Source organism: Thyridium curvatum (assembly GCF_004353045.1).
Source record: "Thyridium curvatum strain D216 chromosome Unknown NODE_60_length_267819_cov_83.081011, whole genome shotgun sequence".
NCBI lineage: Eukaryota > Fungi > Ascomycota > Sordariomycetes > Thyridiales > Thyridiaceae > Thyridium > Thyridium curvatum.
In genome coordinates this window covers 76,414-208,326 of record NW_022156815.1, presented here as the reverse complement: position 1 = coordinate 208,326, position 131,913 = coordinate 76,414, and the positions used below count along the sequence as shown (strand labels likewise).

At 56.5% G+C, this 131,913-nt stretch overlaps 41 protein-coding genes across 41 annotated transcripts in view; 15 read left to right on the top strand and 26 right to left on the bottom strand.

Moving 5' to 3' along the window:
- The window catches only part of E0L32_008841 (uncharacterized protein), a gene marked incomplete at both ends in the record, with an annotated part of 522 nt that extends 91 nt beyond the window's left edge, over positions 1-431 (bottom strand). The window contains one exon of the mRNA XM_031143740.1: positions 1-431. This exon is cut by the window's left edge and continues 91 nt beyond it. Within this exon, the coding sequence (XP_030991705.1) occupies positions 1-431 (431 nt within the window).
- Positions 432-1,214: 783 nt separating this feature from the next.
- E0L32_008840 (uncharacterized protein) lies at positions 1,215-3,185 on the bottom strand (the record flags this gene model as incomplete). Its single annotated transcript, XM_031143739.1, has 4 exons — positions 1,215-1,459; positions 1,517-2,904; positions 2,980-3,069; positions 3,151-3,185. 4 exons carry the CDS (start codon positions 3,183-3,185, stop codon positions 1,215-1,217), a joined length of 1,758 nt encoding a protein of 585 aa, XP_030991704.1.
- A 458-nt stretch (positions 3,186-3,643) lies between these two features.
- On the top strand, positions 3,644-4,875 carry E0L32_008839 (uncharacterized protein; the record flags this gene model as incomplete). Its single annotated transcript, XM_031143738.1, has 3 exons — positions 3,644-3,675; positions 3,734-3,822; positions 3,899-4,875. The coding sequence occupies 3 exons, from the start codon at positions 3,644-3,646 to the stop codon at positions 4,873-4,875; spliced, it is 1,098 nt and encodes a 365-aa protein (XP_030991703.1).
- Positions 4,876-5,096: 221 nt separating this feature from the next.
- On the bottom strand, positions 5,097-6,135 carry E0L32_008838 (uncharacterized protein; the record flags this gene model as incomplete). The annotated part of the gene is made up of 2 exons (XM_031143737.1): positions 5,097-6,013; positions 6,090-6,135. The coding sequence occupies 2 exons, from the start codon at positions 6,133-6,135 to the stop codon at positions 5,097-5,099; spliced, it is 963 nt and encodes a 320-aa protein (XP_030991702.1).
- A 483-nt stretch (positions 6,136-6,618) lies between these two features.
- On the top strand, positions 6,619-7,715 carry E0L32_008837 (uncharacterized protein; the record flags this gene model as incomplete). The annotated part of the gene is made up of 3 exons (XM_031143735.1): positions 6,619-6,788; positions 6,936-7,384; positions 7,450-7,715. The coding sequence occupies 3 exons, from the start codon at positions 6,619-6,621 to the stop codon at positions 7,713-7,715; spliced, it is 885 nt and encodes a 294-aa protein (XP_030991701.1).
- Positions 7,716-9,231: 1,516 nt separating this feature from the next.
- Positions 9,232-13,165, bottom strand: E0L32_008836 (uncharacterized protein; the record flags this gene model as incomplete). The annotated part of the gene is made up of 2 exons (XM_031143734.1): positions 9,232-12,712; positions 12,921-13,165. The coding sequence occupies 2 exons, from the start codon at positions 13,163-13,165 to the stop codon at positions 9,232-9,234; spliced, it is 3,726 nt and encodes a 1,241-aa protein (XP_030991700.1).
- Positions 13,166-20,373: 7,208 nt separating this feature from the next.
- On the bottom strand, positions 20,374-24,108 carry E0L32_008835 (uncharacterized protein; the record flags this gene model as incomplete). The annotated part of the gene is made up of 9 exons (XM_031143733.1): positions 20,374-20,846; positions 20,979-21,622; positions 22,437-22,492; positions 22,755-22,811; positions 22,870-23,346; positions 23,401-23,586; positions 23,639-23,676; positions 23,732-23,912; positions 24,013-24,108. The coding sequence occupies 9 exons, from the start codon at positions 24,106-24,108 to the stop codon at positions 20,374-20,376; spliced, it is 2,208 nt and encodes a 735-aa protein (XP_030991699.1).
- Positions 24,109-28,120: 4,012 nt separating this feature from the next.
- On the bottom strand, positions 28,121-31,038 carry E0L32_008834 (uncharacterized protein; the record flags this gene model as incomplete). Its single annotated transcript, XM_031143732.1, has 4 exons — positions 28,121-28,164; positions 28,229-30,737; positions 30,802-30,959; positions 31,020-31,038. The coding sequence occupies 4 exons, from the start codon at positions 31,036-31,038 to the stop codon at positions 28,121-28,123; spliced, it is 2,730 nt and encodes a 909-aa protein (XP_030991698.1).
- A 792-nt stretch (positions 31,039-31,830) lies between these two features.
- E0L32_008833 (uncharacterized protein) lies at positions 31,831-33,344 on the top strand (the record flags this gene model as incomplete). The annotated part of the gene is made up of 3 exons (XM_031143731.1): positions 31,831-31,917; positions 32,079-32,256; positions 32,350-33,344. The coding sequence occupies 3 exons, from the start codon at positions 31,831-31,833 to the stop codon at positions 33,342-33,344; spliced, it is 1,260 nt and encodes a 419-aa protein (XP_030991697.1).
- A 162-nt stretch (positions 33,345-33,506) lies between these two features.
- E0L32_008832 (uncharacterized protein) lies at positions 33,507-35,087 on the bottom strand (the record flags this gene model as incomplete). The annotated part of the gene is made up of 1 exon (XM_031143730.1): positions 33,507-35,087. The coding sequence occupies one exon, from the start codon at positions 35,085-35,087 to the stop codon at positions 33,507-33,509; it is 1,581 nt and encodes a 526-aa protein (XP_030991696.1).
- A 1,825-nt stretch (positions 35,088-36,912) lies between these two features.
- Positions 36,913-38,929, top strand: E0L32_008831 (uncharacterized protein; the record flags this gene model as incomplete). Its single annotated transcript, XM_031143729.1, has 4 exons — positions 36,913-37,091; positions 37,147-37,222; positions 37,270-37,549; positions 38,358-38,929. 4 exons carry the CDS (start codon positions 36,913-36,915, stop codon positions 38,927-38,929), a joined length of 1,107 nt encoding a protein of 368 aa, XP_030991695.1.
- A 321-nt stretch (positions 38,930-39,250) lies between these two features.
- Positions 39,251-42,707, bottom strand: E0L32_008830 (uncharacterized protein; the record flags this gene model as incomplete). Its single annotated transcript, XM_031143728.1, has 10 exons — positions 39,251-39,944; positions 40,680-40,694; positions 40,805-41,239; positions 41,303-41,421; positions 41,480-41,533; positions 41,598-41,801; positions 41,861-41,892; positions 41,959-42,223; positions 42,279-42,457; positions 42,614-42,707. 10 exons carry the CDS (start codon positions 42,705-42,707, stop codon positions 39,251-39,253), a joined length of 2,091 nt encoding a protein of 696 aa, XP_030991694.1.
- Positions 42,708-45,379: 2,672 nt separating this feature from the next.
- On the top strand, positions 45,380-46,580 carry E0L32_008829 (uncharacterized protein; the record flags this gene model as incomplete). Its single annotated transcript, XM_031143727.1, has 2 exons — positions 45,380-45,620; positions 45,685-46,580. 2 exons carry the CDS (start codon positions 45,380-45,382, stop codon positions 46,578-46,580), a joined length of 1,137 nt encoding a protein of 378 aa, XP_030991693.1.
- Positions 46,581-47,457: 877 nt separating this feature from the next.
- Positions 47,458-49,538, bottom strand: E0L32_008828 (uncharacterized protein; the record flags this gene model as incomplete). Its single annotated transcript, XM_031143726.1, has 4 exons — positions 47,458-47,909; positions 48,006-48,858; positions 48,916-49,272; positions 49,356-49,538. The coding sequence occupies 4 exons, from the start codon at positions 49,536-49,538 to the stop codon at positions 47,458-47,460; spliced, it is 1,845 nt and encodes a 614-aa protein (XP_030991692.1).
- A 1,842-nt stretch (positions 49,539-51,380) lies between these two features.
- E0L32_008827 (uncharacterized protein) lies at positions 51,381-53,482 on the bottom strand (the record flags this gene model as incomplete). The annotated part of the gene is made up of 6 exons (XM_031143724.1): positions 51,381-51,455; positions 51,512-51,537; positions 51,590-51,819; positions 51,884-52,351; positions 52,418-52,726; positions 52,794-53,482. 6 exons carry the CDS (start codon positions 53,480-53,482, stop codon positions 51,381-51,383), a joined length of 1,797 nt encoding a protein of 598 aa, XP_030991691.1.
- Positions 53,483-54,136: 654 nt separating this feature from the next.
- Positions 54,137-55,349, bottom strand: E0L32_008826 (uncharacterized protein; the record flags this gene model as incomplete). The annotated part of the gene is made up of 2 exons (XM_031143723.1): positions 54,137-54,533; positions 54,595-55,349. 2 exons carry the CDS (start codon positions 55,347-55,349, stop codon positions 54,137-54,139), a joined length of 1,152 nt encoding a protein of 383 aa, XP_030991690.1.
- Positions 55,350-56,886: 1,537 nt separating this feature from the next.
- Positions 56,887-59,360, top strand: E0L32_008825 (uncharacterized protein; the record flags this gene model as incomplete). The annotated part of the gene is made up of 3 exons (XM_031143722.1): positions 56,887-57,031; positions 57,086-58,481; positions 58,547-59,360. The coding sequence occupies 3 exons, from the start codon at positions 56,887-56,889 to the stop codon at positions 59,358-59,360; spliced, it is 2,355 nt and encodes a 784-aa protein (XP_030991689.1).
- Positions 59,361-59,704: 344 nt separating this feature from the next.
- E0L32_008824 (uncharacterized protein) lies at positions 59,705-61,648 on the bottom strand (the record flags this gene model as incomplete). The annotated part of the gene is made up of 1 exon (XM_031143721.1): positions 59,705-61,648. One exon carries the CDS (start codon positions 61,646-61,648, stop codon positions 59,705-59,707), a length of 1,944 nt encoding a protein of 647 aa, XP_030991688.1.
- Positions 61,649-62,514: 866 nt separating this feature from the next.
- E0L32_008823 (uncharacterized protein) lies at positions 62,515-63,959 on the top strand (the record flags this gene model as incomplete). Its single annotated transcript, XM_031143720.1, has 2 exons — positions 62,515-63,319; positions 63,376-63,959. 2 exons carry the CDS (start codon positions 62,515-62,517, stop codon positions 63,957-63,959), a joined length of 1,389 nt encoding a protein of 462 aa, XP_030991687.1.
- Positions 63,960-64,513: 554 nt separating this feature from the next.
- On the bottom strand, positions 64,514-66,569 carry E0L32_008822 (uncharacterized protein; the record flags this gene model as incomplete). Its single annotated transcript, XM_031143719.1, has 4 exons — positions 64,514-64,748; positions 64,820-65,398; positions 65,454-66,156; positions 66,215-66,569. The coding sequence occupies 4 exons, from the start codon at positions 66,567-66,569 to the stop codon at positions 64,514-64,516; spliced, it is 1,872 nt and encodes a 623-aa protein (XP_030991686.1).
- A 3,138-nt stretch (positions 66,570-69,707) lies between these two features.
- Positions 69,708-70,990, top strand: E0L32_008821 (uncharacterized protein; the record flags this gene model as incomplete). The annotated part of the gene is made up of 4 exons (XM_031143718.1): positions 69,708-69,863; positions 69,942-70,387; positions 70,446-70,644; positions 70,700-70,990. The coding sequence occupies 4 exons, from the start codon at positions 69,708-69,710 to the stop codon at positions 70,988-70,990; spliced, it is 1,092 nt and encodes a 363-aa protein (XP_030991685.1).
- Positions 70,991-71,709: 719 nt separating this feature from the next.
- E0L32_008820 (uncharacterized protein) lies at positions 71,710-73,037 on the bottom strand (the record flags this gene model as incomplete). Its single annotated transcript, XM_031143717.1, has 2 exons — positions 71,710-72,815; positions 72,887-73,037. The coding sequence occupies 2 exons, from the start codon at positions 73,035-73,037 to the stop codon at positions 71,710-71,712; spliced, it is 1,257 nt and encodes a 418-aa protein (XP_030991684.1).
- Positions 73,038-73,990: 953 nt separating this feature from the next.
- On the bottom strand, positions 73,991-75,591 carry E0L32_008819 (uncharacterized protein; the record flags this gene model as incomplete). The annotated part of the gene is made up of 2 exons (XM_031143716.1): positions 73,991-75,331; positions 75,406-75,591. 2 exons carry the CDS (start codon positions 75,589-75,591, stop codon positions 73,991-73,993), a joined length of 1,527 nt encoding a protein of 508 aa, XP_030991683.1.
- A 1,567-nt stretch (positions 75,592-77,158) lies between these two features.
- On the bottom strand, positions 77,159-77,987 carry E0L32_008818 (uncharacterized protein; the record flags this gene model as incomplete). The annotated part of the gene is made up of 2 exons (XM_031143715.1): positions 77,159-77,722; positions 77,796-77,987. The coding sequence occupies 2 exons, from the start codon at positions 77,985-77,987 to the stop codon at positions 77,159-77,161; spliced, it is 756 nt and encodes a 251-aa protein (XP_030991682.1).
- A 3,861-nt stretch (positions 77,988-81,848) lies between these two features.
- On the top strand, positions 81,849-84,754 carry E0L32_008817 (uncharacterized protein; the record flags this gene model as incomplete). The annotated part of the gene is made up of 2 exons (XM_031143713.1): positions 81,849-83,283; positions 83,343-84,754. The coding sequence occupies 2 exons, from the start codon at positions 81,849-81,851 to the stop codon at positions 84,752-84,754; spliced, it is 2,847 nt and encodes a 948-aa protein (XP_030991681.1).
- A 533-nt stretch (positions 84,755-85,287) lies between these two features.
- Positions 85,288-86,504, bottom strand: E0L32_008816 (uncharacterized protein; the record flags this gene model as incomplete). The annotated part of the gene is made up of 3 exons (XM_031143712.1): positions 85,288-85,713; positions 85,949-86,074; positions 86,172-86,504. 3 exons carry the CDS (start codon positions 86,502-86,504, stop codon positions 85,288-85,290), a joined length of 885 nt encoding a protein of 294 aa, XP_030991680.1.
- A 1,959-nt stretch (positions 86,505-88,463) lies between these two features.
- E0L32_008815 (uncharacterized protein) lies at positions 88,464-89,435 on the top strand (the record flags this gene model as incomplete). The annotated part of the gene is made up of 1 exon (XM_031143711.1): positions 88,464-89,435. One exon carries the CDS (start codon positions 88,464-88,466, stop codon positions 89,433-89,435), a length of 972 nt encoding a protein of 323 aa, XP_030991679.1.
- A 544-nt stretch (positions 89,436-89,979) lies between these two features.
- Positions 89,980-91,054, bottom strand: E0L32_008814 (uncharacterized protein; the record flags this gene model as incomplete). Its single annotated transcript, XM_031143710.1, has 3 exons — positions 89,980-90,304; positions 90,380-90,480; positions 90,524-91,054. 3 exons carry the CDS (start codon positions 91,052-91,054, stop codon positions 89,980-89,982), a joined length of 957 nt encoding a protein of 318 aa, XP_030991678.1.
- A 3,132-nt stretch (positions 91,055-94,186) lies between these two features.
- Positions 94,187-96,145, top strand: E0L32_008813 (uncharacterized protein; the record flags this gene model as incomplete). Its single annotated transcript, XM_031143709.1, has 1 exon — positions 94,187-96,145. The coding sequence occupies one exon, from the start codon at positions 94,187-94,189 to the stop codon at positions 96,143-96,145; it is 1,959 nt and encodes a 652-aa protein (XP_030991677.1).
- Positions 96,146-96,749: 604 nt separating this feature from the next.
- E0L32_008812 (uncharacterized protein) lies at positions 96,750-97,592 on the bottom strand (the record flags this gene model as incomplete). Its single annotated transcript, XM_031143708.1, has 1 exon — positions 96,750-97,592. The coding sequence occupies one exon, from the start codon at positions 97,590-97,592 to the stop codon at positions 96,750-96,752; it is 843 nt and encodes a 280-aa protein (XP_030991676.1).
- A 676-nt stretch (positions 97,593-98,268) lies between these two features.
- E0L32_008811 (uncharacterized protein) lies at positions 98,269-100,952 on the top strand (the record flags this gene model as incomplete). The annotated part of the gene is made up of 2 exons (XM_031143707.1): positions 98,269-98,488; positions 98,557-100,952. The coding sequence occupies 2 exons, from the start codon at positions 98,269-98,271 to the stop codon at positions 100,950-100,952; spliced, it is 2,616 nt and encodes an 871-aa protein (XP_030991675.1).
- Positions 100,953-101,772: 820 nt separating this feature from the next.
- E0L32_008810 (uncharacterized protein) lies at positions 101,773-103,687 on the bottom strand (the record flags this gene model as incomplete). The annotated part of the gene is made up of 3 exons (XM_031143706.1): positions 101,773-103,310; positions 103,394-103,530; positions 103,611-103,687. The coding sequence occupies 3 exons, from the start codon at positions 103,685-103,687 to the stop codon at positions 101,773-101,775; spliced, it is 1,752 nt and encodes a 583-aa protein (XP_030991674.1).
- A 637-nt stretch (positions 103,688-104,324) lies between these two features.
- Positions 104,325-105,518, top strand: E0L32_008809 (uncharacterized protein; the record flags this gene model as incomplete). Its single annotated transcript, XM_031143705.1, has 1 exon — positions 104,325-105,518. The coding sequence occupies one exon, from the start codon at positions 104,325-104,327 to the stop codon at positions 105,516-105,518; it is 1,194 nt and encodes a 397-aa protein (XP_030991673.1).
- Positions 105,519-105,736: 218 nt separating this feature from the next.
- On the bottom strand, positions 105,737-108,503 carry E0L32_008808 (uncharacterized protein; the record flags this gene model as incomplete). Its single annotated transcript, XM_031143704.1, has 4 exons — positions 105,737-106,023; positions 106,086-107,818; positions 107,883-108,326; positions 108,412-108,503. The coding sequence occupies 4 exons, from the start codon at positions 108,501-108,503 to the stop codon at positions 105,737-105,739; spliced, it is 2,556 nt and encodes an 851-aa protein (XP_030991672.1).
- A 713-nt stretch (positions 108,504-109,216) lies between these two features.
- Positions 109,217-110,323, bottom strand: E0L32_008807 (uncharacterized protein; the record flags this gene model as incomplete). Its single annotated transcript, XM_031143702.1, has 1 exon — positions 109,217-110,323. The coding sequence occupies one exon, from the start codon at positions 110,321-110,323 to the stop codon at positions 109,217-109,219; it is 1,107 nt and encodes a 368-aa protein (XP_030991671.1).
- A 1,364-nt stretch (positions 110,324-111,687) lies between these two features.
- On the bottom strand, positions 111,688-112,044 carry E0L32_008806 (uncharacterized protein; the record flags this gene model as incomplete). Its single annotated transcript, XM_031143701.1, has 1 exon — positions 111,688-112,044. The coding sequence occupies one exon, from the start codon at positions 112,042-112,044 to the stop codon at positions 111,688-111,690; it is 357 nt and encodes a 118-aa protein (XP_030991670.1).
- Positions 112,045-113,969: 1,925 nt separating this feature from the next.
- On the bottom strand, positions 113,970-115,554 carry E0L32_008805 (uncharacterized protein; the record flags this gene model as incomplete). Its single annotated transcript, XM_031143700.1, has 4 exons — positions 113,970-114,013; positions 114,083-115,232; positions 115,313-115,408; positions 115,507-115,554. 4 exons carry the CDS (start codon positions 115,552-115,554, stop codon positions 113,970-113,972), a joined length of 1,338 nt encoding a protein of 445 aa, XP_030991669.1.
- A 1,205-nt stretch (positions 115,555-116,759) lies between these two features.
- E0L32_008804 (uncharacterized protein) lies at positions 116,760-117,617 on the top strand (the record flags this gene model as incomplete). The annotated part of the gene is made up of 1 exon (XM_031143699.1): positions 116,760-117,617. The coding sequence occupies one exon, from the start codon at positions 116,760-116,762 to the stop codon at positions 117,615-117,617; it is 858 nt and encodes a 285-aa protein (XP_030991668.1).
- A 978-nt stretch (positions 117,618-118,595) lies between these two features.
- On the bottom strand, positions 118,596-120,606 carry E0L32_008803 (uncharacterized protein; the record flags this gene model as incomplete). The annotated part of the gene is made up of 5 exons (XM_031143698.1): positions 118,596-119,380; positions 119,433-119,849; positions 119,906-119,973; positions 120,039-120,137; positions 120,200-120,606. The coding sequence occupies 5 exons, from the start codon at positions 120,604-120,606 to the stop codon at positions 118,596-118,598; spliced, it is 1,776 nt and encodes a 591-aa protein (XP_030991667.1).
- Positions 120,607-125,132: 4,526 nt separating this feature from the next.
- E0L32_008802 (uncharacterized protein) lies at positions 125,133-127,718 on the bottom strand (the record flags this gene model as incomplete). Its single annotated transcript, XM_031143697.1, has 2 exons — positions 125,133-125,801; positions 125,862-127,718. 2 exons carry the CDS (start codon positions 127,716-127,718, stop codon positions 125,133-125,135), a joined length of 2,526 nt encoding a protein of 841 aa, XP_030991666.1.
- Positions 127,719-128,262: 544 nt separating this feature from the next.
- On the top strand, positions 128,263-129,564 carry E0L32_008801 (uncharacterized protein; the record flags this gene model as incomplete). Its single annotated transcript, XM_031143696.1, has 2 exons — positions 128,263-128,300; positions 128,358-129,564. The coding sequence occupies 2 exons, from the start codon at positions 128,263-128,265 to the stop codon at positions 129,562-129,564; spliced, it is 1,245 nt and encodes a 414-aa protein (XP_030991665.1).
- Positions 129,565-131,913: the final 2,349 nt, after the last annotated feature.

Below are 131,913 nucleotides of genomic sequence, written 5' to 3'. Positions count from 1 at the left end.
AGCGTGATGCCCTCGCCGTCGCGCGGCCACTGGCCCTTGAACCCGCCGAGCTTGCCCCCCGTCGCGACGCACCGGTGGCAGGGGACCCCCGGGGCGAAAGGGTTGCGGCGCATGGCGTTGCCCACGGCGCGTGGGGACGAGCCGAGGTGCGCCGACAGGAGGCCGTAGGTGCTGAACCGGCCCGCGGGGATCTGGCAGAGGAGCCGCCACACGCGCTTCTCGAAGGGCGTGCGGTTCGAGGCGTCGATGCGGCGCAGCTGGGGCCCCATGTCTGTTGTCGTTCCTTTTGCAGTCGTGGCGGTGGGGGAGGATGAGGATGAGGGCGAGGATAGAGAGGAGACCTTGCTGGGTTTTTTGGTGGTGGTGGTGATGGTGGTGGTTACCGAGGTGGGTTGTTCGGCGGCGATTTTGCGCTTGATACCTGCGGCCATCTTTGTATCTTTCGCGGGGACTGGAGAACTATGGGCTTTGAGAGCCGACGGTATGTTGTTGGAACAAGACTTTGGATCAACAGCCTCCTTACACGGGAGGATTTCCGCTCAATCTATCTCCAGTCAGAGAGGCGAGAGTAGTATGATATGAAGCTTGGATCAAAGACACAGAGGTTGGGAGAGATGTAGGAGCGAGTAGGTCACGGTTTAAAATGTTGGCCGTCTAGTAATTTCCTGCCTGATCTTAGCTTGCTCTGGAAGTCGAGATGAGTGTCGTCAAAGGGCGCGCCATTGACACGCGCAGTTGAGTCACGCAATTCACGCGGTCTCACGTGGGCTTGCTCTGGAACTTTAATGAGGGTTTACGTAAGCCAGGCACCACCATCTTCCCACACAACTATCTCCAGGGCATATGGACTGCTGAAGCTTGGCTAGTGTGCACTTCTTGATGTCGACGATTGCTGGCTGTGCTGACAGTACATTGCTGCTGTCTAGAGGAGCCGATAAAGTGACACTGCCATGATCAATCCATTCACAACAGGCAATAGTACACCAGCACGGCCGTCTTGTGAGGATTTCGCGAAACAACTGAAAGCTTAGATCCTTGCTATAAAGAGCCATCTTTTCAAGTACAGCTTCCTTTTTGCTAGATTGATCTCCAAACTCCCCATGTGAACCAGTAATGCCGTCCTGAACCTTGCCCTAAACGCCGGATATCTCAGGTAACCTTGAAAAGTATCATACAGCCAAAGAATGATGATGAAAAAGAGAAACACGCTACGCTCATGCGTCGGTCTTCTTCTTCTTCTTCTTGGGCTTCTCGCTGTCCTCGTCGCGCTTGCGCTTGCTGCTTGAGCTCTTGTCCTCCTCGGCCTTGCGCATCTTCTTGATCTCCTTCTTGCTGTGCACGACGGGGTTGCCAGCAGCGTCCAGCTCGACGTCGCCACGCTCGTACTTCCTCTTGAACTTGGAAACCGAGATACCGGCAAGGTTTGCCAGGCGTTCATAATCGGCCTCAGTTAGTTTGCCTGAAAAGGGAAAGGTCAGTAACATGTATCTTGGAATGTTCTGTGAAAACAACTTACCACTCGTTCCGTTTTGCATCGAGACGTCCTCATCCTCATCCTCAGCACCATTCTCCATCTCATCGTCAGAGTCTGCAGCCTTCTTCTTCTCCTTCTTCGACTTCTTGTCCTTCTTCGACTTGGCCTTGTCAGTGGCAGCAGGCTCGTCGCCACCCAGACCATCAGCGTCGATGTTGTACTTGCTCGCCTCCTTGACGTCCCACTTGTTTGGCGCGGCGGTGGCTTGACCGTTGGGTGCAACAGCAACACCCTTCGGCAGCAGGGGCTTGCCCTCAAGTCGTCGGAGGTTGTTCTCAAGCTTTATCCGCGAGGCCAGGCCCAATGCAGACCGCTCCTCATCATCAACATCCTCCCGATCGCCGTAGTCCTCAAGCGCGTCGACGCGGATACCGAGAGCAGCCTTGGCCGACAACTGACGAGCAATCTTGCCCTTGTTCTTGCCAGTGGCTTGTCCGACAAGAGACGAGTGGTAGATGAGACCATACTTGGGAGTAGCGTGCTTGGTCTTGAGTGCGCGGAAGAGAGCCTTCTCGGCACCAAGAATTTGGATGGTGGAACCAGGGCTCTTGGCCAGGTTCATAAGAGAGCCAGTGTGTGCGATGAGACGAGCACCAACCAGATAGCCGACAAGCTCGGTCAGGTTGGGTGCAATGGCCTTCATACGCGCATCCAGATAGCTTGACAACTGTGCTCGGTACTCAGTGTAGGCGACGACCTGCTCAGCAAGCAGGGTGATGTTCTCGAGGTCCTCCTCAGTGATCTCGGTACCCATGCTGACCTCTGCCGCAGCCTTGACGGCGGTCTCGATCTCCTCGGGCAGAATGTCCGACAGATCCGTCTCGGAGATCTTCTCACGCATGCCAACGGCGAGGATGACCCTGGCGTAGGCGAGGTTGTCGTTCAGGATCTTGCCCAGCTCTGGGAAGTGCCAGCCATACCACTCCTTGACCCTCATTGCGTAGGTGTTGAGTTCCTTGTCGAGGTCATCTAGCAGAGAAATCGCCTGAATGATCATCACATCGACCTTGTCGGCTGAGAACTTGAGCTTGTGTCGGGAGAGAGAGTGGGAGAGACCGAGGGACATGGTCTTGAAACCCTCGGGCAGGATACCAGGGATGAGCTCGGCGAGATGAGCACGGATTCCACGGTAGAGCTCGCCAGCCTCAGAGCCAGGAGCGGCGGCAACAGCGGTAATGTTGAAGCCAGGCAGTTTCTGCAGAGCAGAGCCCAGAGTCTTGTCGGCGACAGCCAATGATGCCTTCTTCTCGTCCTTGATCTTCTCCATCAGGCCCGCTAGCAGAGGCGGCACCTTGCCCTCAAGAATGCCGCTGATTTCGGCGAGAGCTGCTGCGGCACTGTCCCATTTCGCAAATTCTTTGAGCTTGAGCCTATGCGAACGGCAGGGTTAGCACAACTGTTTTGGTGGCTGGCGGTCCAGCAGGAGGAGGCGAGACTGCACGTACTCTTCGTTGATCTTCTCGGCAGTGTCCAACCTTGAAGCAAGGCCATCTCGTTCGAGGAGCTTCTTGTCCTTGGCCTTGAACAGACCGTAGCTAGTCACTGAATGTTAGCACGCGGCGGCTGGAAAAAGGCCCTGAACAGGCCTCGGAATCAAGAGGACAGAGTCGACTTACCCGGCACTGGTCTCGGCGAGAATGAAGAGAGGCATTGTGACAGCCTGGATCCGCTTTGTTCGCAATTGAGGTTTCCTCCACTGTCGAAAAGGCGAATTAGGTGGTAGGCCTTTGGTGGTGATAATTGGTTTCGATGGAGGATTTTAGAGGCAGAGGACGAAATATTTTTTTTTGGTCTGAGCAGAGCTTTGGCGGTCCCAAAGTGGGGATTGGCCAAAGTTTTGCCGCTAGACCTAAACCAGTAGCATGCTCTCTTCCCAGAACACCAGAGGAGGTACGTACCCTTCTTTTGGTACAGAGGCGTACGTGCGCCTACGATTGGCAGATGCACTGCTGGGCTGACTCCACCAAGGGTCAACCTCGTGAACGACAACGTCAAGCAAGCCAGTCCAAGCTCAACGAAGCCGATGCTGCCACGGTCTTGACGGCATTCAGCACTGCAGAAAAGCCCTCCATCGCAACCCGCGCCATTCGATCCGCCTAGTTGCCCATTATGGAAGGGCTTTTGTTCAACGTGGACAATGGGTAAATCAGCTATTGCGTCCCCTGTTGAAGACGTGGCTAACATAGATGTTGCCTGCAGCTACATTGAAGGCATTGTTCGCGGATACCGCAACGGCCTGTTGACGAGCGCCAACTATAGCAACATGGTCCAGTGCGAGACGATAGATGGTAAACATTTTCTCAGTCCCGCAGCCCCCCTGCGACCCTCATATTTCTAGTCACTTCCTCTGACATTGCTCCCCAGACCTCAAGCTTCAACTCGGCCCCTCCTATGGCGACTTCCTCGCTTCTCTCCCTCCCAACCCATCCACCTCAACGCTAGCAGCAAAGACAACCGACAAGCTTGTGTCGGAATTCAAGTATGTGCGGGCAAACGCCGTCGGGTCCCTGGCCAAGTTCATGGACTACCTCACCTACGGCTACATGATCGACAATGTTGCCCTCCTTATCACAGGCACTCTGCACGAGAGAGATACAAGGGAACTGCTGGACCGATGCCATCCTCTTGGTTGGTTTGAGACGATGCCTGTGCTCTGCGTAGCGACCAACATCGAGGAGCTGTACAACTCGGTGCTCATCGAGACTCCCCTGGCACCATACTTCAAGGGAAGCCTGAGCCATCAGGATCTGGACGAGCTGAACATCGAGATTGTGCGGAACACCCTGTACAAGAACTACCTCGAGGACTTCCACAACTTTGTCAACACACATCCTGACATGGCAGGCACACCGACCGCCGAAGTCATGTCTGAGATCCTCGAGTTTGAGGCTGACCGCCGGGCGGTCAACATCACCCTCAACTCCTTCGGCACAGAGCTGTCCAAGGCAGACCGTAAGAAGCTCTACCCCAATTTTGGACGGCTCTACCCGGAGGGCACCTTGATGCTTTCGCGTGCCGACGACTTCGAGGGCGTGCGTCTGGCCGTCGACGGCGTGGCAGACTTCAAGACCTTCTTCGAGGCTGCCGGCCTGGGCGGTGGCCCTGCCGGTCCCGGCAACATGGGTGGTGGTTCCGGTTCCGATGGTAGGAGCCTCGAGGACATGTTCTACCAGAAGGAAATGGAGATTTCCAAGAGCGCCTTCACCAGGCAATTCACCTATGCCATCGTCTACGCCTGGGTCAAACTTCGAGAGCAGGAAATCCGCAACATTACCTGGATTGCCGAGTGCATTGCTCAGAACCAGAAAGAGCGGATTGGAAACTATATCAGTGTGTTTTAAAAAATCTTTGATGTTTAAGCGGCTTCATCAAACAACTGTTCCTAATAAAGTATCGGATCCCACGCGAGTCTCTCACATCTTCACTCGCAGGAATTTCATTCTGGATGGCGTCAGGGATCTGCGGGGTCATGGAATTCATGCTTGATGCATTTGTATTGTACATAGAGAATTACAAGAGTTTTCTACAATCGTCTCGGGCATCTTCTCTTGGTTTTACAGGCTTAGAACGAGATCTGCTGCTGCCAGGTAGCTGGTGTCAGACCCAGCGTCTCGAGCATGTGTGTCCACCTCTCGCTCCCTTTCTCCTTCTTCTCCATGTATTTGAGCAACCTTTGGCGTCTGTGGCAAAGATTTCTCAGGTTTCGCTTGTTGTGTTTGTCCTTTTGGCCCTTTGGCGCATCGAGGGCTTTGGATAGGGCGCGGATCTTGGCGGTCAAAATGGCAATCTGCACCTCTGACGACCCAGTATCGGGCCCGGCCCGAGCCACTGGCTGCGCAGCTTGTTGCTGGCCAGCAGGTCCCCGCGGCCGCGGCCGGAGCGTCTGGTCTGTGTTATGGCGTCCAAAGGTCTCGATGCATCGCCGGATGTTGGCGTGGAGCCTGTCCTTGCTGCTGCCGTTCTCCAAAGCCGTGATCCGCTGGAGAGCAATGACTGCCTTTCGATGGTTCTCTTGATACTCCTGCTGTTCCTTCTCTTGAGCGACGGGGTCGATAAGGGTAGAGTTAGGGTTCTCCACCGGCTCGGCCAGCTGATACGAGGTTGCTATGGCCTCCTCGAGCTCTGACCTTGAGAGTAAATGGTTGAGGATTTCGGGGGACGTGGGTAGGTCGTGAGGCTCGCCAATGGGGACCCCGTTGCCGTCGGTCATGGGAGGGGTGCGATTGGCCTGGCCGGCCGTATCGAAAGACGCGACGAACGGGGTCGGCTTGCCATGAATCTGGTCGCCCCAGCCTGCGTCGCGTGATCGCTGTAGCTCCTCTTGCTTCTTGACATGTACGGCCTTTCGCTGTTGTATTTGAGCCCAGCGATACGGCTCCTGCTTCATGAGCCGCTTCTTCTCCTTTTGCGAGAGGTTTGCCGTTTGTGTCAGAGGTAGAAACGGAGTCGTCGAAGGTTTGGCGGCTGGGCGCAAACACACTGGAGAACATGTCTTGGTCAGAAACCGCATTCGCCATCATGGCTTCTGGGATTGATAAGTATGGAAACCACTTACAAGTTAGGCTTCTGAGCCCCTCTGGGCCAGATATCCGTGGAGGCATAGTTTCGAACGGATGCGCCCTTCCAACAATGGCGAGACCAACACCTCTGTCATCAGCTAGAAGGACGGTAGCAGCAGTAACTTCATCCCAAATTTTTGGAGCATCCCGTTCTCGAGGATCATGTCAGACTATTCCACCTTCAGACTAGCGCCAATTATTGGGGAACATAATGAGACCGTCTCCGGCGCCAGGTGATTATGTCATCACATCAATCCGCGATAAGGGCTCGAGAGAGAATAAATCAGCTTCGAGGCCAATCGCACGTGACAGTACTTCCGCCCAAGCTCGAAAACCCTGGCGGGGCAGCAGACCGGCCCACAAACAATTTTCGTAGGCGGAAGGGCCTATGCCACTTTTTTCCAGGTATCGCGAAATTCTCTGGTCGTGAACCTTTTGACAACCACCAAACTTCGGACAGGGTAAATCCTCCAACGCCATTCTTGCCAACCTCTACTCTCCTTCTCTTGAGGAAGCACATTCACAATGGCGCCCAACAACCTGCCCTCCATTTTCAATGCCACCAGCCAGGACATCGAGATGCTCCTGGCTGCGCAGTCCCACATCGGTTCCAAGAACCTTCAGGTTCACATGAACCCCTACCTGTGGAAGACCCGTGCCGATGGCGTCAACGTCATCAACGTTGGAAAGACCTGGTAAGTTACATATTGGCGACGAAAAACTCCTCTCCTCGACGGATCGAAAGTATAGAGGCTGGATCTGTCGGGCGGCGCGCAAGTTGAGCTGGTGGAGGACCGAATGGAGTCTTGTGCGCGCGGAGGCTGACAGAAGTGTTCCTGCAGGGAGAAGATCGTCCTGGCCGCCCGTATCATCGTTGCCATTGACAACCCCTCCGATGTCTGCGTTATCTCTGCCCGTCCCTACGGTCAGCGTGCCGTCCTCAAGTTCGCCGCCCACACCGGCGCCCAGGCTATTGCCGGTCGTTTCACCCCCGGTAGCTTCACCAACTACATCACCCGCTCTTTCAAGGAGCCCCGTCTGATCATCGTCACCGACCCCCGCACCGATGCCCAGGCCATCAAGGAGGCCAGCTACGTCAACATCCCCGTCATCGCTCTCTGCGACACCGACTCCCCCACCGACTTCGTCGATGTTGCCATTCCCACCAACAACAAGGGTCGTCACGCTATTGGCTGCGTCTGGTGGATGTTGGCTCGTGAGGTCCTCCGCCTCCGTGGCACCATTGCCAACCGCGAGATCCCCTGGGACGTCATGGTCGATCTGTACTTCTGTATGTGCTCACTCTCTCGCTTCGAAACACTTCTGGAGCGATTGCTAACATTCTTGGCTCAATAGACCGCGACCCTGAGGCTGAGGCCGAGGAGAAGGTTGAGGAGGAGAAGCTCCCCACCGTCGAGGAGGAGGGTGCCGCCGCTATCGAGTCTGGCTTCGCTGCCACCGGTGGCGACTGGGAGGCTGCTCCCGCTGGCTTCGCTGGTGCTGGTGCTGGTGCTGCTCAGCCTGCTGAGTGGAGCGAGGCTGCTACTGGCCAGCAGTGGGATGCCGGTACCGGTGGTGCGCAGTGGGCCGAGGATGCGCCCAAGGAGGCTTCTCAGTGGTAAACTTAGGGGGTCCCTTGTGGTGTTGAATTGAAAAAAGAAAGGTTCTGGCTCGGAAAACTTGCACACGCATCATACTGGGGAAATGGAATGGCGAAAGACTCTGCATTGGCCTGTCGTTGAAGTCACTTTCTTGGCTTAAGGGTCACACTTGGACCGCACTAATGAGGGAAAGATACTCGAACTCGGATCATATGGCCTGAGGGAGAGGGAAAGCCCTGTGTGGGATAAGAGGGGTTGGCTTAATCGCGATTCCGCCCTTGCCTAGAGACACGGATACTATGGCTTAACCAAATTAAATACCAGGAAACAATACCCACAAGGTGAATCCATGCTCTGTCGATAGCTTGCCTCGTGCGACTTGAGTAACTCCAAAGCCAAAGATGACACCCATTGGCCCTGTGTGACGGCTGTACGCCTCACCCTTTCCTGCAACAGGAGGTCACAAATCATGACACAAGACGGCGAAGACGTTCTTCTTGAAATGTGAGAAAGCAAGGAATGCTGTGCGGCTCTCTTGATTTCAATTAATGCTCCCAAGCTAGGCTCCATCGTTCAGCAAAGAGATAGCAACCCGAGTCTATGTGGAAAAAAAACATGAACAAAGACACAATATGGGGATAGTTTGGTCAAACATCGACCACACAGGAGCCCCCGATCCCCAGCCAACTCAGGCCAGCCCTCGACCTTGGAAAGCCATCGTTTCCTCATTACTCGTTTCAAGGAAGAGATCATCAACTGGTGGTCCTCGGCCTCCCTTCTGCTTCGTTGCCCCTATCCGCCCCTATCCGCCCCATCCATCCATCCGCCCAGTCCCTTCTGCATCCGCTGAGCAGACCTTGCGCCCACGCTCACAGATTCCCATCAAATATAAATATAACAGCCAAATTGAGAGGAGCGACACCACTAATAAATAGAGGAGTAACGAGAAAGATGGAACAAAAAAAGCGTGTGGGAAACCATCCTCGGATGCCTTGAGCAGAGAGCCTTGAACAATTGAAAAGAAAAAGAATAGAATCCACTCCACGGCAAGAAAAATTGCCCGGATTAACGCCCTCCAGTAGTATATCGATCTCATTCTTGCCGCCTCTGCTTCGATAGCTATAATCCTTGGGCTGAGTAATGCTCTCAAAATGCGGTGCCTGGGCGCCATTGGGTGATTGATCTATAGAGAGACCTGAAACAGCGTCCTGCTGGTGGTCCCTGTGTCATCGAAAAACTCTGTATCTCGAGACGAAATCACAACGTACAAACTTCAAGTCGCGTGTTTCAGTTGAAGTTGATGCAATGGGATATAAAGGTAAAGCTGTATATCGAATGATCTTGATGCAAAACAAACGACCGACGGGATGCAATTTAGTAGTGCACAAAGAGGATTTGCCGTCCAGGTCCATCCGGGAAACGCCTTGGGTATGCTGATTGGGGAAAGAAAAAAGAAAGGAGAAATATGAACAATGAATACAATGGAAGAGCGCCTTCCGCAGAAGCTGAAAAGCCGAACCTGGTCGAATATGGTAGCTCAGTCGCTATGGACTGCGACCTTTTTGGCAGTCTCCGTGCTGGCGATGCTGGTGTTCGTGTCTCTTCGTCTGACATTCATGGGGCCTCTCGTAGATGATGCCGCTTGGGCCTCCTTGGGTGGTCTTCTCTTGGCTTTGAACATGAGGAGGCCCTCATCGCTGTCGCTGTCATCATCCTCATCGTCCCCAAGCTTAGTCGCACGAGCGAGGGGTGAAGTGCGAGCAGCCTTCGAGGCACCCGCGTCTAGATGCACTGGGATCGCGCCACTCTCGCCCTCCTGAGGGTCTCTGAGCTCCTGGTGCTCAAGCGGGAAGCCAGCAAGAGGCTCCTTGTTGAGAGCTGGCGGTGTGAGGGACTCGGTCGTGTCTACAAGCGAGGGGCCATTGTTGACCACACCAGGGTTGCCGAGAAATTCGCCCTCGACATCAGCGGAAACCGAGCTAGCTCCACTCAGCAGAGCCGGAAGGGAGGGGTCGGACTGGAAAGCAAGCATCGAGTCCTTGACATCTCTGGCAGTGTTGGACGTATGACTGCCAATCGGGCTCATGATGTCGCTAGGGCTGGTCAACGGCGTTGCGATGGCACCGAATGAGGTTGACTTGGAAGAAACGCCGCCCGTGGCAGCAATGTCTTCTCGAGAAGAACAAACCCGTTGCATGGGGGGATGCTCATCGTCCGGAGAGGGGGGGCAGGGAATACCGGCGGGATCCTTGTTCTTTCCAAGCTCCGCTGCCTGTCGCCGCCTCGTCTTGTCTTCGTGCTCCTGCCTCTGACGACGGAATAACTGTTCCTGTGCCCGAGCGAACGAGTCCGAGTTTGACGAATTGTAGACACGAGGGGGCGGTGTCTTGCCATCAGGAATATCCTGAATACGATGCGCAGTGGAAGGCCTCTCCTCGAGTACAGTCTCTGCTCGTCGCCTTATTTGGATATTGCTTTCGGACTTCTGCTGCGCGTGCTGAGATACAGTCTTGGCCCGGGACAGGTACAAGCCGGTGCCCGCATTGAACTCCTTGCTGAGGTCAGTCGAGCGGGCCGGCCGAGGCTGCTTCGACCACAACAGATTTCCTGGGGCATGAGTCGAGCTTAGTCCCACCTTTGCTTCAGCACGTTTATCCGCATTGGCAAAGACAAGGCCGGCGCGGTCCATTGACCGCGAACGCGAGGCATCGTCAGCGGCAGCACGAGCATCCCGTGTTGTACGCAGAGACGCAATGGGGTCATCTTCTTCTAACCCGCCAAGAGGGGTAGGAGGGACCGTGGCAGATTCTTGCAGAGGTGGGGTTAGGGCGAGGAAGGCGTTGGTGATGGACCGCGCGTGGACGTGTCGTGTCAATGGGCGCTGGAAGCCGGGTTGATGCCAACTACTCGACTCTTCCCTTGCTCTCGCCTCCGGCGGGGATGCCATGTGTTTCGCAGCAAGGTCGCCGAATGATCCGGGTTGGGATTGAGAAAGGCCAACACCCTCCTCACGTGGCGAGTCGCGCGGACTCGCCGTGACACTCTGTGCCAAAGGGTGCTCAGTCGGCAGTTGTGTGATGGTAGCGAAGTAATCGTCTCCACGGAGACTTTTGCGACGCGTGTCCCGATTATATGGAGTGCCGGGAACATTGGAAGGACTACCCTCTGCAGAACTCGCTGCACTACTGGTAGCCCTCCTCCGAGAAGCACTTTCGGCACGTTCAGAACGTGAATGCATGACCTTGCCGACAGCCTTCTTCACCACAGATCTCGCACGCTCGAGGAAGGTAAGAGGTACAACGGCCCTGCCGATTTCCCTGTCGTCGACCTGAATCTTGCGGCCAGCCGTGCGCCTTGATGGGTCGGTGTCGTCGATCCAGGCAATGAGGTTGTCAATGCCCTGGACGACCCAAGGGTGGCGTTTGACTTCTCGGAGCCTGATTCTCTTTTCGGGGTTCTTTGTGAGCATCCGCTTCAGCAGATCAATGAGTAGATCATCGATCTCCTCATACACGAGATCATCATCGTCTCTGTAGGGCTCGCGATTCACGCGCTGGTAGAGAGAGGTTTGGGTGGGAACCGTGATGGGCTCCACTGGCTTCAACCGCCGAGTAGGGATGTAGACGTCCTCAGTAGCGATCTTCTTAAACATCGAAAACTCGTCCTCAGCCATGAACGGGATGCGGGCAAATATCAAGCAATAGAGCGTGACCCCCAATGACCACACATCAATCTGCTCAGACACCTTGGGCGGCTCCCTTTCCAGGTCGGTGTAGCACAGTTCGGGTGCGAAGAAGGCGGGGGTTCCGACAGTCCTTGATAGCTCACGGTCATCGTCAAAATCCCGGGCCTCTGACTCGGAGACTGTATCGTCTGGCTCGCCCTCGCGAATCGGACGGCCGAAGTAGGACACCCCAAAGTCGGATATCTTGACACGATAGTCCTTGGTCCACAGCAGATTCGCAGGCTTGATATCTCGATGGACCACGCCTTCATAGTGGAGGTACTCGAGTCCAAGCACTGTGTCTCTGAATGTGGTTCTCGCCTGTTCCATGGTAAAGCATGGAACATACGAAAAGTCGTCGGCAAAGGGGTCGTGGGCTTGGGCGTTGTAATCAACGGAGGACATGTGAGAGATGATGGAGTCAGCCATGCTCGGCGAGCGGGCCCGGAAAGCGGGATCCTCGAGTGAACCGGGGACAGACGCTTCTCCCAAGGCAGACATCGATCCCGGGTTCGAGCGGAGAGCAGAAGGAGTCTCGAGGTCGTCCTCGTCATGGAGAGAAGCCAGATCGAGGTCGGAGGACTCGGACGTGCCGGCTCGGGAAAGTGATTTGCCCGAAACGCTCCGCGATGGAGCCCGTGAGTTGTCTCTCGAACGCGCGATCTGCTGGGCGGAAGGCCGACTCCGGATAGAGAGGTCCTGTCCAAGTTGGTACGGCCGAGGGTCGAGCTCCTCGTCGTCGGTCGCGCCATACTCCAAGCTCCAGTAATCGATGTTGGACGCGGACTTTGACTTGGCCTTGGCACGCTTCAACTCCTTGATCATGAGACGATGCTCCAAAAGGCGGCCGTACTCTTCCTCCTCCTGGCTGAGCTGCTCGCCACGCATTTCCCTCTCGACCCTCCGACGCTCCCATGCACATATATGAGGAAGACCTTTCTTCCTCCAGACGATTTCGCCGAGCTCGACATGCTCCAACACCATGTAGATCTTGCGCAGCTCGGGGTCATCGATGACTTCGAGAAGGGCGACAATATTGGGATGTCGAATCTTTTTGAGAATAGCGATTTCCCGCTTCGTGTTCTGCTGCGGATCGACGGCGGAGACCCTCCCGAGTCGTCGAGACTTGGACAGTCGAGGGATGATTTTGATGGCAACGCTCTCGCCCGTCTCGAGATTGCGAGCCCGCTTGACCTTGCCATGCTGGCCCCGGCCGATCTCTTCGATCACCTCATACTGATTGATCAATTTTCGGCCAGTCGTGAAGTCCCGATCGACATTGGCCGTGTGTGTCCTGAAGAATGAGAAGAAATGTTAGTGTCTTATCTTCACAACATGCCTGTGCCCCGCTCAAGCAGCCGTTCCGTCGACTGGTCAGAGACAACGGCTGGAACGAAGTGGCGCGCGTGGCACTCGGTATGAATGAGACAGCCACAGAGCCCTTGGGCTCTCTGAACCAGAGGCTCGCTACAGAAATAGACATTCGGTGGGCAATCACTCACTCTCGGACTTTGTGCGTTTGGAGGGGGTGAAGGAACGGGCTGGGGGTCGCGCCCAAGGGTGTGGCACCCTCAGAGACGGGCTGCGAGCCAAATGACATGCTCGGCCGCATGTTGAGGGGGCTGAAGAGCCCCGGCGAGGAGATTGGGGTGCTATTGGCGGTCCGCTGCTGCAGTTGAGCTGCCGGAGGAAGAGCGGTATAGAGGTGAGGGTGCGGACGTGCGTGGTGTGGCGTTTGGGAGTCCATTGTGAGGGTTTTGAGGTAGTTGCTTGGCTTCACAGGTCGACATGCTGGCCGTTCAACCAGAGCGGTGGGCGGGGGAAGACATCGGACGTGTGCAGCGCGGGATGGCTCGAGGGGTTGACCGTCTATGGAAAATCAACCCCAGCGGTGATGGGTCGATTTGTGGTCAAAGTGAAGAGGCTCGGGCGTGGGCCGGATCGTGGATGGGCGGTATGTGTGAGTGACGCCCTCTGGATCGTGAGAGGGGTTTTGGTGGTGAAAAGTGGGATTGCCAGGCCCTCGGAGAAGTCAATACAAAGATTGGCGAACTGATAAGTCTAGCGGAGAACCAGAGGATAATGCGAGTCTGGAAGAAAGGTCGAGTTCAAAGGCGGAGGCAAGCGTCGAGGTTGTTGGGAATCGAGAAGAAAAAGTCGAGATGGAGCGGGATCAGGCGTTTGAAGGAGAGAAGGTGTTGGTGAGCAGGTCCGTAGGGCAATCAATCAATCACCTTCAGTCAGTGCGATGTGTGTGGGCGTGCGTGTGCGTGTGCGAGCGTGGTAAGGCAGGTTGAGACGGACGAGTTGAGGTGGGGGGTGGGAATGGCGGCGGATGGAGGCAGGTCAGGCAGGTTAGGTACTCTGCAGGTAGGTCAATGGAACCAGGATGAGCGATGGCGCATCGGCCATGGGCCATGGATTGATTGATTGATGGGTGGTGGTGGATGGGTGGGTGGTCCTCCAGCCAGTCCGTAGGTGGATGGCGGAGGCTTTGATGCATGCTTTTTGGTGGGTTTCCACTTCGAGGCTACCAGCCTGCCACTACTAATGTGGCTACTTGTAAATCTAACCTACAATGGACTACTAGGTCGGTACCCAGTAGCCTGTAGCCAGCCCGTTAGCGTGCCCAAGCCAGCACCAGCAGGTACATGTACAAAGAGTACAGGGCACGGAGAACGGAGTAAGTAATCCATTATGGATGTAAGGCAAATGCGAGGTTGAGGGGAGGAAACTGATGATGATGGCGATGATGATGCAGATGCATCTGCTCACTCTCTCATTTCCTACCAACCTACGGAGCACCTACTCTTCTCTTGGGTACCTACCTACACTGCTTGCCTACTTGTACAAGGCCTCACACGTCCATCCTGGTACTTACCTTACTCTACCTACTTGGCGTTCCTCTTCTCGTGCTTGACTTTCTGACAAGTAACTACCTAACCTACCTAACTCGATACAACTCGCGAAAACGAATAAGGATGGAATGGCGAGTAAGGGCGCCAAGTATTTTAGGTTCCTCCGCCTGCCGCCGCCGCCGCCGTCGCCGCAAACCACGGCACGATAACGAGTAGTGCAAAACCGTTGGTGGTACCACCGCATCTTCACCCAGCTCTTTTTTCCATTACTCTTCCAAGCTCAATCGCCTTGGTCTTCTGGTAGCACGTTACAGAGTAGGTAGGTTGGCCAACAGGTCAACAGGTTGTGGATCAATCAATCAATGCCTCTGCCACCGCAATCCAGGCACTTTTGTTGAAAAGAACCCTTGTAAGTAAGGTAGGTGGTAGGTACATCTCTCGCATCACAGCTGGGGATTGTGCGGCTCCTCTTGGCGGAAGTGCCTACATGTTGGGCAGTGAGGTACCTACCTAAGGTACCTGAGATACTTGGGCATGTACGCACGGGGACGGGGCTATTCGATTCGTATGCAGCACGACAAAAAAAAAAACAACGAGCACCACCGGCGCAAATGGTCCCTAGCATCTCGATACATCATCATGTTGATTGGTCTGACAAGACGATAATTGAGTATAAAATGTTGAGCTGCCACGAAAATGTACGCAGGGTGCCTCCGGCTTGCAGTCCCGATTGACATACGATACGGTATACCTATAGATTCGCACACTGGCTGAATGTGACGACGGGACGACGGGGACTTGTCTTCAAAACTAGAGGCCAGCAACAGGACGGCGAAGGCCAGATCTGACCTGGCCTGACCTGCTCAAGTGCTGGCACACGCACTTCTTTGTCCGTCACTCCATCATCCAGCATGGACGGGCGGCAACAACCACAGCATGGACTGGACAGAATATCCTCCTGCTTGCCGACTTGCCTACCTACGCCTACGTACAATGCACCTGGCCTGCGCATCCACATGCACATGCACATCCAGCCAGACATCCACACACACACACACCTTCTCAAGCTTATCGCGCTAACAAGGGTGCTTGCTGAACAAGCTGATTGGCCGAGCTGTTTCATTCGCTGACCCTCCTGCATACGACGGCCCCTTCAACAAGAACAAGCCGCCCCATGTCCATGTCCATTGTCCCTTGTCCCTTGTCCCATGTCCCTGTCCTTCAACGAACAAGGATGACTTGCAAATCCGGCAGGGGAGGTAGGTGGTTCGATATGTCTGGGAGCGGGGGCCCTGCGATGGCTCCGTACCTACTTGTACGTAGGACAGCAGTAATCGACTTTACCCTGACACCTCAATCTACGCCATACCTACAAGTACGTTAGGTAGGCCGTTGATCGCGGGTCTCTCCGTCCATTGTTGCTGCCGGATGGGCGCGTGCCGTCTGAGCAAGAAAAGGGTCTCAATCATCTGAGATGGGCACCAAGTTTCGAAAGCGAAGGGTGCCCTTTTCCTGCTGCTGGAGGGCAGCTTCGAGCTCATCAAGCGACGGCGAATCAGTATTTGAAATGGACAAGGCGACCCGGCAAGAACGGCATCCCACGCTGCGGACAACTCATGTTGCCAATGGCTTTGCTTATATGGTCCTGTTTCGTCCTTGTAGGTTGTTCGCAACGAAAACAAAGGCAGTCAAGGCAGTCAGGGGCCCTGTCCGAGGCCAAGACAGCGCGGCGAGGTGTGCTCTGACGGTGATCTTCATAATCAAGCACCCGAAAATGAGCACGGGCTTTTCTCAATCTACTTGTACAAGAGATCGATGTGGTGGGTCCTCGCCACGGAGCAAATGGCTCGAGCGAGACAAGGGAAAAAGGGAAAAAAGAGGCAATGTGCACCAGCCAAGGCCCCACTGGTCTAGCACAGGAGGGGACGGACGAGGTAGGTCAACATTTCAACGATGAGCTGAAGAGGATGGGAAGGTGTTGAACGGCGTTTCAGAGCCGCGGGAAGAGTCAGCCATTCCTGGGCCTTATCAAACGCCCAGAATTGGTCTCAGGAATTCATACGCCGTTTGATACATACATGTAGGTAGGTGGTCACTTGCAAGTTGTAACAACGACTCGAGGCCATCCCCTCGCGTTTCAACCCCGCAAACATCTCCTTGAATGTTGAGCATTGGTGTCGGCGAGTCGCGATCACGACCTTGTGAAAAGATGCCATCCCGCGGGTGAGTAGGTGGGATACGTAGCTACCTACTGTATGGAGTACGAGCACTTGTGTACCGCACAGCAGCCCTTCCGTCCCACCGCAGGCCGCTAGCCTGCGACAGCATCAAGAAGAGAGAAGGGAAAAAGCGAAGCTATCGCGAGGCCCGATGAGCCCCCGATCCTTGTAAGGTGCTGGTGTTGAAGCTCGTCGTGACCCTGTCCCCCCCCACACTTCCCGCATCATCTTTTGGGCTGTGGAGCAGCACCGATTCAATGTCCTGGGCTCGCTCCCCCAATTGATCGAGGGCACGACGGGTTGCCTAGCTGGGTGCATTGGATCGTGACGACAATGGATGCCGTTGCAAATTTTTTTACGTCGCACTCGGCCGGGCAGCATCTCCGCACATGCAGCCGACTGGCCTGTCCGTGACGCATCTCCGACCTGCATGCCAGCCAGGCCAATGCACGATAGAACGGGCTCTATTCGCCTCGGCTGGGAATACCAAAGTGAGAAAGCGCAAGGTCGAGGCTGGCTGGCTGGCTGGCTGGCTGGCCAAGCCGGCGGGTGTAGCGTTGTCAAAGGGCCAGTCCTTGAGGCAGTATACGAAGTAACAGATCGAACCATCGTCTACTCTCTCTGTCTCTCTCTGTCTCTTTCTCTCTCTCCCATTTCTTTTCCCTAACCCCCCCAATCCATCACACCCTGCAGGTTTTATTGCCCCTCGGACGCCCAGACCGTTCGATGCAGCATCGTGGAATGCCCCCCTCCGCCAGAATGGCCAGCCACTACATTGCGCTAGCGCACGGCCCCGGGCGGTTGGCGAGTAAGGAAGCCGAGACAAGCTGCGGCCCTGACGCGACGATGCTTTTTTCTTTCTTTTTTTCGCTCTCGAGTCGTAATGGACAGGGATCAGGTGTTATACGGCACCGATGCATCATCTCATCAGGTACCGCCTTGCGGGACGGGCGAGCTACCTTGCGTAGGTTAGGAACGATATGCCCTCACCCAATGTCCAACCCGGCCACCCGCGACATTGAAGGCATCATCGAATCAGCTTCTTGACCCATTCATTCCAGCTTTGCTTCTGTTCCAGATAAGACCAGCGCTTTGGGCTAACTAGTCCCTACTTGTACTCCGTACACATGACGACAGACAGCCACCTGGCTGCGGAGATGAAGGAGCGGTTGGACCTGCGGCTTGGGACGATGCTCTCAGCTGGCCTCCCGTGCTCCTGTCTGTGCTCCTGTCTGTCTGTCTGTCTGTCTGTCCGGCTGTCCGCCCGGCTGTCTCGTGTGCAAGAGGTCTCTTCTGCCGACGCTAGCCTTTATGTTTTCTTGGAGAGATGTGATACACAAAATGCGAATGTGATTCCTCCCGCTTGGATGCAGGTCGCACCGCGTGCCTAGACGTGCAATCCGACAGGAAGGGCCCTAAAAGCTGCAGGCTCCGTGGCCCTCTCGAACTGGATCGTCGTCAAGGCCCGCTGCTGCGCCCGTTGATGATTGGTGCTCGACCAGCCTTCCGTTGCCGGGCAAGGCCATGGTCCTGGAATCCTGGATTTCCTCGGACTGTCCATTGCGTCGAGCCACCTACAAGTAGGTACCTGCCATGCTGAGATGGTCGGGGTAGGTAGTGCACTCGTTGCTCATCGGGTCTAGCTGGCTGGGCAGAGGGAGAGCTAGCTACCCAACCCTGTCGCGTGTCCAATTACCTCTGCCCATTCCTTACCCCGGACTCTACGCTTTCTAGGTAGGTACTACCTCGTCCTCCGCTGTTGTGGGAACACAGGATGCTCACTGCTTAGAAGGAAAAAAAGACTTAACCGCCATTAGCGACCCCTGTTTCCAGCTCGAGCCAGATCAGATCAGCCTAGCCCCGTCTCGCTCAAAGGTTTACAAAGTACGGAGTATTGCACTTGTAGACATTTGGGTCTCCATCGCCAGGCCAGGCCAGGCCCAGGCCAGGCAGGGCACTCAACGCCTCGATACGGAGTAATTTCACCCCAGGGAGATGAGATGCAGCGTAGCATAGATAGAGGGAGCCGGGGACGGAGCACACTGACATCAAATCAGTCGCGCACGCGGCGGTTGCATCGAGGGCAAGATAAAGGACCCTACTCCGCCCTCACGGGTCGGGTGAAGGTCCCAGAGCGCGACCCAGCACTTGATCCATAGGGCCTATTAATCAAGGGATGCCAAAATAGGGTCCTCTCAAGCCACGCGCTCACACGGACACTCGGCTTGGCGAGATACGAGGAAAAGATAAGGAACAGTCCGTAGTGCCGTGAAGTTCAACCCCAGCTCTCCCAGTTGTTGTACTTGTAAATGTACGGAGTAGCTGGGCCGTGCAGACCAGAGCGCAATGTCAACGGCCAGGGATACCCTTCCCCAGGTCTCGATGTAGGTACGTCGTCTTCTCCAACTGATCAACCTCCCCCAGATATCGCTGATCAAGATCCGCAACGGACAAGGGTCTGTCCTGTTGCCCCCCGAGAGCCATGTGTAGCCTATTACTTGTAGGTAGGTACCTGTGGGACTTACATACATGTCCAAGAAGCCGTTGCGTTGAAGATGTTCTCAAACACGACAGGTCACATTTTCATTCACTCCTCTCCTCTCCGCACGAGCAAAACCGGTTGGTTAAATGCCATGGCGCGATGCGCTAGTTCTCGCTCAGTCAGCTTTTCATATGCCATTAGTGCCATGGGTGCAAAGAAATGGCGAGATGTTCGTCCGTCGGTGATCTTGTCAGCTTATACGCAGGACACTCTCCTGCAACCACTACAGAGCAGAGGAGAACACCAGCCACGCCGATGCCAGCCTTCACTCTCCGATCTATTGCCAGATGATCTCCGCACCCTAGACGTCATTCTCACCTTACTTTGGAAAGTAAAGGCCCGCTCCCTCGTTGCGTTTGCGGGGAACCTGCGCAGTTGCACGCGTAGGATCCACCTGGATCTTCCGGCTTCGTTCTGCAGATGCAACAAGTACGAAGAAGTTATCGAAATGCGTTCTACCTGACTCATCTGATAGCTGTGCCCACAGACTTCGTTCGTCCTTGGACTGACCAAAGGAGTGAAGAAGCCTGTCCATGTGAAAGAAGGACCTCTGTGATCCGCCCCCTCCTATCTTTCACCCCTCCCTCGATGGCCACCAACTGCTACAACTCTTCCCCGAGCTCCCTCCCTCCCTCCTCCCCCCCGGATCACACTGCCTCTCTCTGTAGATCAGTGCAACTCAACTGACGCACCCCGCCGTCCGCGGCAACGTTGAATGTCACCGTGTCTCGGGGGCGTTTGCCTTTAGCGCGCCGGGCTATTCCCGGGCGACGATCGCTCTTCGGCACGGAGACGATCAACCTAGTGTTAGCCATTTGACTGCCGGCATGTTCGTCGATCGGCATATCCCTCTATCACCAACCAACCATCCACCCACTCACTGGCGTACGAGAGTCAAGATCGTAAAGGGGAGGGGGGAAGGGGGAGGGGGCTTGATCATTATCTCCAAAGGGGAGGGGGGAATAGTGAAAACCGCTAGAGCAGTGTTGAATGAGACATCAAGATCCTAAAACACCGACCGACCCAGTCTTCAGCATCACTCGTGACGTTGCCACCCCAAACCTCGCGCCCTCCAAACACGAGCGCAGCATGCGGCGCACCGTTGCCACCAAGCTGCCTCACCCATCCACACCAGGGGGCCTCCTTCTCTGTCTAGACCTACGCAACCAAGTGTGCAACTTGCCCAACATCCAACCCCCTGTATCCTCCTCCCTGACCAACTCCCGAGACTAACACGCAGAGTGCAAGGTCCATCCAACCATCGCCCGGAAATGGCTCCGCCCACTATACCTTTCTACTACAACGTCTCTCTACCTCTGCCGCCACGAGCACACGGTCAAATCGGCCGGTACACATACCGATAGTCCGACAGGAGCTCGAGCGCCTGCTGCCGCCCCTTGGCCTCGATCAGGTGCTTGGCGTGCAGCGCGTCGAGCTTCTCGTCGGCGTTGCGCCGGCTGCGCGCGTTGGCCGCGTCCACACGGGCTTTCACCTCGGCCGGCATCTCGGCCGGCAGCGCCCAGCGGGGCAAGGGGCCCAGCTCGGGCCAGACGCCGTAGTGCCGCAGCGCCGCGTTGAGCCCGGAGCACGCGTCGTCCACGGGCCCGCCCGCGACCTCGACCGCCATGTAGTCGACGAAGCCCTTGAGGCTCAGCAGCGGCATCCCGCCGTAGGGAATGGTCCGCCTGCCCGGCGGCCCGCGCTGCACGACGCGGTGGTCGAACCGCCAGGCCTCGAGCACGGCCTTGAACTCGTAGTCGGCCTGGTCCACGGGCTCGAACATGGCCATGGGCTTGAAGTAATTCTTCCCTGTGTGGTTGTGGCTCATGTCAGCGGTTCTGCCTCTCTTTCCAGTGGATCTGTCCGTCGCCCCGTCGCCCCCCCAGGTGCGGGAGGGGAGGCAGATGATGAACCATTTGGTTTATGAGGGTATTTACTTACAAACGTTGTGCTCGGTCTGAGTCTCATTGACATCGAGCCAGCTCGAAAACACCTCGGGGGTAAGGTATCCAGTCCGCTGGGGGTCCAAGACCACAAAGAAGCTCGCCATGAGGTCTACAAACATGGCTTTCGGAGACCCATCGGGGTAGAACAGGTGTTGCCAGACACGGCCTGACTGAGGCTGCTGCTGGCCGCCTGGCGGATTCTGCGGAGGTGGAGGTGGTACTGCACCGGCACCGGGACTCGGCTGCTGAAACTGCTGGTACTGCTGCTGCGGCGGCTGCTGCTGGTACTGCTGCCGTGGCGGAGGCGGAGGCGGCGGCTGATATTGCTGCTGTGGTGGCGGTGGCGGCGGAGCCTGAGACTGATGCTGATACTGAGACTGAGACTGAGACTGTCTCTGCGAGCCCGAAGGCTGCCTCGGCGGCAGAGGCGGCCGGTCGCCAGCCGCCGATGATGACGATGACGGTGTCACCGGGATCAGGGTCTCGTATCCCGGCGGCCGAGGCGGGATCGGTGGCGCTCGATCATCCATGCCGTCCCGTGTTCTTGGCCCTTGGCGGGAGCCGTTGCGGGGTGTGGGAATTCTCCAACGAGACCGCCGATCGGATCGGTAGGGGGCGGTGGGGTTCAGGAAGCTCCGGCTTGGCTCCGTGTTAGTTCACACACAGAGTCGGTGTTCGCGTCTGATTCTCTGACGCAGCCAGATCTTTCCAATCCAAAAGACAGGACACGGAAGTGCCTTGATCATAACCACCGTTGAGATTCCACGGTGCTTATATGGCGCATCCAGCGGTGTTGGCGCCCTCCCTTCCTCAGGCAGGTCTAGACTGTTGCGGAGCTGAGCCGATGCCAAGAAGACCTGCCTCCGAAACTACGCCCAATCCGGCCGAGCTGGACTTTTGACAACTGCATTGCTGCCATTCTTTTGGCAGACACGCGCAGAAAATCTGCCCAACCCATGGTCCAAGCTGTCCACTCTCGGCTACCGTGGGCGCAGCTTCGAAGGTTAGTCCCAACTCAGTCAATTGTTGTCTCTGAAGCTGTCAGTTTCAGATATCTCGAATAGTGGGTGGCTGAGGAGGCATGCGTACATTGAAAGGAGCCTCGCCTGGTCTTCAGTCAACCAAAGCCGGCAGCTTAATCTCAGGATATCTGTTCGATGCAACAATGGGAAATGGGCAGTCTGTGTCAAAGTAATCCACATCCTCCGTGACACATAAGCACCTTATCGGACCAACACCCCTGAACCGGATCGTTGTGTGTAAAGAACATAATCTTAATCTATTGACATCATCAATTAAGGACAGCGAGAACGTTAAATGAACCGTCCTGGACCAGTACCAGGTATGGGTATCTCCGCGAACGCAGCGCGGCAAATTATGTCCGAGAAACAAGACTCCATCCTTCCAACCACGTGCTAGTCCATCATAGAATCATTACACTTGTAAGCCGTACAAGACCCTTCCGTCATATTGCATGCCCAGCCAGAGACCATGATCCATGTAGTGAATCTGCGAGTATTAAAAAACATCGAGACCATATGCATCAAAAAAGACACCAGAAAATAACGCGTTCGGTCTGTCCTCGTTCGAATGGACAGCGAACGCCGAACACCACTCAGAAGATGACGCCGGTACCGATGACTGGTGTACGAGGAGCAGATACAGACGCATTAAGCGGCAGTGAAGGTCAACGCGAGCGAATTTTTCTGTCGTGCCAAACCCTTCTCCCTCGGCAACCACGTACGCCTACATGCGATTATAGCATGATAACCGCGAGACCAGCAACTGCAAGCATGCCACCGACGGGTGCAGCAGTCATTTGAGGACCCTTCACACATGTCAGCCAAGGCATTCCAAGAGCGAGTTTCGCGACGTATAACACTTACAGCGTTGGTACCAGTCCGAGACGAAGCCTGGCTGCTCAACGCGCTGGAAGCAGATGAGCCAGTCAGATGAGAGGTGATGGTAGATGAACCGATGGTAGTAACGCCAGTTTCACCATTGGAGCCCGTCGTGGTAGAGACAATTGGCGAGGTCGTCTCCGTCACAGGAGCTGAGGTGGCGCCAACGACACCGCCGATACCAGACAGAGTGCTGGCACCGGTCGAGGTGACGGTCGAGGAGCCGCTGGTGATCACAGTCGTGAAGCTGGAAGTCGTGATGGCGGATGCGGAGCCGGTCTCAGCACCGCTGCCAGAAGCACCTGAAGACGACTCTCCATTGCCGCCAGCACCACCAGCGCCGCCGAGGATGGTGGTCGAGCCAACAGTGGACGTCAGAGTCGAGCCGTCAGTAGTGATGACGGAAACGATTGCCGAGGTGGTAATGGCGCTCGACGAGCCACCCGAGCCAGATCCGGAGCCCTGTGTCTCAAGTTAATACACTGGCTCGCCATCATAGCCTCTGGACTGACGTACACCTGCACCTCCTGCTCCACCAGCAAAGATGGTGGTCGAACCGACAGTCGTAGTGACAGCCGAGCCATCAGAGGTGATGGTCGAAACGATGGCCGAAGTAGTGACGGCGCTCGACGAGCCAGCACCACCGGCACCAGCACCAGTAGTAGCACCACCTGCAGCCTCGGTCTTACCAGGGACCAGAGACTATGTGACAGTCAGCACTTGTAGCTTTGCCATGTTAGCATGGGACGCTTACAGGGGCGCCTACAGAAGTGGGGATGGAAACGCCGGCAGCTGTGGCCTGGTCAGTATTCTGAACAAGTTTGCACTCCTCATAGGTGTGGCTTACTCTTGCAATAGTCGAGGCCGAAGGCGACAACCTTGGCAGCGGCAGCATCGTCATTGCAGGACTGGTAGGAGCAGTCGCGGACCCCATACAAGAAGTTCTGGTTCTTGCAGAGACATGCGACATCGGTGCCGCTGCAGCCGAGCTCACCAGCCTTGGCGACCATGTTCGAGACACAGACTTTCTGTGAAACGGAGGCGCGGTGTTAGTGAAGAGAAGCAAAGGTACCGGAACTGAGACGAGGGACAACACTGAGAGCAATGACTGCTAAGGACATGACTTACACCGCACTGAGGGAAATCGGCCGGGATATCCTGGGCGACAGCGGTCGCCGAGAGGGCGCCGATGATGGCGATCATCGAGTTGGCGGTGACCTTCATCTTGATCTCGAGTCTGTCTGAGAGGGTTGATCAGCTGGCGTGTTGAGTGAAACCTGACGTCTTGTATGGTCGAAGAGTGAAGGAGAGATGATATTGTAACGAAGGGCCGGGAAGCGCGCGTCTCGTCAAAAGGAAAAGACAGAGAGGAGGATGGGGACTGATGATATCAAGCCAAGGGTCTGATCGGGTGTGAAAGTGAAAGTAGTCAAGGAAAAAGAGGATGCCGGTGCAGAGCAAAAGTGTAGCTCCAAACAAGTGAACAAGAGCGAGCTCGCTGTGACGTGTTGACATACCTGATTGGATCCTGTAGAGGGGCTGGTGATGGTGACGAGAGTGAGGACTTCGGTTTGACGATTGCGAAGCTGTGAGCTCCAAGTGGATGGCACAAACAGGTATCCGAAGATGGAATGGGAGACAGGTGAGAGAAGGGTGAGGTGTGTGTGAGAGAGAAGAGAGATAGATGATCTGGGGACGAGGCAGGCTTAAAAACCAGAGGCTGGAGCAGCAGGTGGGAGTTAGTCGAGAGGCAGGTAGGCAAAGTAGGGGAAAGTAGGAAAAAGTAGGTACGACGATGGGTGGGACACGGTGAGGTAAGGCGACTTCCAGGTTTGGGGGGTGACAAGGGTCGGCCAGCAGGAAAGATGAGGCCCGGCAGGTCAGGCAGGAAACAATGACAAGTACCTACCCGCTATGCTGTGTGTCTGGTCTGGTGGTTTGGTGTCTCGATTCTCGATCCGAACTCAACGTGATTTACGGTCCCGGGTGGAGGAGCAAGCTTACGATGCTGGTGGCGGCGATGCAGTGACGACGAGGGTTGTTTACTTGGCGAGCTGGCTCCTTGTCATTGCTTCCACCTCCCTCCGCATTTCAACAACGTCACAGAGAGCAAAAGTGCCCGGCCACGACCATTCAGACCTGCCTGCTGTCCAGATGATCTCAAACAGCCCGTGTCTACCGGGGCCCGATCCCCTCTGGTACTTCCGGGCTTGGTGGACCAGAATTGACTGGCTTGTGGACAGCGGATATCCAATATCCCGCCACCGAGCCATGGCCAGTGACTACCTAGGTTACCGGTCTCTTCCTCATGGGTTGCCTCATGTCAATTGCCCCGTGCAACGAAACGAGACCACCGGCCGACGAACAGGGCATGGCCAGAAGGGAAAGGGTAAAAAGAAAAAAAGAAAAAAACGAACAAAAGTTACCAACTCAATCTGCCCTGCTTGGCCTGCGTAGACTGTGCCTCCTCCTCCACTTGTATGATGAAAGATCTGCCGCTAAAATGAAGGGCCTGGACGGCCGATGTCTCTGGCCCTGTCCGCTGTGGGTCTTCCGGGTGCAAGAAAGTACCTATCTATCGCCCGCCCACTCTTTTGGATCCTGAGCTTGTTATTACTCCTCGTTGCTGTGTTGTCTCTCCATCTTCCGTGCATGGTAGAACCTCAAGCTGTCACCCCATCAGGCGAGGCGACGTCCTTGTTGGCTGGGCCACGAAACGAGGATCGGGCTACGAAGTACCTAAGGTACAATAGAGGCGGTTAGCCTGCAGTAGTCCGATTCTCAAAAGTGGGTGTTGATGTCAAGCAAGGTCTCGCCGACTAGGTAACGCATCCCGAAGCTCGCTGGTTGCATCGTAAACTCAATCATCACCAAACCTTATGTTTTCTCCTCCTTGTCACTTGTTTCGCTATCGCTCCGGAGGCCCCTACGATGCAATCCTTGGTTTCCGGGGAAGGCTAGGGGCAAAGTCAACCGGCACCGAAGCACGACTCTCTGCCTCGTAGGAACAAATCGACGCGTCATCTTTCAGCGTGTTACTGCAGGCTCGGGGCAATCTCCTCCTTGGCCGTCCAGCTTGTTTCTGCGTCACGAACAATCAACCTGAGGTAACCGGCTTGCCCGTCGTGGCCTGTAGCCTGTGTCAAGTTGGTGCTGGGGTACCACAAGAGGCGGGCAGCCACGAAATGTGACGCCGTCCAGGAACCTACCTACAGCACCAGCACTGGCGACAAAGTACTTGGTCGAGACACCCAATCCCCGCCACGGCTCATGTATGCCGTCTCGGCGCCTCCCATCATCCATGGCAGAAATGGCCCGGAAATTCTGGTGTCACTTGTGCGAGCGACGGGACCCTTTTCCAATTCCCTCTTGTCAAATCTTGATCCCCTCGTCCGACAGAGGTCGAGAGACGGGGTGGTCGAACGAACGCAAGGACTTCTTCGTCCGTACCTACCTCATAATGATGATGTTGGAGGTTGGAGGGGCAAGCCACTTTCACTTTGGCGTCCGTCGCCCGGGCATTCGATGAAGTCAGGTTTTTGAGTGGAGAGGAGTTGATGCAAGACAGCTGAAATCTCCCTGTTGGCAGCTTCTCATTGGCCAATCAGTCCAGACTAGGAAGCTCTTTCAGCAGGGCAAGCTCTTGGGGCGACAGGGGCACCCGGCCATGCTTGCAGGGGTCAGGCAGCCCGAGAGCGGGGGAGGACGGCTTTTGCATCCATGGATGGCTGGGCGATGTCCAGATAAACCTGGAAACCCATGCATACCGCTCTCGAGGCCTGCCGTGTTGTGTCATCGACACACAGTCGCAATATCGACATCTTGGTGTTCTTGCTACCTACTCTCGACTGCTTCAGGCGGCTTTGGCTGCCATCATGTTCAGGTTGTTCTCCGACAAGAGATCAAGATTGCTTCTCCTTGGGTTGTGAATCGCCCATTAAGCGGCACTGAGGTGTGGTGCTCCGACTGCTTCCAATTTCCTATTGATCGGCACAGTGACCCGGCCTATCACACCCTCGGCAAACGCCGACTTTCCAGCACATCACCAGAGCTGATGTCATCCCACAAGGGTAATCCTGGCGAACATCCCACTGCACCTCTCGACGCTCTCTCAAAAAGAGAACCCCACAGGTGCTTGTCACTTGTGTCTAGTCCCGTAGCTTTGATGCCAACCATCACGATTTGGACCTAATTCATGGTCACGATGAGGACTTTGGAAAGCGAACGACGGCTCTACTTGTTCGTCTCCACCGGCTTGACCGCCAGTGCAATAGCCCGGCATGGTGGACCTGCAGTAGACCTGCCGACATGGAGGGTGAGCTCAGTCATGTGTGCGAACTATCTTGATTATCTTCCCTACATTTGGACGAAGCAAGTGCTCCATCTGGCAGTCGACGGGGCGACAAAAAATGACCCTCCTCGCGTTATACCTACCATCTAGCCAGATTGATAACAGGGACGGGTCTGGCGTTCTGTCAAATGGAAGCCAACCTACCCCTTGCCTGGTCGATCTCACGAGAATAGAGGCTGGGCTGTCAATCCAGCAAATGATCGACGCCACGTCCAGCGTCGGCGGTTTATCAAGGGATCTCACACTCACCTCTTTCTGGCGATTAGCCGAGATGAGCAAGACACTACCCAGAGCGTCGGGACGGACTTTCCACAAGCCATTGGCTAGCCTCAACTTTTCCTTTCACAGAGCCGAGATTCACAACTCCACGATGGGAGCAATCCCGGGCAGGGGCATAACATGGTGTGCGCTTCTGGCCCAGCCTCCCCTCCCCGGACCGAAGATCACACTTGCGCTACTAATCCCATACATCTTCTCTCATCACAATGGCCAATGCATTGTGGTCCTCGGGTTGCATGTAAATTCCATGTTCATTTCGGCCTAACTAACGCCTGGTGAATCAAACACCCGAGCAGAATGCATCACGATATAGGGCGCGCAAGCGCGGTGAGTTGTACACTGTTCTAGGGTGACCGCGTAAAGGAGATGCAGAAACAAAGGTCAAGGCGCCCCAACAATGATAACCCAAGCAGACAACGAATTCGCAAAAGGCCCGGTCCCAAATCCCAACTGTACACAAAGGAAAATACCATACCCTTTGATCCGCGATCACCAAGCCCAGCCAATGATCGCCATAATTACATCCGCGCCGTCCCTTGTCATGTACTAGTTGTCTCCTTCGTTACACATTCTCATCAGGTCCACAGCGGCAATGGGCTAGGTCCTCTAACCGCTGCACATTATGCAGGCCTCGGGGTTCTCAATGCTGCCTGTTGACGTTGTTAGCTTCTATACGATACAAGACCATCTCAGACGAGCGAGGAATTCACTTACAAGCAAGGACAGCCTCCGAGTAGATGTCCATCTCCCGCTCCTTGCTCTCCGAGTCCTGGTCCTCGGCCTCGTCGCCCTTCTTGCCGTTCAGCTTCAGCTCCTCGAGCTGGGGCTTCTCCTGGGGCTCGGTAGGCAGAGCCTTGGGGGACTCGCCCTCGTCCTGGTCAGCCTTGAAAGGGGTAGGCTTGGAGGGCGACGCGACAGGACGGGAGGGGGCAACGGCCTGAGCCGGGGGCGGGGTGGTGCTTGGAGTGGGGATGCCGTTGCTAACAGCAGACGCCGTGTTCTCCGAAGACTCCTTCTTGGCATACATGGGGCGAGGCACAGCCGAGGGCGAAGACATGTAAGAACCGCTGGGAGGAGCACGCTTCTTGATGCCACGCTCCTTGGCGACGCTCGAGTCCTGCACGCGCAGAGCCTCCTGGTCGACAGTGAACTGGATAGGCTGAGCAGCAGCCTGGGTACGGAGGTAGTACATGCCGGTCTTGAGACCAAGCTTCCAGCCAGTGAAGTGCATGGACGTGATCTTACCCATGGTAGGCTCGCGCATGTGGATGTTGAGCGACTGAGACTGGTCGATGAAGGCGCCACGGTCGGCAGCCATCTGGACGACAGTTCGCTGAGAGATCTCCCAGACAGTCTTGTACAGAGCCTTGATGTCGGCAGGAATGTTGGGGATGTTCTGGATAGATCCCTGCTCGGCAATGATGCGGTTCTTCATGGCATCAGACCACAGGCCCATGTCGACGAGGTCCTTGAGCAGCCAAGGGTTGACAACCTGGAACTCGCCAGCGAGGACGCGACGCTGGTAAATGTTGGAAGTGTAGGGCTCGAAGCACTCGTTGTTACCCAGGATCTGGGAGGTGCTGGCAGTGGGCATGGGGGCGACCAGCAGACTGTTGCGGACACCCGTCTCGGCAATCTTGGCCTTCAGAGACTCCCAGTCCCACAGGTCAGTGGGCTTGACATTCCACATGTCGTACTGGAGGATACCCTTGGACACAGGAGAGCCCTCGTAGGTCGAGTATGGGCCCTGCTCCTTGGCCAAGTCGCTCGATGCAGTCAGAGCGGCGTGGTAGATGGTCTCGAAGATCTGCTTGTTGAGCTCGCGAGCCTCGGGAGACTCGAAGGGCATACGCAGAGCGAGGAAAGCATCGGCCAGACCCTGGACACCAAGGCCGATAGGGCGGTGGCGCATGTTGCTGTTACGAGCCTCCTGGACGGGGTAGTAGTTGACATCGATGATCTTGTTCAGGTTGCGGACAACAACCTGGGTGACCTCGTGAAGCTTCTTGAAGTCGTAGACGCCCTCGTTGTAGTCAACAAAGGAGGGCAGGGCAAGGGACGCCAGGTTGCACACAGCGACCTCATCGGGAGCGCAGTACTCGATGATCTCAGTGCACAAGTTGGAGCTGCGGATGGTACCCAGGTTCTGCTGGTTGCTCTTGCGGTTGCAGTGGTCCTTGTAGAGCATGAAGGGGTTACCAGTCTCGGTCTGAGCCTCGAGAATAGCGTACCAGAGCTTCTGGGCCTTCATCGTCTTACGACCCTTGCCCTCCTTCTCGTACTTCTCGTACAGAGCCTCGAACTCGTCGCCGTAGCAGTCGGCAAGACCAGGGCACTCGTTGGGGCACATGAGGGTCCAGTCACCGTTCTTCTCGACGCGCTTCATGAAGAGGTCGGGAATCCAGAGGGCGAGGAAAAGATCACGGGCACGGACCTCCTCCTTACCGTGGTTCTTGCGCAAGTCAAGGAACTCGAAGACATCGGCGTGCCACGGCTCCAGGTAGATGGCGAAAGCACCGGGACGCTTGTTGCCACCCTGGTCAACATAGCGAGCCGTGTTGTTAAAGACACGCAGCATGGGGATGATGCCGTTGGACGTGCCGTTGGTGCCAGCAATATAGGAGCCAGTGGCACGAATGCGGTGGACGTTCAGGCCAATGCCGCCAGCCATCTTGGAGATCATGGCGCAGGTCTTGAGGGTGTCATAGATGCCCTCGATGCTGTCATCCTTCATGTCGACCAGGAAGCAGGAAGACAGCTGAGCCTGGGGCGTACCAGCGTTGAAGAGGGTAGGGGAAGCATGGGTGAAGAACTTGCTGGACATGAGATTGTAGGTCTCAATGACTCGCTCAATGTTGTCTCCCCAGATACCCACGGCAACACGCATGATCATGTGCTGGGGACGCTCAACGATCTTGCCGTTGAGCTTGAGCAGGTACGAGCGCTCCAGAGTCTTGAAGCCAAAGTACTGGTAGTTGAAGTCTCGGTCATAGACAATGGCCGAGTCCAAGTCCTCCTTGTGGCGCATGACACAGTCATACGTCTCCTGGGCAATCATGGGAGACGGCCTGCCGTTCTTGGGGTTGACATAGTGGTAGAGGTCGCTGACCACAGAAGACCACTGCTTCTTTGTCTGCTTGTGGAGGTTGGACACTGCGATACGGGCAGCGAGGATGGCATAGTCAGGGTGGGTGACCGTCATGTACGCCGCGGTCTCGGCAGCCTGGAGGGAACAATAGAAGTGAGCACTCGAGTCTGAGTTGAAACCAAGGGACATCTGAACTTACAAGATCGTCCAACTGGGCAGTGGTGACACCGCCATAGACACCCGAGATGACCTTCTGGGTGATAGCCACAGGGTCAACATGCTCCGTGTCAAGGCCATAACACAGGCGAGAGACGCGGGCTGTGATCTTGTCAAACTGGACACGCTCCTGGCGTCCGTCTGGGAGGAAACCTGTCAGTATTCTTGAGGCTTTCCAGGAGGCAATTGAGGGAGACATACCGCGCTTTCGGACGAACATGGTCGTCGATGTGGAATAGTGAAGCCGGGAAGGCGGGCAAAGATTCAACGACGAGCAGATGCAACTATCGCCAATGCGCGGCAAAAGAAAAGACTGTGATCACGAAGGCACTGCAGCGGGGTATCAAACACGTCTCTTATCGTCGTAAGAGATCAACTGCAGGTGTTCACACGCGTCTTCGTTGCGTGTTGTGGTTGAATGGAGGAGGGGAGAGGGTGAGAAGGAGAAAGGTTGCCATGGGATGCCACTTAAATGCAACGCGCTCCAGCGTGTGAATTGGGACTTTAGCGTGCAGAACGCGTCCTGCAGGTGTCAAGACGCCAGGCAGCCCTGGCCTTAAAGTGGCGCGCGAAAAACAAAGCAAGTGGGGCGCGCTGGGAAGACCGCGTAAAGAGGTTTTTGCGCTGAGGGCTCCCTGTGCCACCCTCTTGCCCCCCTGTAATCCAGGCTGTCCAGGGCGATACAGGCGGGCTTATGTAAGAAGTCCATCACCAATCCGACGTCAATTCCAACCCAAGCACTTTTCGTAATAATAAACAGCCGGCATCGCAGCTCCAGAACGAGAGATGTGACTAACACAGCTCAGCATCCACCCAACCCCCAGAGCAAAGAAAGGAGCAGGCCCATTCCAGAGGAGGTGCCGGCTGCCTAATATCGAGTCATAGAGGGAATCCGTCCTTTATATGAGCCTACATGATAGCATCTCGAAGAGCAGTGTTTCTCTGTAGAAGGCCGATCGTCTCTGGAATTCGCACTACGCCACCACGGTCACCCCTGGCCAGCTTCGTCGCCATGGCCTCGACTACAAGTGAACCATCGGCACCGGCGCCCACCGTGTCTGAGACGCAGGCTCCGACTTACTCTCCGAGGTATATCGATGTAAGTCCGGTCGGCTCGTAGCTATGCAGATCACCAAGCAACCTACCAATCTGTAATTCAGACTCGTCTGTTTTATGGACACACGAATCCGCCGTGTGATGCTTGCATATCCAGGTAAAACGCTCAGTCCGGCTGACAAAAACAAACCCCCTAAGTAACAGATTGGCATCAACCTCGCCGACCCTATTTTCAGAGGCCGTTATCATGGCAAGCAGCGGCATCCCGATGACCTGAAGGCCGTCGTGCAGCGAGCCAAGGATGTCGGCTGCACGAAAATGATAGTCACGGGCTCAAGCTTCAAGAGCTCGCGCAATGCTCTGAAACTGGCAGAGGAGTTCCGTATGTTTTGTTTTGTCATCATGCCCGTACCGTACTGTATCCATTGCATCACACCCGACTAACACCTTGCCCCCCCTTCGGCTCCTCCAACAGCCGGCACGGTCTACACAACCGCCGGCATCCACCCCTGCAACAGCGTCATCTTCACCTCGTCCCACCCGCACCACCACGAGGCCGACGACGACGAACACACGGCGGCCTGCGACCCGGACCCGGACAAGCCCATCTCGGACGAGGCCACCGTCGACGCCGCCAGGAGCGACAGCATCATCGCCGACCTCCGGGATCTCGTCGCGGAGGCCCGCTCGTCGCGCGGGCTCGTGGCCTTTGGCGAGTTCGGCCTCGACTACGACCGGCTGCACTACTGCACCAAGGCCGCGCAGCTGCACTCCTTCCGCGCGCAGCTCGGGCTCGCGGCCTCCCTCCGGCCGCAGCTGCCGCTCTTCCTGCACTCGCGCGCCTGCCACGCCGACTTCGTGGCGCTGCTGCGCGAGGCGTTCGGCGAGCGGCTCGAGCGGCTGGAGAGGGGCGGCGTCGTGCACAGCTTCACGGGCACCGCGGACGAGGCGCGCGAGCTCATGGACCTGGGCCTGCACATCGGCGTCAACGGGTGCAGCTTCAAGACGGCGGACAACTGCGCCGTCGTGCGCGAGATCCGCCTCGACAGGCTCATGATCGAGACCGATGGGCCCTGGTGCGAGGTCCGGCCCACGCACGAGGGTTGGAAATACCTGGTGGATAAGAAGCCCGAGGGTACTCCCTCGGACGGAAGCGCCGCCGCCGCTGTCACGTCAGCTGGTGCCAATGGTGCCCCTGAAGCACCCGCAAATGGCAATGCCGGTGGGAAGAAGCAAGGCAGCAGGAAGCAGCCCCAGAAGAAGGAGCCCGAGGTGCCGGAGCGCTTCAAGAGTGTTAAGAAGGAGAAGTGGGTGGAAGGCGCCATGATCAAGGGCCGCAATGAGCCATGCTCTATCGAAAGGATCGCCAAGATTGTGGCGGGCATCAAGGGAGTCACCGTCGAAGAGGTGTGCGAAGCAGCATGGGCAAACACAGTCAAGGTATTTGGCTTGGAACGAACAGAGACATAGAGTAGATACCCGAGAGCCACACCCATGCAAGACGCTGAACATAATTTCATCATAACCTCCAACCAGCCCCCAATGCATAACCAGGCCGTCCCGAAACCATACACTGAACGCCCAATTTCCCAAATAGTAGACAACTCGGCTCATAGCCAGACAGGCAAAAGCTCAAATCCCCGAGCCCTTGTGACCTCTGATCCTCCCATCTCTGACAGCGCCAATCGTTACGCCCTCTTCTCCGGTCATCCAACCGGGCATGCGCTCACCATCTATCACGCCCATTTCGACCAGTTGTCTCAACCCAGCAAACACGTGCGACCCATGGAAGGTGAGCCTGACTTCCGGCCGCCACCTTGGACCATCCTTGTCCTGTTCTGCATCGACATCCCTGGGATCCTGTGCGTCCTCTCGAGCTTCGGCCTCCTGCAAAAACTCCTTTTCGATCAAGCTGCGGCGGCCTCCAGTTGTTCTACGGTGGCCCGATGCATCGCCGTCCTGTTCATCCACAACATCGCCATCGTCCGGAGCGAGCGACGCAGCAGAAGGAAATGGGTCGTCCATCACGACATCAACCCTCTCCACACCGCTGCCGTCGTCGATCTTGGCCGAATCGCCGAACCGTGCCTGCGCCACCAGCTTTCTCCGTTTGGAGGCCTTCTCTCGATGTTGTGTTTCTGGCGACAATGCCCTTTTCCTGCTTGTCTCATCCAGTGGCGATATCGAATCCCCCTCGTCCGCTTCCGACAGTGGAGGTGTTGGAAGCACAGTGTCCAGCGGCGACTGCTTCTTCTTCTCGTCGGCATAAATGCTCCATCCACCTGCCGCTGCATTCGTCCGCCCTGGCCCTCGCCTGTGCAGCAGCTCGGCCATGTTCCTGGTGGACAGGCTGGTCGATTTAAGGGCGTACCGTTCGCGTGGCCGCGAGAGTGCCTTAGGGATGCCCTCTATCACCAGGCTCCGCAGACTCTTGGCCTCACCGGCGGTAGCCGGCCCGGCAGTCTGGGACTTGGAGATGTATACATGCGGTGACGCGTCGGGAAAGGCGATGTACACTGTCCTCGAGGACTCAAAGCCGACGGTTGATCTTTCGCCAGCCCTGCCTGGGACGGCCGGATCGGTATTGTAAGGGGAATCCAAGATGAATATGCGCAGCATCAAGAGCGGCAAGTCTTTGTGCCTGTCGAAATTGTAGTGCGCCTTGACGTCGGGTAGAACCTGGGCCTGTAGACTATGAAGAAAAGTAGAAGGGTGAAACCTGGGGATGTCGAGTGATCTGCCATCCGGCCTGAGAGGCTTCTCTGCATCGGCCTCTGTTTCCGGTAACCTCAGTGGCACGATACGGTATGCAGACCACTTCTGTGAGGTTGGGTGGTCGTAGAGGTACTGAAGATCAGCCATGGCTAGCTGATACATGGTCAGGCCATGTCTCCAATCGCCTTCGAGAATGCGATCGACGACCTCTCTTTTGGAGCCCTTGCGGGACTGCGATTCGACATAGAGCTCCCGAAGCTCACTGAGGGAGGAAGATGGGGGGTAAAAGTCGCCCGAGTCCTCATCCTCATCGTCCTCTTCGGCCCGGAGGTACGGCGCCGACAACGCTTGGTTGTCCTCATCAAGCCAGTCCAGCGCCAGGGACAAGAGGGATGGCCTGGACAGTCTATTCAGCACCTTGGCCACTACTGGATTCGAGGCATCGACGCGCAGGGAAGACGGTAGCCGGGCTGTAGTCGGAATGGTAATACGCGCCATGATTGCCACTGCATCCCGGCCGGTTGGGAGAGCAGAAGATGCGTAGGTGATTGGCGACAATAAAAGGCTTGACGATGTCTCACTTGACTTGCATCACGCAAGGGTCGTCAAGCACACACACACACATAAAGGTGAGATTAGGTAAGGCAGTCCCGCTGCATACACAAACGCTGTGGTGACGATTGAGACGCGCTTCGTTCAATGTGGAAGGACGCGTCCCATCAAAGCACTGTGTGTATAATGTGATCTTGATCTAATTCACACGGTGTGCACCCTTGCCAGTTGCCGCGTAAGGATTGCCAGCTGCAAGTCATTTTTGGCTTTTCTGCAGCAATGGCCCGTGCCCTCTGTTGTGATACCCCAAAAGCGAATCTACGACAGGACCAGGCCGAGCCGAGGTGAAGCCCGAGCCAAGATTGGCTGAGCAGAGATCCCGCCATCGGATGTTGTTCTTTGCCAGATTAAACCGCCATGCACCAGCTCTTATTCCCTTTAGGGTAACCCGAGCCGGTTAGTTGTGACTGGAACTGCATTTGATTGGGTTTCTACTTGTACTTAATAAACCTCCAGACCTGTCCCACGTTGTGAGAGAAGCTGGGGAAACAGCTGTGCGTCGTCGAGTACAAGAAGAAGGATTAAAATTTTGCCCACAACGGTCTGCGTAACAATGGCACTGGGACTGCACATGTGTGCTAGGTTTGGCTAGTGCGCTAGTGGAATCGAAGCTTACAAGTAGATGATTTATCATCAGCGTCATGCTACCTACGAGACTACGTCGATGGTGGACGCGCGATTTTCCGAGGCACGCCGAGACTCAAGTGCCCAAGACTGGAGTGGACTGGTGGGGGAGGCCATTCTAAGTTAGATCTATGCAACTCAATCGCCAGGTCGGTCTCGGGACTGGAGCAGGCAAGGCAGGGATCATGTCTCCCAGGGTCCACGGGCGGGATTTGATGCCAACTTGGGTTTGTAAGCACCAGACATAGGCAGTTTCTGTGCCGATTGACACACACACACATACACATACACATACACATACACATACACAACATATCCATGCATGCAGTTTGGCAGTGATGCATCCACCCACTCGTGAGTAGGTACAGCAATCTTGGGAGGGAACTTCATCTGCAACCTGCAAAGGTCCAGCCCGTATATTGTGTACCAGCCCTGCATGTGCGAGGCATGTTGGAAGAGTGGCTTGGAATTGTGCGGGCAGTGTGGCCAGAAACAGGTCGTGGGCTTGATTTGATTGGTGGTTAGCCAATGCATTTGGTGATGGGAAAGTGTCCATTCTTGCAGATAAGCGTGGGCGAAAGCACAGCATGCACGAGTCTGCAGCATGTGCGCCCTGCGGCCCTCATCCCTTCCCGCCTCCTGGGCGACAACAAGTACCTACCTAGGTACCTACATACTTCGAGCTCCAAGCAATCAGCAGAGAGTGTAGCGATCATAGAGCCGAAAAGTGTCGGAGCGTCTAGGGAGGGGCTGGCCTGTTTTCCATTGCAACGGGTACCTACTACTGCGAATCGTGCGGTGGGGCAGCTGTATAATTTTTCTTCAGGTACCTTTCGTCAGGCGCAATAGCCGGGGCGAGGTCGGCTCTGAGGAAGCTGGAGACAAAGAGAAAGTGACCTTGAGCCTGTCATCGATCCGAGGATGTAATGGGGAGTGGTACATGGCTAGTGCAGCGTGTAAAGGGCGCACCATCGGTACCTCCACCCACCCTCCCCAAGTCTCCCTGACTAATTCCACTTTTTCGAGCCCTGCTTTGCGGGCTGTGAGTCTCCCAAAACCCCCCCCACCCACAGCCCACGCTCACCCGATGGCCTCTAGTCGGCTCATTCTCCTCGCCAGTCAGTCTTCTTTCTCACAAAACGCCAAAACCTCAAGTCCGGTATCTTCGACTTCTTCGACGACAAACCAAGCATCTCTTTCGTCGGACGACACCGCTTTCGCTCACCGCGGTATTCTCTCATCTCGCCAGACACCCGGACGGCTCCCGTATCGACCCTCCGGCACGGTGCAGAGCGCGGGGCTGTGTGACTGTGACTGCCAGCCGCCAGGACTTCGCACGACGGCTCAACGCTCGCTACGACCGAGGCTCGACAAGAGCAGAGAACCAGACATCTAAAGTAAATATCGGAGATCGAGCACGTTTCCCACATCGCGCGCGCACAAGATGTCGGCCTACAGCCGCGACATCAACGTCTCGCAGTTCCTTCGGGACCTGCAGAACCAGGATGCGTCTCCCGAGAACCTCGAGAGCATGGACGACGACCTGTCCATGTTCACAAACACCCATTTCTACGACTACGACACGGGTCTGAACACGGATTTCCAGGCTCATCCCATCAAGCCCGAGACTGTAGACCCCAAGAAGTCAAAGGCCGACGAGGCAGCTCCCGCACAGCCGGCCGTAGGCGATTTTGCCTCTCTCGACGTCGACAACTTCCTACATGGTCAGTTGAACTTTTCTTCATATCATGTTACTGAGGAATTTCCCTTGCAACCCCCTTTGTTTTGTTCCCTTTTGTTCTCAGGAGGATTGTTGTTGAATGCATGGCTACGTACAACTTGCATTTCCATCATATTGCTGGTCTTGGTGATGAAGTCCAGTCAACAATATCTATTTTGCCCTGCACCAGACCAGTGTTGAGGCTCGTCACTTCAACAGTGAGGGCCACATAGTACACCGAAGGGGCGAGTGTCTCTGATGATCTATCTCGCTCTGCATTTGCTTCGTTTGCCTTACATAAACGGGGCGGCGCCGTGGCCTTGCACATGAGACGGCATCTATTGGGGCTGTGACTTTACGCACCTGCCATTTTAGCAGCGTGCGGACTCTCGCGGATCTGATGGATTGGGTCAATGGAACCCATTTGCAGGCCTCGGCCAGCTCTTTTATTGGGACAGATTGTTCCGTTTGCAGCGTTGCTTCCCCCGCGCGCCTTGCTGGTGGGAGATAGGGAAGGCTCCTTATGCGGGTTGGTGAAATCGTCATCCTGATTGGCGATGGTGCCATACCCCGTGACAAGTGCTCATCGCCCAAAGAGCAGCCAAACCCCAGCCTTTTTGCGTACTGTTGACCTTCCTTGCTTCACAAGCCCCCCTACCCGTCCAAATTGGCCCTCTTCGCATTCCCGGGCTCGATGCCCGGATTGCAATCATGTTTACTCCCCCCTCCCCTTCAATCCCAACCGCAGCCTGCTTCTCTGTTTCCTGGACTTAGACGGGCGGACCATGCTGACAATGTTACAATGTCCTCAGGCGACTTCAACTTCCCCGAGTTCGGCAACACCTACTCGTCCCCCACGATCCAGCAGTTCCCTGACAACCTGAACCTGCACGCCCATCCCAGCTCCCAGCCCGTCTACCCTGCTGTGCAGCACCCCCAGCCGGCCCAACAGCAGCCCGGCTATGCGCCCCAGGTCGCTCCTCGCGCCGGGGAGAAGCGCAAGGCCGATGCCCGCCCCATCAGTTTCGAGGAGCAGTCGCGCCTCGCCGCCGAGGAGGACAAGCGGAGACGCAATACCGCCGCCAGCGCCCGCTTCCGCATCAAGAAGAAGGCCCGCGAGCAGGCCCTCGAGAAGTCGGCCAAGGAGATGAACGAGAAGGTCACCGCCCTCGAGGGCCGCATCCAGCAGCTCGAGACCGAGAACAAGTGGCTCAAGAATATGGTTCTCGAGAAGAACGGCGGCAACGAGGAGTACCTCTCCAAGCTCATGGAAGACCTCAACAACAAGTCGGCTGCCGAGTTCAAGAACGGTGCCAAGGACAGGGCTGCGCCCAAAGCGGAGGCAAGAAAAAGCGTAGACCTGGCGAACGACATGAGTGGATGAGGTGTCGCATAGAACTCCAAGCATGAAGGGGTGGTTACCGGCGTTGCAGGTCTATCGGGTGGGTTAGCGATTGTGGGCTCTCGTTGTGAGGCACCTGGGGCGGTTTTGTTTTTTTTGGGGTTTCTCCCATTTCTTTTTGGATATGATACACATACACACGGAGCTTGAGTAAAGTAGAAATTATTCTTGTATATAAAGGTCTACACTACTAGGACAGGCTTGTTTCGAATAGAGACAAATGAACGGGGTAAAAAGCCGGAAACATTTGAACATTGACATCGAATTCTTACATACAAATCGCGGCGTGATGCTATGAACCTCTTATGATGCGTTGCCGCCATCGGCATTACCATTGCCTCCCGCTTGGCCCCTCAGCTGCCCGAGCCGGAGCTGGTTCCTCTTGCCCAGGACGCGGAGCGTGTTCTCGCGCTCGATCCGCGTCATCTCGCCCCAGTTGGAAATCCGCGAGGTGGTGCCGTCCTTGTGCACGACGAGCGGGCCCAGGCTGTCGAGCTTGACGGACCCCTGGCCGCCGTCCGACAGGTCGATCTTGTGCGTGTCCTCGGCGGCGGCGGCGGCGGCGGCGCTGCTGTCCTCGAGGAGCAGGGCTGGCTTCTTTTGCTCCTTGTCGCCTTCTCGCTGCCTCTCCGGGCCGGGCGGGGTGGTGGTGGCCGGCTGTTGTTGTTGTTGTTGCGAGGAGGTGGCCATTGCGCGCTGTCCGAGGGCGAGGGCGAGGGCGGGGTGGAGAGATTGCGGGTGCTGGTGCTGGTGAGCGGGACGGGAGTGGTTGCGTCCCGCGTTGGAGGAGAAGGAGCTGCTGCTGCTGCTGCTGCTGCTCAGTATACGCGCGCTTGGTGACGGCCTCGGTGCGTAGAGTGTTCTTGTGAGTTGGTGTGCGGCTGCTGCTGGTGCTGGTGCTGCCCGACGCATGAAGGGCGAGAGGTACAACGCGGTGATGAGGACGACGGGTGGCGTTTTTTTCAGAGCGGTTGGTGTATCGCCCGCCTTGAGCTGTCTATATATGAGAAAACCTCGGGATATCTTGCATTCTCGCGAGGGGTTGCAGTTGCTAGTTATGTATAGGCGGTTTGATGATGCTTTTGGGGTTTCAGATGACATGGAAATTGAGTTGAGACCGACCAGGTTCGGTTACTAGCGTCCGCGCTTCTCGATGTTTCCACAGCCTTCCGCTTGGCGCTTGTTTGCGCGATGCCGTGCCCTTGATTTGCCCATTGTTTGCATTGCAAGATCTCAAACTTCCGATAAACACATCGTTTGCTTTCAATATCTACATTGAGAAATCTGGATGTCTCATGGGGCTTCACTGGCACTGATATTGATTGCTGCATCCGTCTGCGTGCACAGGGCGGGTCAGTCATGCATGCCCCGTTGTCCATCCGGCGCTAGTGCTCCGAGCTCCGATGTCTCGAACTCGATTTGCCGACATCGACTCCGGTGTAGCAAAATTGAAACCAGAGATTAGGAGCAAGGCTGCGCAAGGGCATCGAATGTGTTATTCAGGGCAGTTTTTATAATGCAGGCAGAGCCGCCCTATCAAGCTGTTTCTTCAACACAGAAAGTACCGTTGGGCAGTGAATAAAGTCGATAGACGTGGCTCGAAGAGCTCTTTAGCATCCGCAATTGTCGGAGCAGACTTGTCGATAGATAAACATCCTCCTCCTTCCTTCTTTTGTATTTTCTGAAGTAGGTTGCTCAATTCCCGACTAGACCTTAACCCTCCTCCACTCACTGGTGGCTCTTGAACCTGTAAAGTTTCGTGTTAGTCAACTCTGGCACCAACCCCTTGACTCCCGGAAAGAATCTTGATGTAGGCGCCAGGGATCTCGCTCTCCAACTTTGTGTGACAAAACTCACTTCTTGAGCACCCGCTCGATGCCGTCGCAGCCGAGCTTGAGCGTCTCCATCTTGGGCCCGTACGAGAAGCGCACAAAGTGGTGGCAGGGGCTGTCGAACAGGTCGCGGCGGCGCGACGGGTTCAGGTCGAAGAAGATGCCCGGCACGACGATGACCTTCTCCTCGAGGCAGGCCTGGAAGAAGTTGAGCCCGTCGGCGATGGGCTCGGGCAGGCCCTCGAGGTCGAGCCACAGGTAGAAGGTCGAGTCGGGCGTGTGCTTGATGTTGAAGCCCATCTCGCGCAGGCGCTTGACCACGTAGTCGCGCTTGTCGCGGAAGTGGTGCTGCAGGGCCTTCATCTCCTCGCGCACCAGCTTCGGCTCGAGCATGGGGATGGCGGCCTCCTGGAAGGGCACGTTGGTGCCGCCGTCGAGGTAGGACCCGCAGGAGCCGATGCTGCGGACACAATGAGGGGTCAGCTTGTATTTACACAATAGTAGTCCAGAATGAAGAACTCACGCTTTGATGAACTCCTTGGGCCCGATGATCCAAGCTACACGCCAGCCTGGCAGACGGAAGCGCTTCGTGAGCCCGTCGATGATGAGGACGTCATCCTCGTCAACGTCCTCGACGTTTTCCTATTTTACAATTCAGCCATGCTCTTCTGTGGCTCCATAAGATTTTGATGGTGCTTACCGCAGCGCTGATGGTGGTTCCATCGCAGTCGCTAGTGTAGTTGTATCCCGAGTACTGGTGCTTGTCAGTCATCGAAACGGCCATCCTGGACAGCAAGAGAGAGCGATCTTGATCTTACAAACTCGTCGCTGATAAATGTGGCTCTATCCCTGCAGATGTCTTGGATCTCCGCGAGCTCTGCCCCTGCAACGACGCGGCCTGTCGGGTTCCTGGGGTTAGAGGTCAAGATCACACCGGTACCACGCTCAATCTCGGCGGCGATCTTCTCCGGGTTGATGTGATAGTTGTCCTCCTTGGACAGGGGGACAGGGATAGCGGCAAACTGTCCTGTGTGTCAGCCGCTATATGAGGGTTCCGAAAAGCTCAGGTGGCAACGCTTACGTTCTTGAAAAGGGAAAGCATCTCATTGTATGCTATCAGTGAGAGGTATTAGCATGGGTGGCACACGATGTTAGTGCGCTCGGAGATGGAAAGCCTACCGGTATAATCAGGAATGAAGAACCCGACGTAGGCATTGTTCAGCACAGCAGCAATGCGGATGAGGCCGGCACGGCCTCCGGGGACGATGGCGACGTTCTCCCAGGTGTACTTGCTGGGCTTGCCCTGGCGGTGCATCTCGTTGTAGAGGTTGGCAACGGCCTCCCGCAGGGGCTTGATGCCCGCGGTCGGACCGTACTCTCTGCTGTTGACGGAGATATCGAGCGTCTTGGGCCGCTGGAAGCAACCCTCGATGCTATCCTCAACCTGCGGCTAGTGTGAGCGAGTATGACCGGGGGGTAGGCGGTGCGTGATGACATACTTCAGGAGCACCCTGACCAAGATTCGCCCACTGGTCGGGCTCGTCCAGGAAGCCGAACTCGGCAGCTCGCTCGGTGCACCAAACCACACCGGTCGACGCCCTGGTGGCGTCGAGACCGGCGTGGGGCAGGTGCCCTTCGTGCGCGGCACGGAACTGGCGATGGATCTTGCTGCTGGCCTCTACGTGCGTCCGGTCTGTGTTAGCATACTTCTCGATCGTGTCCCGCACGATGGTAAGGGGGTCTCTCTGGCGACATCGTGCTTCGGGCGTCTACCCGGAGTTCGAGGTCCGTGAAGCGGGTCGCGCCAAGAGCAGCCTGCGGCGTGGACACTCACCGTTTGCGGTAGGCTCAGCGTTGGAGAACCGCCGGGCGGGCCGGGGCACGCCCGTGTTGCGGTTCATGCTGAACTTGCGAAAGTTGAACGCCATCGTTGCCGTATTTCCTGTCCCGAACGTGGTCTTTGCAGAGGCAGGGCAGAGTTTGAGACAATTACGAGCTCGCGATTTTTGAAAACGGGTCACAAAGAGGGACGTAGGTTTTGGTCAAGGCTGGCTGGCCCCACCGCTACTTATGACGATGTCGTGTCAGTACCCTCTTCTCTGACTGACTTCGTAGAGCAGGCTGCCTTTTTATTAGGAGGGAGCCAAGTGTACGGAGTAAGAAGGGAAGCGGATTCAAAATATGCTCAGGGTACGTGAGGCTATAGGTAAATGTTCCCCCAAAGACTTTAGTAACAAAAGCGGTATTTATGCAAAACAGGGTTTCGCTCGACTTGACAATGTGAGGAATTTAACGAACCCCGCCGTCTCGGACCCGGTCGCAAGCAATAATAGCTTTGGCTCGACTCGCGTCGCTCCAAAAGGCTTCACCGACAGATGGACAAGCATCATTGAGGGGCGGTCAAACTGTGCTGGGATTCCCACGGCCAGCCAACCAGCGCGGATCTGCTGTGGCCCAATTCTGGTTTGAGCCTGTCAACAGTCTTGGACAACTCCCACGTACATGACGTAGCCTGCGGCAGAGCTGCAAATGAGCAGCTGGGGTTGCTAGGCGTGTGTGCTGAGAGACTAGAGGCATCGTGTGCCTGCATTTGGGGCTGTCTTGTGGCCCGACCTGGCAAGGATGGGCCAGCGGCGTGTCCGGTCACTCGCCTAGTCATCACACTGTGGGTGTCATCTCAACCAGGGGTGGGCAGCTAGGTTTACACGATGCTGAGGCGGCACGATAGGAGGGCGCGATAAGTGACACGCGTCTTTCATGCAGACGATGGCCAAGCAGGGGTGAGGGAAAGGCCGGAAGGAAATACATGCAGTGCGTTTCTCTTCTTCGAGTGTGTCACCTTGCTCCTTCTGTTAATTGGCGGCACATCTAGGCGAACCGGGTTGTGTCTTCACGCGAGTACGTAGCGTTGGAACATCGACCTTGTCAGAAATTTTCCCAAAGTTTCCCTGCTGTCAAGGGTGTGCTTGTCCGGCTGAGGACGACCGCATCTTTGCAACTCTGTGTAAGACGCCGAAGAGGCGATCCCGGGGCCGCCTAGAATCGGAGCGCTGTGGATCCTCTCGGAAGAAGACCCATGTTGTCGGGCTTCCCTCCTGACCGAAGGGCCCGGACCTGATTCGGCATGGCTCTTGGCACTGAATAAGCAGCTGGGGTGTTGTTTTTGTTCTTCTCCGTCTTTAGTTCCAAGGAGTTTCATGCCGCTGTCTATATTCAGGGCGGCGCTGATGCCTTGTCTCGCCCGCCCTGTTTGGGATCAAGCACAGCCGCGACGGCCGGTCGCGACCTCTGCTACGTGTCCACCATGCTGAGGGAGGCCTGTCTTGGGCCTAATCAGCAGAACAGGTATATAAGACAAGGGCCTTTCCCACATCAGTCACAGGCTGCTTGGTCTCTGTTTGTGCCCTCTGATTCATAGCCACCTGGCACTGTCTCGTGTGTTGTGAAGCCTGTGCCCGAGTGCCGCAGCACTGGCAATGCTGGGCGGATTCTCTGCTGCGCAACAACATGCTGGCCGTGTATTCGGTCTGCACTGAGCGACATTGAACGCTGCGGTATCCCGCCGTGGGGATACAGGAGCCGCCGGGCGGGTGAGCTGGGGGTTGGCCGGCTGGCCGCGAGGCAGGAACCAACACTACCTACCTAAGGTAGGTATGCCCAGATCTGATCGAACCCCTGAGCCGCCCCCTGAGCCGAATGAATGCAGAGCGTCCCGAAACATGTGAGCGGTCCCAGCAGCGCGGTACGATTACTTGCATGAACAGGGAGGAAGGGTCAGTCAGGGGCAAGATCGCATGTCAGATCGCATGTCCGCCTTCTGTTCTGCCTCGTCGAGGCTCGTGCTGAAGTGATACAGTTACAGCATCTGGAGATTGTTGTGTGTGGGGGAAGATGGGGGCAGTGCAAGGCAAGGCGATTCGCCCCTCGTCAGCCTTATTGGGGATCCATGGATGCCAATTGTTAGTGGTTTTAGTGATTCCCAGGCTCTGGCTCGGCTGTCATACCCACCTGCACTGGGAAGATTAGCCGCCACATGGCTGTCACCCAGCACTGCCACCTCACAAGCAGGCTACCCGTCTGCCCTGACAGGCCAGGCATAGGCATACCTCAGACTGGAACTCTGCTCAGCACCAACATCGCAACTAAGCAATGCCACAATTGGGCGAACCCCTGTCTCATCCTCATCCTCATTCTGTCGTGACTAGCTCGGGCGAAGTAAATAGGTTTGCTTGGAAGCCACTGTAAATCATCATGTCCAACTCCAAGGTAATATGAAAGGCAGATTTGCCTCCTTTTCGGATCCGGTGGCCAAATTCCAAGTCGCCGGAGAATTGAGTATAATAACAATGGCCTGCTCGGTGGCTCAAGCAGTGACATGTCCCAGCGACACAGAGGTTCAAAGCAAACAACTTTCAAGAAAGGACATTGTCAAACAACAAACCTGATCAGACGAACAAGACGAAGAAAGGAAGTCACACCTACCCCTCGTCACTGGCCGACTCCCTCCTTCTGCTCTTTATTCACTCCCCCTCGAGCAACGCGCGCAAACAACTTGGAAGTATATAAACAACACACAAAGTCCTCAGCTGGGCACAACATCATGCACTCTTTCTCAACAACCACCACAACAACCTGCCCCCGAACCCAGACTGCTATGTCCACCAAGCGATCAGTATTTGGGAGCATCAAGGACAGACTGTCGAAGAAGAGCTTCGAGATGGGCTCGCCGAAATCCTCGTCGCCAATCCCTCTGGGCCGGGCGGCTCCTTCGCCAACCAGTGCATCGCCGTCTAGGGGACGCAGCCCTCTCACTAACCTATCTCCTGCCACTAGACGGCCGAGTAAGCAACTCCCTATCAAGCCCGGTATTAGAATAATGCTGACAGAACGCCCTATCACCAACAGGACAAGAGCCGCCTCCACCATCGTACAACGAGGCGATCAACACTCCTGTGGTCCAGCCTCCACAGGCTCGAGACGTATCCCCGTCACCCTCCGCGCTCTCTATCGGCAGCCTGAGCATCACCACGCCTGAGGATCCCTATGCCTTCCTCAGCAGCTTCGACACCATCTTCCTGATTGACGACTCTGGCTCCATGGCAGGCCGCTCCTGGCGCGAGGTCAAGGACGTCCTCCTCAACATTGCCCCCATCTGCACCGCTCATGACACAGATGGCGTCGATGTCTACTTCCTGAACCACACGGGAAACAGCCCTGCTGATCTGGCCAACGGCAAGGCCGCGGGTGGCTACCGCAACATCACCGACGAGCAAACGATCGAGGACCTGTTCAGACGTGTAGCCCCGACTAGGGCGACTCTGACCGGAACCGCTCTCTCGCACATTCTGGGCGCCTACATCCGCAACTACGAGGCCAGGGTTGCCGCCTGTGGCGGTGATCCCGACGGCACGGGAGTCCGCCCCATCAATGTTATCGTCATCACGGACGGAGCTCCCACGGACGACCCCGAGGCTGTCCTGCGCCGCTGGGCGGGTAAGCTCGACAAGCTCGATGCCCCGCCACACCAGGTCGGCATCCAGTTCTTCCAGGTCGGCAACGAGCCCGGAGCCACCGAGGCTCTGCGGCAGCTCGACGACGAGCTCGCCCAGGCCGGCAACGGCCGCCCCGCTGTCCGCGACATGGTCGACACCGTCACCTGGAATGCTCGCGATGGCGCCCGCCGCGTCCTCACCGCCGACGCCATCCTCAAGACCGTCCTCGGTGCCGTCGTCAAGCGCCTCGATCGCTCGACGGTAAGCGCCGAGGAGCAGCGGAGCAACAATCTCCTTTCTGTACGATAGACCGGGAATGGGATTTGCATATGCCACGGCGCAAAGGCATACATAGATAGGCTTTCACTTTGACGTTCCCCTTTTCTTTCTTTTCTTCTTTTTTGGAAGAAGCATTCTATGCTTGCGGCGTTTTGAGGGTTCATCGGAACTGGCTGGGAAAGATAGATCGCCATCATTCTCTAGAAGGCAGTGTGAAGATACCCCAGTAGATACCTCTGATTAAGTCATAATGGTATTGCATCCTTCGTTCACTCTTATCTCGGTGAAAATGCGTCGACTTTTCTACAATCTACTCCATCGAACAATGTGATTTTGTGTCCGAAATTGGTTGTCCCCAGTCCGCCCGCCCCATGCCGCTCTTCTCGGGTCAACCAAAGACGCATGTTCTGTGCTGCTCTGATCACTTTCACGCCGGTGTATGGGTGGAACGGTTCTTCAAGAGTTATATCATCATTGATAGTCTGGATTGCCTGCCGGTGCTAAAGTCATGTGCGTTACTTCCAAGCAATGTGTGTCTATCTCTAAGGGTATCATGGCCATCAAATCCGTAAACCCAGAGAAAGTAGCAAGATCCTGAAAACACCAGAAAGTGACTCCTACCGGCGCGCATTGAGACCTCCTCCACAAGTACCGCGAGGCATCCGCCAGAGAGAGCAAACCGTCAGGAAGCACCAGTAACGCCATATTTCCGTAAAAAAAGTTGTCCTTTGCATATCGCAAAGGAACGCGCGCATCTGATCCAGCCCAAAAAAAAGAAAAAATCATAAGTAAAGTAGCGAAACTCGATCTCGCCTCACAGCCAACAAGCACCCTATCCCCCTATCCACCCACTCGGACCGCAAAGAAAAGCGAGGGTGCAACCACCTCCCGCCACCGCCATCCATGCTCAGGGCATGACCAGGACCTGCGCCTTGGACAGGAACCGGGGCGTGACGCTGACGCCCGAGTCGTCGCGGTAGGTCATGCCGGGCGTGACGACGCACATGACGCGCCACTGCCGCGTCTGCAGCACCATGGGGTCCTCGTCGCTGTTGAGCGCCGCGTGCGAGCCGAAGCTGAACTTGGAGCCGCAGTCGTTGAAGACGAACTGGAACGAGTACTCGGACGCCAGGATCTGCGCCGACGCGTCCCACCCGGCCGTCGAGATGTGGTTGAGCTCGCCCGAGGCCGACTTGCGGTCCACGTTGAGCGACAGCAGCGGGCCCACGATGTCCTTGAGCCGGTTCGTGTGCGCCGTGATCTTCTGGTGCTCGTACTTGCGCCAGTCCGGGGCGCCGATGATCGACTTGATCGCGCGCGACTGGCGCTGGAGCGTCTCGTGGCGCAGCTGCGGCGGGACTGTGAACTGTGTGTCAGTGATTTTGAATAGAGGTCTTGCGTTGTCCCAAAAAATAAATAAAAAAACAAGGGGGGAAAGCGGAAAAAGAGACTTACTGCGTCCGTCGGCCAGTCTCTGCCGGCAATACTGGAGCGTCGGGGTGACGTCGTCCCGGAGACCCTCCCAGTCCTGCGTGGTCCACATCCTCTGGACTATGTACTGGATCAGGAGGCGGGCGACAAAGAAGGAGCGGACCTTGCCGTCGTTGAGCATGTAAATGGCATGGCCGTTGGCCGAAACCTGATCGCCCTGGTACGTCGCGCGGCAGATGTACTCCCACAGGCCCTGGTACTTTGAGATGAGGAGTTTCAGGCCCTCCGGGTTCGGCTCGCTGCAGTTCTCGCGCGACCAGGCGAGAACCATCTCGAAGGTCTTGAAGATGAGGTTCTTCCAGCGGGACTCTTCGGCGCGGAGGGTCGTGTCGTTGTTCGACGACAGCGGGCCTCCCCAGGGCGTCATGGCCATGCTCGGCCGGGCGTTGGAAGCCATCGCTCCGATGTTCGAGACCGAGGCAGAGGGTCCCAGCGTCGAGGCGGAGCCAAAGGACTCGTAGCCACCAGAGGAGACGGTGTCGCGACGGCCGCCGTACTGAGGAGGCGGGCCACGCGGAGTCGACGCCATCGCGGGACCTGGTCCCTGAGCGAAGTTTGGCCGTCCGCCCATATTCGGGCCGCCTTGCTGTCGGCTGGGAGTTCCATAGGCCAGGCTCGTCAGGCGACGCTGAAGGTAGGCCTCGTTGTCGTCCTGGCGGTTGTACATGGGCGACCGGCCAGCATACGAAGCGGAGCGTGGACCCGACGTGCGATCCGGTGCCACCAGCAGCGGTCGGGATGGCGTTGAAGCCTGCTGCTGGCCTGGAGACGGGCCCCAATTCTGCTCCTGCACCCAGGCTGAGGTATTGGGCGGTGTCTGGGCAAGGTGTTAGTAGTGTGCTTTTGTGGTATCAAGCGTATCGAACCTGCTTACCGGGCTAGCTTGCTCCTGCTCCCGCTCCTCAGATCTCGGGCCCGATCCCTCTCGGGCATCGCGAAGCCTAGCTCGAAGCACATCGACTTCCTGAGCCGCGGCGGTCTTCTCCGACCGAGCGAGATCCCGGTCCATGGTAGCATACTGGAGATCGTTCTCCAGCTGCGTGCGCTGGCTGTTCACGACCCGCTCGATGTGGGTGCTGGCAGCCTGAGCAGTGATGAAGCACTGTCCGATGTGCTTGAGGTCCTCAAACCACTCCTCGCGGATCGCCACAGGGATACCGCATTGGGACTGGGTTGCCTGCTGCAGCTTCAAGATGATGCTCTGAGCCTCGTGACATTTAATCCGGATATCCTATATGTGACCCCTGTCAGCTAAATTACTCCGAGGTGGTGGGCCGGGTGCAATAAGGGTGAGGACAGGGTAATTTGACTTACATCAAACGTGGCCGGAGCGGCAACCGTGGGAGCTGCGTATGGAACTAGCTGGCTATCCATGTTCTGTCTCTTGTTTGACGAGCGTGAAGCGGAACAACCGTCACTCGACTGAGGTGAGCTGTCGTAAAGGCGAGCACCACCACCGCCGGCGGCCGAAGACGAACTAGAATCTGACGAGGGCATTTCCCGTTAGTTCTGGGTAATGCGAGAGTCGAAGAGAAGCAAGACCCAAAACGCGGGGGGAAAGACGAACAGGGGCAGAGGTGACCAACAGGCGGGACCTGTCCAAGTATGGGAACTCGTTTGCCTTGACGAAGGACAGAGGTCAAGTTGGAGAGGGGGCTGAGGGAATGTATTGTCCCGAGCTTCACTTGATGGTGAGCGTGATCTTGGAAGAGAGGCGATGAGGTAAGGCACGGTATCAAAGGAGGAAGAGAGAAAGAAGAAAGTGTTGAAAAAGAGAAGACGTCCTGAAATGTAGAAGTGGGAGTGGTGTCCCGGACAGAGAGGAGCAGAAGCTTGGAGATTCCCAAGTTGGGCGGTGCTGCTCTTTGATTTGTTGTTTGGGAGGAAAGTTTGGAAGGACTTTGGCAGGAGATCGGATGGCTTTTTATATGTGATTGGGGAGGGATGGAGCAGAGTTTGGCGCCCACAGGTGAATGGGAGTTGAGTCAAGATCGGACGATTGAAGTGAGGTGAAAGTGTCTGAATCTCGCTGATGAAGAGATTAACGAGCTGCTTTGCTGGATCATCCTCACCAGTGAATGAGGAGCGGCTCAAGATGGGACGAAGCGACAGGCATCCAATGGTGGCAACATGCTGAGGTGACGTTCACAATAGACGAAGGAGCTGCACTGATGTGCATGTGGAGAGGCTATTGTTCTGGAGGAATCCTGAGATCAATGAGAAGCTGAGGCGAGGGTGGCTTGACATCGAATCCTTGTTCTTCGACTTCCTTAAGGGGGCTCTTTGGAAAGGTAGCTTTTAGGCAACCTGCATCAACAAGAGGCCTTGCCGAGGTGGTGAAGATGGTGAAAACAATGTCTGAAGGATATCCGAGCATTTGGGGCTTCAGGCTTCCATACTACAATGCCCGCAGAGAGACCTGATCTTGAATAGGAGGAGGTTGAGTAAAACCCAGTCAGCTCGTCTGGACGCGCTCGGCTGCGTAAGAAACTCGTTCCTGGTGATGAGGAAAGTGAGTAAATAGGTGCCCGACCAGGTGTATAGGTACCATGGGAAGCCTTGAGAGCCAGATGAGGAGGTTAGAATATATATACATATATAAAGTAACATGAATGGTACTTAACCATACATTGGAATGTACTTTGCCGGCTTGAAAAGTCGAATCGAGAGACGATCTGACTTGTCTGGCAGATACTACCAGATATATGTCCTTCCAGTGCCATGGTGTTAATCGAGAGCGTTCAACGTGCAAACACGGAAAGAATGAAGCCAACTCTAGTACGAAGCGAGGCACATGGCCAGATCGTGGCTGCATCTAGAGAACCAGACTCTACGAGGTTGGACGGGGATGCCCAGAGGTTGCTGCAAGGTCGTACTGTGTGGTATGGACGGCAGCAAACTGAAGCACTGTGTCTCAAAGCCTAGCAGATATGCAACAGGGCAGGGCAGTACGGATCATCAGCAAATAGTCTATATTGAACAATGTACAATGCAACGCTACTAGAATCAAACAAGTGAACATGGCAAAAGCGCCGCATTGCGCAACCGAGTGCCCCCAATGACTAGGCGGACTCGGGGGTTGTCCTAGGGTATATATATATATCAGCATGGTCAATGCCATCAACCGGGGTTCATTCGCAAGCGCGATGACCAAACCCAAGATATCCGTGTGTCGAGCGTGACAGCCACCTTCGATCACAGGGTTCGCTGCATTGACGGTGGTCTTGCAAAGTCGACACTAGTCGGACGCAGACATGAGCCTGCAAGTGGACCTGAGACAAGCCGCGCCGTGCCGTAACACCCAATATGGCGACATCATTCCTTGGGACATGACGGTGCCTAGCCGTCATCGCCTTGCCGCGTAGATCGGTGATGGGCGGCAATTTGGTAACACAAAGTCCTATAAGCGAGATACTGGAAGTCGGTCAGTACATATGGCAAATTGGGAGGAAGTAAGGGCGGCGGCTTACATTCAAAGGCAAAGCCTCGTGCCGGTCTGTTCGGGCCGTGATTAGCTTCTCAGATAGCCTTGGTTCGCGAGAACAAACTGCTGTAGACTGCGTCGACAACAGGTGCAGCAGTGATCATCCGGCCACCGAAGTAGCGGCCATTGAGTCCTTTGATGGCGTTCTCACCGCCTTGAACCTTGTCGAACTTGAGGTAGATGTCTCCCGGCGAGTTGGGATCCAGAGAAATATGGACAACATGACCATATTTCTCCTCGGCTTCCTGGCGAACGTCATCCTCGAGTTCTTTCACCCAGTCTTCACCTTCCTCCCTGTATGTCTAGCGTGTCAGTAACATAGTGCGAGATGGAGGCTAGGGAGGGGGGAGAAACGTACTCGGCGGGATCAAACATATTGTGAAGTACTACACAGCGACTAGCCATGTTGACATTGACGGGCAAAGGTTTCGCCTCTGTCTTGGGCTTGAGGACCTGTCGCTCAGGCTGGCCATTGGAGGCCTCGTCAGTTCTTGCAAGCTTTCGCATCAGGGCGTCTCGGCTGTAGTTGTTAAAGTTGACACCTGCGACATCGGTATCGTCCAGAGCGCTCGCGCCGCCGCCTTTCTCGTTGTCTCGGCCTCCGGCACGGTCGAAGTTGGAAGACGGGGGCCCGCGTCCACCCGCACCAGAGAAAGCAGAGCCCTGGTACTGTTGTTGGTTCTGGCCTTGGAATCTCTGCAACAGGTTGGCAGTTGATTCGGGGGTAAACTTATCGTTTCCAAGTCCAACCCGAATGGCACGACCAGCAAGATCAAAGCCGTTCATCTTCTCCAGAGCCTCACGTGCCTGGCCAGCGTCTCGGAACCTATGGGATGTTCGTTAGCCCCGACTCATTATGTGAAGGGGAGGAGTGCAAGCAGGGGCAACATACTGTACAAATCCGTAGCCACGGCTACGGCCCGAGTCGTCTTTCTGCAGCTGGACGAATTCGAGCTCGCCAAACGGCTCGAAAACATTCTGGAGATCCTGCTCAGTGATGCTGAAGTGGATATTACCAACATACAGGCGGTGGAAGGGGATGGAGTTGGGGTGGCCACCGGACGACTCCGTGTTGCGAACTTGGCGATTCTTCTCAGCTTCGGTGAGCTGGACAATGACGGGAATACCTAGGAGCTTCTGGCCGGTGAGCTGGAGCGCAGCCTGAACAGACTCTTCGGTCTTGAACTCAACATAGCCAACACTGTTCGTGTCAGAGATTGTTAGTTGACGCCAGCAAAACGAGATGAAGGGAACAGTAGAGTACATACCCTTTGGATCGGTTGCTGACCCTGTCCTTGACTATTTGAGCTTCAGCCACGGGTCCCACCTTCTCAAAGAACTCCTTGAGCTCCCGCGTGCGCAGACGAGCAGCAAGCTGCTGCACGAAGACGGTGCGTCGATCGCGCTCATCCTCGGTCAGAGGTGGGGGGGATGCATCCCTGGAGCGAGGCGTGTTTCCGCCGCGTCGGCGATCGTCGTCCCTACCGCGGCGAGAGCTTCGGTCATCGTCGCGGTCACGACGGCTATCTCGAGGGCGATAGTAGCGGTTGGGAGAGCGAGAACGAGAGCGGCCGCCGCGTCCGTTGCGATAGTAGTCTCCATCTGCTCCTCTATGACGACGTGAGTGTCGGCCTCCATGGTCACGGCTCCGGCTTCTGCGCCTACTTCTGTGACTTCCCGTATCGCTCCTGGGCGTCCTGTCAGCGTCGCTCCTGGGGCTGTAGCTGCGCCGATCCTTGCGCTTGCGATCCCGAGAGCCGTCTCTCGGGGTTCTCTCACGATCGCGCCGGCTTCGCTCTCCGTCGTGGTCCCGGTCCCGACTGCGGTCTCGTTCGCGATCGTGGTCGCGGTCGCGGTCGCCGTTGGCGTGGTTGCCGTTGGTCTCGGCCTGCTTATCCTGGGGGGCGTCGGCATTTGCAGCCGCGTCCAGGAGGGCTTCTACGTCATAATGTGACATGTTTCTGTCAGCATGCGCCAGTGGGATGGTGGTCGATTTTGTTTATTCCGAGGACTAGTATGTCCGATGATGATGATGATGATTCTGAAACAGTATCGACTGGCAGCTGGGGTTGAAGGCAGGCGAGGAATGGAATGGGGCGTGGGGAATTGAGGAGATGGGCGGCGGAATCAAGGTATGTCAGCCTAAAACTTGAAATATTTTGAGCCCATCACGTGACCTGTTTTTTTTTCCATCTTGAGATAGGGGATGTATCTTGGCGCGGTCTGGAAGCATCAATATTGAATGACTCAGGTCTCAGCTTGGTGTAAATGTATTTAAACCTGGCAAGACAAGGCAAAGCAAGGCGAAGTTCACTCATCTGTGTTCACAGCGATCTCGTTGCCAATCCATATCACCACAGCAAAACATGAATCAATCGTGTCCGAGATATCTATCAATTAATTATTATTAGATTTACTGGGTCAATCTGAAGAGAGGCATGGGGGTTCCTTGAAAGAAAAGCATGCGCGCCTAGACTCCATGCCCGTAGAACTCCATTTCCCAAATCCATTCCCATTACCCAGACTGGTTTGACAGTGCCCAGCCTGATTGCGTACAACAAAGTAACTGTGCTTCGCTCATCATCATATCTTGGCATATCTGCGCACCGGACTATTTGGACTTGACAACGGGGTTCGTCACCAGCTCGGTGCCGAAGCACCGGTCCCAGAATTTGCTCGTGACGCCAAAAGCCAGCTCATAGTCGAGGAAGTGGTGCGCCAGGTGGTACTTCTTGAGCTCCTTGTACCAGAGAGGGAGGTTGTTGTGATGCAGGAAGTAATGCGTCAGGTCATAGCAGATGTAGCCGAAGATGCCACCACAGTAGATGTTGGTCGCGAGGGACCAGTCCCAGAAGAACAGGGTATGGGCCAGCTTCCAGAAGGGGAGTGCAAGCACGATGAACAGTGTCGGTGGCATGACCAGCCGGTACTTGTCCATGGGCAGATAGTGATGAATGCCGTGGAGCAGGAAGTGGAGTGTGAGGCCGACACGATTGTCGGGGAGGTAGCTACAGGGGCCGTGTCAGTCATGCACCAAGATCATAACGGCATCCGGTTGAGGCGACTTACTAGTCCAGATGAAACAGGAAACGATGCATCAGATACTCAATCAGACTCCAGAGACCAAATCCTCCAACCCAAGTGGCGACTTGCACCAAGACGTGACTGAAGCCTTCTCGGGCGAGGAAGGTGCCGTACATCATGGGAGGCATCCAGACCAGGGGAACCACCCACCAGGGAGTCTTGGTCAGGGGTTCGAGGAAGTTTCCAAAGAGCGGCGCGGACTGGCCTCCCTTGTAATGCCGGGGCCTGTGGATTTGGTCGAGGTAGAACTCCTTGGTGAAGCCGCCGAACCAGATCTGGGGGAACAAGGGCCTGCTCAGGTCCAGGAACTTGTGCTTCTTGAAGTCCTCAGCAGTGTCGGTATCCTTGCTGAGATCTTCCTCGCACGACATGCCAGTCCTCGGGTGGATGACCCGCCCTTGGCTGTCGGTCTGCGGCTGTTCGAGGGCGGTGCTGTGCGCCGTGCCATTTGCAGCCGCCTTGCCGTTCGAAGCCTTGCCTTCCGGAAGGGTGAACCCAACCAACGACTCGTCGAGGACCTCGTAGGCTGCTTCAGAGTGGGTGTGCGATGCCTCGTCCTTGAGGATCTTCTCGATATCCTTGCCGGCGTACTCGAGGACCAAGTCAGCCCCGCCGGGGTGAGAGTCGAGAAAGTCGGTCACGTCGTAGACATTGGACCCGATAGTCACGTAGCAGGACTTTGCCGAATTGTGCGACTCGACTTCGGCGCGGGTGAAAGTTGGGAGCACTCTTGCAGGCATCGTGGGCGTGCTGTGCAAGGTCAGGTCGAGGATGGGATGATCGGAAGGGCCGGGGTGGCGATATCTCGAGATTGGGATCTCGACTGCAGAATGAGTCTAAAGGGATGCGCGACGACAGCCAGCAGGTGAAAAAGAGGCAGGTAACAAGGAATGCGGGACACGAGGTCTGTCGGCGACAATGAAGGAACGAAAAGTCACGACGAGGAGAGACCAAAGGGAACTCGAGGAGGGTTGGAACTTGGCCGTTGAACGATCTTAATATTCTGCCTCGATATCTCTCCCCTGATCCAATCTCCCTAAAATGCATCGACTAGGTAGCAATTTTTCGGGGTTTGGCCCACTACTTACAGGAAGAACGCGCGAGGCCAGGCCGTGGCCCCATAAAACAGCCTGCGTCTCCCACGGGATTTGGGGCCTCTGGCATGTGCGCGTGCGGTTTTATTAGTGGCCGGGACTCCTGGATCGACCAGTGGCGTTGTTTTTGGGTCATGTCACCCGGCCTGCCAAACATCCGAGCATGGTGCCAGCAGCGAAATTATCCCATCGCCTCCGGTCTCTGAGGCCGCGGGTCCCGTCTGGTCCGCGAGACTGAATGCTTGTGAACTGGAAATGGTTCAAGGTTGGCTGATTTGCAGATCAATGAGACAGACAACTATAACAACCTTAAGTCATCATCAACACTGCGAGACTGCTTGGTCACCCGCTCTCATCTAATGCGCCATCAAACACAAGCCACTCTCTTATTTCATACAATACCCTAACTTCCAAAGTCTTGCCAAAACTCACTCCAAGTTCTGAGTGGTATGTATGTACGGTCAAGAGGGTCAGAGCAGTTTGATTGAGCATCACTTGACGATGTACCCCATATCCGACATGGCTTGTCTGTGGACTTGAAAATAATTGGCCATCCAGCCTACAGGTAGTTAGTATTGGGCTGCCTCACTCGCCCATGCTTAGCTGCCGGGGCTACGTAAGACTGGAAATTCATGTGAAGCAAGAATATACAAGTAGTGAGAGCCTGGAGGCCTACCCAAACCACAAGTTGCCTAGTTGCTCAACTTTACTCACATATGGTACCGACTACCGAGTGGCGTCCAACGTCACAGCCCACTTACTCTTTCAGCTGAACTCGACAAGGGTCATGCGAGCGCATGTGAGGGGCAACTGAGCTACTTGTACAATGCAAGCTCCCTCACTTTATCTCAGCCTTACAAGACGGGGAGATTACCTTGCTTCATAACCTAATCCGCCTCTACATGTTGTGACGTGTGCATCCGATTGTGAGGATCTGTTCACTATCTCCCATTTGCATTGAAGAAAGCCATCCACCAACGAGCAGTTCAGGTTTCAATTCTTGCCAAGCCTCCAGGTGTGAGCTTATTAGCAGCTCTGTCACCATCCTACTAAGCAGCTCCAGCATTCCACCTCCCCCACCTACTTGGCTTTTGCCCAACTTGTGATATCATCCACCCTCCTCTCTCAACTACAGCGCAAACAACAAGAGCACGCCTCTGATCGCAACCCTTTCCACCACAACATGGCAGGCCTCCAGATGAGATGGAGCTCTATGCTCCTCGTCGTCTTTGTAGTCCTGGTATGCATGCCAGGCAAGGCTGCAGCTTTCGGAGCCGGCAACATCCCCTCGATCGCCCAGGTTGAGGGCCACAACTGGCGACATGGAGGTCCGTACGACCCAGAACCCCTTCCATCCGTCAGAGCTGACCACTGTGCAACAGACATCGAGGACATGCTCAAGACCCTCACCTTCCTCCACGGCAAGAAATGGACCACCATGATGGTCTCCAGAGTCTACTTTGGCAACTGGCTCAGAGACTACTCCCAGGCCGTCGACGTCGGCAGTCTCAAGGGCGTCAACGCCGCCACCATCCGCATCCTCGTCTGGGTCCTCTCCTTCATGGCCCACGGCTACGCCACCGACGAGTTCGAGGTCACCGAAGAACGCCTCGGCGTTTATCGAGCCGAGGAACATATTGATAACCCTTTGGGTTATGCTGATGGGGCTGACGCGCGCAAGTTTGACCCGAGACTGCGCGGGCCCGTGGATCCGAGGGAGACGGAGATCGACATGCGGACCGGGATGAAGAACTACATCGCGAACGAGGAGGGCGGATGGGCCACGAGCTCCGGATACCTGCGCTTCAGCTTTGGGCGCAGCATCCACTTTGGGCGGGTCTACACCCACGGTGCCTCCAGCAAGGGCAAGGAGGAGGATCTGTGCGAGGCGCTGCGCTGCCTTGGCCAGGCGCTGCACACCATGGAGGACTTCAGCGCCCACAGCAACTACTGCGAGCTGGCTCTGCGCGAGCTCGGGTTCCACGAGGTCTTCCCCCACTGCGGCACGCAGGCCGAGATCAATCTCCACGGGAAGAGGGTGTACCCGATTGTCACCGGGACTTTTGGTGCCGTCGATTTCCTGCACTCTGTTTTGGGCGAGGCGACCGACCACTTCACCCAGTCCGAGGTTGATGAGGTCGACATCGCGCTCAAGACCGCCGAGCAACAGAGGTCTGGCGGTGGTGGTGGTGGAGACGGCTCCCGTGGCTTCTTCGGCACCTCGCCGGGCGGTGGCGGCGATTTCATCTCGCTCGTCTCTCAGCTCCCTGGGATCGGTGGTGGGTTTGCCTCCGAGGCGCGGGACCTCAAGGCCATGTCCGATGCCCAGGAGCAGGCCAACAGGTCGCAAGGAGTCATGACCAGGGACAACCAGAACATTGTGCCGGGCATGAGCACCAGCTTTGACCCCGTGGAGACGGCGCGCAAGATCTATCCGATCCTCCAGTTCCGCGACAAGATCGTAAGGGCGATCAACAACACGATCTCCAAGATCCCTGGTCTGGAGAAACTGCTCGAGCACATCAGCGAGACGCTGACCGCCTTTGTTCTCGGCCTCCTTGCTCCCTTCATCAGGCCCATCATCAACCAGGTCTCCAAGGTTCTCAAGGATGGATCCTCGGGCGTCATCAACGCCAGCTCCAACTCTCAGCTCGAGCCGTGGAAGAACCCGCGCTGCAGCGACCCGACCCACTCGATGCTGTCCAAGGACCACTTCACTAACGTCCTGAACTCGTGTGCCGGTCGCGTGTCTGTGACTATCCTGCAATATGTCGTCCCGTAAGATTTCCACCTGCGTCCATTCGTTTAATCGCACACAATGCTAAATACACATACGTTCCTAGTCGCATTCTCTACGCCTGGGAGAACCCCGGCGTGCCCGTCGACGAGGTCGTCAACGACGTCCTGCGCGCCTTCCACCACCCGGCCATCCGCGACGAGCGCATCCAGATCCAGCGCGACATGTTCGAGACGGTCCGCAAGTGGTCCCAGGAGACCAAGCACCGCCACGAGCTCAACCGCCTCCTGTCCTCCGAGTCGGTCAAGAACGGCAAGAACCACATCCTCTCGGGCCAGCAGGCCAACAAGTCCCACTCCCACGGTGGTGGCGGCGGCGGCGGCCACTCCCACGGCAGTGCCTGGCAGGACGCCATCCTCGGCGGTGCCGGCCACGGCAAGGTCGCCGGGTCGCTCTGGTCGCAGATCAAGACGCGGGATCTCAACGCCATGGGCGGTGGCGACAGCGGTGGCTTTGCTGGCCAGAGTGCTGGCGCTGGTGCTGGTGCCGGCGCTGGCGGCGGCAACGCTGCTACAAGCTACGAACAGCCACCTACGGGAGGCGCTGCCGAGGGGTACTACCAGTCGGCCTCCTCCTCCAACCGCCCGAGCTCGGGCTACAGCGCTCCCGCGCCGGCCCCCTACCCACCGCAGGGTGGCTATGGCGGACCACCACCCCCACAGCAAGGAGGATATGGCCAGCCGTACCCCCAGCAAGGAGGCTACCCTCCCCAGGGCCCTCCTCCTCCCGGTCAATGGGGCCAGCAACCTCCACCACCACACGGCGGCTACGGAGGTCAGCCGTACCCGCCGCAGGGTTACCAGCAGCCGCCGCCGAACCAGGGCTGGGGTCAGTATCCCGGACAACAAGGGCGGTACTAGGTGGAGCGAGTGCATGACTATTAGTGCATGGGAAGGAAGGATGGGGTTCAACTACGTCAATGCTGGCCAGCGTTGCACACGGAAAGGAGGTAGGGGGGGAAAAGTGTTTAGTTTGATGTTCATCTCCATCGTAATGCTCATTGTAGTCTAATGCAATGCCCATGTACATGATGCAACGGCGGTGTTGTTGCCATGTTTATCGTAACAAGCGTCTTCTTCTTTCCGAATGCTCTTTGTGAATGCTAATGCTGGTTCATGCTTCTGAAAATGCAAGCCCCTCTCTCCTCCCCTTTCCCTTCTGTCTACCTTGTATCGATGCAGGATCACCTTCTTTCGCTCTCTCATCATCGTCTGCCGCGCCTCGGGTCCAGCGCCTCGGCCCTCCTCGCATCGCGGATCTCCTTGGTGCCCAGGCTGCCGAGGCCGCCCTCGCTGCGGCGCTCCCAGCCGCCCAGCCGGACGACGAGGCAGGTGGCGTTGTCGCCGTCGGACGAGATCTCGGTCGCGTAGTCGACGACGTCCTTGGCGCCCTGCTCGGGCGTGCGGGCCTCCTTGATGACGTCGACGATCTCCTGGTCGCTCAGCGTGCCCGACACGCCGTCCGACATGAGCACGAGGAACGAGTACTCGGCGGGGCCGAGCTCGGTGCGCGTCGTCTCGGGCTCGGCCGACACGCCGATGCGCTTGGACTGCATGTCGCCAAAGGCGCGGCTGTTGGCGAGCCCCGAGATGCGCTCCTCGCCGAACGAGTCGGTGATGAGCGACTCGGCGAAGCGGCGCAGGCGGCGCGACTCGGTCGGCGACGACGGGTGGTGGTCGCTCGTGAGCGGCCGCGCGAGGCCCGTCGCCGTCTCGCAGAGCAGGATGCGCGTGTCGCCCACGTGCGCGACGAGCAGGGTGCTGCGCGCCGACGGGTGCCAGAAGGGCGCGGGCGTCGGCGTCGAGATGAGGGCGATCGAGGCGGTCGAGCCTCCCTTGAAGCGCGCCGGGCCGCCGATGCCCTGTCCCGAGGGCGGCAGGTGCGGGGACCCGAGGACCTCGTCCTGGTTAAGGGGGAAGTCCGCGACGTACGGGTCGTCCGGGTCGGGCTTGCGCGCCTGCGCCGTGATGAAGTCGAGGTCGGCGCGCAGGAACGCGTAGTTGAGGATCGTCTCGGCGCTGACCTGAGTCTCGTTGAACGAGTTCTCGCCCAGGTGAAAATGGGCCGGCTTGAATCGTCGAAAGTACCCGCCGACCGTGTCCTTGTACTGCTTGATAAGCTCGCGCTGGAGTTGCAGAGCCCGGGGTACGTTCGCATTGACGTGGACGGGCTTGTCCGACTTGATCGATTCCATGCGCGCGACCTCCTCCGATACGCCGCCTTCGTTCTGCTCTGGCAGCTCCATTTCTGCCATGACCTCCTGCCCGCTCTTCATTTTGACATCTTTCGTGCTTCCATTTTTTGAGCCGCTCCCTGCGCCAGACGCCTCCAAATTGACCGGCTGCCGGTCTCCATCCGCCTCATGTCCCTTTTGTTCGCTGTCCCGCCTCAAGCTACTCTGCAGTTCAAAGTCCGAAGCAGCCTGCTCGATGTAGCCATGCAATTCGTCCCTCAGAAAGTTGGAACACTCGACGCCGCCATGGCCATCAAACACTGCAAAGTAGAAGATCTGCGGGTCGCCCTTTGAGCTATCTGCATTGATGCCCTCGCCGAGGTTCTTGCTGTCCGACATGGCAGACCGCACCAGCGACATGGGCGCGCGCTTAGCAAACGCCGGCATGTCGATCGTGCCCGCCTGGTTGGTGTCCTCGTTGTACGACCGCGAGCCGCGGGAGTTGTAGGCGCCGAAGTGGTGCTTGGCGCTCCGCAGGGGGATTCTCACGACGGTCAGGTCGCGCATGGGCATGTTGGGCGGGCGGACCGCGGGGCTCGACTCGGGAGTCGGCGTGTGCGGCGTCGATGCCGACCGAGGGAGTTTGTGATGGGTGCCGGGCTTGATGCGAGAGTCCGGGTGCACCGATGACGAGGGCAGGTGTGTCACAAAATAGTTGTGGAAAGTCCTCCGCTGGGTGCTCGTAGAGTAACGTGAGGTTGTTTGCCATGCGGGCGAGCGCATCGCGGCCTGTCGGGAAGGGGCCAGAGCCCGTTTCAGGCGCCCGTTGGACTGCAGCGCAGATGATCCTCCATTCTGGTGTCGGGGCGCGCCGTGAAAGAACGTCGCTACGTAGGCCAGCAAAGCATCGAGGGCGGCATCCGCGTCGCGATTCAGCCCGACGGGGTTCGTCGGATATCGGGGGAGGCGAGCCATTGCCGGGAGCAGAACCGCAGAGGGGCTTCAAAGCCCACCGGCCTCTATTCTCTAGGCTTCGTTAAGATCAAGGACGGTGCCGACGAGAAGAGAGAGGTCCATCAAGCGAGCGTAGATGTGGAAGATCGAGAAGAAGCAAAAATCGAGGCAGCGCGCGGTGATTGCGGCAGGGCTGTGACGTAGGCTCCTGGATCTTCCCGAGGTCACAGTCGGCTAGCTTTCCAGGTAGGGGAGAGTTGGGCAATGTGACAGAGCCTCTTGAGGACTGCCGGTCAAGGAATTGATGTGAAATATGTGAAAGTGTTTTGTATAAAGTCCGCTCCTTGTTTCCAAACATGCCCTAGAAGGGAAGGTTACAGAAAGGGGGCTTTGTAGGGAAAGCGTGATAGTTTGTCGGGATCCGAACGTCGCCGGTTCGTGCCGTAAGGCGTAAGGGCAGCCCCAGTTGTCGAGGGTTCCAAGGCTCCCTCCAGGGGACCATTAGCGGGCAAGAGTAGTTCCCGTGCCCTGAATGACAGGGCGTGCACCCACCCATCATAGGTGAAATGGCTGGCTTAGCCCCCCATTGGATCGAACGGATCTCACTCACCAACCCACTCTTCGGGCTAATCCTGGAACCACACTAGAGCGACGTCACTTCGGTCCAGAATTTTGTCGATTCTGGGCTGACACAGGCCTAGTGCTGGACAAATTTCAAGCAAGGACGCATCTACGAGTACGTGGTTAGGTGAGAATCCATATCAAATAGGTGCCTTTGCCTGTCTTGCCCAGAGAGACTCCACCTCACGCAAGGCGACCACCGCAGGCTTCTATCTGCTCGACACCGTGGGCAATGCAGCGCTGCCCTTGGAGATCACATTGGTGCCATGGATGGTTCACTCCCAGACGATGAACCGCTGCCAGAGGTTATTGTGATTGCATCCGACGGGGATGCTATCCTTGACGTTGTATTCGAGTCGTCTCGCGAGACTCTGACAGCTGCACGCAAGGCTGCCCAGGTCCGGCCAACTCTGCGCGCTCGGGATGGCGCCGCCAAGGCCGTGCCAAAGGCCAGGACGAGGGTGGCGTATAGAGTCAAGGTCGACGCGCTGAGAAAGCACTCCAAATACTTTGATAACCTCTTGGGCGACACCCGTTTCCAAGAGGCAAAGACCATAGTGGATGCTTTCAAGAACATGTCTCTGAGGGGTGTCGAGCCCGCCGAGCTGGAGGATAGAGAGCTCCCTCGAATTCCACTCGGAGACGATGATGAAGCCACGAGATCGGTCGGCAGAGACGTCGTCTTTGCCGAGCTCCTCCGGATCCTTCACCGCAAGGAGACCGTCAAGACGATGAAAAACCCTCCGACCCTGCTGCAACTTAGCATGCTGGCCGTGCTGGCTGATCGTTTTGACTGCAAAGCGCCGGTGTCTGCGTATATGCGCGGCCTGCGGTTCAAATTTCCACAACCGCGCACTCGGGTCCTGCAAGATGAAGGGGGACCTCCAGTCTTGGCTAACGAGGACTCGATAAGGCAGAAGATCCTGACGTCTTGGTTGCTAAACGAGCCAGCCAGGTTCCAGACGGGAACCAAAGAGCTAATCCTCTTTGGCTCTCGCAACTGGAGCCTCTATCGCGAGGATGAGGAATCACAGACTGCCCTTTGGTGGGACTTACCGGACGGGCTTGAAAGTAAGCAAGCCGCGACTTGACCGAGCCGTTCGCTCAGCTTGTTGACTATGGGACAGGAGAGTTGCAGTATCGACGCGAGTGTATTCTGAACTGCATAGCTTCTATCCAGAGCCACTTTCTCGGGCTATACACCTCCCGCACGCGGCAGTGCAAGCTCGGTTATAGCTCAAGCGTCGCCTGCGACTCCTTCCAGCTCGGGGAGATGGTCAGGTTCTTGTCCAACAAGGAGCTCATGTTTCTCGTTGATTTTTCACCTGCGTCCGTAGACCAGGTGTCTGACTGCTCAACTACCGACATATATCACATCCTCTCGACGTTGAAACAATGTCCGAGCTACCAGATTGACAACAACCACACCAACTGTGGGCTCAGAACAAGGATCTTGCCCATCCTTGAGTATATTCACTCCATGCTCTCTTCCAGCATCGTGGCGATCTCACGAAACGCGTGGGAAAAGGACCGGGAAGGCACAAGTTGGGCACCCCGTGGAGATGGCGATGATGGGCATGCCAAAGTCTTCAAATTCACACGGTCCTTGTCCGGTGACCAGCGGCTCCGCTTCGAAGGTGCAATGGCTGCCGACCGTATGGCACGAGAACTGTTCACATCTACAGAGTGGGATTGGACTCCTGAGACGTAACTCCAGGGGTTAGAGGGATATATCAGGTTTCCCGTCTTCGGAGCTGAGCTGGCAAACACCGGGAAAGCAATCCAGTAACGGTAGACCGTTCTTCCTAGAATGACTCCTCCTGTCCTTGACATGTAATAGAACAGGGATCTAGATAGAATAGATGCAATTAGTGAGAAACTCATGCGTCACAGGTTGCCAACGTTCGTCGTTGCTAACTGCTGTGGTGCTGCTGACCAAACCTATGGGTTCCTGCCTCCTTCCGACAGTGCCGAACCGCCGGGTCACCACGTGGAAAATTAAGCTTAAAAATCGGGACCACGAAGCTGCCTCAGTACTGAACCTCGATGTAAGCTGCAAACAGGGAGGATGCCTCTTTTTTTTTTCACTTCATGGGTTTTGACACTTTGATGGGACGTCGTCTAAGGGTAGAAGAGAATCTGAAACAAGCTCAATACGGATACTCAAAGGGTATAGACTCTGCAATTTTCACTCTCCCCATCGGTCTCGACACTGGTCGGGATGACTGAGGCACTTTTCATTATATACACTCCAAGTCAAACATTTTAAGCACGAGCGCTCCCCGAATTACCTCCTGTAGTAGCAGGCACCTCTTGGTTCTCCACCGGGCTGTCTCGGTACTCCTCCGCAGGGGCCGAGTCAGTCTCGGTCACTCCACCGAAGCCACGGAAGGCTGAATCCTTGGGAACCTCAGCAAGGCCGTACCAGGCGACGACGGCGACTCCCAAGATACCGCTGATGCAGCTGAATACCAGAGCAACAATGCCGCGGGCAGTAAACCTATGGTAGCACACAAAGTCAGCCTAAATCTTTGCCACCAGAATAGATAAAAACGGGCAAGTGAGACTTACCCTGCTGGAAGGGGTTGAGGAGGCTCAGGCTGCCCATCGAGATTGAGATAGTCAAGCTGATTGGCAGCAGCATTACCCGTAGTGGAAACGCCAGCCTTCTTGCAGGCATCCAAATGGTCGTCGGGGATGGTGATGTTCTGGAGCGAGAGGGGATCCGTGATAAAGGTCATCATGAGGCCACTGGTCATGTGGAATTCGATGTGGCAATGCATGATCCACACGCCGGCGTGGTCTGCCTTGAACCGGAAGATGAGGAAGGCGTTGGCTTCGACGAGGACGGTGTCGCGACGCATCGGAGTGGGATAGAAATCAGCGGCAGTGAAATTCGAGTCCTCGTAGTAGACGCCGGCTTCATCCGAGCGGTAGATGAGCTGGAAGGCGTGGCCGTGAAGGTGGAAAGGGTGTCTGCCCTTGTCGAGGTTGTTGATCACGACATCCACAATCTCGTCCTTCTCCAGGACGAAGGAATGAGTGTAGGTTCCATATACCTCGGGGTTCGTTGCAAGCTGCCCTGCCGAACGCGCCGTGTAAAGAGTAGGGACTTTGGGTGACTTGTAGGTAATGTTGTTGAAGAAGGCACTGGACACAGTTAGCATTCCGGATGCGCAGAACTACCGAGCACAAGACCACTGACTAGTTGGCACCATCTCCGAGATTCGCCATGATGACATCGAGCTTGATGGTCTGAGCCGGTGTCGGCAGAATGGTCATGTTATCATAAGGGGTCAGAGTTGCATCGTCGAAGGCATCGAGATCATCCAGAGGCGTGTAGTCCGGCAGCTCTTTCTTCTGGTCATACACCAGCCAGCCGGTCACGTTCCAGTTAAGACCAGCAGGCATCGAGTCGAACAAACCCGTGTCCATGCTCGCAACGAACGGGAAGTTCGCCGATGTGTCATTCTTCGTAGTCAGCAAGAAGCCGACTCGCTGCGCTGGTGTGACGTAGATCATATCGGTTTCGGCAGGGTTGTGGTAGACACCGTCGACCTCGATGATGGTCATGTTGTGGCCCTCGAACCAGATGTACATGGCCGCGAAGGCCGCGACGTTGACCAGACGAACAAAGTAGGTCTTTCCCGGCTGGACGGGCACGGTGAGGTTCTGAGTGTCGTTCCACAGCGCCGAATTGGGAACGGGCTCAGCGCCGGTGGGGTTACCCTTGGATATGAATGTTTTCAGGAGGTCCGGCATCTGGTCGTGATACCAGTCGGAGACGGAAAGTACGATCTCCTCATCATACTTGCCCTTGAAGGGGGTCTTCGGGTCGTTGATGACAAGGGGCGCCCTCAGACCATCCGGATATTGGCCTCGAGAATGAGAGTGGTACCAATACGTGCCTTGATAGGACCAACGTCAGCACCCGGGACTCTGAGGATGTCGAGGATTCCTGCTCACCTGGCTGGTTGACTGTGAAGTTGTACTTGATCGTGGAGCCGGGAGGCACGTCGCACTGGGTGACCTGAACGGGCCCGTCCATCTGCGGAGTGCCGACTTGGTAGAGACCGTGGAAATGCGCAGAAGTCGACTGGTTTCCCAGTTGGTTGTCAAGGTTGACGACAATGTTGTCGCCTACATCAGCCCTGATAATCGGCGGCGGCCACTGTCCGTTGACACCGATCACTGGCCGTTCTTGCATGCCATCTGGGTTGGCTGTCACCCACTCGACTTTCATGTCGTAGGTGACAGTCGCAGCATGCGCAGAGGCAACAAAGGCTGCCGCAGAGGCAGCGTAAAGCAAGTGTCTCGCCATGATGCTCTCGACCAGCAATGCTGCGGGTTGTGGGAAGGAAGATGGGTGAGTTTACGGAGCCGCGAGCCACACAGCGGCGATGATGGAACGCGCGAGGTTTTCAGTAATGGACTACGAGCTCTGCTCCCACCCTCGGATCGAGTCGCCAACAGGTCTTCCTGATCCAAGCAAGGCTCTAGGACGGCAAGAAGCGGAATGCAGCTTGGATCGCCTGATCAGCCCTCTGAAATGGTCTTTGTGGCTTGCCGAACTCGGCTCGACTAGAGAGAGAAAAAGCCAGGACCGAGGGCGCATGGGAGGGGCGAAGAGTGGAGAGTCGTTTCACTCCACCACAGCACGCACTTTCACTACCTAACACACTCGAGAGAGTCACTAACACGAAAATTATCTTATCAATCTAACTAGGTGCGAGGTGGGACGGAAGCTGAGGCGCTAAAGCGGCAAGGGTTGCAACCAGCACGGGCTGTTCCCTTCTCTGGTAGGCCTGAACACTGTCGATCGACCTGGGTGAGTGACTAGGGTCGTGTCGGAACGTGCATGAGCGAGGTGGTGGGCCGACTTATCTGATCCGAATTCTCTGAGCAACACCCGACTCCCCGCCTTCTGTACGGCACCCCGAGCTGTTCTCATCGTCCCACCATTGAACGCGGCGCCTCCTCACAAGAACAAGACCGATTCCCTCAGTGGATAGGTAGAAGCTACTGTCTGCCCATTGACTGCCGATTACTTGGCGGAATCCAGATATACCCGTCCCCGAGCTGTCAAGCAGTTGACGTTGGAAGTTCATCCTCACTACCTATACTGCCAAGCCAAGAGGCGGGGGGGCCGTTTTGAGCCCTTGGCTATGTGCCTGAAGTATGGATGGAGTATGAAGTAAAGCAGCAAAGACCAGAACAACCTCCTGGGCCCGGCGCTAGAAAGCTTGTCGAATCCTCCCAGGTCCCCGCATGAGGACCAGCGTGGTGAGGGATGATCGTCCTGAGCGACCACTAGCATAACTCAGGAAGCGAAGAGTTTGTCATGGCTGGGCTCGACGACGGCCACTACGCGCGCCAGAAGCCTCGCCCGATCGGCATGTCCTTCCCGACTCCTGTGAGTACATATCCTTTCACTCGCGAAAAGCACGAGGCGAGACTTCACTTGCATCGAGACCGACAGTAGGTCAATCCGGGCATGACATGCATGATCCCACGGCCTCGGGCGAATCGCTGCCCTCAAGAGCAATCAATATGGTGTACGAAACTCTTGGATCATAGGACGGGCTCCTTTATCCTAGATCTTTTTCTTACAGGTGGGTCGGGCGTTGGAACTGTCTCGCCACTGCCTGCCCATCCACATCTCCAGAAACGTGGCAGACGGCTCAAGCATTGAGTATTGAGTGCTTATCCTGTTAGCACCTACTCAATTGCAAATATGCATGGCCCTTTTCTTTATTCTTTTTTCGAATAAAGTGTCAGACATGGGGCGGGAACCCGAATCTTGTCTTGTGCAGCGAGCACATGCAGGCACCGTCTGTTCCCCTCGGTCCAACCCAAGCAGTTTCGCCCCATTCCTCTCTCTCTGTAACTTGGCTGTGTGAGCCGAGCCATTCCAGCATGCTGCGGGATTTTCTTGATCTGATAAGATGCATGGATAAACTTGCCTACTTCGTAGAATCAGCCCGCAACCCTTACCGAAACTGTAAACCAATGAGTACCGAACCTAGTGGCGGTCTGATGACATGTCATGCAGGCTCAAGCTCCTGGCACCTAGTTCCCATTGGCATCGTATTCAGTCACTTTGACAGAGTACTGGTGGCTGGACCAGGCTGGACTAGTCGGAACCGCCGTTTTCTAGTTTTGGTTTTTGCCGCGTGAACCCTGCGATAATGGTGGATAGCGCTGCAAGGGTTGTCTTTCAAAGCTCCCAGTCCGGACGAAACGAGGCACAAATGGCTCATTAGAACAATGGCTGGCCGCAGACTCGAAAATTCCACCGAAAACGTGCACCACCAGAGAGACATCGGTAACGACAGACAAACAAACAAACAAACGCGGTACTGTGGTATTGTGATCTCAATATGGAATCCCCATCGCGGCGGATGGGGAGCACTGCAGCTATCCCTCCTCCCTCGTGACGGGTAACAGGGGAAACAGGGAGGGGAATGAATGTCAAAGAGCTTGTTCCAAGTCAAGCAACAGACCCTGTTTCTTGGCATCGACCAGCTCCACTCGCAATGCTTGTTTATTGAGAAGTGGGCAGGTCCGGCAGATTCGAAAGTCTAGATCGACAGCACTAGACGACCTGGGACAGGAATCGAACGAGCTATGCCTGCACCAGACCTGTGTCTGGTCTAGCAGCATGCATCCTCGTTTTGGCTGTCTGCTCGCCGTGCCTTCGTTGCTCGAACTCGAGCATCATACCACCTGCAGAGTTTTTTTCAGCCGTTCCAGCGGAGAGCTGAGGAGGTACCAACATCCCAAGCATCCTTGCCGCGAGAAGATGGCCGCGAGCCGTGCCACATGTCTTCCGTTTCAAGAGGAGCCCGTGCGAGTCATTGGGGAGAGTCTCTTGTGTTTTCAAAGCTGCTCCCCACCCTTTGTGATGGACCAGCATGTCCATCTTGAGTAACGTCCTGTTCTCACTCCACATGGCTCTGCAAAATGCCTCTAGAGAAGAGTGACCCCAGTATCGAAATAGTGACCCACGCGGTCGCAAGTTCACAAATTTTGAACACGCCCTGTACGGAGTATGGAGTTCGTAGTTCGTCTCGCTTGTTCAGGAAGCTCATTTGTCGAGTGGCCTTCCGCGACCGGAGCAAGGGTGCGGTGGTGGATGGCACCCCGGCCGTGTCCCAACCTCGGAAGTTCACAAGTTCAGAAGTTCCCCCCCACCCCTCGTGGTATTCGCCTAATTATCTGATCATCGTTATCTGATGGATCGATAATCTTTCCCGCCCTTTTGGGAGGTGCCGGGCTCAGGCTGTTGCATAAGAGGGGGTGGCTCAACAATTTACCCTTCTTACACTCTTCTCTGCTCCTCGTGACATTTTTGATTATTGTTTTTATCGTAGACAAGCTAGATAGGCAGCTTTGGAGGCACACGCTGTCATCGTCTGTTGAACCATCCTCAACTGAAAGCATTGTCTCGTCTAGCACCATGGCCGTCGACGTCTTTTCAGTCCCGGTCTTCCTCATCGTCTTTCGAGAGTCGCTCGAGACTGTGATCATCGTCGCAGTTCTTCTAGCGTTCTTGAAGCAGACCTTGGACGGCCCCAACCAAGACAAGCAAGTATACAAGAAACTTGTTCGCCAGGTAAGTAAGACTGCTATTGTCTTTCCCAGTCGACGCCCATACCTGGACTGAACACCGACGAGCTAACCCGCGGTCAAGGTATGGTTTGGAGTCGGGGCTGGTCTGTTCATTTGCCTGGTCGTCGCTGGCGGTCTCATTGGCGCCTTCTACACCGTCGGCGTCAACAACTGGGAATCAACTGAGATGAACTACGAAGGAGCTTTCAGTCTGATCGCCAGCGTCATCATCTCGGTCGTCGGCGCTGCGCTGCTTCGCATCGGCAAAATGCAAGAGAAGTGGCGTGTCAAGCTGGCCGAAGCTCTCGAGGCTCCTGTCGGCAAGAAGATCGGCAAGATCGCCTGGGTGAGGCGCATTCTCGAGAAATACGCCATCTTCATCCTGCCCTTCATCACCGTCCTGCGAGAAGGCATCGAGGCAATCATCTTCGTTGCCGGAGTCACATTCGGAGTCTCGGCCAAGTCCGTACCGCTGCCGGTCGTGGTCGGACTCATCTTTGGCATCTTTGTCGGCTATCTGCTCTACAAGTACGTCGTTGACCAGAGACTTTTGACAATATTCCCGGCGACTAACTTGCTACTACAGGGGTGGTGCCACCGCCAAGCTCCAGTGGTTCCTGGTCTTCTCGACCTGCCTTTTGTACCTTGTCGGTGCCGGCCTGTTCTCTCGCTCGGTGTGGTACTTCGAGCAGCAGAAGTGGAACGACGTCATTGGCGGCGACGCTGCCGAGCTGGGCAATGGACCAGGATCGTATGACATCAGCAAGAGCGTCTGGCACGTCAACGTAAGTCCCTGAGCCCACACTCCCCCTCGACCAGAGCGAGACTGACCATTCCCAGTGCTGCAGCCCGGAGCTCAACGGCGGACAGGGAGGTTGGGGAATCTTCAACGCGATTCTCGGCTGGCAGAACTCGGCCACCTATGGCTCCGTCATCTCGTACAATGTGTACTGGATTGTCGTCATCAGTGGCTTCGTCTTGATGCGTTTCAAGGAGGTCAAGGGCCACTACCCCTTCATGGCCCCGAAGAACGGAGTGCAGAGACAAAAGTCGCCCAGCAATGACAGTGCGAACAGTGCTGGTGGCGTACAAACTAAGAATGGCGTGGCAGAGAAGACTGTCACGGCGTAGTTCGAGCCAGCCCAATCAGGTTCGACGACGGGCTTCAAAGAGCATCATTCTTGATGGTGCACATAACAGTGTAACAAGCTGAGGGTTCGAACAGATGCAAACCAAGCATGACGGGTCGGATCAAACCAAAAAATGGTGGACTTGGGCAAGTGAGTTGTAATCTAGATGACTATCTTCAGCATTGAAAATTGAAGGGTTTCTATACATTTCATCACATGTCAGATGGCGTCTACTTATTTGATCACGACCATGAAGCAATTAAACTACGCCCTATCGAAGGACTTGATCCCATATGTAGAGTTGAGAATGAGGTCTCCCTTTGAAATATTCGGGGAGAAAGGGGGTAGTACCGAAGATATATAACAAGAAGTAAAATTGAGCGTTCAATTCAGGGAATTGCTGTTGATTAACTGTAGCACTGTAAAAGGACTTTCGTTGCTCGATACTTTTGACGGGTGATCTGAATAGAGGTTGTAGTCTATCATGTCCTATTTCTCTTAAGGAAGATGACCCTAACCATGAAATCAGACAATACTGTCAAGGCTTTCTAGTGGATGACCCCCTTTCCTCTTGTACCCTGACCAGCCACATAACAAGGCCAACAAGATGAAGACTGCCCGCCCCTAGCCAGAACGTGGTAATGAACATTCGGTCTAACTTCAAGCCGACATCTCTGCAACCTACATAGAGGTTGACGCCACGCCCAGCAAAGTTCAGGGTTATGTTGCTTCTTCGTCCCTGCTTGATAGCGATAAACCGATGCCCTCGCAAATCCTGCCCTTGTTAAACCACTTGACGTGAGGCAGCATCTCTGTCGTAACCCATCGTGCGGTGGTAGTGTGAGTGCTTCCTTCACCAAAGGGATCGAGCCCTTTGTCTCTTCTCAACCTCTCGCTCGGCCCATCTCCCAGATGAAGCCCCTCAACATCTTCCTCCAGCGACTCACCATCCTCATTTCGTACGAAACTGGTCCTTCCGTCTGCAAGAGCCTGGAAGACCACAAGCTGGTCCTGCAGGAACTCGTCTACCGTGCCCCGTAGGTCGACCTCCCGTGCCAGGTCCCGCGTCACCCTCCGGGCGATCGCCTCACCGAGCGCTGTTCTCGACATCTTCTTCCGCGGGCCGTCCCACAGGACGTCCCGGCCCCAGCGCAGGCCGCCCGACGACTTGGCCACGCAGAGGACGTACATGCGCGAGTCGTGGCCGCTCTCCTCGAGCGCCACGAAGCTGAGCTCGGCGTCGGGGAACAGCGCGCCGAGCCGATCCGCCAGCTGGGCCGTCAGATGCGTGTGCATGTCGCTCGGCGTGATGATGGATATGTCGACGGTCTTGATCTCAAAATCCTTAGATGTCGGCACGGCCTTCGGCGCCGGGTCTCGTAGCTTGAGCATCTGTCCCGGCCGCAGAGGGTGGATCTTGAACCAGACGTGGCCTCTCGTCTGCGGGCCTTGGGAGAACCCGCGCTTCAGCAGACGCCTCTCCACGCGGATGCCGAACTGGTCCTCAAGCACCGGCATGAGAACCTGGTCGAGATACTCGTAACTCAGGGAGAAGGACACATTGGTGCCCCCGCTGATGTCCACCTCGATCGGCTCGCCCTCGTCGTTCCCTGCGAAGAGTAGGAACGGGAAGATGGCCTGGAAGATGAGCAGCGTGCTGGCGGCGCCCGAGTCTGCAGAAATGCTGATCTTGCGGTCTTTCAGGTCGCATGGCCGGAGCCGCGGCCGGAAGTCGATTGTGCTGCTCCCGACGGAGAGGCCGTCGTGATCGGCCTGGGTGACCTTGGCGAGCCACGCAAGTGAGGTGACATGCTGTGACTTCAGGCCTAGAAATTATTTCTCCTTGCGTAAGCGAACTAAAGATTTAGAGGTGGTCTTGATGTGCAAGGTGTCATACCTCCCCCGCGAGGGCCTGCGCGGTTGCCTCTGACGTGAACAATGCGGAATGGCTGAGATGTGACGGACGAGAGGGCCGCCGCAATCCGGACCACTTGGCCTCCTCCTTCTCCGGTCCGGCCATCCAGTTCAACTGGCTTTACTTGTTTCATCTCGCGTTATAGCCAATTCGTAAACATGTATGTGCTGACGAGGGACAGTTGAGCAACACCTTATGGCTGTTCAGCAGAGAATAGGGTGGTTATGAAGTATTGATGATCTCGCAGATGTGAACTGACAAAGCTGATTTCACTCGTTGCTTGGCCTGCCGGCGCCTGGTATATAGCTACAAAAGCTGTGTGGCCAATCAGTGCCTATGCGTTACTACTGGGTGAGAGGCAAGTTGGTGATCGTAAATGCGAGGTTCGGCGCACTCTAGGCCCGGCTTTCAGGCGCTCGTCTCCGTCTCGGCAATACGAGCTGCAAAACAAAAAGAATCGGTGTTGTATTTCCCGGAAGTTCGTAATTTCGCCCTGAATATTTCAACATCGAGTCTTGTGAAATTCGGAGCCCTTTGAGCGATGCACTTTAGGTGGCGAAGTAAACAGATCAAGTTCCGGCGTGACTCACTAAAGGTCGCTGTGACAATTCCCGTCCAGCCTCAGCCTCACAGCAAAGCAACTACAGAACTTGTCTAGAAGATCAGGATGTCAGCAGTCAATCTCACAGGCAAGTCCCATTATCTTCAATTTAATCATTTCTGAATGCCACTCTCGCTGCACACTCAGCTTGTCGCGAAACGAAAAAACATGGGCAGAACGATGATCACTTAGACTCTTTTGTCCCCGCTCCAGAGTTTCAAAGCAGATTGGAAGATAGACTTCTCACTTGATATTCTGATTTGCTATCTCTTAGTGCATGCTGATTCGATTGATTCGATTGCATACATGTTGGCCATTATAGACACCTGAAAAAGCCATCAGGACCAGGTCAGAGATCATAAAGTATCCAAGAAATAGAGACTAGCGAGCAGGTTCGTCTACAATGTGTCTCTCACTACGCCAGCAGTGAATATGCCGTGGACGACTGGGTGATTCCATGTCCTGCTCCGCCATCAGTAGTAGTTTCACCTATATTTCTCAAAGGCCTCGGCCTCTTTGAGCCGGCGCTCGACGCGTTCTATAGTCTCTGCATCGTACAAGTCTTCCAATGACTTGCTGCCTAGCAGAACCTCCTTGAGGTGGATCACCGCCTCGTTCTTGGTCATGCAGACCAGATCCGACAGCCGGAGCTTGGCCGACTTTTGCTCGTCGGCGCCCTCGCCCAGCCGCAGCAGCATGGCCTCCCGCGGCCGGCTCCACCTTATCAGGCTCAGGCGCGTGGGGATGTGCGTGATGGCGCTCCGGCCCTGGAAGATGTCCTCGGCCAGAAAGGCGACGTCGCCGGCCGTGATGGGCACCTTGAGGCCGACGGCGACATCGGGGTCATCGGGGTTCTGGGCGCGGGCAATCTTCTGCTCGGTGCTCTGGACGCCGGCGAGGAGCTGGTCATAGAGCTTCTCACGGCCCTTGCCCGCGGCGTAGTCGAGCGGGTAGCCCGTGACGCTGAGGATGACGTGGTTGGCGGCCACGTAGCCAAAGACGGCGGGCATGGTGCCCAGCACGGGGAGGATGCGCACCCGGAAGTCGGCCAGGGGGCCGAGCTCCCCAATCTTGCCCTTCTGGAACTGCTCCTCGGGCAGCGGCAGCAGCTCGGCCTTGCCCTCGCCCGTCTTCTCGGTCGAGAAGACCGTGGGGATGCCGCTCGTGACCCCCAGTAGCTTCAGCCGCCTCCGGGTCGCCCTCGAAAGTGAGTCGTCGGTGCCGACGCTGATGTCGCCGACTGTGACCTTTGTAGGGTCGCTCTTGGTGCCCGCGCCCATGGCCGAGATGACGGGCACCTTGTTGTCGTGGCAGTACTTGAGCAGCGCCACCTTGGTGTCGATGTTGTCGATGGCGTCCACGACGAAGTCGGGCTTCTGCCCGTCAGACCAGGGCCCGAGGAGGCCCTCGGCGCTGGCGCCGTCGAACTTGTGTATCCGCATGTCAAAGTGCACCCAGGGCGCCACGGCGAGCAGGCGCTTCTGCAGGCACTGCACCTTGGGCGAGCCGACGTCGGCCAGCGTGGCGACGGCATGCCGGTTGAGCGAGCTGAGCGAGACCTGGTCAAAGTCGATGAGGCGCAGCCGCGAGACGCCAGACCGCGCGAGCGCCGTAGTGCAGTGCGAGCCGACGCCGCCGCAGCCCACGACGATGATGAAGGCCTTGCGGAGCTTGTCCAGGCCCTCGGGCTTCAGGAAGACCCTGTTCCGCGCCAGCTGCTCCAGTATCAGATCGTCATCGTAGTCGCCGGCCTGCGCACGCTTCGCGAGGGCCTCGTCCCGCTGGTCTTCGTCGGTCGGCGGTACGAGGGTGCCGAAGCTTGTAAGCTGTACGTTGGCTACAATGTCAGTCACGGAAGGAAACGGGGTGACGGCTAGCAAAACGGAAAAGATGGGCTGACCTGTGCGCTGTTCCTGTCGTCCTCCAGAGCAGGGATTGAGCTCTTCAGGCGCGACACCCGCTCCTCCCGCGCCAGCTGCTGGTAGCCGATGATTGCGCCGGCGACCACGGCGCCGGACACGAGAGCTGTGGCTGCGAACTGAGCGTGGGTGCTGGATGCGGCCCGCGACAGGAACGACTGCGCCATGGTCGGAGAAAGTAATTGAGACTGCCCAGCCGCGTCTGAGTTCCTTCCCCGAGCCCTGCTCTCGTCTTGTACTACAGCTCGCTAAGGTCAATGGCCGCTGCCAATGCAAGAATCCATGGATGCATCACAAATTCATTGCCAATCGCCAAATCGTATTTTGCCCATAAAAGTCATCCAGCGACTTGGAAAGTGGGTCTTTGTACTAGAACGGACCCCCAGCACGTCTTTCGGGGTCCGTTTCCAACCAAATCATAGTCCGGAATACACAACGGAGTGTCTCGCCCCACAAAGGTGGAAGAGGCCGATCAGAAGACGTTGGCCGTGCAAGCTGATGGCTGAAGGCGGCGTACTTGATCATATATCTTTCAATGAAACTATCTATTGATATTGCCAACTTGTATTACGCAGATCAACCTATCACTTACCGCTTGGATAAAATTATACGTCTCTAATCTGGAGTATTGCTTGGAGCTTGGATTAATGATCGTCAAACTATAATAAGTCTTACTCTCCTACCTTAAGGTCATTATACCTACTTGTATTCAATAATACCTTGGTGCTTACTCAACCTGTCGGGTACAAGCCGAGTTACACTGTATATTAGGCATAGTTGAAGAGACACAGTGAACACAATACCCGTGTTCCAGAGACACTATGACGGCTACCAGTGATAAGGCTATTATAAACAACAATAAAACCAGCATCATACTACTTGGTATCTACGACAATGAGGACCAAACAATGACAGATGTTATTTCTGTCTTGTCTCATAAGAACTGACACTGGTTGCTCCCCGCGATGTGCACATCCACAGAGCTGGACCGACAAAACGAAACATCACTCAATTTCTATGTTGGATATGGCATTGATTTGAAGAATAACATCGTCATATCACATGCGAGACTTCCCCTCATCAATTGCCCCCCTTGCGCACAAGGGGTGAGCTGATGTGGTCTTAGCCTAACTACTATGTATCCCAAGGTGTCCGCATACAGCATGTCACTAGCTAGTTCCAACACAACGTAGTAGTCCAGCCAGAGACTGGCACAGGGGTTCTGGGAGGAGTATTCGGGGTATGCAGACTATATAGTGTGACATCTATAACCCTATGCAATCTTGAGAACCATTAGCTTAGATCAGATCTAACTTGATGTGAGTTTTCTTACTTATCTTTGCCGACTATAGGGTTCCAGCTCTGGCTCTAATAAAGGTAAGCTTCAAGATACGGCGTTGAAAGAGTGACTGGGCAATCCCAACTCATTGTGCCAACCTGAAGGTACTATACTTGTCCACGATCCGTTGAAGAGTATCACGGCTACTCACAAGATGATGCCGTTGACCAAGTCAAGTCATGTTCGAGAGTATAGTAGTAGCTGGACATGCCTGCCCCGTTGTTCTCGGAAACGAGAATCCAGAGGGCTCAAAAACGGTGCTACAAGACAAGATCGATGTTGAGCTTGGCATCAATCTCGGTTGTCCATAGTGCTACCAAGACGCGCTGCAAATACTGGACCGCTTTTTATGCATGTCATCGCTGGCTCTGTGCAAATCGCACCCTTTCCTCGCTTCATTCCAAAGCTTCGCGGCCAATATCAATCCAGTCAGCGTAAAGAGGGGCACGATCTAGAAGTGTCGCGCGAACAGCGCGCAGGCACTCCTCTTTGCGGTACCGATCGATGTCTGGCCATCCATGCTCACGATAGATACCCGGCAGCACGTCGAGCATCTCTCCGACACCCGGAGGGGCCCGCAGCCAGACATCACGGACTGTCCAAGGAGTAAAGGGTACAAAATTCAACTGACGATACTGATCCTTGAGCATCTCGAAGAAGTCGAGGATGGCCCAAGCAGCCGAGGCGTACCGCCATGTCTCATTGTCAGGTGCCCAATCAAGCATATCGTCTTGCACCATCTCCTGTGACGAAGTCTCCCGGATCTTGTCCCAGCACTCGTACCAGTGCACTATCCCGGCCTCGACATCGAGGAAGATGTAGGGCCGCTCGACTCCACCAACAGTCAGCCCCACAACGTGAGATGGGATATCTTCGCTGAAATCTAGCCCCTCACTCTGAGTAGCATGCTTCACGTCTTCTCCGTCCCAGTGGCCGGCGACGATTCCGTTGCAAAGCTCCTGCCAATTCGCAAAAGCGGCCCCGGTGATACACTGCGGCCTCTCTGGGCGGTGCGACAGGGAGCGGACGTACGGGAGGTAGCGAAGAAGCTCGACGACCTCGGCTGACTTGCATGTTTTCCGCCGTGATGGCAGGCCAGCCATCCTGGGGCGGCTCGACCGCTTCCGACTGGTGTAGGTACAAAGCAGCCAGGAAGTGGTAGTAGTCGCGGAAGACGGCGATGGTCGCTTGGCGATCGTAGCTGATATCCTTGAGCCAAGGCATGGTGACATGGCGGGTGGAAGCTGCAAACCAATGCGGAGATCGCAGTGAACCGGCAGCCGTACATCACCATCACCGCTCACGCGCACGCGGCTGACCCGCTACCGGAACACGGGGCACGGGCGAACCCATGCCGGCCAAGTGCGATTGCTCCTGCGGGCCCGGCTTTTGGATACATTGAGGACATACTGCGGCGGATCTTTCTTTCCCATCGGTAGGTTTTGCGACCACTTTGTGACCGTGGCATGGCAAGATGAGCGAGAACGTGAATGTGGGCAAGGGAGCCAGCATGCCAAGTGCTGATAGGCGCGGGATTTGAAGATAAGACAGCGTGGAGAAAGGTTGTTGGATCACTGCAGAGAATCCAACCTGGCGAAGCTACGTAGAAGCCAAACTCCCCAATCACCCCAACCAGCCTGCCTTGAGAGATCGCATGCAAGGGTTGCCCAACGCGCTGGGAGAGCGGGTGTTGATCCTTTACATTCTCGGTGCCTTGTGCAGACAGCCGGAGGTCGGAGGTGAATCGATTTGCGGGACTGGACAACGCAACCCGCCACCCACCTGACTGACCTGCGGGCGATCAATCATGAATGGCAAGTCCTCGATCAGGCCGCCAACGGTGAGGAGGAGCGGGAATCCCTTAGAGAGCAGCGTCGGGGCAGTACCCTCGGAATGGCACGAGCATGGTGTGGGTTTTGGCTTAAGAGGGATAGTTGTGAGGGCAGCTCAACACCAACGGGTCTTTTTCCTGATCTTTCTTCTGCTATCTCTCGCGATGCCAGGGCATGCATAGCTAACCCTCATACAGTGTCTTGATGTGCTGTATTTGGCCACGACTGACAGGACTTGATCTTTGGGGCATGTGAATAGACCGAGGTTTGGTCGAACATCTCATCCAGATGATCATATTCATATCTGGTAACGCATCCAGAAGCTAACAAACGCACCAAGCCGATCGCACAGAAACGTATCCGAGGAGTCCGCAGCAACTCTGCGCTTTTGGCGTCATCCAACTCGGAGGGCAGATGGTTGACGCAGCTTGCGGAGCTTGCGAGCTTATATGTGAAGTTGGCGAGTCGGTAAGATGCCGCTCAATCCCTCGAGGTTGGCAGTACGCAGTCTCGTCCAACCCTATTCTGACTGTCAAATCTGGACCCGTTGAGTATTTGGTATTCCACTTGAGTAGAAGATGGGGGAGTCTCCATAGCGAGCGGCGAGGCGGAGCGAGCTGAGGATACTGGGCCCCCGCCGCGTCACCTATCATAATAATGATAGACACTTGTGAATGCAGATCATTCACGCTTTTCGACGGTGAGTCTGGATGGAACAGCGGGCTCTCCCAGGATGCTACCCCGTTTCACAATCAAGCCTCTACATAGGTAGGGAGAGAGACAGATCTCGTCAATCTCGACAAGAAACGACCCCTGGATTCCAGATCTGAACACGCGCAACTGCCCGTGAAGATATGTACAAAGTCGTTCACAAGCCGTACGCAGTAATGACCTACATTCCTCCAGTGCGTCACAAGGGAAGACCGCTTCGAGTGGAGCTGGTGTGTGGATTCGATGATGACCAAACCGGGCACAGAATGGGGCTTTGGAGATCCAAGATCGTGTTTCGGTCCGGTGCACTATCCTCTTTCTGTCCTCGAGCTACAAGTAGATTGCAAAAGACTCTTCTCCAAGGAAGCCATCTCGGACCTTCTATCGTGGCCCTGGCCCTGGCCCTGGCCCTGTAAGGCCAGGCGAGGCGAGGCGAGGTTGCTTTCAACAAAACAGAAATTTTCAGCGCCTACGATAAAAATAGGCCAAGCGGCCTGCCATGACGCGGTGGAACACATTCCGCGCTTCAGTGGCTCGACTAGTAGCCGCCACGGTGAAGAAAATCCAGGAACAGGCGTTGTGTGGCGACGAGACTATTGAGAGAGAGACGTGTTGAGAGGTCAGGAGAGGGCTTGTTGAGTGCATCTTGCGCCATCTGGTCCAACCACATTGCGCATCGCTAGGACTACAAGTAGTTACCTTCTTCGCAAGGTGATCAGCAACGCCATCCATCATCTCGTACCTGCACACCGTGTGCAGTTTTTTTTTTTTTTTTTTTTTTTTTTTTTTTTTTTTTTTTTTTTTTTTTTTTTTTTTTTTTTTTTTTTTTTTTTTTTTTTTTTTTTAATTTTTCCTTCTCTTCTCTCGATCCCTGTGGAAGACTATGGCGTAACGGAGTGGATGCCGGTGGAACTCTTCAGTGGGGTCCGGATGGGGAGGAGGGAAAGCCGGGAGTGGTGGGCTGGTGTGCGCTTGTTCGTATGTTACGTCGATGGACATTCAAGGGGCCGCGATCGAGGCTCTGGCAGCCAATCCATGGATCTATGGATGCATTTTGTGGGCAGCCCGACCCTGAGCCCGGCAGTGGGGCCCGCCTGACGCAGGGGTTGGGGCTTGGTGAAACACCCACAAGAGGGATTCCGTACACGCTGGGAGGCACTGGAGGGTCCGTCTCTCAAGGAAGGTCTCCCAGCTGGACCAAGCAGTTCCAAGCTTTAAGCCATTTCATCCACTCACCCATGGATGGGAACCCGTCACGGGTCCGCGGTCCCTGACTGCCTGGCTGGCTGACGCGCCTGTCAGTGTTGAACTTGTCCCCGGTCTTTGGTCTTGGTCATTCATGGCATTGCCGCCTCTCTGTTCCAAGAAGCATGTACGTACCCAATGGTACCCTACCTAGGTACTTGTACTACTGACCCCTGAAAATGAACAACAGCCGCAGGCGGCATGGATCCAGGCATGGATGATGGATGGATGGATGGATGGATGGACGGTTCAGGGACCAACGGCGTGCCTCACCTGCAGCGGCCTATCCATAGCTCAACCGGGCTTTTCGTCCACTGGAATCCAGCTTGCGAGGTCCCTTCATTTCGCTGCCGCCCCTCCATCGCGAGAGGACCGGGCAGGATCTCACGATGGAAGTACAAGTAAAGTAGGTAGGTACCATGTGCCTGGGTGCTGAGCTTGATACGGCCTGGTTGTCGGGAACGTATCTGGATGGAGAGTAGTCTTGCAAGTCTCGATTTGGCGTTCCCAATTCCACTCCACTAGTTAGTGGCTCCTCCAAAAGAAGAGAGATCCTCCAGAGGAAGAAAAGCAATGCAGAATTCAACTTGAAGATCAGATCTTCCCACTCTTGCGCTGCCGTGCCTGTGAGTCTCCACTCCCGACACGAAAGGACCCCGAACTACATTTTGTACTAATTCCAGCTACAACCCCCGCCGCCTCACTGGTCTTCCAGAAAGAACCTCCTCTCGTTTCATCATCTTTGTGTCTATTTTTTCCTCCCTATTTTCTCACTTGTCTTCCATCATCCAGTCGCTCGCTCACCCTCACCGTCACCCTTCTTCTCGATCGCGGGTCTGACGAGTAGTAATCAGCTCTGCCTCTGCCTTTTTTCTCTCTTTCCTCCTCCAGTGCTCTCAGAGACCAGCCACACAGCCGGTTGCGTCACTGGTCTCTCACAGTAGAAACCTCGAAACGAACAAAAGGAGGTCCCTTGTTACTCCTTTATCGCGGTTTCACGATACGACACTCAAGGTTTACGCGTATTTCCTTTGTGCGGACCACACACCCCTTTCCGGATCTGGGTGAGGGATCTGAGATCCTCCCCGTCCAAGGCCACCACGCCTTTTTTTCGGTGCATATTGGTGCAACACCTGGCACCTCCTGAAACGCTCCACATTCGATTGTGGTGAGAGCTCTCACCACGCCCAGCGAGGCCACGCTCGCGTCTAGCACCGACGCAGTCTGTCCTCGATCCCTTCCCGAGCGCCATTTCAACGGCTTCAAATCAATGAGCTCGCCTCGCTTCCCGCAAAGCATGGGCTTTATGCAGCTCCACAACCGCCAGGGCGACGGGCCCGAAGGCGATATCCCTCTGACCAAGGTCAAGTCCAGCGCCAGCTCCACCGGCGCCCGGAGGCCCAACCAGGCTCTCGAGTCGCCCGTGACCAGCATGGACGGCGACGAGAAGCAGGCCATGTTCCGCCGGAGAGGCCCGGCCGGTCGCCGGAGGGCCAGGCAGGACGAGCCCCTCCACCGCCGCGACAGCGGCGAGGCCAGGCTGAACCTCATGGGCCGCCTCTACAACAAGGTCGTCTCTTTCTCCCCCATCACCCGCTACCTAGTCTACGTCTTCCCCGTCGCCATCCTCCTTGCCGCCCCCATCGTGGTCCTGGCCGTCACCGGCAACACGCAGACCATTCCTCTCAACCACATCATTGTCAAGAACGGTGACACCGAGCAGCGTATCGACGGAAAGCCCCTGTTCTATCTGTTCGTGTGGATCGAAGTGTCGTGGCTCAGTGTTTGGGGCGGCAAGATCATTGCCTACCTTCTTCCCTCCGTCTTCATGTTCTTGATCGGCGTCGTCAGCTCGGGCACCCGCAAGTACGCCACCGTCCTCCGCGCTCTCGAGATCCCCGTCTCCCTATTAATCTGGGCCGTTGTCTCCTACCTGGTCTTCCGTGTCTTCTTCCCCGACCAGCGCTTCGAGTGGATTGACGTCCTCACCAAGATCCTCGGCGCTCTGATGGTGTCGTCCATCGTCTTCCTCGTCGAGAAGGCCTTCGTCCAGCTCATCAGCATCAGCTACCACCAGAGGTCTTTCGCCAACCGCATCAAGGATTCCAAGCACGAGGTGTACCTGCTGGGTCTCCTGTACGATGCCTCCCGCGCCCTCTTCCCCATGTATTGCCCAGAGTTTGCCGAGGAGGACTATGCCATCAACGATAGCATCGACATGAGGCTAGGAATCAAGCGCGGCCACAAGAAGTCTGGGTCGGTCACTCCCATGGCGCTCATCGGCAATGTGGGCGCCGGCGTCGGTCGCTTGGGCGACAAGGTCACCTCGGTCTTTGGAAACATCGCCTCCGAGATCACCGGAAAGCAGGTCTTCAACCCCAACTCGGCCCACTCGGTCGTCGTCGAGGCCCTCGAGAAGGTCCGGACTTCCGAGGCACTGGCCCGCCGTATTTGGATGTCCTTCGTCGTGGAGGGCAATGACTCCCTGTCCCAGGACGACATCGAGGAAGTTCTGGGCCCTGCCCACCGCGAAGAAGCCGAGGAGTGCTTCATTGCTATCGACGCCGACCAGAACGGCGACATCAGCTTGGACGAGATGATCCGCAAGGTCGTCGAGATTGGCAAGGAGAGGAAGGCCATTACCCACAGCATGAAGGACATTAGTCAGGCCCTCGCTGTCTTTGACAAGGTGCTCCTCTTTGTCGTCCTCCTTCTCGTCATCTTCATCTTCCGTAAGCAAAGATCGCCCCTCCTGCTTCATACTGTGCACCGCGGCTAACATGGACGACAGTCACTTTCTTCCAGAGCAGCTTTCTCACCACGGTCGCCACCGCCGGTACTGCGCTGCTGTCCCTGTCCTTCGTGTTTGCTGTCACCACCCAGGAGTTCCTTGGCTCGTGCATCTTCCTCTTCGTCAAGCACCCCTACGATGTCGGCGACCGGGTTGACATTGTGGGCCCCGAGAAGGAGCAGCTCATCGTGGACAAGATCTCGCTTCTCTACACCGTCTTCCGCCGCATCGACAAGATGCAGGTGGTGCAGGTCCCCAACATCGTGCTGAACAACCTGTGGATCGAGAACGTGACCCGCAGCCAGGCCCAGACCGAGGTGATTGACGTCAACATCTCGTTCGATACCTCGTTCGAGGACATCGAGCTCCTGCGCACCGAGATGGAGAATTTCGTGCGCCACCCGGACAACTCGCGCGACTTCTTCCCCGACTTCTCCATCGGCGTCTACGGCATGGGCGACCTGGACAAGCTGCAGCTCAAGGTGGCCATGAAGCACAAGTCCAACTGGCACAACGACTCCATCCGGGCCACTCGCCGCTCCAAGTTCATGTGCGCCCTCATTCTCGCTCTGAAGAAGGTCCCCATCTACCCGCCTGGAGGCGGTGGCGAGCCTCTCGGCGGCCCCTTCAACCCCACCTACTCTGTTGCCGTCTCCGACGAAGTCGCCGCGGCGTCGCGCGACAAGGCCGCCGCCAACAAGGAGGCGCTGCGCATGGTCCCGACCAAGCCGGCGGAGCCCGAGGCCGGCCCCGGCGGCATCGAGAACGAGAAGCGAGCCGCCGACGCGCTCAACACGCGCGACCCGGCGGCCCAGGCGGCCAGCGCGTGGGGCCCGACCCTCGACGACAGGACGCTCGGCTCGCGAGACGACTCGCTTGAGCGCAAGCGGTCCCACGACATCGAGACGGTCCGCCAGGAGCTGCTGTCCAAGACGCAGAGCCAGCGCGGCCGCCGGCAGGCCGGCCAGGGCCTGCCCCCCAACGCCGCCCTGGGGTCGACGCCCTCGGTCCGCGTCCAGCGGCACGCCTCGAAGCGCGACAACGACAACGGCAGCTTCGACGTCGAGTCACAGACGGGCGGCCCGGCCGGCTTCGGCGCCAACCCGTACGGCAACATGACCACCACGGTCGCGGGCGGGGCCGCCGCCGCCGCCACCACCACCTCGCCGTACTCGGCGTACGGCGCGGGCGCGGGCCAGTCGTCCCTGGCGCCCCAGATGTCGAACAACAGCAACAACGGCGGCGGCGGCAGCAGCAGCTTTGCCGGCATGCACGGGGTCGCCTCCGCGCCGCCGCCTCTGCAGACGGCCGTCTCGGGCGCGGGCCGGGACATCACGGGCAACTCGCGCCCGCCGCAGGCCGGGCCCTCGAGCCAGCAGCCCCCGCAGTTCCGCGGTCAGCAGCCGTTTTAGGAAGGGCGGGCCCGACCACTTTCCTTGCATCGACAGAGTCTTGCTTTGCGGCGTTTCGCGAGGTCCGAGGGGGGTAGCAGTCCCACCAGCAGCAGCGCTCGGGACCGTAATTTCGTGTTTGAAAAGGAGTCGAGATTGCAGCATTACCACAGCTTTTACTAGGTTTTCCATGAATTGACGGCCCCCGTTAGTGGTTTCCCTCCCCCTTCCCACACACACCGTTTGCATATAGACAAGAGAATGAAATGAATGGTATCGTCTTTTAGAAAGAAAAGGAAAGGAAAGAGGTGGTTGCATGATAAGGGGGGTGGGGATCTTTGTAGTGTTTAGACTCTAGTATTCGCCATCATGGCTCTGAAGGGCCAGCATGTGAGCTTTGCCCTTCCAAATTATATTCATATCTTTGTTTTATCATCCTGGTTTTCAGTACTCGCATGTCTTCTATGTAACCAACCACACTGTGCGTGCTTGCCCCAATCGCATGACCGGTGCCTCTCTCTCTCTCAACCGGTCAGTCAATCCAGCAGATAGATCTAGCAGACATGCTCCAGCGGCTTGGCGACCTCCTCGCGGGGGCCCAGGTCCTCCTTGAGCACGCGGGTGAAGAGCTCGAGCAGGATCTCGAAGCAGATCCTGGTGACGGGCGGGTCGTAGCGGCCCTTGCTCAGCTCGTCGCGGATGAAGGCGTGCTGCGCCCAGGGGAACTCGTAGAAGCCGGCGGCGACGCCGGCGGCGCGCAGCTTGGCGCGGACGAGGTCGCGCCCGGGCCCGGGCACGTGCGTGTCCCGCGCGCCGAAGAGCATGGCGACCTCGCCGCGGACCTCGGGCAGGCGGTCGATGGTGTGGTTGCTGTCGCGGGGGCCCTCGGCGGACGTGTCGGCGGCGGCGTGGGGGCCGAGGGTCCGCGTGTGCACGTCGGTGGCGAAGTAGGCCACCGTGGCGGAGACGCGGGGGTCGAGCTGTTGGGGAGGTTGGCGCGTGCGCGAGAGGTTTAGGGCTCTGGACGGGACGCTTTGGGATGGAGGGTTTGCGATGCATGTAATGTGTGTGTGTGTATATGTATGTATGAATGTGTATTGCGTAGAGATCATAGTGACGGCGGAAAAGGGTACATAGGTAGCAGTGTTGTTCAAGGGCGAGGGGCTCGGGTCCGCAGGGGAGACAGAGAGAGAGAGAGAGAATGGTCATACGTACCGCAGATCGGAGCGCCAGGTGGCCGCCGAGACACATGCCGGTGCTGCCGATGCGGCCGGTGCAGGTCGGCAGGCCGAGGAGGTAGTCCACGGCGGCCTTGGTGTCGGCGTCGTAGGACTCGAGCGTCTGCCGAGGCACACGGCGAGGTTGGGTGCCATCGGTGAGCAACCAATCCAGAGGGGGCAGAGGGGGAGGGGGTGAGGGGGCGCTGCCGGCGGCTTACCTTTTCGACCTTCCACGCGTTGCCCTGGTCGGTGCCGGGCCCGTCGTAGGCCAGCGGCTCGGGGCCGGTGAAGTCGTGGTAGCTGCTGACGGCGGCGACGATGTAGCCGTGGCCGGCGATCTGGCGGGCGAACCGGGCGACGGGCCCGGTGACTACATAGACGCGGCTGTCAGTGGCGACCGGAGAAGAAGGGAGGGGGGTGTGGTGAGGGGAGCCGCGGTGGTCATGAGAGAGGCCCACCCTGGTAGATCTCGGTGTAGACGACAACTCCGGGGAAACGGCTGCGGAGGGGCCTGTGTCAGCGCCTGTCTCTCGTTTGGGGAGGCCATGCATTCCGGGCCAATGTCCAAGAGGGCCTCACGCTTTGGGGTACTGGGGGACTGTGGGCGAGAAGAGGAACAGCCCTGGATGATGGGTGCGATATAGTCAGTCTCGAGGCCTTTGCGTCTTCTTTGTTGTCTGAGCCAAGTCAGCTGCGGACTCGGCCTTACTCATTGTCCCGTCGACGCCATTGGCATGCGTCCTGACATCGGCGTGGCTCTCGGTGATGAGCATTCTGGCAGTCGGCCCTTGGGCTCTTGAGGTGCTCTGGATTGCGACTGGGTAGGCAATGTCTTGTGTGCTGAGAGAAGAGAGGGAGAGGGGAGAGAAAAGAAGAGAGAGTAGGTACCAACTTTGAACCGGGAAGGGTTTGCCCCACCACCTCCTCCTCCTGATCTGCCTATTACAACGGCTTCTGCCTTCCAACACTCAACGATGCTGGGGGCTTCAAATTACCAAGTTCCGACACAGATATTCTCGAGGATATTTCCTATGGGAACATGCACCACCAGCCGCTATTCTGAGCTCTGGGGGCCGAGCCACTGGAGCTTCGGTGAGCGGTGGTCTCTTGGCAGCAGTATCCCGGGAACAGAAAGGATCCAGTCTCAGTTCGCCCTGCCCGGGCCCCGGCACGGCTTGTTACATTTGTATGAGGACACAAAGATTCCGTTGGCTTTCAAATCATAATGGAATATCCTCTACCGCTGCTCGTCGTCCTGTGCTCTGCCAGCACCGCCAGCATGGGGCCTGTCGTGATGCCGATGCGCGCAGAAGGGACAGGGGCATCCGAGACCTCTCTTGCGCAGGTTTCCAAGCCCCTGCCCCTTTTCCAAGGTTACCAGCCCTGGCAGCTCAATCAATGGGTCACTCAATTGTCCTGATGGTGCTGTGCTGGGTTGTCCAATGAGCCGCGAGTCATTGCCCAGCGCCGCATGTGATTCAGGTGTTAGTTTGTTTGCCTCCTTCTCTCTGCTCCCCAAACGGAACGAGGCCGAAGACAAAGGCTGTAAGCCGTACTACTTGATCCCGGATACGGCACAGTCAATGGCACCGTCAGAAGCCCTGCGACTAAGTATCTGCTAGTGTGTGTGTTGTATAGTCGAAGTCCATGGCTGCCGATACTTTCGACCCCGTGTTCAGCAACAGTCTGCAACCCTTTGATGATCTACAGGCACCACCATGAGTGATGGCTACCTAGGCAGCCCGACACACAGGCGTCAGGCCAACCATGTAAGCACATCCAGCCCCAGCGATGGCTCACATGGGCTGGGTCCGTCCATAGCCGACGCAGTCGTTGCTCTCCCGGTACGGGCAATGTACCCGCTCCATGTTATCAGAGGACCTGCACTGCCCAAGGGCTTTGTGTCCTTCGACAGCCGGGTAGCCCTCAAGAAGCTCAATACAACTGTCCCTGCTCTCTTTCCTTGTGGATGTCAGTCTGATAGCTTTGCCTAATCTCAGGGCCGTCCCTTGCTAACAGAGGTGACAAGAGGCTCAGGGGCATGGCGGTAGTGCCCCCAGCCCCGATGGAAGGAAGGGGGGAGAGAGGAAGAGCCCCTATCGGCCCCTGGAAGGCGCCGGCATCGCACTGAAGATGGTGCTGCCGTCAGTTCGATCTGATATAGTGGTGACCTTGTCAGAGAGTACCCTTTGCTATGGCGGTACATTGGGCTCTGGAACCTTCGAGACCAGGGGTGGATGGTCCTGTCAAGACTATAAAAGGGCCGCAAGATTCCCTCCTATCCTTTCCTTCTTGCCTCTTCTCCATAGCAAAACATCCTGCACACAAACTCATCAGCCACGATCACTTACACTCGACACGCTGTCCTTGGTAGATCAACCTGCCGTCAGACTCATCTCTCCACCGCGACCCGAGACACAGCAGTGTCCGAACAACAAACACATCAATCACTGACCCACAGGCCCGGCATCTCAGCAAGGCTTCCCACTCGGCAACCATCCAACGACAACATGGCTTCACTCCCTTCTCAGACCAACGCTGTCGAACCAGAGGAGGCCACTAGAATGGGTGGAGACCACACCTCAGCCGAGCACGCGGCCGACGACTGCAAAGACACGCCTGTGGACGAGGATTATGTCTTCAAGGACAAGAAAGACATCCAAAAAAAAGCTAAGAATGATCTGCTATCACCCGTAACACTTGTGTCTGTCCTGATGGCTCGCCTGAGGGAGGGCAAGGATCCTTATGCGGGTCAGGATCCTTATACCCCGGCCGAGTATCCCCTCGACCTTTCTGCAATTCCCTGGTACAAATATGAATCCCTTCTGGGACCTGCGATTGTCCCGCACCCTGGACCCCCTCCGGTGCCCCCCTATGATGATATCCAGGGGGCATTGCAGTGGCTTGCAAGGGCTCGTGTCCTGAATGCCTACACAGCTTATGACCTGTATAAATCCCACCTGAGAAAAACAGATCCGGAGGTACTCGACAAGTGGAAGGAGGAAGAAGAGAAAGCTAGGAAGGAATTGGGCCTCGAGTGCCTTAGGTCAGTCTTTTTCTGGCTGGGTTGTGGTAGGTATCATGTGGAGTATGAGACTTTCGGGATTTTGCTGCGCCATATGAGGATATTGGAGTTGTGCAAAATCGCGGGGACCTATGAAGAAGAAAAGACCGTCGCGACCGCGATTCTCGAGGCTATCGATGCCAAAGTCCTCTTGAAGCTTCTGGTGGATTCCGAGACAATCTCCGAGAGTGCAGCTCAGATGCTGCTAGGGCTAATCGAGAGGGTGGAGGCAACCCAGGCGGATCATCCCTACCACGACCCGCCGCTCCTTATGTACAGGACGGTGAGGGCAGGCGTGCCTGAGGAGAAGTGGTGGGGTGGAGAGTATGCCGATTGGACAGTCGAGGAACGAGACGTGCACTCGTGTTACTTACTTGAGGAAGAGATCGGGGTAGATACTTGGTGTTTTGAGTACTAGGTAGTTTCCGGGGCCCTAGGGGACGGCGAGAGTCCCCTAGAGAGGGATTTTGGTCGTGGAATCCAGAGACCTCAGGTCTCTTAGGGTTGTAGAGACTGCAAGTACCTCTCGAATAGAGAGGTTATATGTTATTGGTCGGCCTCGACTTGCTCGTCCTCAATTCTCGCCCGACACTTGCATGGCACACAACGCCGGTAACGACAGAACGATATTCTTACAAAGGCTACAATTCAAGTACTTAAACTCTTGCCAAGGGGAGGCGAATCATCTGTGCCAATATACAGTGAAGTATTCACAGCTACAAAAAGGCTCTATCTACTACCGTGACCCCCCGCATATCAGAACCCCTTGTCCACCAACGCTCTGCAAGTCCAACTGCGTCATACCCAGTGATAGTACTTGGCATCAGTACACCGAAGCTGCAATGCAGCCACCTCATCTCACTGAGGACGCCCTGTACCAAGAGTCGGAGCCAGTCGCCTGCGATGCTGCGTCACAGAGCACAGGACTGCCTGCCGTTTCGTTTCGTCTGGGGTGTCGGGCCCTACTTGACCTCGGGAGGCTCCACCTGAGGGAGGCAATCCAAGCATTCATTGCAAGCCTTCCACAGGGCTTGATGAGTGCTTTGGAGGTCTGCGTCCCATTGGGTAGCTCCATACGGACCTCCATGGTCTTTGACGAAGTTGTTGAAGACCTGATGGCATTGAGCCTCAGCCGCAGGGCTTGACTCCTGTCCCTTTCTCCAAACTATCGTCGTAACCGACTCGTGCCCCTTGTCTTCTGTGAGAAGCTTGAGCTTTGCTTCATTCTTCGTGGCGAATTTCCATTCCATCTTGGAGCGGTAGGTCAGCAGATCGTTTCCCACGGACCTGATGTTGAATGTGTTGTTAGTAACTGCTCTTGAACCACTCCGTGTCGCGCCGGGAAATAAGGTGCGGTCTTACCGGAACAGAACAACCAGCTTGGGATTGGCTGCAAAGTCCTGGAGACACCTAATCATTCCTCCTCTTGGTTCTAGGGGCTTGTCTGATGAGTGATGAACGGTCTGTTGACATCAATTAGTAAATATTCACCAACACAGCTCTCACAGGATATGGGAAGCGACTTGCCTTTCCCTTGCTGTCCTCCCTCATAGTCTCGATCTTTGTGCCGTTCTCGCTAACCTTGCACTGTTTATCACTGCCTGGATGTCCTATCCATTCATTGCCACGCGACAGAACAGAGCCTTCTGGGAAGCTTGAGTCGATAATGACGCCCGTTTTCGTGCAATACATGATGCGATGGTTGCCGAGACTGAAGAGGACGAAGGCAAACCTCCCTGGAAAGAGGACTTCTAGGAGATTGGCGATCTGGATTTCCACAGCGGTACATCTGCCAACCACCCCAAACCCCCAGAGCTTCGGTATATCGGTGTCGTTTTCGATTCCTTTGAGTGCCGGTTCGAGACACTTCTTATCATCAGGGTAGGCGAGAATAAAGTCGTTAATGCTCTTCCCCGATCTGTTTAGAAGTAACGTGAATTGCGAGAAGGATGAGCAGGCGGTCTGGTTCATGCAGGTCTCGATTGCTTGGTTGGCGATCTTTGTGTCACAGTCGGACTTTGGTACAAGGTCGGACATTGTCGATGACAGCGGAGTAGTCTTTTGGATGGGAATGGCAATTCTGAAGGCGAGCGATGGTCGATTTTGTCAAATATGAGAGACAACAACTTGGAGATGCGTGGGAGACATGATACTCTCCATTTTATATCTAGACAGTCCTCCATTCTCGGTATCGAGCTCAAAGACATTCTGGTGAGTTGCTGCAAAACTGGCTACAGGGCAAAAAGCAGTTGTTCTCGCACACAGGGCGACTCGCCGAAAGAGCTGCTTGAGTATCGGTGAATATGGGATACCGACTAGTGGGACTAAAGCGGATGTACTTGGGAGACTATGAGTAAACAAGTCACTATCATCGAGTGGTGAATGAGGGCCTACAACCCTTGTTACGATTGCAGAGTCCAGGATGTGATCTTTGATGGCTGAACAAGTGGGCTTTGTTCGACGAGAGAGTGTTGTTCCTGAACAATGATGGGACATGATATGCTTGGGCAAACTCGTCTGTAACTGTTGCTCATCTTGCAATGGCAACAGCGCTCTGAGAACAGCGAACTGAAAACAGCGAACTGAGTTGACTGGGAGCTATTGTTTCTGAGTGACCAAGTTCCGGAGTCATTGCGCGCGCATTGCAACAGTGAACATGCCAGACGATGTTAGTCACATCCCTGCCAAAAGCTAGGTAAATAAAAATGTATGGCACATGGGAAATAGCGACTTGTTTTGTGTGTAGAACTGCCTGCCTCGCCTGAGCCTCAAGGGTTGCCTCGGACTCAATGGTCGAGGCGACAGCACCTGATTGGAGCACTGGGCCAGGACCACTGCATACATGAGGAAGATAGCTTGTTAAGCTCTACTCTATGGAACATAGGGAAAGTCGCCTACTGTGGCAGCAATTGTACTTATTCCATATACCAGATGTGCAATCTAGCGACAAGCGGAGACTCGACAAGAGGCAACACGCTACCGCCCCTATCCCTCCCCAATCTTGGAGTATCGTTGAGCCTTGACTGGGCTCGACAATACATTCCATGGGCTGGCTAACTGGTATACTTGATACGACATAGATGGCTGTTCAAAATATCCCGAGAAGGTGACACAAACAGGATGGTGCTGCTGGATGGACCTGACCTTGTGCATGGGCAGGGACAGGAGGGAGAGGCATGAGGAGGACCCCAGCCATAAGTCAGCTCTGGTCGGCCGGGCTATCTGGGGGCCTTTGACAAGTTACGGCGAAATAAATATACTACTCCCCTCCCGGTCTACCCAGCTGCGACATTATGCAGATATGGCACAGATCCGCAGAGTGTCGTGGACTTGAGGAGGAGAAGAAGCTGCTTACTAGCTCCAAAGGTGCGTCGCGGTATCACATACAAAGAAGAAACAGATGGAGAGAAATCAGGTGGTATTGGACGAGTCACGGTCATGAGCAGATGGATTTTTCTATCTATCGTGGGCCGGGAGCGTGGGCAGTTCAAGGAGCACCGAGGGATAAAGGAAAGTCTGTGTTCACATGGGCTCTGGGTCAACAGGGCCTGTCGCAAGCAAGGGACAACGGAGGCAGCAAGGCTCAGATTTGTCTAGATTGTCCCATTTTTGAGCCAACTCTCTTGACAGGTTTGACAGGGGAAAAGCGATGGACCTCGCAGACTGAGCCTCGTGAGAGCAAGGCTCCAGCTGAGGAAGAGATGTAGTTCGAATCCGGCAATCGGGTGGGTGGTGGCCCGTGCGGAGCTTGAATTTTTGGTGTGTGGTGTGTGTGTGGTGTGGTACGGAGTACGTACCTACCTATGCGATGTGATGCGATGCGGCTCAAGTGTAAGCAACATCAAGCAGGGTCAAGATAGCCAGGACATCTAGCCTACAAAAGCACCTCGACATGCTGGATTGACGAAGCACAGACGTCTGTTTGCAAGGCCCGGCCCATCACATTGTCAAAAGCAGGTCGAATCCACATGCCATCAGAGCAGAACCGGATGATGCCCATACCTAGAAACCCAGTCTCTTCTACAAGTACAAGTACAAGGTCGAGTCAGGTACAAGTACATACTTACCTATCTGGGTTCTTACTCATTTGCGGGGCTCACATCATGAGATACTATCTCTAGGGATGGATTCAACAGTCCATCAGTTCATGGTTGGAGTGACAGGCTGACGTCAAATGCCATTGCCTGATGCAAGTACAGTAGGTAGGTAGAACGCCAAAACGCCTCCCTCGAAGGCTCTGGTGGTCAATGTGGGTAATGGTCTGTACAAGTAGGTACCCCACAGAGTGCTTGAGAAGGCCTCAGAATCTACAAGTACAAGGAGCCTCTGGAAGTGCCCCAAAGGCGAAAATACAGTATCCCTAGGTGGGTATGTGAGGTAGGTACCTTGCGTAGCAGGAGGGGCAGAGCGACATCAACCAGCACACAGCAAGCCGCTCTACTCGGTAGGCTGTCGGATTGGCATTTTACCGCTTCGAGTCTACAGACACTCCCAAGCTCGATTCACTTTTTACCTTATTGAAGAAAAGCAAACAGAAAGCAAACAGAGAGAAATTCTGCCTTGGACCAAAACGCACAAAGGCGGTCACAGCCCAGAACGGAGGAGGTGCAAGTAGTTAGAACCTGCGCTCGCCGCAAAAGAAAAAAAAAAAGTCAGTGAGTCGTGAGGAGGGGTCGCAGTCGCAGCCACAGTAAGGTAGGTAGCTCCCAAAAAGCTAAGCTGCGTCATTGAGTTTGAGGAGGGCGTGCGCCAAGAGACAGTCCTTAGGGGGGCGTGCGTGAACAAAGACCTGCCAGGCGCTGATTGGCGCTGTGCCTGGCAGCCACTGCGAAGCCAGCGCCTGCGCACAGGGCACCTGCTAGAACAACCCCGCTGCAGCCTGCCGATTCCAGGCTATTCGAGCAGCTTCTGGTGGGGCAGGATTCTCTCTCTTTCGAGAATCTTCTTCTGCTCGTCCTGCGCTCTGCCCCGCCAACGCACCTTCCCAGTCCTCACCCTCCCACCACCTGCCTGGAGCCTACATAAAACCACTTTCTTCTCGCCTTTCCTCCTCGCACAATCTCTTCTCTCTACACACACTCTTCTTTCCAAAAGAAAACCCCCCATCCCATCTCACCCTTATACCCCTCCCCTTCCACATCAGAACAACAGAAGAGAGAATCATCCACCATGGCTCCCGCTGTTGGTATTGATCTGGGCACCACCTACTCGTGTGTCGGCGTCTTCCGGGACGACCGCATCGAGATCATCGCCAACGACCAGGGCAACCGCACCACCCCGTCCTTCGTTGCCTTCACCGACACCGAGCGTCTGATCGGAGATGCTGCCAAGAACCAGGTCGCCATGAACCCCCACAACACCGTCTTCGACGCCAAGCGCCTCATCGGCCGCAAGTTTGCCGACGCCGAGGTCCAGGCCGACATGAAGCACTTCCCCTTCAAGGTTGTCGACAAGGGCGGCAAGCCCGTTGTCGAGGTCGAGTTCAAGGGCGAGAAGAAGAACTTCACCCCCGAGGAGATCTCGTCGATGGTTCTGACCAAGATGCGAGAGACGGCTGAGTCGTACCTCGGCGGCACTGTCAACAATGCCGTCGTCACCGTCCCTGCCTACTTCAACGACTCCCAGCGCCAGGCCACCAAGGACGCCGGTCTCATCGCCGGCCTCAACGTTCTGCGCATCATCAACGAGCCTACCGCCGCTGCCATTGCCTACGGCCTCGACAAGAAGGTCGAGGGTGAGCGCAACGTTCTCATCTTCGATCTCGGTGGCGGTACTTTTGATGTCTCGCTCCTGACCATCGAGGAGGGTATCTTCGAGGTCAAGTCCACCGCCGGTGACACTCACCTGGGTGGTGAGGACTTCGACAACCGCCTCGTCAACCACTTCGTTAACGAGTTCAAACGCAAGCATAAGAAGGACTTGAGCACCAATGCCCGTGCTCTTCGCCGTCTTCGTACCGCTTGCGAGCGTGCCAAGCGTACCCTGTCTTCGTCTGCCCAGACGTCCATCGAGATCGACTCCCTGTTTGAGGGTATCGACTTCTACACCTCGATCACGCGTGCTCGTTTCGAGGAGCTCTGCCAGGATCTCTTCCGATCCACCCTTCAGCCCGTCGACCGGGTCCTGACTGACGCCAAGATCGACAAGTCTCAGGTCCACGAGATTGTCCTCGTCGGTGGCTCCACTCGCATTCCCCGCGTTCAGAAGCTTATCACCGACTACTTCAACGGCAAGGAGCCCAACAAGTCCATCAACCCCGATGAGGCTGTTGCCTACGGTGCTGCCGTCCAGGCCGCCATTCTCAGCGGTGACACCAGCTCCAAGTCGACCAACGAGATCCTCCTTCTCGACGTTGCGCCCCTGTCTCTGGGTATCGAGACTGCTGGTGGCATGATGACCAAGCTCATCCCCCGCAACACCACCATTCCCACCAAGAAGTCCGAGGTCTTCTCTACCTTCTCTGACAACCAGCCTGGTGTCTTGATTCAGGTCTACGAGGGTGAGCGCCAGCGCACCAAGGACAACAACCTGATGGGCAAGTTCGAGCTCACCGGCATTCCTCCTGCGCCCCGTGGTGTCCCGCAGATCGAGGTTACCTTCGATCTCGATGCCAACGGAATCATGAACGTCTCGGCCCTTGAGAAGGGCACCGGCAAGACCAACCACATCGTCATCACCAACGACAAGGGTCGCCTGTCCAAGGAGGAGATCGAGCGCATGCTTGCTGACGCCGAGAAGTACAAGGAGGAGGACGAGGCCGAGGCTCAGCGTGTCTCTGCCAAGAACGGCCTCGAGTCGTACGCCTACTCTCTGCGCAACACCCTGAGCGACTCCAAGGTCGACGAGAAGCTCGAGGCTGGTGACAAGGAGAAGCTCCAGGGCGAGATTGACAAGATTGTCACCTGGCTCGACGAGAACCAGCAGGCCACTCGCGAGGAGTACGAGGAGCACCAGAAGGAGCTCGAGGCCGTCGCCAACCCCATCATGATGAAGTTCTATGGTGCTGCCGGCGGTGCTCCTGGCGGTATGCCCGGTGGCATGCCCGGTGGCGCCCCTGGTGGCTTCCCCGGCGGTGCTCCTGGCGGTGCCGGCCACGACGACGGCCCCACTGTGGAGGAGGTTGACTAAATTGTCTCTGCATTTGAGCGAAGAGGTGCTTTCTCTTAGATCGGCTATCTGAGGGCGAGGTTGCAGTGCGCGCTCGCCTGCAGTAGTCGTTGTTTCTGGGATTGTTCATGGCATCACAAGGGTTTAGACTTTGCGCGTTATCATGATTATTACGACAGGGGACAAAAGTTTCCGGGGCAAAACTTTGGCATGGTTGTATTTTAATAGTTGAGATTCCCATATGAATTCAAAACAAGATTCATAACCATGTGCAGTTTCCATCTTGTGTGATGTGACATGATATTGAAGCCTCGTCCTTTTAGGCAGTGGGATAATCAATCCCATGGATGGTCTCTGTCTTGTCCTTGTGCTGTTCTTTTCTTTCTCTCCTTGTCATCTCGTCCCTATCCACTTGTTACTCTGTGTCGATCTGACAGCCTTTCTTCACACTCGAATTCGGAGAAGGGTGTGGTATTAAGTCAAGCAGGACAAAACAACAGATGGATTACATCGATATCAACAGGACAGAGGGAGAGGTGCGAGGCTTGCGTGACTTGAGAGTTGTATTCTTCCAGCAAAGATGAGATAGCTGCCAATGTATAATGTATGATGAACGCATACTATGCTAAGCCTCCTTGGGCGCGCCGGCCGCGGCCAACGACTCCTGCACCATCTTCCTCCTCTGCATCTGCGCCAGCGAGAGCTCGGCGTCGCTGAGGGCGCCGTCGTCGTCCTCGAGCGCGACGCTGAAGGCGGAGCCCCTGTCGACGAGGCGGTCGCGGCTCTGCCAGACGTCCTCGGAGCTGGGGCGGCCCGGGCCGTACTTGCGCAGCTCTTTGGCGCGGTAGTGGGCGCGGACGGCGGCCTGCTTGGCCTCGCGGCCGTACGACTTGACGCGCATGCAGAACCAGAAGTCGTCCCAGTGCTCCGAGCACGGCTTGACGGCGCCGTAGCGGTAGATGGCGTTCCACTGGCCCACGGGGGACTGGCAGCCCCAGGCCAGGTCGAAGGCCTGCCGGCAGGACATCTCGGTCGGGAGGAGGGAGTCGCGGAGGGCGTCGGCCGGCGTGGGCGGCGGCGGCTGCTGCTGCTCCTGCTGCTGCGGTTGTTGGGTGCTAGTGGTCGGGGCAGCGGGGGGTTCACTCTGTTGCGCTGGCGAGGAGGAGCTGCGCCATGAGAGCCAGGAGGGTGTGGATGATGATTGCGGTGGTGATGACGCTGACGAGGAGGACTCGGAGGAGGGTGCCGAGGCACTGTTTTGTTGTTGACGTTCTTGGCTCTGTGGCCGCTGCTGCTGGGCCGAATCGATGGCCTTGGTCTCTTCTTGGAAGAAGGAGAGGAACTTTTGGATCTCCGGGTCCGTCTCGGGATCGGACTGTTGCTGGTATGGCGAGGATGCTGGGGGAGCCCGCGTCGGAGGAGGCGTCGAGGGCTTCGACTGCGGCGGGGTGTTCCAGAACCAGCCCATGGTTGTTGCTTTGGCTGTTCTTCGTCCGCTATGAGAGTGTTGAGCTTTGGTTGGTGGTGTCTTTGGTGTGTGTGTGTCGACAATGCCTCTCCGGCGAGTCTGTTGTCCTTGCTGGGGAGGATAGATATCGCCAAGCGGGTCGGCCGTGAGCTAGACAAGCGGAAGAAGGAAGAGCCCGTGAAGAGAGGCAGGTCAAGCAGAAATAAGACGCTGAGTGTGGGCGGGTGTTGGGTGTGATGGAAGAGGGGTCGTATGGCAAAGGTCGGTCGTTCGTCTGTCTTCCTGCACCACCCCCGTGATCATCGCCGTTGCGCCAGTCCGAGATGGGCCAAATCTGCATGCCGTGGAAATTTGCATGGCTCCAGGTGCTGTGGCGTTGGCCGGCTGGGCTGTGATTGGACGGCGCCCGCCAAAGGGTGGAGGGTGGAGAAGCGTCCCCAATTGATGACCTCACTGGCACATTTCACGGCTCCCACAGCTGGTCCACCCACAGGCACGAGCTTTATTAGGAGCCTCCCCGAGCTCCTTTGGATACCATCACTGCCAACTTTCTTCTCTCTCATCTTCTCTGCGTGCGCGAGAGGGGCGTAGCTGCGTCCTTGGGATTCAGTCAGTTTCATGGTAGTAGACATACCTCTCATCACGCCACCTCATCCTGCTGCTCGATCATGAGGCAATGATTCCGCAAAGGCCCTTGTTTCGACCTGCGCTCCGGCGTGAGCTGCTGCGCTGCCACACAGCTACGCGCCCGCCCTTCTTTGCCCCGGCACTCCTGGCAGCATATGCTCGGGTTCAGAACCGGCTGCCCGTGTCGCCCAGGCGGTGGGAGACCACCGGCGACGAGAAGACTGGGCATATCAAAGCTGCGGCCGATGAGTCGATCTTGTTCTTTGACAGTAAGTCAAGGGCGCCTGCCGTTGTCGACGAGAGTCACGACTGACCTGGTTATTCTCTGCTTGTCCAGACCTCTTCCCCTTGAAGCTCAGCAGCTTCCTCAGCCGGCCATGGAGGACCGACCAGGACCTGACCGAGCTCCTGAGGAGATTTGAGAGCTCGACACTAGGCATGATGAATCCGATCAACATGGTCAAGCGCGCTATCCCGGGTGACCTACCCATCAAAGTCACCGAGATCGTCCCCAGGCTCAAAGACGGCGGCGCTTTTGTCAAATTCAACCATCCTGCCGACGTCACAGCAGCCGAGATCGAAAGCAACTTGTCCCAGAGGCTCAGAGAAAAGCCACTGAAACCCTGGTTCAGCCCCTTCCGAGGTGTGCAGGCCGGGCTCGTAAACGGCGTGCCATGGCTCGAGGATCTCTACCGCTTTCCCAAGAGCCGGGTCAAGGTGGAGTTCGTCCCGTCAGAGCCCGGGAACGACGCCGTCGAGCTGTCACAGGAGGGCCTCTACAGCATGTTCCGCAAGTACGGCATGATTGGCGAGATCATCTCACAGCCCTTCGACTCCAAGGCCGTACCCCGGTACGCCTACCTCGACTTTGTTCTTGTTCGCGACGCTATCATGGCCAGGAACTGCATGCATGGGTTCGTCGTCCCTGAAAGCCTCGGCGGCGGCAAGAACGGGACCAAATTGCGGCTGTCCTACGAACAAAGAGTCAAGCCGCACCACATCTGGGAGTGGCTCACTAGCCACCCCCGGATTGTCATCCCCATCATCGCCGCCCTTCTCGCAACCGTCACGGTGGCCATCTTTGATCCGATCCGCGAGTTCTTCATCAAGGCTCACGTCCAGCACTCGTTCAGGCTGAACAACTACCGAGTCTACCGCTGGTTCAAGAAGCAGACGTCGGACATACTCGCGTTTGCGCGCAGGAAGGGCGAGGCGGCAGGCCTGAATGCCTTGTGGACCCATCGTAAAGACATCATCGACTCGGTCCAGGCATGGCTTCTTGAAACGACCGACACCTTCATTGTCGTCCAAGGTCCACGGGGCTCCGGGAAGAAGGAGCTCATTGTGGATCAGGCCTTGAAGGGCCGGCATAATGTCCTGGTCATTGACTGCAAGCCTATCGTGGAAGCTAGGGGTGAAAGCGGTACGATCAAGAACCTGGCCCAGGCCGTCGGCTACCGACCCATCTTTTCCTGGGCCAACAACTTGAGCAGTATGATTGATCTTGCTGTTCAGTCAACCACGGGTGTCAAGGCTGGCTTCTCCGAGACTCTCGAGTCGCAGATCTCAAAGATCTTGCAGACCACGGCAGTCGCTCTCACAGACCTGGCGCTCTCCAGCCGCAAGAAGGACGACAAGGACGCGGGCATGTCAGGAGACGCTTATCTCGAGGCGCATCCCGAGCGGAGGCCTGTCATCGTCATCGATAATTTCCTACACAAGAATGAGGAGACCAGTCTCGTGTACGACAAGATCACGGACTGGGCTGCCACGCTTGTGACGAACAACATCGCTCATGTCATATTCTTGACCAACGACAGCTCCTACTCCAAATCACTCTCCAAGTCCCTGCCGGACCGCGTGTTCCGCCAAGTTGCCTTGGGAGACCTGTCGCCGGCCGTCGCCAAGAAGTACGTCTTGAGTCATCTGGACGGCCTTGACAAGGAAGAGCTCGCAAAGGCACAGGCCGAAGGCGACGAGGCTGAGGAGGAGGGCGCGGCCGAGAAGCAGCTACCGCTGCGCACGCCGGAGCAGCGGCGCAGCGACCTGAGAGAGCTGGACGACTGCATCGACACCCTCGGCGGCCGCCTGACCGACCTGGAGTTCCTCGCCCGCCGCCTCAAGACTGGCCAGACGCCCAAGCGCGCCGTCGCCGAGATCGTGGAGCAGTCCTCGTCCGAGATCATCAAGATGTTCCTGCTGATCGGCAACAGGAGCGCGGGCGGCAGCGGCGCGGACCGCAAGTGGTCCCCCGAGCAGGCCTGGTACCTGATCAAGGAGCTCGCGGACAAGGAGTCGCTGCGGTACAACGAGGTCCTCCTGTCCAACACGTTCGCGTCGTCGACCACGGCCGCGGCCGCCGACGGCGAGCTCGCGCTCGAGTCGCTCGCCAACGCCGAGCTCATCAGCATCCGGTCGCACCGCGGGCGGCCCATGACCATCGGCGCCGGCAAGCCCGTCTACCAGGCCGCCTTTGGCCAGCTGCGCGGCGACGCCGTGCTGCGCGCCCGCATGGAGCTCGCCCTGCTGGCCGAGCTGGCCAAGGTCGAGGCCAAGACCATCGACAAGGCCGAGGCCGAGCTCGCCCTCCTGGGCGCCCTGCCGCGGCAGCCCGCGCAGGCCGCCGAGCGCGTCGGCTACCTGCTCGCCAAGCTGCAGGGGAGCCAGGCCAAGATTGCGGCCTACGAGCTCGAGATGGCCGGCATGAAGGAGATCTTGACAAAGGAGGCGTGAAAATACATCTTTTTTTTGTTGTTGTTGTGCAGGGTATGTATGATCATTTTCGGTGTGGGGGACAAAAGAGGATGATAGATCAAGGCAAACATGGCATCCCGGCATGATCCTAGGAGGTCTTGGGAACATTGCGGTTATGGGGGTTGGTGGACGATACCCTTCTCACTTGGTTCAGATCAGAAGAGAGTCAATAAGTGTAATATAAGGAGGTGGTTTGCTCCTGTCAATTGAAAAGGCGTGCCTTTGCGTTCATAACTCGTTCGATCCAACAAACACCTTCGGCCCGCTCTTGTTGCCGTTTCAACATCAGAAAATACCGTGGCACAAAGAACCGCCAGCCCTCCCTGGGGGGCTCCAAGCCTCCTAAATACAAATGGGCTCATGACAAGCCAGCATACGGAATCACATAGTCCAAGCTGGGCAGCAGCAAGGAACCCAATCTTCAACATAGAAAACGAACAAAAGCCACGCCATGCCCCGCGGGTCATTGTGTTCCAGAACTCCGGTCAGATGCAGCTTCATCCCCGACGGGCTGCCCCTCCCCAGCAGCAGGAGCAGCAGCAGCAGCAGCAGCAGGCTGGCCAGTCTCCTACACTGGCATAGACTCGTCTGCATTCACGACCGCCTGGGTCTCGCAGCCCTGCGCGAAGAATATCCTTGCGGGCTGGTCGTAGTCATTCTCAATACTGTAGAAATTGCCTGTCCAACGCGTCAGCGAAAATCCGGGCACCCCACCCCTTTTGCGCCGCGGAAGGAAAGGTGGTGAAAAGACCCCGATGATGAAGCAAAAAAAAAAAAACAAAAAAAAAAGGGAAAGACACTACTGACCTCTGGGCACAAACCACATGCCCCCCTTGCTGATGCGGAACTGCGTCTCGTTGACCGTGACCTGGACGCGGCCGGTGAAGACGAAAAAGGTCATGTGCATCTTGCGCGAGTTCTTGGGCCGCTTGAGGCTGCCGGGCGGCATGTCGACGACGCCCGCGCCAAAGTAAGGGGTGCTGAGCGTCTTGGCGAAGCGGAAGTCCCCGTTACGGACGTCGCGCGTCTGCACCGCCGCGCTCGACAGCGCGACCTGCTCGTCGGTGACCTCGAGCTCGTCGTCGAGCGACGGCGGGTTGGCCTCGTGCTCGGCCCGCCACACGACCACCTCGCCGACCACCTCGCCCGGGTCCTCCTCCCAGGGCTCGGCGGGCTCGTCGCCTTCGCCGTCGTCGTCCCCGGCCGCCCGCCGCCTCTTCGATGCACCGCCGCTCGCGGCCGGCCTCCGCCTGCTCGACTTGGCCTTGTGCGGCGCGACCTCCTCCTCGACCCGGTGCACCTCCTTGATGGCGGGCAGCACGAAGCGGCTGGTGCCCTTGCCGCGGCCGAAGCGGTCCTCGAGGACTTCGGACTGGTCGAACTCGACGTGCTCGTTGCGCCAGAAGGCCAAGGGCTTGAACGAGTTGCGCCCGGAGCGCGTCCTGACCATGCCGGCCTCGCCGGGCACCTCGCGGCGGCTGATGACCAGGCCGCGGGCCTTTGGCAGGGGCGGGCCGCGGGTGATGACGACGGACTCGTCGCCGACGTTGGACGACTTGCGCTTGCGGCCGCGTTTGGCCTTTGGCGGCGCGTCGGCTTGCCTGGAGGAAGACTCGCCCTCGTCTGCCGTCCCGGGAGCGGCTAGCTTGGCGGGTTTCCTGCCTCTGCCTCTGCCCTTGCTCTGCATCTCCACCCCTTGAGGCTTGGGCAGTGTTGCTTCATTCTGGGCTTCTTGATCCTCGTTGAGTGAACTGCGCCCGGGCTTCCTCCGCTTGGGTGCCGGTTCTGACACATCTTCTGAGTCTTCAGGTACTGCCCTGCTTTTGGCCGGGCGTCCTCGTCTTTTCGTCGGCTTGATGGGTGCCTCGTCCTCTTCGGAAGCCGGCTCGGCTTCCTCGTGCGGTGGTGCATCCTCGTCTTCGTCTTGCTCCTCCTCCGGCTCGGCGTCGGGTTCGTCATAGTCTCCAGGCGCATCGAGCATCTGCATCGAGTCGTCACCGTCCGCAGCGGCCGCGGAGCCCTGGTTCCCGTGCAAAATCTCCTCTTCGTCGTCTTCATCTTCGGAGCGGTTCTCGCTGAATCGGCTGCTCGCGCCGTTCGTCCTGGCGCCGTTGGCCATGGGCCTGGGCAGGTGGCGCGCTTCCGCACCAAAGTTGAGGCGTCTGTTCACCGCCTTCATCTGGCCAGGGTCGTTCTCTCTGTTGGGCGACGACGACCCCGCCGGATTTCTAATCGCGGGGGATTGCAGAAACGTCTTGATTGGCGACCGGGCGCGCGGGATGGGAAGGCGGTTGCCATTCTGGCCGTTGATGAGGGTTGCCGGGTCCGGACCGGAGGCTAGGGATGCGGGAAAGAGTCCTTTGTTAGCAGGGCGGGTGCTTTGCTTGCGCGACCGCACTTATTGATGTCCTTGTTCTTACCGGTAGTCAGGTCCATATCTGCTTCGCCATCGTCCGAGTCGTTCCCGCCCTTCTCCGGCGACGAGAAGATGTCGTCGATTGGCTGCATGCCATACTCGTCGCGCACCCCGGTGTCCTTGAGCGTGACGCCGGTTTTCCTGCGCAAGCGCAACACACGCACACGGGTCAGCCACAGGTGTCCGGAGTGGAAGGTTTCGCGACTGGGATCCGGACATACCGTCCCCTCTCACCAAGGGCGTAGACATGCTCGTTTGGCGCATTGCTGCGCCGTTGGCTCCCCTGAAGGCGAGCCATGTCGCGTGTATTGAACCCTTCTTCTTTGGTGTTTCAAGTCGTCGCCGCGCGTTCAGGAGAGAGCGGCCGCGTCAAAAGGCACAGTACAAGTCTCGTCGCAGAGGTTCGAAAAGAAGCGTCGCCGATCAAAAAGCAATTATGACCCTGGAGGACAGACGCAACAGTTGTTCATCGTTGTTTGTTGGGCGTCGTGGAGGTGGTGGTGGTGCTTAATTTTGGCCCTGGGCGCTCGCAAGCGCGCGTGTCGCGATTGATTGGCTGCATTTGCTGCATTTGCGGGCGAGGTGGGAAAGCGGGAAAGCGCCGAAAGTGGGAAAACGCGTCTCCTCGACGCGTCTCAATTGGCAAGAATCCCTGGCCATCCCCCCCACCTTGGAGGTTCTACCTATCAGAAAGATGCGACGACACAACTCGTTCAAAGAGAGACTCATCACAGACCAGACCAGACCAAGACTGTACCGATGTTTAATCGTGTGTATTGGTTTCCGGCTTTGGGATAAATACAGAAACCCTTTGGACACCTTGAATTGAGACTTGCCTGTCTTGCTCTGTAATTCGAGCTTCTCCCGCAACCGTCACAGGTTAGAGAGGTTATCATCTGTCGCTCCCTCGCCGCCCGCCCGCCGACGCCGACCCGATGGAAGGAGACCCTCAGCCCTCCGAGGAGACCATCGCCCTCGAGGCACCCGCAGACGGCGTCTTTGTGCCGCCCTCCATCGACGAGCCCGCCCTCCTCGCCGGCGACACATACACATACTACTGCCCCGTCCCGCCCAGCCTGCTGGCCCCCTCCTCCTCCTCCTCCACCTCATCATCGCCGCCGTCGCAGTCCACGTCACAACAACAGCAACCAGCCGACGACACCAACCCGGCCCCCGCCCCCGCCGCCGGCGGCCCGCCCTGCGTCCTCGGCGTCGACGAGGCCGGCCGCGGGCCCGTCCTAGGCCCCATGGTCTACGGCGTCTTCTACCTGCCCGCCCCGCTGTCCGACCCCCTCCTGCGGACGGCGCACCACTTCGACGACTCCAAGGTCCTCACGCCCGCCGTCCGCTCCGCGCTGATGCAGGCCCTCTGCGACCCCGGGTCGGACCTGCACTCCTCCTGCGGCTGGGCCGTCTCGGCCCTGTCGGCCCGCGACATCGGCGCCGGCATGCTGCGCGGCACCGGCGGCACCGGCGCCGCGACCTACAACCTCAACGCCCAGGCCTTCGACGCCACCGTCGCCCTGATCCGCGGCGTCATGGCCCGCGGCGTCAACGTCCGCGAGATCTACGTCGACACCGTCGGGCCCCCGAAGCCCTACCAGGCCCGCCTCGAGCGCGTCTTCCCCACGGCCCGCATCACCGTCGCCTCCAAGGCCGACAGCCTGTACCCGTGCGTCAGCGCCGCGAGCGTCTGCGCCAAGGTCACGAGGGACGTCGCCCTCGAGGTGCAGTACGGCATCCATGCGCGGGCCGCCGTTGCGACGAAGGCGGATGGCGAGGGGGCGATGGATGTCGACGACGACGGGGGCGGCAAGGCGGAGGAGGAGGAAGTGGCGGAAGAGGGCTGGGGCTCCGGGTACCCCTCCGACGCGAGGTGCACCGCCTGGCTCAGGAGGAATATGCACCCCGTCTTTGGCTGGGGCCCCGAGTGCCGATTCAGCTGGGGCACGGTCAAGGACATGCTCGAGTCAAACAAGGGCAACGCCGTCAGGGTGGAGTGGCCTGTCGACGACGACGGCGAGAGCACCAAGATGACCGACTTCTTCGTCTCCGATGGCGACCGCGACAAGGACTCGGACGAGCTAGGGGCCTGGTTCGGCACCCCTGTCGGGCTCGAGGCCTTCTAGATCACAAATGCATAGCATGGAAACTGGAGCTTGGGAGTTTTTTCCTTCTGTCCTTGGGGTTAAATTATATCCATTAGCAGTCTGCTAAACCACCCGAAACACCATCGCCGGAGCAATGAGGTCTCGCGCCGCACATTACCGTCCAGTCGTTACCTGCGTCACCCTGCGTATCCATACTTTGTAAAGTTGTATTATGTATCATGAATGGCCCCCCCGGTCTAGATCTCGTCGTCGTCGTCGGCCGCCTCGGCCTTCTTCTTGCCCCTGCTATCCAAAGTGTCCATGCTCGCAGAGCTGTTTTCCCTGGCGGGCATGGCCAGCGCCTGTCGCGCCGTGTCATTGTTCTCCAGGAAGTCTCGGAGCTTTGCCTTGCCGATCTCCACGGCCTGGTTGGACGCGGCGTTGGCCATCTGCATCATGGGGCCCAGCAGGTTGAGCGTGTATGCCACGTAGGTGCCTCCTGCGGTGATGAGGATGAGGAGGAAAAGGAAAGGATTGCGCAAGACTGCGCGGGAACAAGGTTAGCGTGTCGACCAGAAACCATGCGATGCAAGACTGTAGACCTACCCATGACGATCTCGTTCCATCCGAGCACCAACAGGATGATGTAGAAATACAACGGCACCTGCGTGATGCCGCCAAGGGCGCTACGCTTGGCCTCGACGTACACTCCGTCAGCGGTCTTCTTGAATCGGATGACGAGATCCTGCCGCTTGCTCTCGCTGAGCACCGTCATCTCCTCTTCGAGGCTCTTCCCTTCCTCTTCATCCACGCCGCCGATGGGAGGGAGATCCTCCTCGTCCTCGAGCTCCACGCCATGCGGTTGCGGCCCGACCCAAGCCGGGAGATCTGGGGGGGCGATAGTCTCGGCGAGCCTGAATCTTGAGAGAAGCGGAATGAGCCCAAGGGTAGACTCCCGGGCACGGGTGTAGATCCCCTCGATGTCATCGCTGGGCCGCCAGATCCGGGGCACGCCCGCCTCGTCATAGCGGAATTTGTCCTCGAAATTCTCACGCAGCTTGAGAAGAATGTTGCCCTCCATGACCTCCTCCTCGATCTTCTCGCGCAAAGCGATCCAGCTCTTGCGACGCAGGCGCCACAGGCCGATCTCTACCTCGTCCTCGCTGGCCTCGAAGCTCTTGGCCCGCTCGGTAAAGCGTTCTTGTGCCTCCTTGACGATGGCAACAAAGACGTTCCAAATGCGGTCCCAAAGATCCTTCTCGCTCGCTGGCTTCTCGCCGAGTTCCGGTGCGCCAGCTCCGGCACGACCAGAGCCTAGCTTGTTGAACTCCAGGCCCACCGCATCGCCAAGCCGCGACCTGACCCAGCGTTCGACCCTTGTAGCCAACCGGCGCATCTCCTCCTTCCTGAGGCGCGCACTGACCTCATCCAGTTCCTTCTCAAACAGGAGATACTGAGGCTTGAAGTTGGTCCAGGCCACGCCCTCGATCAGGAGACTCTGAGCTTCTTGCTTGAAGATGTCGAGCGTTTTTCTCTTCTGCTTCTCGACAATCTCGGCAAAGTCATAAGCACCGCCCGACTTCTGCCCGGCCTTGACTGCGCCGCTGACCGCATCGCTGAAGGCTGTGACACCGGCCTTGTGAGCAGCAGAAAGCTGTCCCTGGTACAGGACCTTGAGCCGCGTGTCAATCTTGCTCTCCAACTCGGCACGCTTCGTAGTATAGACACCCTTGTGGTACCTGCTAGCCTGGGTTCCGAACGCTGCCAGGCACTTGGTCCTCGCCTCGCTACCTGTGGCCCCAAGAACGGGAAGCACAAAGGGCTTCCCGGACCGAGTGGCATCGGCCTGGTTCTCCTCGAGGGGCGCTATCACCGTGTCGAATGCGAGCAGCACCTCTCGCGAGATCTCGTCGCAACGGAATTGTGCGAGCAGCTCCTGCTGAGTGGGCAGATCGAGATCCTTGTTATGGACAATCTTGTCCCAGATGCCCTCGGCATAGACGGAGAAGCCGTCAGCAGGTATCCTGCGGTGGTACTCGGGGAGGAAGACGCCTCCGACAAACTCCTGGTCCTTCGTGGAGCGGTGGCCGGCGACGAATCTGGTGCCAAGATTTTGTACCTCGGTCACGAATTTATCGGGTTGGAGGATCTTGTGGGGGAGTGCAGCAAAGGCGAAATCGAAGTAGTCCTCGATCTTTGAGTTCTCCAGCCCTGGTGGCTTGGAGATCGATTGCCAGATCTTGGTCAGGTCTTGGATCAGCGTGTTCCGCAAGTTGGCAAGCGGCGTGTTGCCTATGTGGTCGCGAATGACGAAGAATAGGAGGGATCGAGGCGTAGATCTATGCAAACCGCTCGTTAGCACATCCACAACAGGTCCCTTCCAGAAGCAATCTCGCGGCCTACTCTTTGTCTTTCAGGAACAGTTGGAGGTTGACCTCAAAGACGGTCTTCAGGAGACCCATGTTGGCCCCCTGGTAGAGACCGACCTGGTGCTCCCAAATGTTGACGATGAGGACCTCGCTCGTGGCAAGCGCAAAGAGGGCGCTCTTCCTTTCAAAGTCCTGGTCTTCGCCGCGCTCGCGACCATCTGTGCCCTCGACATCCATGACCAGAATGTTCTCCGCCAGGTCGACGGAGCCTGCGGTGGCATTCTTGTTCTTGGACATCCAAATACCCTTGGTTGTCTGGCGGCGCTCGGCCTCGGACATGACGTTGAACTCGGTGCCGAAGAGGTGGTTCAGCAGGGTCGACTTGCCGGTGGACTGCGAGCCAAATACGGAGATGAGGTGATAGTTGAAGCCGGCCTGGGCGACGCTGGTCTCTTGGAGGTAGGCATTGACGTTGGCGCTGCGACGCATGTCTGTGAGCGATGTTGTCCATTGCGATGGTGCGTGGTGGGCGGGAGGGACTATGCGACCGAGCACAGGCTTACTTGAACTCCTTTTCCTCATCGATGACCTGGATGCCATGCTCGTACTCCTGGGCGGTGGCGTCCGCGCCGACCGCAGAGAAATGGCCGTTCATCTTGGAGGAGGGCACCACAGCAGTAGACCGTGTGTTTGTGTGTCGGACGGAAGAAGCAGGTTGGGAAGAAGGGGAGAGGGGTCTTTTTCCCTTCGTCTCTGTTGCGCCGACTTGAGGGTTCGTGGATAGGGCGATCGGTGGAGGCGGAAATGGCAATGCAGCAGGAAAATTAATGGGCTTGTGACATCAACCCTTGTCTTCTCGAACTGGCCACCGTTGTCGCTGGTGATTGGCGAGGTGGTCTGTACAAAGCTCCAATTATGATCGGGTGGTGACAGGGATGAGCTCCCGGTTGATCACTTGTTCCGACCGGGTTGGGTCTCGGTGGTGCAATTGGCTCAGGTGCTGGGGCCGCGGGTGCAGGTGGCTTACCTCCTGTGGGGGTCCCCCGTGTGTTCTCCAGCAGTGCATGTGGCCCCTGAAATCGAGACTCGATTAGCGCTCCCGCATTAGGGGTTGATGTCGTGACCTCCACTGGTGTCCGCCAGGCATTTCTCGCTGAATATCGACTCGTGATTTGTGCGCATGCGTTCTCTTCTTTAACTACCTATACGTCTTAGGCATTACACTATAGTCTCACTCAGTCCAAGGATTCAATAAAAGATTAATTCAACCTCATTAAGAAGAACGACCGGGTTGTTGAGCCCTGGTGCCAGCCTTCGCCTCGAGAGGGCACCCATCCGGTCAAGAATTGAGAAAACCCAGGGGATAATCTACCCGTACTTGTCTATCAGCCTCTTCATGATGCTCATCGCCGAATTTTTGTAGCCAGAGCCAAACAGAGCCCAGTGGTTGAGTTGGTGGTATCTAGAATCACAGTCAATCTCAATAGACCGAGAGGAACAGAATACGACGAAATAAATGAAAGCAAACACCCACAGTTCATACAGCTCGAGCCGGTCCTCCCACTCATCCCTGGGCTCCGCCTTGGGCACAAGCTCCAGGTACTCCGTCCAGAAGCCGCCCCCGAACCCGCCAAACATGCGCATGATGCCGAGCTCGTACTCGGAGTGCCCGTAGACGCACGACGGGTCGAACACGACCTCCTCGGCGCCTCCCCGGCCCGCGATCCGGCCCCGCCCGTGGTTCCCGCTCCACAGGTCCCCGTGCACCACGACGGGCCGCACGCCCTGCACCCGGCCCAGCAGCCGCGGCACCACGACCGCGGCCGTGCGCTCCACCGCCTCGGCGAGCTGCGCTGCGCCGTCGGCGCCCTGGCTCGCCCGCCCCTGGCGCAGGATGTGCCGCAGGCGGCAGTCGGCGAAGAACTCGGGCCACGAGGCGCGCCACGAGTTGTCCTGCTCCGTGGCGCCGCAGCACGTCGGCACGGGGAAGCCAAAGGCCGGCTCGTCGCGGCCCTCGGGCAGGGGAGCGGGCGTCGTGTGCAGCCTCGCGAGCTTGGTGGCGAGGGACTCGCCCGACCCGCCGGGCGCCGAGGAGCCCAGCTCGAGGAAGTCGGTGGCGAGGAAGAACTTGTTCGGGGAGGAGCTCATCGCGCCGTGGGCGTGGGACTTGGGGCAGAAGTTTGGCACGACGCCGTGGATGGCGTTGAGCGACGCATGTTCGCCTTGTGTCCTGTATGTCAGTTCATGGTTCGGCACATATGAGACATTGTGAGTCCGTGAAGTGTCACCTCTAAACATCACCTCGGCATCTTTGCCTGTCCCAGTCTTGACAAAGTAATTCTTTTCCTCGCCGTCGACGACGCTTGACAGCTTGAACGTGGATGCGAAGCCGGAGCCGCCGTGGGAGACGATCTTGGTGGAGGCGGGGTCCAGGCCAAGCGCTTCCACGATGGCCGGGTCTACGCTGGGTGCCATTACGCAAAAGTGAAGAGAATGAGCCGATATCTCAAGTATGGCGAAGCTCTGCCTAGCATGCAATGTACAATGAGGCTTGAAACAGCCCGAGTCTTAACTCACCATCTTGGTCAAGGAAGGAGTTGCACATTCCATAGAAATCATAGAAATGGAAAGAGCCCACCACGGTGGTGTGACGTCAAATGGTATCAATCAAATACATGCAGTGCTCCAGTGTAACTCACATCATTGCTGCACGACATGCGCATGTCAACGCCACGCCCAACAAGCACGATGCCGGCACAGTCACCCAACGTTTGGGCCCTGAGTTGGATAAAAGAGGCAAGTCTCTATTTCAAAAAGGCGATTTTTATCGAGACAGGCTAGGGTATCTAAAGTAAGTGACAAAACGGAGAAGTGTTTCCCGAAGCCGCGGGACAAGCCATGGCAATCATTCATCCCAAACCCACGGGACTGTTCCCACGAAGCGCATACACTATCACAAGAAATCCTTGCAGGAATACCTAGGCGCCGCATCCCGCAACTATAATCAGCAGCCCGGATGTTTTCCCGCCCTTGACCGTTATGAGGCATATCCGGACCGGAGCACACTCACGGCTCTGGTCCCGACGCCAAGGAAGCGCGACCCCGATGAATCATTGGTGACAGGGCAAGGATGCGCCAAGTTCAGCGCCTAACCTGCGCCATGGACTGGGAACGGCGCTAGTCCCACCCGCCAATGCCCTGACACATGGGATTCCCTCTGGGCGTGTCCACCCCGTAAGCCCTCCCCCGCCTTCCACGGTCGTCGAATTCTGGGCGTCTTGGGCGTAACTCTTCCCAGAAGAAGGCCCCCCTAGTCTCTTGAGTTAAATCACTCGCTTTCTGTCTCCTGTGTCGTGCTAGCGTGCCTGTCGGCCGCAGAGGAAAAGAACATCCATGCAGGGTCCGTGGGCGCCAAATGTATGCACCGCCGATAACCGGGGGTTGTTCACCCAAAGGTTGTCTGTCGCCGGATTCCGGGTTCGCTGTCGTCGCAAATAGTAATGGGGGTCTCCAGAGGATCTCTCTCCTCTCGCATGCCATTAATAAGGTATATGTGATGTAACGTGTGTGGGTTTTACTGTTGCGTGTCGGAAATGTCTCTTCGGGGGAGTGGCTTTCACTCCGGGGCGGGGGATCGGTGGTGAACTGGCGTGTAAGTGTCTGGGCGATAAGAAACGGGCGTGTGAAGTGTTAGCCGACAACCGGCGAAAGCTGCGTCCATTCTCAACTCGGGTGGAAGACCAAGGGCTACCCAGTCCTTATTTTGAATCCGAATCGAAAAGAACCGTCGCCAAATCTTTCGAAGAGCTGTCCGGCAGTAGTCGTGCTCGTGCTCGTGCTCAATATTTCTCAAAGCTATAGACACTGTCCGTGTCGGAGCCATTGGTGCGCACGGGCTCGATGGCCTGTGTAAGTGGCTTCATGGAGGACATGCTCTCCACGCTGCCCTTGCGGCTCAGCTTGCCGGTGAGCACTTGCTTTTTCCACAACGAAGAAGTCGAGGAAGACGAGGTCGTCTTCTTGGCCGGTGCCGCCTTGGGAGCCTTGGCGTGCGGCGAGGGAGACCCGATGGGCGCATTCCAGCAGGCGTTGCAGGGGCACATAGGCGCCTTGTTGATTTGCTGACCCATGGGGAGGGTACTGGGATGTGGGCTCGCGTAGAAGAGCTCACGCGGCCAGAAAGACTTGGACGGCATCTTTATGGGAAGCTGTTGTGTATATAGTGTTTGTTCTGGGTATGAGCAGTTTTCGAGGTTTGGTTGTTTGCGTCGTTGTGTAATGGTAGTTTTAAAGGTCGTTAGAGGCGAGGCTTGATGGAGATCTTTGGCATGCAGGTTGGAAAATAGAAAAGATTGCCAGGTTCGACTCTTTTAAGAACTGGTCGAAAGGAGTTCAAGATGGCAGGCAAGACTACCCCTTGAAAGAGTGAGTACAAGAACATAAAAGGGGGGGACAATGAATACTCTTATACAAGATCCCGAGCTGGCACCGACTTGCCCGCACCCTCCTTCACCTTGACCTCGACGGCAAGTGATTGAAGTGGGCTACCTAGCTCCCGAGGGCCCACCGGTATCTCAGCGCTGGAAGCCCACCGCCACCATCTCCGGTTATCAACAACACCCTCAGACGCCCCGTGTAGGTAGGTACTCAACTTTCGTTGCCGAACTAGCGCCAATTTTCAACATGTCCCCCGGAAAAGGAATCACTGCCAAACGCCCTGGCCCTTTGTCGCTTGCCCGGGTGACTTGATCCAGGGCGAGCAAGGTCTCCCCTCAAGAAGAGAAGAGAAAAGATGCAGGGCGAGCGATGGCGGACGCATGGCGCAAACCTTGGAAGCTGCCGTCCTGCAGCACCCATCCTCGACACCAATCAGCCCTACCTACACCTCTTACACATGGCCCACCCAACACGCTGGTTACGCCTAATTACCGGGAGTGAAGTACAGTACCTTAGGTACCAGGTAGGTAGGAAATACCGCCAGCTCCCAATAGTGAACCGATAGCCTTACTTCATTTTCCTGTCGTTACCCGAGCCGAGCAGGATGGACCGGTCCCTTGCAGCCTCGAAACAAGCAGGGGCGCAACCAAGTGGTCACAAAGCAAACATCCACTCCAGCCAGAGGAGGGGGAAACAACAACAAAACACTCACTCGCCTTGGAAAAGAAACTTTTACTTCAAGTTCGAATGGGAAGGACCATTCATCCAATCAATCTTGACCGAGTCTCGTTGGTCCTTGCGTTGTCAGTGGGTGGCGTCGAACCGAACTTTCACCGAGAGAAGTCCACGAATCGTTCCCAACCTGGATGGACCCCAGCGAAACTTGCCGCCCGTCCTGGCGCTGCAACGGCCACTAGATACTTAAGCTCAAATGGCCGCTTTCATCTGCAGAATGCCTTTGTCTCAAGTTTCGCCCTATTATGGCGGGGAAGCACACACACTCGTTCACTCGACATGTCATAACACCAGCACCCGTGGGCTTCATGCTCCAGTCTATGTTGGGGTCTTGCGGTCATGGACCATCGCCAAGACTGCTGGACCTTCCCTGTCGCCAACACCAGTACCTTTTGGAAAACGCGAACGAGTATTAACTCGCAGGTTTAGCATCGAGTCTATCGGCATGGCCTCCATGTCAATCCGGTTCCGGACCCAGCCTGCACCTGGGCGCTGTCGAGCCGTCCAGAAGAAGCTGCTGGATGCTGGATCTCGTATAAACAAACTCTAAGTCGGTAAGTACTTCACCATGGACCATCATGCAAACAAAAAGTGGAGTGCATGTGTTCAGTGACACATAAGCCGTAAATTATGACAACAAATAGGGAAACAGATGCCATGACGTGATGCCGCTCACCAGTTGGAGAGTCCGCATCTATGCATTAGAGTTCGCCCTGGGTGTCCCGTATCTCTCCAACACGCAACTCTTCATATATTCGCACAGCCCGTGAAACCTTCCCCTTTCATCCCACCTTTCCGTCGGCAAGTTGTACATGTGAGTTGCTCGATGACTGCAAAAAGGAAAAAAAAGGAAGTAGGAAGCCTGTATGTCTGTGTGTCCGCATGTGTTGCACGCATGCGGAAGAAGCCGACCAATCTATAACCCATGTTTTGTTTGTTGTTAGGAAACTTAGATGCCGAGGGTGAACTCAACGCCGACGTCGATATCCCGAGCTAGAAGATCTTGTTGTTAATATCGCGCCTTCCAAGGTTTTTTCGATTATGGAGATGAATTCCACTTACCCATCTTCACAACCTTGGAAAGCTGCACCGCCTTCTCAGCGGCGCTCTGCAGGTCGTCGATCGAGAAGATCTTCATGCCCGAGTCATTGATGATCTGGTGAGCCTGCTCAACGTTGGTTCCCTGGAGACGGGCGATGATGGGAATCTTGAGGTCCAGGGACTGGACGGTGTTGATCAGACCGTGGGCGATGGCGTCGCAGCGGACGATACCACCAAAGATGTTGACAAAGACAGCAGTGACCTTGGCGTCGCTGGTGATGAGCTCAAAGGCTTCCCTAATGGCGTCCGAGGTCGCACCACCGCCGACGTCGAGGAAGTTGGCGGGCTGGCCGCCGTTCAACTTGATGATGTCCATGGTGGCCATGGCCAGACCGGCACCGTTGACGAGGCAGCCAATGTCGCCGTCGAGCTTGATGAAGTTCAGGTTGGACTTGGCGGCGCGGACCTCCTCAGGGTCCTCCTGGCTGGTATCGCGCCACGAGAAGACCTCCTTCTGGCGGTAGTCGGCGTTGTCGTCGAAGCCAAACTTGGCGTCCATGCACAGCACCTGGTGGTCCGAGGTCTCGGACAGGGGGTTGATCTCAATCTGGGTGGCATCCTTCTCCTGGAAGATCTTGTACAGCTTCTGGATGGTGTCCTTGGCGTCCTCGATGCACTGCTCGCTGAAGCCGAGGCCGGTAGCGATCTTGCGGGCGATATCGTCGGTGACACCGGTGTTGATGTCAATGTAGGTGGTCGTGATAGCCTCGGGGTTCTCCTTGGCAACGGTCTCGATGTCCATACCGCCCTGGGAAGAGGAGACGATGACGGGGCCCTGGGAAGCGCGGTCCATCAGGACGGCGAGGTAGAACTCGCGACGGGCAAACTTGCGCTCGCAGATGTAGACCGAGTTGCACAGGCGACCAGCAGCACCAGTCTGCTTGGTGATGAGCTTGTGGCCAATCATCTGGTCGGCGAACATCTTGGCCTCGGTAGGCGAGTAGATGACGCGGACACCGCCCTTGAGACCGTTGTCGAAGGTACCCTTTCCACGGCCACCAGCCAGGACCTGGGCCTTGATGACCATATCACCAGTGCCAATCTGCTTGGCGACGGTCTCGGCCTCGGCGCCGGTCGTCGCGTTGAAGCCCTTGGGGACACCGACACCGTACTGTGATGATTGATTACTTGTAAGCAGTCGAGTCGCGGAAGACGCGAGGCTGTGGGCATAAGGGGTTCGTTGGAGCGTACCTCGCGCAGGAGCTCAGCAGAGCGGTACTCGTGGATGCTCAGAGCTCTCCGTTGCTGAGCAAAGCCGGGCAGGCGCATTGAGGGGGCGAACTGGGGCTGCGAATCGGCGTTAGCATGGTTTTGCGCCAACGTGATGATGGTATTGATGCTTTGAGCTCAGGGGATAGCTCGGCGACCAGGGGATTAGAACGCACCTTGGAGATGGCCGAGGCCAGAGCTCTGCTACGACCGAGCTTGTACATTTTGATGGGGAGGTCAATCGAAAGAAGAAGAAACAAAGATGCAAAGAGGGGAGATGGTCCAAAGGGCTATGTTTTGCCTTTGTGTCGGGGGATGACAGAAAGGCCGGATTGTCGTGATGGCAGAGTGCAAAAAGATTGACGTACAGCGGTCGTTGCTCTCGCAGGTGTTCCACCCAAAACAGCGAGATAAATGACGCCTGGCTCTCCCACGCATCGGCTTTTTCCCTGCTGGGCCCAGCCAATGGCCGATCCATTTTCGTCCTCCTGGGTCCCACGCCAGAAGAACCCCCTAAAAGCCCTGTTTTTCATTGGCTCCCTCATCGACTTTCCAGAAATCTTGGCTCTTTCAGGCCCGGTACTGTCGCGCAACAGCCGCTGGTACCCATTTTACACCGAAAGCTGCGTGCAAAAGAGGCTCAATTTTGGTACCTATCACTAGTTTGTCTCTCTGTGAGCTATGTGGCCGAACGAAGGGGGGAGCAAACAGCTTCTCTGCGACATGTATGGATCTACCTCATGCGTCATGCAATGGCCTAGACGTCCATGGATGTTGTTTCTCTTTACCAAAATACCGCGTGCAATGTTGCATAGTCTACGAACAAAGAAATCAAAGGCGTCCAGCAAATAGACTGCCCCAGGTGAAGCCGGCAGCTCTGGGTCCTACCTAATCCCGCATGCTTTGCACCCATCTACCAAGAACCAACTCATGATTTCAGTAGCTAAGTATAATGAAATACAAGACATACTCGCTATATTCCACCCCAAACATCCCTAGATGTAGTGTCTGTCCGGACCAGATAACCCCCAATCGTGAGCATCGGCGTCGCTGGACCTCGGCGCCGATCAAGCCCGGGATGAGCCGGCACGGCAGTTAGCAGAGGGCGAGATCTCCAAAGCTCAAAAGAAGAAAATGCATCGGCGATAAGATGGGCAGATACCCCTCGCGATAAGATCTCGATAGCGGTGGACCCATATTAATTTCTGTGTGAGTTCTAGAACTGGAGGCAGCATGCTCTGTGTTCGAACCTCACACCAATTGATCGCATGCGAACCGCCGTCAAATCTTTGCAACAAAACCAGCGCAATGCCTTTGGGAGACAGCACCGAGAAACCCTCACGATAGCTTGCCAGGCCAAGCGTCTCTTCGGATCCCAATCAAACAAACACACATCATCCGTGGCGAACCCGCCCCAGCGAGCGCAAAGATGCCACCCTCCACCCAACCAGCCCTCCCGGACGACGACTCGCCCAAGTCCTTCTCCTCCTCCAAACCCCAGAGCGCCGCAACCTACACCCAGTCCCGAAACCGCGTCGACCTCATCCTAGGAGCCTCCCACAAATCCATCCTGAGCAGCCTGCGCGCCGGCCACGCCTCCCTCTACTCCTCCTCCACCACCACCCCCCCTCAACCACCAGCAAGCCCCGCCTCCTCCAAGCCCGCCTCCGTCGGCTTCTCCGCCCTGCTCGGCGGCTCCTCCTCCTCCTCCTCCGCCGCGCACAGCCACAGCCACAGCAACACACCGCGCTCAGCCGCGACAGCCCTACAAGACGAGCTCGAGCGGGAGATCGCCTCGCTGCGCAACACGAGCGCCAACGCGGGCCTCGGCTTCGCCGCCGCGAACAAGCAGGCCGAGAAGGACGGCCCCGCGTCCGCGGCGCAGAACGCGGCGCTGAGGCGGCGCATGGGCCTCGGCCGGGGCGGGCGCGCCGGCGATGCGACGAACGGGGCGGCGCGCCGGCGGGCGAGGGAGGACAGCAGCAGCGACGAGGAGGAAGGGCGGAGCGCGCTCGGCAGGAGGAAGTTCAAGAGGGCGCGGGCACATCGAGAGCCCGACGAGATGGAGGATCACAGTACCGCCGATACGGATGCTCAGAAGACTGTCGGACCGAACGGCGAGGCTGCGCCAGCCAGTGTCAATGAATTGGACGCACCCGAAGGGATGCAGGCCGAGGCCGGGAGTGGAATAGACACACCCGAGGCACAACAAGCTGCGGGCCTCCCACCAGACGGCCAAGCGCAGAAGCGCAAGAAGAAAAAGAAGAAGAAGCAGAAGATGGCCTGAGATACCCCCAAGAATAGGAGCATTGTTCAATCACCTTGCCTCATAAGGCATTCACGACGATATATGCCCAGTCATATTGTAAACAGATATATGATTCTCATGACGGTTCGTATATCAGACACATGAGAATATGAGAGGCAGTGCCTCCTTTTGCCCTCCTAAACTTAATCCCTTCTCCCCACCAAACGCCATCCCTAGCCTGAGCTGCATCGGTATCCCTAGAAGGAAAATGCAGTAGTATTTTTCAAGTATGCACAACTGAAATCAGGCCTCGTTCCCTATTGCTCCGGGTGTTGCCCGGGGTACCGCCAAAACCGCCCTCTCGACCTGTCTCCAAAGGCCCGTCCCTCCCTCCCATCACTCGCTACCCTCGAGAGGGACACAACGCAAAAGCAAAAAGGAAAAAAAAGATAAAAATACAAATAAGTGTCCAAACGTTATGATATGAAATCCGTGATACGGGATCTCTCTTACTTTTCATTAGTTCCGTAAAGCATGGTGTCCTCCCATTGGACGGACTGCCGCTTGAGACCCGTCCAAGTGAAGTGAGCCCCTGAGACGAGCCCAAGACGGAAGGCTGCAAAGAAACATCCCAGGCGATGATAAAAAGCTGCCAACGACGGTCTGGCGCTAGACGTACAAGGGTATGACAAAAGCAGATCTTGCCGGCCCATATACAAAAACACATAAATTTGGTTTCCTGACGGCCAACCAACCCACCCAATATAGGCAAAAGGGAATGTGCGAGTGAATCCACAATGATGAAAAGAGTCGCAGAGTAAGCCTCCAAGTGTCGTGAAAATGCGGCCGTAGAAATCCCACCCATACCTCATTAAGCCGGGACATCCATAGGATATGCCCGCCAACACCTTGACCAAATGGAGCTGCTGTACATAGACCCAAAAATGAAAGCTGCCACAGCTAGGAAGATGTCTTGGTCGTCAGCCTTCCTCTCGCAGTGTAATTTGTCAGATTGTTCTACTGAATGCGTTTCCGTTTGCGATCGTCTTCTCCTCGGAGATCCTCGTCCTCGTCCTCTCTTTCGGCAGTGTCCGTTGGATTGAGAATGTGAGCCATACTACCACGCCGGGTCGGCGGGGCAGAGCTATCCTTGAGGCCTAGCCGATGATCTCGGTTCGCAGAGTTCCAGGACCAATTACTCAGGCTGTCAAAGCCACTGATTCCGTTGGAAAAGGGCGGAGGGGGTGTCTCAGGTCTGGAGTGAGGCTGTGAGGCGCTCTGTAAGGAGTATGTGGAGAGCGATTCCCTCAGGCGCTGGTCTTCAGGCGCCACACGGTTGGGAGAGGATGGCCACTGCGAGGATGACGGCCCTGAGCCGTACGGGGACGGGTTGGGTTGCCACCCATGAGCGCGGATGTCGGCTGATGTATGTCGCCGAGCCAAACTCCCCGGAGGAGGCTCTACATGAGCCAGAGGGTGAGGTACTGGTGGAGGAGCTGGGATCTGTGTTCGTAGCGATGATGGCGACGAATTGGACGTAGAGCCTGCACCAATAGACCCGTAGGGCCTTCGAGTAGTGAGCGATAGGTTGGAGGGTACCGATGGGCGATAGTAATTGGGAGCGCGTGACTGCGGCACCGCCAGGGTCGACCGGCTGGCATCGTCTTGCGCCAACTGGCGTGGGGAGACCGGCGCGTTGTCTATGCCAGCGAGATAGTGGCGGCTCGAGGAGAAATCATGGGGCTCGTCCAGGCTTCGAACCATCTCTGCCTGACGTTGGATCTCGCCCTGTAATGCGACAACTGGAACGACGTCAGAGAGCACCCTCAGCACAATTTATGCTCGACAACTTACCATCACGGTGTATTTGGTTCTCGGGGTTCGGCACAAGCTGCAGGACGGTTCTGGAAAGCTCTTGGTTGAAATGCAGCAGTCTCGTGACTGTGTCCATGACAGTCTGCTGCTTGATGTGCATGTAATGCGCGTTCTCCTCGCTGCGCTGCAACCTGCTGCTCATTTCGTACATGGTGCGCTCAATCGCCATAAGCCTCGGATCTGAGCCCTCAGGCATCGGTATAGGTTCGGCTGGTGTTCCTGGCTGTGAGGAGGCCGGCTTCTGGCTGCTGCTATAGTCGCGATGGAGAGGCGTGTGGCGAGATGCTCGGCGCTTGATCTCTCTCAGGCCGACAAGATCGCCTCTCTTGAAATTGCCGCCGCCATGCTTGAATTCCCACAGGGTCGAATCGGACCCGTTCGCAAAGACATCACTCACTGCACACCCAGTGTGAGTCAATGCGACTTAAAGAGTGACCCAGAGGAGCGCATACCTTTGTGAAAGCCATACATGTTCAATTGGCGAACGAAAGACGAGATGTTGGTGTGCTTGAAATATTGACTATGAGACGGGAGAAGGTCAGCTTGAGGGGGGCCGTTTTCACTGATGGCAATCGGCAGACATACGCCAAGACCTTTGAGAAGTCGTGCGTGGGAGACATGACGAAGCTCTCAGAGGAGCTCGACCATGATATTAGGTGTTGAATATTCGGGTCTTCCAACATGCTGTTTCTCGTTTGTCAGCGGGTGATCGCCCACAGGTCGCCTTGTACGCAGACAACGCTCACTTGTAGAGTTTGTGGATAAACGCAGTCTGCACAATCTTGGGCTGGTGAACCGCAGCCGCTGCGGCAGCCGGGGCGGGCATGGTGCCGGCCGATGGCGTTTCGGTCTTGGTTGAGCTGCTGGAGGGCTCGCTGTTCCCATTGGAGTCGGCCCCGGGACTCTTGGTCGTCGAAGGGGCAGCAGAGCTCGTGGGAGTGGTGATCTCCATCGGGTCGCCGGGAGAAGGAGCCGACATCTGTATCGTGGGTGTCATGATGGGAACTGTGCGAGCGGTAGAGGGCGGTTCGTCGGGCTCGTCGGCCAGCGGGCGTCGCTGCGCGCTGTCAGTGGCAGCAGCCATTGGTGCTGCGATGTACGAGTTAGTCCGCGAGAACAAATTGCCGGTCTCTGGCAGAGCAACTAGGGACATTTTGCGAGGGACGAGAGGGGAGAAGCGAAGAAATTGCGTCGCCTCCGGTGTGTTGAAAGGGTGACAGAGTGTGAGGGGGAGAGTAGGTGTCGGACGAACCTCATCGCTTCCCTATGAGGTTGAAAGTCGGTTGGGACTGGTCAAGCAGAAAGTATCGAGGTTGCGCAGCGCCGTTGATGTTGAGCGGCGGCGGTTGTGGCCGTTGCGGTGGTAGGTTATTGCTGGTGCTGGTGCCGGCTAGGTACTTCCCGTGTACCGTGGCATGGGCCCGCTCGAGCACTGTTTCTGGGAGGTCGTTTGGGGTAGATCTCGGAGGCAGTTGATGTTTGAACCGCAAAGCGTTTGGCGAAGATCCCAGAGGAGGAGGGAGATCAGGGCAATGCCGGCGTGTGAGAGGGGATGCGATTGCGTGTGTTGGCAGAACAATCGAAGAAAGAAGTCGACCCTGCGCGTAAGGGCCAGGAGAGCAGAGTAGACCAGAGCAGAGGTGGAGGTTTGTTGCTCGTGAAAGCACGGATCGTGGATCTCTGTCTTTTGTCATGCAAGGCAGAGGGGGGAGGGAAGACTAGCCGGTCCGCTATCCTGCCTGCGGATGGATGATGGATGTACTCTACCTCTCTCCCGGGGCTCCAGAGACTGAGCATCAGGACGATTCGGAGAGCATTTGAGGGCCGGGAAGGATTCGAGCGAGGGGGGGTGTATGGAAATAATGGAAATACCTGGAAGTGTAGTGGATTAAGCCAGAGCTTATAGGGCCTAGGGTGGTCTCTACGGGTGGTGTGGACTGATTGGTACAGGTACGGGGAGGGGAGTGGGTATTCTGGCCCAGGGCCTGTTTCGAGCAGGCCTGGGCGTAGGAAGGTCTGACCCCCTCGCACCCCAGAAGACCCAGACGAGATGGACCAGGGCACTTTGTGCGTGAAGTAGGTACTTGAAGTACCTAGTGGAGGTACCTTTCTGGAGAAAGGTCGAGTCGAGTGAGTTTAAGGGGGAACGGGAACTGATCGCTTCTGGCAAAGTAAAGTATATCCAATTAATCGGTTTTCTCTGTTGCGGTAGGAGGAGGCATGGAGCGTGAAGTCGGAGACTTCGTGTCACGGGCGTCTCAAGCATGGTCCTCGTTCAGATCTGTGGAGGTGTCGATGCGCCTCTCTGCCCTCGATGCTCCAGGGAGTACTCTATTTACTTGAGTAGGGACCTACATACCGTAGTAGGGGGAAAGCTGGAGTAAGTAGAGGCTAAATATCGCCACTGTCAGGGTTGGAATCCATCCTACTAGCTATCCACGTCTATTCCCATTCCCAATCCAGTCCACCGGACGAGTTTGGAAGTCTGTAGCCCTCTTCTCGTCCCCAGGCGGGTGTCCTGAGGTCTTTTCGAGTGAATGGAAAGAATGGACCTTCGTACTTGTACAAACCCACCTCATCCAGATTTGAGGTCTTGAGATTGAGGTGTACTTCGATACGGGGGTGCGGGTAACGGGTTGTGGGTACCGGCTCGGGCAAAGTGGTCCAGGCGTTAAGCTTTCCCAACCACCGCAGGGAGCGCTGAATCTCGAATCTGTTAGTCAATCCCAGGAAGAATCCTCGGCTTCTTCGAGCAGCCTGAGTGTATTCTAGAAGACACGCTGGACCATACGCCAGACTGTCTGCTCGGCAAACGCTTCACCAAGGTCGATCGGGGGAGGAAAAAGAGGTACAGAAGTCCCTGGCTACCTACTTACTGTCTACCTGGGTAGTACAAGAAGACACACTCTTCTTCGACAATCCGAGTCTTGCGAGTCTTGCTGGCCATGACCTTGGGGGGAGAGAACACGTAGACAAGTGCATCACGGTGGCCGAGAGATGGATGGCATTGCCCGCTACCACCTGCTGCGAGTGCCCGGGACGTCTGATTCCTTTGCTCGACCAGACCAGACCTGCTGTCGGCAAACGGACGCAATGGCCAGCCTGGGCCCGTAGCGGGTGGTGGGTCGTATGCACAACACAGCGATGGCGAGATTGCGTCGTTGCTCCTGGTGCTGGGGAATGCTGAGACAATCAGGTCCAACCTGATGGTATCAGTCGATTGCCACGAGGACTGGAGGTTCAACCCGGCACAGCATGAAGGGAGCTGGAGGCATGCAGGTCATCGCAAGTGCTAATCACTAGGGGCCCACGCCGGCTGTCCCAAGAACCAACGACCGGGGAAACTAAGCAAGTAGGCTGCCAGGACAGAATGCGACTCTCCCAGCTCATAGGCTGGTAGGCATTTGCACTTACAAGTAGGACGGTCAAGCGGGTCACAACCACCTCGCCATCCCTCCCAGGGCGGCTGATCTCTCGTGGTTTTCTTTGCTTTTTTCCCTTATGAACCCCTTTCTTGGTTGCAGAGGTGGTGCGGATCATCAGCTTATGATCTAGCTCGAGATGAGACCGCCGCCGTGTGACATAGAACATGTGCAAGCACGTAAGGCCTAGACGTGTCGACAACCTGACACGTTAGGACAGTGAAGCAAGCCAGCTTCGGGGCAGCACCCGGCACCAATCGCATGCGTCCTTGTAAGTACCTACCTATATGGGTACCTTACCTATATCGAAGTGAGATATGATGGTGGTGGTCGGTGCGTTTAGGGGCGCTTGTCCCATGGTCCAGATCTGATCTCACGTCGTGCCGCCGGGGTCTGCTGTTTGGTGCTAGAAGATCTGGTGCTTCTCGAAGGGAGGGGAGAGGAGCTTCAAATACCAGCCTATCTCTTAGCGATTGTCTTGTCCAACATCTCGCCACCTCGCAACTATTGTCGTTTCTAGGTCGCGCCGCACACCACCCGCCATCAGATAAAAGAACACCCTGTAGCGCGATGTGACTGGCTGTCCTGTGGGGGGAGAGACGGAGCGGGCTGATTTATGACAGCACTAGACGAGCGAATCGGGGAAAAGAGGATGACCTTCCAGATCGGGGAGAATGTTCGAAATAGAGGGCAGATCCGTTCTTCTGAGCTGCTCCAAATGAAAACGGACGCCACTCAATTCATTGGTCACGCTAGTAAAGGTTGGCCAGCGGTGTGTGTGCCAGGACAGCGTGCAAGATGAGATAACGACGGCCGCCGAGGGACAGCGCGGGACACCTCTGCATGAGCTTGACTCTACGGCAGCAGAGTTGAGGTTGCCGACAATGGTTTCGTGCGGAGATCCGACCGCGAGTGGTCGCAGCTCAAGCGGCCATACCTACTTCCTCCTGTGCCGACAGCCGCGATCTTCGTACAACGAACGACTGGAGGCAGAGAGTTTGGTTGCTGCCATGGACAGCCCTGTTCGTGGCGTCGAACTAACCCTGTCTCCCGATGCTCCCATCAGCAGCGGCGGCACAATTCGATGTTACGCAAGACCACGTTGTAACAAGCATGGGACTGCTGCTTGACAGGTTCTGATGCACCGTCCAGAAGGAAAAGCCTTTGTTGAAGTGTCATGATGGAAAAGACGACTAGTATCAGACGTGGGATCTGCTCTCGCCTAGTCGCGTCATCTGGTCATCTCGTCATCTCCAGGTCCGCGCGCGCGCGCAATCCAACCCGCCAGGCCAGGAGTTCCATGTCAGACGAAAGCTGAATCACACACCTTTCCCACCCCCGAGACCAGCCATGTCGTCCGACTGAATGCGGCGTCTGTGGCGTTTCCACCAAGAAGCCATGTACGCACCTACGCCCCCAAGAAAGGGGGGCGTGTGGGATGTAACTAACGGGGACTGCTATCCACCTGGGATGCGACTCCAGCTGTAACCAGAGATCAAATCTGGTAGCGGGGAAGAAGCAGAAGTCCTGAGGTTATCAAAGACCCCAGTCCTGTGACAGCTATAATAGCCGAATTATACTCTTTACCACCTCACGGACCATGCGTGTCGGGGCCAATGTGTTGGCTGTCGACCTTTTTTTCACCACCACGAAAAGGGGGCCATGGTACAGGTCTATGCAAGCATGCTATTCAGCTTCCACGCCTCGGACAATTTTCCTCCATTCCCAGGGCTAGCCCGACCACCCAAATGGTTTTTTGGCGAGAGCTTACTCAGGACTACCTGACTAACTTGCAGAACAAGGGTGTCAGTGTCATCATCATGCCCTTCGGTATGTATTTTGGGTACAGTGACGACTGGTTCGTTGAGCCCCTTCCCAACCCATGTTCTTGTACGAATGACCGGTCACATTGCGTGCCGCTACGCGCCTTTTCCCTGCAGAACCGGGCAGGTCGTCCTGCATGGGCCGGGTCCAGGTCTCGAGCAAGAGTGGTGCAGTCCCGTCAGAGCCTGGGCCGTCGAAACAGGATATGGTCGTACATTGGATCCTCCCCAGACGAGGCTCCTGTTTCGCCTTTCAGACCCTACAGTAACGTAATGCCATTCCGAGGCTTGTGTTCTCTCAAGTAATGCCCATATTATACGCTCCAACAATAAGCCTAATAAGCGTGCCGTAGGGCAGCCTCCGAACCAAAACCACCCCCTGAACCCTGCTAGAAACATCATGCCTTCGTGAGATCGCCATATTCTGTCCTGCTTCACTCGTCTTCGTCCATGCCGTTGACCCGCCGCTCGCCAATCTCCCGGATCTTCTCCCCGAGAATGGCCCGCCCATACCGCTCCGCCACCTTGCCGGCCGCCTCGATCATCTTGCCACTCTGGTCACGCATCAGCTGCACCATCTCGAGGGCGCGCATGCCGCGCTCCTCGCCCTCGCGGCACTCGATGGCAAGCATCTGCAGCAGGGTCTTGTCGATTTCGATCTCGAGCCGCGACAGCGCCGTGCGCTGCGAGTGCGATGACGAGGTCGAGTCCACGAGGTCGCCGAGCTGGGCCGCTTGGATTCTCTTGAGCATGAAGGCCTGTTCCAGCCGTCGAGACTCACTGGCATCGACGTCATCTGCATCCTCACCGTCCTCGCCTCCACTCCGCTTCTCCTTGGGCGGGGTCGAGGTGAGAGGGATAGAGAAATCGAATTCAGAGAGCAGAGGTCGCGGGAAGTACGGATATTGGTCGCCGCCCTTGAGAATGATGCAGTGAAATTTGTTGTCGGCCACGGCGATAGGGAAGTAGTTCTCATTCTTCCTGCCAGAGGCTAATCGAGGTAGGAGTTTAGTGTCCAAGAGCGGAACCCACGACGCTCTTGACGGCTGTCGCCAGTGCAGGAGAGTCAGGAGTGTTCCAGTTGAGTCGTAGATACAAGGATCCTACAGTGTTTGGTCAGTATCGCCGACCGAGAGAGCTTGGGACAGGGAAACGGCACTTACACCATTGTCCGAGAAGAAGACACTCCTGATCGATGCTCCTTCGGGAAGAGCCACGGTGTCGTCATTCTGGCAAATTTCGTCCCGCTTCACATTCTCAATTGTATAGAGAAGCCTCGTGTTGCCATCGGCGCCCATGGGTCCATTGCCCATTGTGAGAACATAGTCTCGCCAGCTGGCACAAGTGACCACCGGGGTGCTCTTGGGCCGGTAGACGCGGTAGGGGATTCCAAAGAGCGTGTAGACTCGGACATAGTTCGCTGAAGTGATGACTGTGACGAACGAATCGCTGAGCGACATGGACAGCACCGCCTCACCCTTTGGAAGTTGCATCCTCCAGTCATTTCGGTTCGTCCAGGTCTCATGGGGCCGGTAGAAGATTGTGGCAGGCGCATTGTCGCGAGGTGGGCACGAGAAGAGGGTGCCATTCTCAGTGAGACATGCCTTGTCATAAAGGAAGGTGTCTGTAAAGTGGAAGTCGCGTTGGAATTCGTGGTCGTAGAACTCAACAGTGACGGTGTGATGGGAGTCCTGGTCAACAGTCCACACGAACCCAATGAGGTTTAGACACAGATATTTGCGATTTCCTCGCCACGGAGTAGATCCTGGCTGAAAGGCCTCGTGATATTGGGGGCTGAACAGTTCCGCACGTTTGGATGGCCTCTCGTCAAACGGATCATCATCATGAGGTCTCTTGGTGGCGCCGTTCAGAGTATAGCCAGCACCATCATCATCCACGACGAAGTCATCATCCTCCGCAAAGCCGCCATCGTCAAGGTCAAGCATTGAGTCTTGGCTATCAGGGGACCCAGCTCTGGGGTGTGGCGGTCCAGCTTTCAGACCGTTCACCGTCAACCGCCTGGTATTTGCTGAGACCTCGGCTAGAGGGTCATGGATGAAAGGTGCGGGCTGTTTGGGCAACTTGAGCAGGATCGAGTACTGGCTCGAAATGAAATCGGGGCAGATATACACGGAGCCTTCAGCATCGGTGAAGGACACAAGGTTGTTCTTCGGGTGCCAGGCGATATCCATGACGTTCGCATAGTCATGCCGGGCGATGACGCTCTGAGTCTTTGTCTCCCAGATCAATAGCTTTCTGTCCTTGCCTGCCGTTGCGAGCATTGCGCCATTGGGCGACCATGATATCGCCGTGATCTCTCCTTCATGGCCGTTTGCAAAAGACCTCTGGTTCTCCCAGTCATTCTTGGACACAACTTGGATATCTCGGGTCGGCGTGGGGACAGCAAATGCTCTGCCGTCTGGGTGCCAGGCCACTTTAGACGAAACCTCCGTGTCCGCCTCGAGAGCGGCGATGACGCCATCCACCTTGCGGATGAGCTCAGGCTGGTCCGCTGTGAGGGAGTAGATGTATACAATTCCGTCTGTGCATGAGAGAGCGATCATACTGCCCTTGGGATCGAAGGAGAGGTGTTTGGCGGGCTTGCCATGGTCCTTGAGCTGGCGCACCCTGGTGTTGTCCTCAGTGCTGACAAGCTTGACCGTGAGCTCGTCGCTTGCAACAGCGCACCACTGTCCATCTGGAGAGAGCGCCAAGTCGCGTATCGGAAGGGAAGTTCGGAGGAGAAATTTGTCGAATGCATTGGTCTCAAGAGAATAGAGGCTCACGGTGCCGTCCTCCGAGCCAACAACAAAGAAGTCGTTGGTGGCAGCTACACCGACATTCTGCTCCGGACAGTCGTCAATATTGGTCGGCTCGCCATCGAAGCCTGTCTTATACAGCCGGATCGTGTTGTTGGAGCCGACAGTGACAAGCTGGCCACCGTTGGGTGTGTAAGAGCAGTGGGTTGCGCCAGGAGTGTGCGCAGGCCGTGGCCGCGGCCGCGGCATTTGCGTTGCCATTGTCGTCTTTTCGAGGAGTATAAAGGAACAATGGACGCTTGCAAGCGGGAAGAAAATCGAGCGGGATGTTGTTTAGTCGACTTTCATGTGAAGTTGCCCAAGTGACCCTAGCGATCTTCTGAGAAGTTGGAGTGAAAGCCAGGACTTGGGAGACGCGTCTGGACGCGTTGAGTGCTACACGCGTTTAATTGGTAGGGACACTAAAAGGCACACCCCACCACTTTCCTCCCCAAGGTTAGGTAACCAACTGTCTAACCTTTTCACCCCTCTGAGACATCGAGAGCTGTCAACTGCAACCACCTGCATCAAGAATCCTCCTCCACCCCAGCAAATCACAGGGTTGCCTCATATGAAAGACTTAGGCACCGATCAATTTTGACAAGCAACATTGAAGAATTAAGGCTGCCTTGCGAATATCAAGGATGCCTGCACCCTAGAAATTGTATAAAAAGGTGTCGATACAACAGACCATGAATGTTTTGGTGGACTGGAATCATCAGCCAGCAAAGAATCACTCTTGCCCCGGAGCAAGCACATACTCGCGATGCAGTCATCAGATCCCAGGCACTTTTTCGAAACCGAGTGAGTGGTAGAAGAGAGCCAAGGATACTCAATTATATTATCTAACTCGGGCAATAGTGCCACGCAGGCCAAGAGGGAGAGAAAGGTTGCCAAGTCAAATAACAAATATGGCAATCCTATCGCTCTCAAGTCAAAGCTTCTTGCAGCTGTTCTAGACCCTACTTCACCCGCAACTGTCTTTGTTGCCGAGTCAGCAGGCTCTGTCCGTCGGGTCAACTTGGATGTAGGCTCGACTGCGCTCATTCCGACTGGATCTGCAATACTGACGTCGCTTCCGCAGGACGGCAGCGTTAAATCAGTCTACAAGGGCCCAACGGCTCCGGTCACCTGTGTGGCTGTCGGAGGCGAGGGCAACAAGACCGTGTTTGCCGGATCGTGGGACAGGAACATCTCTTCCTGGAATATAGAGACCAAAGTGCCAGTCCGCCAGTACACCGGCCACTCTGACTTTGTCAAGTCCATCGTCTGCACGAGGATATCTGGCAAGGAGATCCTGATCAGTGGAGGAGCAGACAAGAAAATCATCGTCTGGGACATCTCAACGGGAGTCCGTCTTCACACACTGCAGGACAACACGCAAAACATGCTCGCCATACAGGATCTCGCCGTCGACCCTGTACAAAGTACACCAGACGAGGCCTTTCTGGTCAGCGCCAGCAGTGACCCCCACATCCGCCGATGGAAAGTTCGGCTGGATGGCTGGGAGCAGGTCGTTGACCCATCGTCCGAGGCTCGAGCTGAGGAGAGGCGTACTATACTTGAGCATGAGACTACTGTCTACAAACTTGTCTTTGATTACGAGGGTGACGAAGTCGACCTCTGGACGTCGAGTGCCGACGGGACATCTAAATGTCTAACGCGGATGAGCGGCTTCGCGAGTGACGACGAGTTCAAGCACGGCGATCACGTACGGGCCGTCGCTGTGACTGATCAATGGGTTATCACAGCTGGACGTGATGAAAATTTGAAGCTTTGGGACCGCGCTTCAGGACGCTTGTACTGTTCCCTAGAGGGACACTACGACGAGGTCACTAGCCTTGTTGTGCTACGAGGACCTAACAAGGGACTGGACCGCCTCTGCAGTACGAGTTTGGATGGTACAATCAGGCTCTGGTCTCTTGCGAAGCCAGATGTCGATGCAATGGTTAAAGAGCAGCAGCAGCCTAAGAATCTTGAGGAGCAAGATGAGAAGAAGGAGGGCATGGAGGGCATGTTGACGGCTGAGGAGGAAGCGGAGCTCGCTGCTCTGATGGATGAGGATTGAACGGCCCCGGCCATAAGTGAATGGGGGAAAAAATAATAATAACAAAGCCCAAGCCCTCTTGATATGAGCTCTACACAACCCCCAGAGCGCTGCGTATTCCCATGTGTGGTAGGTTCTGACATGCTTTGGAAAGGCAACACAGCGTCAAACGTGGGCGACTCGTAGGGGATGCCATCCCCTGTCCTGTCAATGGCGATCGGCAATCCCTAAAATCCTCAGTTTACCTAGTTTAATTTGATCCGTTTTGCTGGTAAGTTTGCAACTCACCAGCCACGCCATTTGCCCTGAGGGAAATGAGATTTGCTGGATGGAAGTTAGCGTCGTGCCGATCCGAGTAGATACCGGACCTTAACCCGATTCGAGCCCAGGCCACTGGGAGGCGCCGGACTGCCTGTCTGGGGTTCGACTTGCAAAGAACCTTGAGCCATTCAGGTTGTCAAGAGGTGGTGTGGTACGTAACTTGCAAGGTTCGTGATCTGCAAGGGCAGCTGCAGGTCATCAAAGATCTTGTCCATAGATTATCGAGGAGATACCCTGTGTAATCCATCCGGGGTCCTGGAGGTGACACACCCATGTTGGAAAGACGAGTGGCCAATCCGTTATATATTCTCGTATGCAGGTGACCGCGACGTTCACATTGAGCTGAACGGAATTCACTTTGTGTGCGAGTCTCTGTACAACAAGGGAAGAAATCACGGAGCTACATTGTACTTACGACCGGCCTCACTCCAAATCCTAGCTGAACCTGTGCCCTGCCTGCAAGATTTGCATACGTACAAGTGAAGTCTTCAAGCATCTAAGCATCTGAGGAATAACGCCCACCGTAGAGGGAAGCATGTCGCAACTACTGGCCCGAAACCCCGTCCCCGCAACCACTTGGACTGTACTTGTACGGATGAACTGGGTTGTCTGTGGGCAGTCCGGGTTCAAGCTGAAAGGATCCCTGGATACTGACTGTGCTGAATTTCTCGTCCGACACTTGTTGCTGATGCTGATCTTCATCGCCCCACTGCGCGGACCTCCGTTCCTGCCCCGACACCCTCTTCCGTTGTGTGGGTTCTCGAGTCGTTCTTCCCTCGAGGCGGGGAGACTGCCCTGCATACGATCCTTCCAAAAAGAAAGGAAATTTCTGCAGCAAACATACATGTGCCTTCTCCTCGTGTTTCTGCCTCCCAAATTCCGTCGTATGCTTGGTCAAAGGTTCTAGAACCCTTTGAAGCCTCCCTCGAAAACCCAAGTTGGGGGTCCTGGGACTAAAACACTCAACCCGTACGCACATCGTATTGCTTGTCGTTGGTTAAATTCGGTCTGGAAACTGGAAAATCTTTCGACTTTGTACACACTGGGTCTGGTGGAGGCAACTCGGACTGTGAGGCATATTATGACACGCTTCAATCACAAGACCAACGTAAGTCTCACAAGTGCTCACTCGAGGCTTGCAACGGAGCCCCTGCTACGGCCCGGACTGTTGAAAAGACTAGGGCGTATTAGCGGGGACTGGGAGAGGCTATCCCAACACCATCTCTGTATCCCCGCTCTGCCCAGAGCAGATTGAACCAAGTGGATAACGTCAACGCGCGGTGCGATCTCTGGAAGTTGCAGCTCCTCGGTTCGGTGCCCTCTTTCACGGCATTCTTCCCGATGCAGCAGGTGAGCTACTGTAGGTACCAGGGGCCTTGCGACGATCTTCCCTCTCCTTCAAGGCTGAGTGCAAGTGATGGCCACAAACTGCCAGATTGTCGACACAGACAAGGAGGAGGGCAGCTCAGGGGGTCATATCTCACCCACTTGCCATCGAGCAGTTGTTGGCCGAAGTGAAAGTGCCAGCCCTCTTGCGACGACTGGGGGGCCACCGGTCACTTGGTGATGGCCAGCTTGTATGTGGTCCACAGGCAAGTACGTGAGCAGGAAAGATCGAGACTTACACCAGCTATTCATGGCTTCCCCCCCACACCGTTGCAAGTATCCGCTGCCCAGCTTTGTGTCCGTTCTTTTACGAGGCTACTCGAGCGTCAACGGCTACCCGCTGTTCAGGCCCGGGCTCCATTTTCTTATTGTTTCATGCTGCTTCCCGATCGGCGAGCGGCAGTCATCCAGATGCTAGAGCAGAAGAGGTGAGCCCGAGGGGACGGACAGACCATATACAGCTCCACCTCCTTAGCTGCCACCTGCCATCCATCTCACTCTGATTCGACTGGTTGTCCTGCACCTTATGATACTGCCAACCGCTTGCTTCTCAGTCTTTCAACCCTTTCCTGTTAGTCTAGTCCTCGTTGCCTATTGCATTTGGACCTCTTTTGCAGACTTCATGAAGCCGATCCCAAGTGATGCTAGAATGGTCCTCTAGAT